At 46.2% G+C, this 144,179-nt stretch overlaps 1 protein-coding gene and 1 non-coding gene across 6 annotated transcripts; one reads left to right on the plus strand and one right to left on the minus strand.

Annotated features, from left to right (window-relative positions):
- The first annotated feature begins 1,467 nt into the window (after positions 1-1,467).
- Positions 1,468-102,210, plus strand: MVB12B (multivesicular body subunit 12B). 5 transcript variants are annotated; one of them, XM_030535657.1, is made up of 11 exons: positions 1,468-1,524; positions 21,328-21,515; positions 21,709-21,831; positions 30,356-30,463; positions 33,654-33,750; positions 37,136-37,265; positions 37,583-37,705; positions 53,428-53,525; positions 87,351-87,406; positions 89,738-89,797; positions 99,859-102,210. In XM_030535657.1, exons 3-11 carry the CDS (start codon positions 21,721-21,723, stop codon positions 99,943-99,945), a joined length of 870 nt encoding a protein of 289 aa, XP_030391517.1. In that variant the 5' UTR covers positions 1,468-1,524; positions 21,328-21,515; positions 21,709-21,720; the 3' UTR covers positions 99,946-102,210. The 5 variants fall into 5 exon arrangements, with proteins under 5 accessions (XP_030391517.1, XP_030391519.1, XP_030391516.1 ...); XM_030535658.1 differs by lacking the exon at positions 1,468-1,524 and adding an exon at positions 1,646-1,702; XM_030535659.1 differs by lacking the exon at positions 21,328-21,515.
- A 27,152-nt stretch (positions 102,211-129,362) lies between these two features.
- On the minus strand, positions 129,363-129,434 carry TRNAE-UUC. Its single transcript has one exon. It is a non-coding gene; the product is annotated as a tRNA-Glu (tRNA).
- Between the last annotated feature and the right edge of the window lie 14,745 nt (positions 129,435-144,179).

Below are 144,179 nucleotides of genomic sequence, written 5' to 3' on the forward strand. Positions count from 1 at the left end.
AAGGATCTCAAATACTTTACACACACGAATGAATTAAACCTCACAGGACCTTCGCAAGGCAATATTATCATAGCTGTGTTAAAGAGCGAGAACGGACTTAGACATGGTCATACAGCAGGCACAGAGGTGGGAGCAGAACCCAGGATCTCTCCTGACTCCCTGCTCTCAGCACCAGACTGTGGCACATTTGGAGAAGGTCAGTTGTTAACGTCAACACCCCTAAAATACATTTTGGGCTATCAGGAGCTGTTGATTGCCTGAGCTGTATGCCTATCGGTAACAGAAACCAATCAGATGCAAAAGTGAGGCCACAGAACTCTATGAGCGAAAAGCAGAGGGTTACTCAGCTGCTCACAAGGCAGGTTAGACAGAGAGAGGGGTCACAGATCTGTATGAAGAGGAGTAACTAAAAAGGCTTTAAAAAAACAGAACTAGCTATCTAGGTGAGAAAAGATCAGAATACAAAGGGCCACCTGCCAGGGTGAGTTGGAGCAGACACATTATGAGCAAAATAAATCAGAGGGGGGAATGAGGATGATTTGATAGTTAGCAATGTAATTAAGACTAGACTATCAGATACAGAGGACCAGCCTGTAACAATAGGGAAGCAGCACAATGTAATGATATACTCGTCCAGACTGCCAGTGTTTCTTGGCCTTGTAAGGGGAGAGGTTATGGACAGAACTGGATGGTGGCTTCCCACTGAGGGCATCTTCCTCCTAAAATTGACTGAAACCAAGTCTGCCTGGATGGCCCTGCAGCTTCCTGTAGCCACAGTACCAAGTACAGTAGTGGAGCAGGAGTGGGGTCCATTTCCAGGAGGTGGGTCAGGCGGACTGCACACATTTGTACAGTTCAGTATGTGCTGAAATCTTTGCAGCATGTTGGCCTTGGAAGATGCTGCACTTTGGATTTGCTATGCAGCGTCCTTCACCTCTGCTCTCCTGCTTCCACTAGCAGGAAACAAGCCATGCTTCAGAGAAGGGAGCTTTACCTCTCTTGCATGTAGCTGTTATTTAAAGGATATTGGGTTTATAGGTCATTTAAAAATACTGCTCTGGTTCGTGCACCGCCGCCTATTACACGCAGGGCCGACTGCCAGAACCTTCCTGCTCTTTGCAGGTGATGCCCCCAGCCCAGCCACGTTCACCGCGATCTGTAAGGTTCAGTGTGGCCCCGGCCCCGGCCCCGGCCCCCCCAGCAGCGGAAGGGGGCAGAGCCCCCCAGCACAGGGAGCCGCAGCGGGGTCTCGCTCGCTGCGGGCCGAGCTCTGGGCGCCCCTAGCTGCCCGGCCCGGCCCGGCCCGGCCCGGGGGAGCCGCCGGGGCAGGAGGCGAGGCCGGCGGGGCCGGGCGCAGTGCGGGCTCCGGGAGGCAGGGGGGGCTCTGCAGCGCGGCGGCGGCGGCTCCGGAGCCTGTCAGCAGCGCCGGCTCCTGCCGCCCCCAGAGCCCGTGGGCCGCGCCGCCGGCCGCAGCTCCCGCCGGTGGCTCCGGGCGCAGGGGCCGGAGAGCCGCGCTCCCGCCGGGTAAGGCCCCGCCGCTGGGCTCCGGCCCGGCCGCCTCCTCCCCGCGCCGCTCCGCTCCGCTCCGCCGGGCCCCGCAGGCCGCTGCTCCCGCCGGGCCGCGTCGGGCCGGGCGATGAGAAGCTGCTTCTGCCTGAGACCGGGCAGACGGGACCCGCCGCCGCCCGCCGCTCGGGCAACAGTTAAGTGTCCCCGGCCCGGGCCGCGCGGCCGGGGGGCGCCGCCCGAGGGGGCCCGGGGAGGGTGCGGGCGGGTTGGGGCGTCTGCTCGGGCGGGTCCCGCTGCCAGCCCATCGCCTCGGCCCGGGGCCGCTTCCCCGGCGGGGGCAGCCTCCGCGGGGCGCCAGGGCCGGGCCCCCCGTCTCTCCCCCGGGCTGTGCGCCGCGGAGCTGCTGCAGCCTGGCTTTGTCCTCTCCCTTAAACCAAAACACACCCCCTCATCCCAAAGCTGTGGCACAAAGTCATCTGCTCTGGATCACAAGGGAGTGAAGAAAGGCTCCCAGACATGGCACAGGAGCCTTACAGGGTTAATTAGCAACACACTTTCCAAGGCACCTTCCAGCTTTTATGTTTACCTCTGCCTTTGTGTACGCACAGTCACAGCCAGAAATGGCATGGGCATGGGCATGGGGCGGGGGGAGGTTACCTACCTTGACTGTGCCTTTCTGCCTGCACCCCAAAGAGCAACAGTGATTTCCCAGGTTTCGGAGGTTACCCGTGTTAGTCTGTATCAGCAAAAACAAGGAGGAGCCCTTGTGGCACCTTAGAGACTAACACATGTCTTTAGGCATAAGCTTTCATGGGCTAGAACCCACTTCATCAGATGCATGAAGTGAAAAATACAGGAACAGGTATAAATACATGAAAGGATGGGGGTTGCTTTACTAAATGTGAGATCAGTCTAACTAGATAAATCAATTAACAGCAGGATACTAGGGGAGGAAAAATAAAGGTGACAGCTAGTCGCGTTCTGTTACTTTCCATCACAGCAAACCTGGTGGCTGAACTTTGTGACTTTGTCCTCACCCACAACTATTTCAGATTTGGGGACAATTTATACTTTCAAGTCAGCAGGCCTGCTATGGGTACCCGCCTGGCCCCACAGTATGCCAACATTTTTATGGCTGACTTAGAGCAACACTGCTTCAGCTCTCCTCCCCTTATGCTCCTACTCTACTTGCACTCCACTGATGACATCTTCATCATCTGGACCCATGGCAAGGAAGCCCTTGAGGAACTTGACCAAGATTTCAATGATTTCCACCCTACCATCAACCTCAGTCTGGACTAGTCCACACAAGAGGTCCCCTTCCTAGACACTACAGTGCTAATAAGCGATGGTCACATAAACACCACCCTATACCGGAAACCTACTGACTGCTGTACTTACCTACATGTCTCCAGCTTCCATCCAGATCACATCACACAATCCATTGTCTACAGCCAAGCTCTCAGACACAACTGCATTTGCTCCGATCCCTCAGACAGGGACAAACACCTACAAGATCCCTATCAAGCATTCTTAAAACTGCAATACCTACCTGCTGAAGTGAAGAAACAGATTGACAGAACCAGAAGGGTACTGAAAAGTTACCTATTACAAGACAGGCCCAACAAAGAAAGTAACAGAATGCTACTAGCCGACACCTACAGCTCCCAGCTAAAAGCTCTCCAGTGCATCATTATGGATCTACAACCTATCCTGAAGGACGATCCCTCACTCTCACAGACCCTGGGAGGCAGGCCAATCCTCGCTTACAGATAGCCCTCCAACCTGAAGCAAATACTCACCAGCAACTACACACCACACAGCAAGAACACCAACTCAGTAACCAAACGCTGCTACAAACCCTGGTGCCAACTCTATTCAAGGGATACCATCATAGGACCTAACCACATCAGCCACACCATCCGGGGCTCGTTCACCTGCACATCCACCAATGTGTTATATGCCATCATGTGCCAGCAATGCCCTTCTGCCATGTACATTGGCCAAACCGGACAGTCTCTATGCAAAAGAATAAATGGACACAAATCTGACATCAGAAATCATAACATTCAGAAAACAGTAGGAGAACACTTCAATCTCTCTGGTCACTCAATAACAGACCTAAAAGTGGCAATTCTTCAACAAAAAAACTTCAAAAACAGACTCAAATGTGAAGCTGCAGGACTGGAATTAATTTGCAAACTGGATACCATCAGATTAGGCTTGAATAAAGACTGGTAGTGGTTGGGTCATTACAAAACTTAAACTTAATTTCCTCAATACTGATTTCTCCCTACTGTTACTCACACCTTTTTGTGAACTGGCTGTAATGGGCCACTCTCGTACCACTTCAAAAGTTATTTTTCCTCCCTTGGTATCCTGCTATTAATTGATTTATCTCATTAGACTGACCTCACACTTGGTAAAGCAGCCCCCATCCTTTCATGTATTTCTGCCTGTTCCTGTATTTTTCACTTCATGCATCTGATGGATTCTAGCCCATGAAAGCTTATGCCTAAATAAATTTCTTAGTCTCTAAGGTGCCACAAGGACTCCTCGTTGTTTTTAATGATCTCCCAGGTTGCCCCTGTCCTGACCACCATTTTTCTGGCTGAGGATTGGGAAGAGGGCCACCCATCCCTTGCTCACCTGTAAGCTGCTAGTGACTGAAGTCAGGAAATTGCAGTCCATGAAGCCTTGTGGTACAATCCTGGCTTCTGCAAAGACTTATGTACATGCTTAATTAGAGATGTGAGTTGTCCCATGGTCTTATTTCTGGCCTTCTGAGGGACCACGTGAATCAAGGGAGACCAATGTCATGGTGAATTTCTCAGCTTGGACTGGGAGCTCTGTGGTGCTGGCAACAGGATTCATTGTCGCTGTGTGTGTGTTAGCATTGTGTCCTTCGCAGTGCAGCACCCAACCACATGTGTAGATAAACTAAGTTATTTGATCTACTGGGTCAGTTGCAATAGTAGCTCCAGTAATCTGCAAGATGATAGAGAGTCCTAGCGACCTTGGCCTGCTGATTAGTCCATTGGAAGTTACTGGACTTTGTGGTGAGAGAACAGCATGTGAGCTGCAATCTGTGATGAGAAGTGTGAAGTGTTTTTACACATTTGTATTTCTTGATTTCTGACACACACACACACACACACACACACACACACACACACACACACACACACACACACACACACACACACACACACACACACACACACCGCCGAGCTGATAATGTGCATTTCCTTCCCTGGAGCACTGGCCAGGCAATGGCATTGGTGACCTGCAGCTTTATTTATTACATCACTGGGACTTGTGTATTTCTGCTCTGGTGTTTGGGAAGGTTTACTCCGCTCCATTCACCCTTATCATGTGTTAGGCTCTGTCTACACTAGAGTTTAAAGATGTGGTGTTAGGTCAGGCCAGCGAACATGATCTAATTTACACTTTCTAAAAGGCCAGGTCTATCCTTCAGTTAAACCTGTAAAGCTCTGTCGATCAGGGGCGTGATTTCTTTTTATTAACACAGCTATGCTGGTATAAGCCTTAGCATGGATGTAGTTATGCCGGTGTAACTATGTACAACTGTTCTCACACCCGTACAGCTAATGCCAATTCCCTGAACGAGTATAAGCACAGTTATACCAGTATAACCATGTCCACCATGGGGCAGCTTTGCCTGTTTAGCTGTACTGGCCTAACAATACCCGCAAAACCCTCTGAATGTACATAAGTTCTAACACTCTTGTCAAGACAAGGCAAATTGCACGTCAGCAGGTGCCAAAGTAGTCAAAGTAAAGCTTAGATTCCCCACTAGGTTTCAACTCAACCAAGTTAGCATGTGCTAAAGCAGTGGTTCTCAACCAGGGGTATGCGTGCTTGGTACACAGAGGTCTTCCAGGTGATACATCAACTCATCTAGATATTTGCCTAGTCTTACAACAGGCTACATAAAAATCACTAGCAAAGTCAGTACAAGCTAAAATTTCATACAATGACTTGTTCATACTGCTCTATATACTGTACACTGACATGTAAGTACAATATTCAAATTGATTTATAATTATATGGTAAAAATGTGTAACAGTGTGCAGTGACACTTTGTTTGTATTTTAATGTCTGATTTTGTAAGCAAGTAGTTTTTAAGTGAGGTGAAACTTGAGGGGTACGCAAGACAAATCAGAGCCCTGGAAGGGGTACAGTCGTCTGGAGAAGTTGAGAGCACTGTGCTAAAGTTTGGCCTTGTCTTGACTGGAATGTTAGCTCACTCAATCTAACACTAACATCATCTAACGATGCTGTGATGCAGTAGGGACTGGCTGTGTGGGGAGTGGGAGAGCAGGGGAGGACTTTAGGGGATGGACGATGCCAGGGCCTGTAACCTGAGCTAGGTAAGGGAGGGGAAAGGTCACCACCTTTGCCCGGGAAGGGGACAAAGGAAGGGAGCGGCAGGAGGGAAGCAGTTTGAGTTTGGGCTTGGGGCTGTGTGGGCGGAATTCAGGGTATCCTAGCTAGGATTCAAGCACTCTGAAAGCCCAGAAGGACTCGGTGGAGGGGTCCTGACTGTGCCTGCAAGCTCTGCTGTAACCGGTGTTCCTGTTGTCCAATAAACCTTTTGTTTTACTGGCTGGCTGAGAGTCACTGTGGGTCCCAGGAAGAAGGGTGCAGGGCCGGACTCCCCCACACTCCGTAACAACTGGTGGCAGCGGCGGGACGTACTGCACCCCGTGGACGGCGCTTCCTGCAGTAAGTGACTGGGGAGCAGTAAAACGAAGGGGTGATTAACCCCTGGGAGTGTGTGCCCAGTGAGAAGGACTTTGCAGTAACAGGGTCCCCCGGGGGATTGCAGCGAGCGGTCCCAGGGGCGGAGGAGTCTGCAGCTCGACCCTGGCAGAGAGGTGGTGACCTCACGAAGGGCTGGTGCACTAGGGGTCCCCCTGGAAACCGTGGGGAGCGGCGAGCACCCTGGCCTGTGAGTGGCCAGCAGGAAGATGTATGCCAAGCGGCGCAAGTGTGACCTGGTGGAGCTGTGCAAGCAGAGGGGGTTGCACCCGGGGAGGCTCAGCAAGGACCAGCTGATTGCCCAGCTGGAGCAGGGAGACCGCATGAATGAACGGAGCCCTGTCTCTGAGGGAAGCAGCCGAGCAGATGCAGCTCAGGCACCAGTGTCTGTCCCCGCTGGGAGCGGTCAGCTGGCGGACGAGGGCTTCCCGAGACCCCCCCTTCCTAGGCGTAGGGGAAGGGCGGGGAGGAGCCCAGTGTATACTGAGGGCACCGTGATACCCCCGGCCAGCAGAGGATCCGCCCGGCGAAGCTCACCCCCCAGCAGGGGATCCTCCCGGCAACGCTCGGCATCCGTGGAGTGGAGGCGGCTGGAATATGAAAGGGAGCTGAGACGGGAGGAGCTCGAGTTAAAGAGGAAAGAGCTGGAGGAGAAGGCGAAACAGCGTGAACATGAGGAGAACCAGCGTAAACATGAGGAGAACCAGCGTAACATGAGCGGGAGGAGAAGGAGAAACAGCGTAAACATGAGCTGGACCTGGCCCGGCTGAGGAGCAGTGAGGCCCCGGCTGCGGTGAGTGAGGGGGGGCCCAAGCCTACAAAGAGCTTTGATAAGCACTTGCTGCCCCGGCGTAAGGAGGGGGAGGACATAGATACCTTCCTGACGGCCTTTAAGAATGCCTGCGAGCTGCACAGGGTTGACCCTGCAGACAGGATCGCAGTTCTCACCCCCTTACTGGACTCCACAGCCGTGGAGGTGTACAGCCGACTGAAAGGGGCGGAGGCAGGGGACTACGAACTGTTCAAACAGGCCCTGCTCCGCGAGTTTGGGCTGACTCCTGAGATGTACCGGAAAAAGTTCCGGAGCCAGCGTAAAACCCATAAGGTCACATACCTACAACTGGTCAACCGGGCGCAGGGGTATGCCCGCAAGTGGACAGCTGGGGCCCAAACTAAAGAAGACCTGCTTGACCTATTCATACTGGAGCACCTGTACGAGCAGTGCCCGTCCGACCTGAGGCTGTGGTTGATGGACCAGAAGCCGGAGAACCCACAGCACGCAGGCCAGCTGGCTGACCAATTTGTGGACAGTCGGGCAGGGGATGGCAGGGAGGAGTCTCGAAGGAGCAGGCCTGCCTCAACGCAGAGAGAGAGTCATCCTGGGACCTCCCAAAGGGGGCCTATGAAGAACCCCCCCAAAAGGGGAACATCCAGCGGCAGGTCCCTCCGACCCACTCAAGGGGACCCACGAGATATGGGCTGCTATCGCTGTGGCCAACGAGGTCACATACGGGCCCAGTGCCCCAAGCTCAGGAACAGACCAAGCAGACCCAACCCACAGAGGGTGGACTGGGTAAAAACCCAATTGGAGGAGGGGCTACATTCCCAGGAAAGGGGGGTTGGCAACATACCACCTGTGGATGCTCCAGGCTCCGGGTTTTTGGTTTACCGGGTGGGCGCAGGGCTGCCCCTCCGGAAAGAGTGCATTGTTTCCCTGGAAGTGGATGGGAGGAAGGTCACTGGGTACTGGGACACAGGCGCAGAGGTGACGCTGGCCCGGCCCGAGGTGGTGGCCTCAGATCGGATGGTGCCCGACACCTACCTGACCCTGATGGGCGTGGGCGGGACCCCATTCAAGGTACCCGTGGCAAGGGTACACCTGAAATGGGGGGCCAAGGAGGGCCCCAAGGATGTGGGGGTACACCAATATTTGCCCACTGACGTGTTAATGGGAGGGGACCTTGAGGACTGGCCTAGTAACACCCAGAGTGCCCTGGTCGTGACTCGTAGTCAGAGTCGGCAAATGGCACTGCTCCCCGACAACGGGGAAGGTACTCGACCTGAGGTGCAGGACCCTAACTCAGGGAACGGGGAACGCCCAGGGGCACGGTGCAGAGAGGCTGCGGCCTCAAACCCAGCCAGCAAGAGAGAGCCAGTCCCCATTCCTGTCCCAGCTGCTGAGTTCCAGGCCGAGTTACAGAAAGATCCCTCCTTGCGGAAGCACCGGGACCGGGCTGACCTTAGTGCGGTACAGACCATGAGGAGAGGTTGCAAGGAGAGGTTCCTGTGGGAGAAGGGGTTCCTGTACCGAGAATGGGCTCCCCCAGGGGAAGTAGAGTCATGGGGGATCAGGAGGCAGCTGGTGGTTCCCCAGAAGTTTCGTCACAAGCTGTTGTACCTGGCTCATAACATCCCTCTCGCAGGGCACCAGGGAATCCGGCGCACCAGGCAGAGGCTGCTACAGAACTTTTACTGGCCTGGGGTCTTTACCCATGTCCGACAGTACTGCCAATCCTGTGACCCCTGCCAGAGGGTGGGGAAGGCCCGGGACAAGGGGAAAGCGGCATTGAGGCCTTTACCCATCATAGAAGAACCTTTCCAGAAGGTGGCCATGGACATAGTGGGACCCCTCAGCAAGACGACCCGGTCAGGGAAGAAATACATCCTGGTGGTGGTGGATTTTGCCACTCGCTACCCCGAGGCGGTGGCCTTGTCCTCTATCGAAGCAGACACAGTGGCAGATGCGCTGCTGACAATTTTCAGCCGGGTGGGGTTCCCCAAGGAGGTCTTAACGGACCAGGGGTCCAACTTCATGTCGGCCCTGCTCCGGTCCTTATGGCAGAAATGTGGGGTCCAGCACAACTGGGCCTCAGCGTATCACCCTCAGTCCAACGGGCTGGTAGAAAGGTTCAACGGGACGCTGAAAAGAATGCTAAAAACATTTATGAACCAGCATCCGCAAGATTGGGACAAGTACTTACCTCACCTGCTGTTTGCGTACAGGGAGATGCCCCAAAAATCTACCGGGTTTTCACCTTTCGAACTGTTGTATGGAAGGCAGGTGAGGGGGCCCCTAGACCTGATGAGGGACGAATGGGAGGGGAAGGCCGCTCCCGAGGGAGAGTCAGTGGTGGAGTATGTCCTGACCTTCCGGGAAAGACTGGCCGAGCTCATGGGCCTGGCCAGGGAGAATCTGGCCCGAGCCCAGAGGAGGCAGAAGGTCTGGTATGACCGCACAGCACGAGCCCGTGCCTTCGCCACCGGGGATCAGGTGATGGTTCTTATCCCCGTGAGGAGAAACAAACTCCAGGCTGCCTGGGAAGGGCCCTTCAAGGTTATCAAGCAACTGAATGAGGTAAACTATGTGGTGGAGCTGTCAAACCGGGCACATCACCGTCGGGTGTACCATGTAAACATGATGAAACCATACTATGACAGGGGGAATGTGGTGTTGGCCGTGTGTGGACATTGGAAGGGGCAGGGAGATGACCCCTTAGTAGATCTATTCCCTGGGACAAAGGCTGGTTCCCCCCTGGAGGCAATTCCCCTCTCTGATCAACTGACCCCGGGCCAGCACGCTGAGATCAGGGGGGTGCTGCATCTGTACCGACAGCTGTTTTCCAACCAGCCTGGACGCACTAATTTGACTGTCCACCGGGTGGAGACCGGGTCACATCCCCCTATAAAATGCTCCCCTTTTCGGGTCACTGGGAAAACTGCCCAGGATCTTGAAAGAGAGGTCAGGGACATGCTGGCTTTGGGGGTGATCCAGCCGTCTTCCAGCCCTTGGGCCTCGCCAGTGGTGCTAGTCCCCAAAAAGGACGGGTCAATCCGGTTCTGTGTGGACTATCGAAAGCTCAATGCCATCACCGTATCTGATGCCTACCCTATGCCCAGGCCTGACGAGCTCCTAGACAAGCTGGGAGGTGCTCGGTACCTCACCACTATGGATCTTACCAAAGGCTACTGGCAAGTGCCGCTGGACGCAGATGCCAGGCTGAAATCGGCCTTTATCACCCCTCTGGGGCTCTATGAGTTTCTGACCCTGCCCTTCGGCCTCAAGGGAGCGCCGGCCACCTTCCAGCGCCTGGTGGATCAGCTACTGAGGGGGATGGAGAGTTTTGCCGTGGTGTATATTGACGACATCTGCGTCTTCAGCCAGACCTGGGAGGACCACATATCCCAGGTTAAACAAGTCCTAGACCGACTCCGAAAGGCTGGGTTAACAGTAAAGGCGAAGAAGTGCAAGGTGGGGATGGCTGAAGTATCTTACCTGGGCCATCGGGTGGGGAGCGGCTGCCTAAAGCCGGAACCAGCCAAGGTGGAGGTGATCAAAGACTGGCCTGCTCCCCAAACCAAAAAGCAGGTCCAGGCCTTTATTGGGATGGCGGGGTACTATCGAAGGTTCGTGCCCCACTTTAGTGCCATAGCCGGCCCCATCACTAAACTGTGCAAAAAGGGGAAGCCAGACAAGGTGATTTGGACTGAGCAGTGCCAGGAGGCTTTCCGGGCGCTGAAGGAGGCTCTGGTTAGTGGCCCAGTTCTGGCAAACCCAGATTTTGACAAACCCTTTATGGTGTTCACTGATGCCTCAGACACGGGACTGGGGGCAGTGTTAATGCAGGAGGATGAAAAGGGGAAGAGACACCCCATCGTGTACCTGAGTAAGAAGCTGCTACCCCGGGAACAAAGCTACGCGGCCATCGAGAAGGAATGCCTGGCCATGGTGTGGGCCCTTAAGAAGCTAGAGCCATATCTCTTTGGGCGACACTTCACCGTGTACACCGACCACTCTCCCCTGACCTGGCTGCACCAGATGAAAGGAGCCAACGCCAAGCTCCTGAGGTGGAGCCTGCTCCTGCAGGACTATGACATGGACGTGGTCCATGTGAAGGGAAGTGCCAACCTGACAGCGGATGCGTTGTCCCGGAAAGGGGACCCTGAACTTCCCCAGGTCACTGGGCAGAGTGACCCTGCTCAGTTCAGTCTCGAAGGGGGGAGAGATGTGATGCAGTAGGGACTGGCTGTGTGGGGAGTGGGAGAGCAGGGGAGGACTTTAGGGGATGGACGATGCCAGGGCCTGTAACCTGAGCTAGGTAAGGGAGGGGAAAGGTCACCACCTTTGCCCGGGAAGGGGACAAAGGAAGGGAGTGGCAGGAGGGAAGCAGTTTGAGTTTGGGCTTGGGGCTGTGTGGGCGGAATTCAGGGTATCCTAGCTAGGATCCAAGCACTCTGAAAGCCCAGAAGGACTCGGTGGAGGGGTCCTGACTGTGCCTGCAAGCTCTGCTGTAACCGGTGTTCCTGTTGTCCAATAAACCTTTTGTTTTACTGGCTGGCTGAGAGTCACTGTGGGTCCCAGGAAGAAGGGTGCAGGGCCGGACTCCCCCACACTCCGTAACAGATGCATCTTTAAATCCTAGCCAAGACTGGACCTTACCCATCTACTTTCCTCTGGGTGCAATAGGATATTTAAAGCTTAATCTGATGTAGTTCATGGGGTCATGGCACTGACCATAATGCGTCAGTTCTTGTCTCATTATGCACAGCTGTCTCCAACACCAAATCTAAGGCTTTAGCCCACTTCCTGTGACACGAAGGCGCTTGTCTAACAACCCCGGAACCAAAATGACTCGGAACTAGGTTGGATGGAATTCAAACCTTAGGTTATTTCAGTGCAAGTCGTCCCTGTGTGGACACTTTATTTGGACTGAGTGTCCTATTTCAATTTCCTTTGTCGATTTTTTGTTTTTAATGATTTAAGAGAAATTGAAATAGGGCACTGGTAATCCAGAACAAGTGTCCACAAAGGGACTTGCACTGACATAACTACAGGTTTAAGATACAGCTAATTTAGTTATTTCAGTTCCTGTTTCTGGTTAGAGCAGCCCAAGTTCTCATCGGTGCTACAGACTGTAACTGTACTGAGCAGGTGGCAGCTGCACTGAAAGTGGGGCCCTTCCTTAGCTCAAGTGTAGCGAGGACCTAATGCAAAACGACAGCTTGCTTCATGGATGACGGTTGAAACCGATGATGTGGCTGCCTGTGACCATCAAAGATTCCATGGTGTTGGAACCTAGTATCCTGGCCAAAATCTAACTGTCTGCCTAAAATTCTCCCCTGTCGTAAAACTGGCTGTGAGCTATTAAGGAGCAGCTGCTTCACACCCCAGATGTGGCTGCGTTTTGGTGGTGAGTGAAGGGATCATGTATGTGTATCAGTTTGTATCAGCTTGCAATCCACTTTGTGCTGAGAATTGGTATGTAAATGTAAGAGTGCTATCAATAGCTACAGCTTTTTAGAATGAACTTGCAAACAATCTTCCAATGGTATTTGAATTAAGGCTGCTGTAATGTCTCTTGCCATAGACTTTGTAGCTTTATTTCTCCTTTGGTACAGGAAGTTACTGAGAGGTTTTAATTTTTCAGTTTTATCTTTGCTGAATGTCATTTTGCCTTTGTGGTAACAAGTTAGTGTCAAAAGTGTGGCGCATGTGGTTGAAGGAGGAAATGATAAGAAAATTGTTCTCCCTGCCATTCAGCTTTAGGGCTGTGCTGTATCCACCAAGTAGATTATAGGATCTGCTCCACTCTCACACAATTTGTTCTTTAAGTTATTTGTTTTTGAATTTGTAAAACTTTGTTTTCTAGTTTATCTTAGTGTTCCATTCTTTAAACTAACAAAAATTCACCCTTAGAGTGTGCAAGCATGTTTGTCCTGTGCCTGTGGTCAGGGCGTACAATGAAATATTGGAAATGGACAATAAAGCTATTATAAATATACGTGTAGAGTAAACCAATACAAATGAAGATGACATACTATGAAGATAAGGTGGGAGAGAAAGATAGGGAAGGAGAAAGGGAAAGAATGTGTTTATAAAGATATAAACACAGGGGATTAGGATACCAGTCAGAAGGGGAGGTCTGTATATCTGTTGATCTGTGACCTAAGGGAAGTTAGCAAAGGCTGTGAAATGAAGTCTTATGGGAGAAGCTAGGATAAAAAGAACTAGACTCAGCTTTGATCTAGTTGGACAATGTAACTTGTTTCAGTAATGAGCACTGTTAGCAACCCCCTTAAGGATCCTGGGTTTTCCCAGAAACTCAGAAGACTCTTTTGAAGGGATCTAAGCCACTAGAGCATGTTTCCTGAAAGCACTCTGCTTCTTCCAAATGAGGAATGTTTGTGTAGGCAGATAAAGGCTCTCAGTTAAAGTCCACAGGTCCCGTGAATAGAATCAGTGTCTCCCTGATTGTGTGCTCCTCAGCCCAGGTGATCAGCAGTGTTCTGTCTAAAGCTGGACCCAGAGCTAAAACCCCCTAAATATTGCGTGTGTGTTTGTAGAAAGGGGTCAAAAGATCCTCCGACTGGGGATCCTATTTCAGTTTGGGTGACCTTTGCCACGGAATGCTTGTTTGATATTCATCCTTTTGAAATATTCTGTCCTGATAAACCTTCTGCTATTGGCCCCCTGCCTCCCTCTCTTCACTGCTGTGTTGGCCACTCTTAAGGCTGAAGATTTCTCTAGAATGGGCTACAGCAGGATCAGGCTGTGGGCTGCTGGGTCTGTTTTCTTTTCAAAGGCCAGCAGTCTGTTGGCTCAGAGCCCGGTGTGGCAGGAAGTCCAGCCCAGCTGATTAATGTCTTGTCCACAGGTAAAGTCTCAGACATCTTGACCCTTGGCGGGTTTGCGGTATGGAAGTCCCAAGGTTGATCTCTGCTGCATGGCCCCTATAGAGCACTGCCAGGCAAGCTGTCTGCAGTAGGATGGAGTTGAGACACTGGTTAGCGTCCTCTAGCAGTGACAAAGGGTAGCGTGGGGGAACGATCAGGTTTTCAGAGGTTATTGCGAGTCTTTCCTAAAGGATCAGGCTCTTCCTCTTCCACCCCTGCAGCATTGAGGAGCTCTCAGAACGTGGTGTACTGTCTGGGTCACTGCGGTCATCTTCTCCCCATCAGCTGCCCCTTAGGATTACTGGAGAACTCTCCACAAGGCGGTGGTAAGAGGATCTCTCAAATGAAGGGATGGTCAGGCTGACTCTGATATGTTGAACCCTGTGGGGAGAGGGCTCCCACTAACCAACCAGCAAGAAGCAGCCTGGCTCCTTATTATAGTGCTGGATCAGGATGGCAGTGCTTGCATTTCCTAGGTGAATGCAGGCGTTCACCCGTGCTGCGTCTGTTCCGCAGTGTGGGAGCCTGACTCCTCTTTGCCGTGGTTACCACAAGGAAAATGAAGAGTTGGCTTAATTATAACGATGTGTGACCCTGCTCAGGGTGAGCTGCTGATGCAAATAGTGATGTGGAAATCTCAGGGAAGAACTTGTCTACTTCTCCCCAGCCATCTACGTGCCTCCCTCCACGCTGTCCTTTGCATGTGGAATATCCTCTCCTCCTCCAGATCCCTCCTCCAGGCCCCTCTCTGCTGTGATGCCGACAAGAGACTGGCCAGCAAATAATAGTCAGCTTGAAGGCAGGTTGGGGATGGTTGTTCTGAACTTACTTAATAATAAAATCAGCACTATGAACAATGTCTGTCAAAAGTGTATTCTTCCAGCTTTGGCCTGTTGCTTGTCAACATAGATTTTGAGCTTTCCAGGCAGGGACCAGTCCCCCTGTGCATGTGGGCAGCCTAAGTGCAGGTGCTACTGGAGTGCAAGAGATGGTGAGTGAGCTCTTTGGCAGGCAAATTCCCTCTCCCCTAACGAGCAGCGATTTGAATCTGTCCTCCTAGAGCTCGGCATCTTCGGTCTCTCAGCCAAGACGGACTGGATGTACACAGGGCATTTGGACTGACCTAAAGAGAGAATGCTTCCCGCTAATGGGAAAACGATCTCTTAATTGATTTGATCTGTTCCCAAAGCGACCCTGTTCAGGATGGAGTGGCGGTGGGGGGCCTTTCCATACAGAATTATACAAACACTGAGGGTAGCAAATGGGATTATAAAATGCAGTTCTCAGCTGCAGTGCGTCTAGCAGGACTGCAGGTCAGCCTTGCATTATTTAAAGAGAAGCTCGCTGTGATAACAAGCCGTCTAATAGAAATGTTTGCGTAATCCTCTATCCTCATTTAATCCATTCTCTTATTGTTAAGGAAAAAATCACAATGAATTCAGCCACATGACGGTAAAGCAAGCAAACTTAATTCATGTCCTCCAGGGAGGAATGAAGTGTAACCAATTGTGTTTGCCCAGCCAGGGTCTCCTCTGTGACCTGTGTAAAGTTCACAAAAATATTTTTCTGCATTCCCAGTGGACATCCTCCATACTCATTGCAGGTGCATCCCAGGACCATCCCGAAGATGAGAAATTGCCCTAAATAGGCAACCTGCAGCCCAGCAGAGCTGGCTGAATAATCCTAGTGCTTCTGTGACATGGCGCTTTAGCGACTCGGCCCTGGTAGCAAAGTGCAGGACTCATCAGAGTGCACCTGCTGGGCCCCTGGGCAAGGGAAAGGCTCCCGCTCCGTGTGAGCCGGGGTTTGGCAGCAGAACTGTAAGAGTAGTGCTAGGCGTCGTACGTATGTCCATAGCGCAGTGTGTGATAGCCGAACCGCACCTCAGGGCACTAGCCATCTGAGGGTGCGGCCCAAGCCCTTGATGGGGTGAGGGCTGCAGAGCTGGAATGCTTCCCAGAGCAGCTGGGTCGTCAGGAGGCTTGGGATGGAGGGAATGCTGGGAGTGTAGCGCACACTGATTGGCAGCCCATGGTGGGCCGGTGGGTGCTGTGAAAGCTTTAAGGTCACTGCCTTCCCCGAGGTGGTCCCCTCAACCTCATGTGAAACCAACACATCCCTCTGGTTCTACAACACCTTTCACAATGGAGCCCTGTTTGTGACCAAATGCACGTCTAGTCCCTGTTGTCTCGAGGAGCCAGGGCCCGAGTCTGTGCAGTCCTGCTCCATCGAGCCCGTATTGTTATGCACAGGTCTAGCCCAGTCTGAGTATGCTTCCCCCCGATAACTTGGAGCCTGTTTGCCAGGTTACAGTGCTGTGTCCTCACTGGCTGTGTCGTGGGGGAACTGGACTAGGATGGAATGTGTCGTGCTGGCCACACTGTGCTGCTCAGCCAGGAATAAGAGCCAAGCTCTGGCCTTCCTTTGGGTGCGTGCGCACGTCTCCCTCGCTCCTGGAGACAGTGTCACATTTGTGACTCAGCCCGGCAGCATCCAGCTCCTGCCATCTCCAAGGAGAAAGGCCTGTTTCTTTAGCTCTTAACCTCTGCTGTTACCAGTACAAAAGGGCTTTGTCTGAGCGGTGACAAAGTAAGGATTGATGTAGTTTCCTGCCCCCCCCCGCCCACCATGCTGTGAGTCAGACACCCACAAAAAAGCTTTGTGCTTTTGCTACACGGCACCTCATTGACAGAAGCACCTTTCCCCCCCTAGATTGAGGGCGGATTCATGTCAGCCTTAATGGAATGAGAAGTGCATTTGTATTGAGCTACGCCCCAGGGTACGTCCAGAAGCTCCTGCTTGTGTATGTGGCTCCCTCCAGGATCTGAGACTTGTTCTGAGGGTTGCAGACAGCCCCCTGGGCTGGCCCTTGAGTCAGACAATGGGCTGCTAACTTCTAGGGTGACAGGTCTTGAAGGAAAACTCAACTCACGGATGCTCTGGCAAGTCTCTGTTCACTGCAGCATGGCCCATACCACTGCAGCTGCAGCACTGCCAACGTCCCAGTGGAGACAAGGCCAGAGAAACAGTGGTGTTTAGAATCCCTGGGCATCTTTCCCACTATGCAGAGTTCCCCCAGGAATCTGGATGGTTCCCCAGAATTATGTCCCTGGCAGAGTCCTCTGAGCCGTGCACCTTTCCCCGGTGCTCTGGTGGTAGAGGAGGGACAGGGGCCTTTGATGCTGTTGTTGTTTTTCTCTTGGGAGACACTTGGATTCTCTCATGGGGCCAGTCCGAGCAGTCAGATAAGCAGCAGAGAGCCAGCGTGCTCCCAGGCAGAGGGCGTTGGATGGGACTTTCATGAAGCCCATGAAGGCCATTTCTGGGGTTATCAAGGGGGCTCCACAGAGCACCCAGCTTGTGCTGTCCCAAGAGTGAGTTAGCTCAAAGTCCTGTTCTCTGCTGCTCAGCTGCCACAATGTTTTTTCTTCTGCTGGGGACCCAGCTCCTGTGGCCAGCCAGCAAAGGCAGATGCCTAAACTGTCCCTTCCCAGTGAGGCGTGGAGCCGCAGGCCAGGTTCTCAGCAGCATGACATTGGGAGAGTTGGTGCCTGGATCCCATGACATCCAATTCCATTTGGGAATTGTTGGATTCCAAGACCATCTACACAATGCAAGGGCTTAATAGCTTTGGCAAGTCAGGTTTGGGCTGTGGGACTGCAGCCATTCGCCTTCATACTGAGCTCTCTGTACCCTCCTTTACTCTGCTCCCACTGCTGAGCCTCATGCCTGGCAAGCATCCTGCAATACTGAAACCACACAGCAGTGCGTGCTACATGTGCCTCTGAGGAAGTGATCCCTCCTTTACATGTGCAGGAAGCTGGAACTTCATGTTTTCTCTGAAACCGTGATCTCCTCAGGGTCCAATGGCTGCTGGCAATGTCCATAGCAAAATAACTTGATGTGGGTAGACTTGAGAGCTACTCATAAGAAGAAGTGTATTTTTGATCCTGGGTGCAATAAAGCAAGAAGTATTTTCAGCCAATGACTGAGAGTGAAGACTAGGGAGACTACACAGATTGTTCATGAGGCACACCAGAAAAGTTCAGCTCCACCAGAAACCATGGTTACAAGGAGCCCCGGTAATTCTGGAATTGCTTGGGAAGTTTGCTTCTCCTTAGATGCTCACAGCTCACGAGGGGCTTATTTTCAATTTTAAAAAATTCTGTTAATGATTTTCACTAACTCTTATAGACTACAGCAGTCTTCTGTCCGTGCAGCTGCTTCTCACTAAGCCCTTAGTTCCGTGGGACCCCAAAACTGCAGTGCAGGGATAAACAGCGTCCGGGGCCAGCATCTCCCTGTAATTCTTGAGGTTAAAAAGCTGCAGGCGGCTTGAGCTACGTTTCTGTGTGAGCCAGTTAGACAATGATGAGGAACTCTGCTAGACATAGAAAGAAAGAGAGCCGTCTGGGATGGGGGGAAGTGGTGACCCTTCCATGCCCTGCTCTAAAAGGGGCACTGAGACAAGGGCTGAGTGAAATGAGCCAGTGTAACTCATTGGTGTGGAGGATTCTGATGACAAACTGTATTCTGCATCTCCTGACTTCTGTGCATTTAAAATTTCAAACTAAATGTTCTGCCAGCTTGCGGGGAGGCGAGGGGATGCAGTGGTGAAGTGGCTGAACTCTTTCGTTCTGAAATAGCGCTGGCTGGACACTAGCAAACGTTTTCAGAAAGGTTCACAGAAATGTTCTGGTTTTTTCATTGAAAAGCAAGAAAGTTTCAAAAGAAATGAAGTTTTTATGCGAAACTGTCCATTTTGGGGAAGTCTATCTGTGCTTAAATTGCTCGTGCTGTCCCTGTGCAGTGTGACCGGGCAGGCTTTCCCTAGCTCTGTAGTGCAGGATTACATGCCAGCTCCCCTCCTCGGGGCCAGCGGGTCTTAGGAGGCGGGATGGGGCTGTGGCATAGTTTGCAGCAGAGTGACTCCTAGGTTGGCGTGTTAGAGAGGCTGAGGAGGAGAAGCTGCTTCAGGCAAATCACATGCACAAACAAGCAGCTGGTTTGTTAGCTGCCTAGAGGAAATGGCTTGGGGCAAAATTTTCAAAGGCTGCTAGTGATTTTTGGACATCCAGTGTGAGTCGCCTCAAAGGGATGGGTGCCCATTTCAAAGGATGATTGCTTAGCGCTCACTGGAAATGAGGCCTCCCCAAATCACCAGTCACTTATGAAAATTTGTGGCTTTGCTGGTTTGTGGGTGTTTTCAAGGGCAAGATATTGTCAGCTCCATTCTGAGCCTTTCAGGAGAGGAGTGCCTGTAGTGATGTCCGATCCCATTCGGGGTAGCTGCTTAGGAGGGAATAGGGATGATGTTTGCCACAAATGGAAGGAAGCAAAGACTTTTTCATCCCAGCATTCTAGCACGTCAAGTCCTGGCACTAGACCTGAGGGCTCAGCCTGTGTTCGCCTACTGCCAGTAAGCACTGCCACGTCGGTACCAGCCTTTGCTGTTGCGTTTGAATGCAGCAGTAGCTGGTGATATGGAAACACTTGAGTGGAATAGACACCCTGCCCCTTTGCTTAGATAGCAGTCACCATTATGAAATCTGCTGAGGGTATCTTTTCCTTCGTGACCTAGGGAATATCATTATTTCTTTTAAGGACAGTGTGGATTCTCCTAAGAGCCGTTAACATCAACATTTGTTACATATCAAAAGAAATTGATGGGAATCAGTAGGTCACTAAGCTATTGTGAGCAACTTGGAAATATGTTCATCAGTAAACATATCTACACATCTCTATGCAGATTACATATTCTGTATTTTAATTCACATTATGTGGTGTCATCACTGCACAGTTTATGCCTTCCGTTATGAATTGTTAATTGCAAAGCATTTTGGGAAGTTGGTAGGTTGCAGTGTTTTGAACCGCAAGCAACAGCATTGGGTTTTGGGTTGGTTTTTGCATATAACTAAATATGAGAACCATTTTGCTGGAAGTTGGCGGCTGTGAGTGGGCTGCAGTCTCTCTATTCTAAGGGCTGCCTTCATTCTCCTGAGCTGACTGTGTGAAGCTGAGTCTGTATGCAAAATAGAAGGGGAAAACACCAGGATTCAAAATGCAAATTCCTATCTCCAGATTGCTAGAAGCTTGAGTAGTCTAGAAAATGAAGGAAGCTGCATCTCCGTTTCTTTGCATTTTCAAGAAATTGGTCCAGGCAATGAAGCAGAACTCTTCCTGACACCAATTGCTTCATTGACATCATAGGTGGACGCTGACTCTTGGGGTTTTGCCGAGTGGGGATACTACAGGTATGCTGACTCTACATGTAGCACGGTTATGTAGGACACCAGAGTCACCTTTTATTGCCTGGAGCAAGATGCTTGCTCAACTCGGCAGTATGAAGTATACACACCAGCACTCACCTCTGCCTGGTTTAGAAGCGATAAGTAACCAGCCCTGAAGAGGTTGGGGTTTAATTGCTGTGAAAAAGCTACTGAATGAGGTAGCTTTTTGCACAGCTTGTCTGGCTTCCCAGCAGCGACGCTCTTTTACACTCCATGCTGCCTTTTCATCTCTTGGCGTCGGGGTGGTTTCCTGGAGCATTCCTACCTGGAAGCAAGAGAGGACTTGCCTGAATTGGCTTTCTTGGCAGGATGCCACATGCTCAGGCAATGGCTCTGTTCCCCCCAGCTTTGCCTGGACTCTGCCCCCTCTCCTTCTCCTCCACCCCAGCTAGAATTCTGTCACAGCCCTCCCACCTACTCCTGGGACCTGTCTGGCGCACGCGTCTCCCCTGACTGCACCCTCAGGCTCTTGGGCCCACTCCCCCACGATGCTTGGCACACCCCACCCCCCTCCCCTCAAAGTCACTCCAAACCCAGCTACGCTGTGCATGCAGATGTCTCCAGGCCTGGCCCATCGCACAGCCTGGGCCTGTTTGCGCCTCTCTGCTGTCTCAGTTGTGGGGGACAGGCATGTCATTCGCTGTCCCAGCTGCTGTACAGTGCTAGATACGTGATGAACCAGGTGCCAGAAGGGAGGCAGGCTCACAGTGAAATCCTCAGCTTATCTGATACTGAGCTGCAACGGGGAGCTTCAGGGTATGGCTACACTTGAAATTTCAAAGCGCTGCTGTGGCAGCGCTTTGAAGTGTGAGTGTAGTCGGAGCGCCGGCGCTGGGAGAGAGCTCTCCCAGCTCTGCACGTAAACCACATCCTCTACGGGTGTAGCTTGCAGCGCTGGGAGCCGCGCTCCCAGCGCTGCGGCACTGTTCACACTGGCGCTTTACAGCGCTGTATCTTGCAGCGCTCGGGGGTGTTTTTTCACACCCCTGGCACGAAAGTTGCAGCGCTATAAAGTGCCAGTATAGCCATGGCCTTAGAACAGAGCAATTCAAAGTAGCTTCCTTCCCTCCAGGAACGGCAGGACCACCTGGGCCTGGTTGAATCAGAGGGGTCAGTTTGCGTTTCATTGGGTGATGGGCTCAGGTTTTCTTCCGGGCACTCGATGGGGACCAGCCCAGGCTAAACATTCTGGAAACAATCAAGTTAATCTCAGAAGAGGCTGTTGGCCTGAATTCCTGACCTATCAGAGAGGGCGCAAATGTAAGTTCTTATCAAAAGCAAATGCCTTTTTAAAAATGCTTGAAAGCTTGAGTGCTTTAAAATGCGTAAGGTGTGTGTGGCCATAGTGGTGGGTTGCTCCAGCACACAAACGGTGCTCTGGATGCGCGTGCTAGGTTTTCTGTCTAAGGGGCTGTCTGCAGTGTAGCTCTCTAACTCTGACTCCCTGTTTCAGGCACAGTCCATAATGCCTGAAGTCCGAGACCTTTCAGATGCCTTGCCAGACGTGCCAATGGATCCTATCACAGGCGTTGGGGTGGTTGCATCTCGGAACCGGGCACCTACAGGTTACGACGTAGTAAGTAAAGCTGATAATGCCTTGGCAATATTGTTAGTTTGTCCTTTGCTTTGCAGAGAGCAGTGTCTCCTCCAGAGAACGGGCCAGCTGTTTGTGTGCTCACCTTGAAGAACGTGTTCTGGGGTTCATTTTTTTGCCAGCCACCCTCCCCCAGGTCTTGGCTTTGGAAGTATTTTAGCAATACTTTCCGTGTGCAGTCATGTTAGTGCATCTCCTCCCCGCTACTGGCATGTCATGCGAAGCACAAGATTTCTGTAATTACCTGGGGGAGGGCTTTCCAGAAACAGCTGGCCAGTATGGCACACAAATGTAGTAATCCTAGTAACACTCATCTTGAACGGTTCCAAAGCACGGCACAGATTATATCTACGTATAAATGAATTCTGTATCAGCTATTTAACATCACACCTCAGCATGTTGCAATTCTTCAGGCTGGAAAGCTAAGAATTCTACATCCAGCTGAAACTGCAGGGAGAACTTAGCCAGCAGACTGCGACCCTGCAAACTGGACTCTGGTAGGAAGCTGGGCAGCCGGGAGAGGTACTCGGCTACTGTAGTGTTGAGGCCATAGAAGTATCTGCATGGATAGACAGATGTGAGTGCTTAGCAGCTGCTTAGCTCTTAGGTCGATTGGTCAAATTGCTTTGGAACCAGAACAAGATTTTTTCCTGAGGCCAGTGACCCAACCAGTGAAAGACTCCAACATTAAATGTGTATAACTGTAAATTGCAAACGTAGCTACCCCATCAAGGCAGACCAGTCGTCCATCTGTTCCCTGCCTCCTGCTCGTTCCACAGTGCAGCACGGCAGCCGATCATCAGCCCCCAGCAGTGTCTAGTTAACTGCCTAGCCCCACTCACTCTTTTCAAAGCACTGGGTTGGGGTGAATAAAATGTAAAAGGGAAGGAAAGGGCTCAGGGCAAAGTTGTTTTCCCAGAGTCAAGTGAATCCTCATCTAAGGCAGCCGTATGAGCTTTTCCTCCAGTTCCAATGTAATTTACACCAAAGTACAGTAACTGGGCACCAGTGAGCCTCACAGCGCACTTGCTGCAGCTGGCAGGTTAACTGACTTGAAACAGCAGATGTAACTGATGAGCCAACTAAAGGGTAAAATGCAGAGAGACAGAGTGCCGCTGCAGCAGAGGGGCCTGGGAAGTCTTGGGGAATATTTGGTCTGTATTTGTTTGCTTGCAGCCCCTCACCAGGGCCTTGAGTGGCATTTCCCTCAGTGTCTGGCTGATCTGATGGGTGGGCTAGGCAGGGCTTTGCAACTTCTGCTGCGTGGTGCATAGTGTATCATGGTCCCGCTCTGTAACAGCATCCCCTTTTTGAACCAAAGGCAAATACCCTTTCAGCTCGCCCAGCAGGAGTCCTTGTGTGCCCATCCCGATGGCAGGTGAGTGAGTTATCTGCACCACCTTCCAGAGCTCCCAGGATATCAGAATTAAAGATCACCTGGAGCGAGGATAGCCATGGGGAGGTGGAGGGGGTGGAGTGGGGCCAAATAGTCTCTTCCATCGTACGCTTTTCCTTGTAACTTGTTTGAGTTTGTGCTTGGAGACTATGGCTCGGTGTCCTTCTTGCAGGGAGCAGGCTCCTCCCTTCGCCCTGTGTCAGGTGAACATCCACTTGGTGCTCCCGTGGGAGAGGCAGTTCCCATTGCAAGGCAGCGCTGGCTTGGGCTCTCTCTGATCCCAGTGCAGTGCCGGAAGGTCCATGAGGACGGAGCCCTGCAGATGATGTATGAAGTTTCCTGTTTACATTAGTCTGTTTCTTTCTGCCATGGGTTTCCTGACAAGTGAACGCAGGCTCACATTCTTCGGGCTTGAAAGAGGCTCTTAAACGCTAATCTGGTGCTGCAGCATTAGAGATTAATTGCTGGTGATAGTGCTTGGGCGTTTCCGCTCAGCATTTCAGTCAATGGCTTGTTAACCCCAGCTGCCTCTTGCTCGGCACAGTGCTTGGATCTGGAGATCTGCAAATCGCACTAACCAAGGGCTTGTCCACATGTAAAACGCTGCAGCAGCCTAGCTGTGCAGCTGCAGCACGTCAGCGTAGACTGGGGTCAGCAACCTTACAGAAGTGCTGTGCCGAGTCTTCGTTTATTCACTCGAATGTATGGTTTCGCGTGCCAGTCATACATTTTAATGTTTTTAGAAGGTCTCTTTCTATAAGTCTATAATACGTAACTAAACCATTGTTGTATGAAAGGAAATAAGGTTTTAAAAAAATGTTTAAGAAGCTTCATTTAAAATTAAATTAAGATACAGAGCCCACCCTCCCCCCCGTCCAGTTGCCAGGACCCCGGCAGTGTGAGTGCCACTGAAAATCAACTAGCGTGCCGCCTTCAGCACGCATGCCATAGGTTGCCTACCCTGGTGTAGACGCTGCCTACGCCGAAGGGAAGGGCTCTCTGCTGGTAATCCCTGCCCGAGAGGTGGTAGCTAGGTGGACGGCAGAATCCTCCTGTCGTTGGCGCTAGCACTGTCTCCGTGGGGACTTAGGTTGGCTTAGCTACCTGCTCAGGAGGGTGGATTTCTCACTGACCTAATTGTCTAGCCCAGCCCTAATTAAGGTTCCCACACGCCCTGGGACTGCGGTGAGCATGAGACCGATCGTGGCCCAGATCAGTGAACTCTCTGTTCAAGGCCACACAACGCTCCAGGAAACTGTGGGAGCTTTTCCATCGACTTCAGTGGGCCTTGGATCAGGCCCCTGGTAAGTGACCGAGCCAGAAACAGATCCCAAAGGAGTCTGCCCCCTCCTCTTGCCAGGGGGAGAATAAATGACATTTCCTGGGAAGATGCTGGGAGGTTTAATGTGTGTATTTGGGAACTGCCTTTCACTTGAGCTGCTCCTGCTCAGCTGACGGGGGGCTCAGAGAGACATGGCCAGATGGGGAAACTACATAAACTTCAGCTCCCAAGTTTGTTCCTATATGCAGAACCCTGACAGGCCATTGTCCGTCTCGGCTATCGCATGTATCTCAAGCTGAGGAGTGCGCAGCCAGCAATTGCAATACATTCCTTTCTGCCATTGACTCGGACAGATTCTTTTCCTTGGCATTTAGTTTCCTGACCCCTTTTGATTACATTCCTTATCTGCATAAGATGTGAATGTGTTACAGACATTCCTTCATGTTATAGACTTACAGCAGCATTAACTCTCTAAACTCCTTTAGACAGCTGAGAGGAAGAAACAAACTAATTTTCGCTCTTTGGATCTACCCTTGAGGGAGACTTAAAAGCTGTTAAAATCGGCCTGACCAAAGATCCTTGGTGTATTTTCTGCTCCCCAGGGACCCAGATGTTTATAGATTTTAACATTATCTGGGCAGCTCATAGGGTAATTTTTAAAGGCCTGGGAATGAAGTCCCCAAACAAGCTAAATCTTATGCCTAAAAATTCAATTAAAATCAACCACAACAAATTCCTCTTCCTCCTCCAAAATGAGAACTACTAAAAATAGAGGCCTTGTCTAGACTTGTGCTAGATAGGTGACATAGAACAAGCAGCAAATGATTCCCCTGTCTGTCCTTTGCTCTGAAATCACTCCATGGTAGTTGCACATGCAATAGCCCCTGCCCGGCTGTCCTCACTGGGAACTCTTGCCTGGACAGAGAAATGTGCAGCTGTTGATTCTGGCTCTGTCGTTTGGATTTCCCTCAGGCATGCTCTCTATTTCAGTCTCATGCATTTTAAAAGAACATGATTCTCCCAGGGGTTAACTTTTCCCTGTGGGTCTGTGGAAGGAAACTCTAACCACCTGCTTGTCATGAGTCGTCCTACAACTGCAGAGTCTGACAGCTTAGGAAAATGACTTTGCTTTAATTCTTGTGAATTCAAAATAGCAAAAGAGACTAAAAATTCTCTCTCCAAGTGCAGAGTTTAACCTCAGGGATGGTTGTTGGATGAAGCAAATTATTGCTGGGACCATCCGTGATTTAAGAGGAGGCTTTGGGGTTTGATCCTGGAGGGCATTTTCCATGGGGGAATGAGAGGATGTCTTACATTTTCTTTGTCTTTGCATTCATTCCTTTGTCTTTTCTTTTTCGTTTTGTTCTGTCCTGCTCATTGCTTCCCAAGGCCGCAGGAGGGACATCCTGCCTTCTTCCCTGTTCCCTTTCAAACCTTCCACATCTCCTGTCTCAACAGCTTCTGCAGAATCAGGCCACCATAAGGGCCTCTGCCTCTCGCTCTCTGCTCCACTTCTTTTCTGGTCTCCTGCTCTCCCTTCTCCTGCCCCAAGTGGTGGGCAGATTGGTAGCTGCCTAGGTCTGAGACACACCATGACCGGTGACCAAGATCTCCTGAGATCTGTGGCATGACGGGCTCTGGCACCTGCAGCCAAGTTCAGTTACGAGATGTCTGCACCCTGGGGACTATACCAGCATAGCAACATCAGCATAGCCCCATAGCATAGATGCGTCTACGCTGACAACGTTTGTCAGCTGGTGAAGGGATACCTGCTCACTGAACAAAGCTGTGTCAGTGGAATCCCTCTTCCAGGGACGTAACTGTGTCTGCACTGGTGGTTATGTCAGCTTGCTACATCAGCCAGGGGTGTGGATTTAACTTTTCAGTGTAGATCAGTGCCGCTGTGATCCTGGGGTGCTGCTGCTTGCATAGAGAAAGTGACAATGAATGTGCACTGGGGCCTCCAGGAAAGAGTATGTGCACAGGAGCTAAGCAAGTTCTGCAGCTGATAGCCTGGTTTTAAAGAAAGACACAAGATACGCCAGTTTCCTGGAAAGAGGCATGCGGCCATGGGCGGCAGCTTTGTAGAAATTTTGGTGGTGCCTAAACTCCGCCCTGCCCAAACTCCACTCCCCCCACCTGCCCAAGGCTCTGGGAGGGAGTTTGAGTGGGGGAGGAGGTCTGGGGTGCAGGGTGCAGGCTCTGGGAGGAAGTTTGGGTGCAGGGTGCAGGTGCTGGGAGGGAGTTTGGCAATGGGAGGGGGTGTGGAGGGAGGGGGTGCAGGCTCTGGGAGGGAGTGTGGGGGAGGAAGGGGGTGCAGGGGTGAGGCTGGGTTTGGGCTGGGGATGAGAGGTTTGGGGTGTGGAAGGGGGCTCAGGGCTATGGCAGAGGGGTGGGTGTGGGGTGAGGGCTGTGGGGTAGGGCTGGGGATGAGGGGTTTTGGGTGTTGGAGGGGCTCAGAGCTAGAGCAGAGGGAGGGGAGTGGGAGGTGAGGGCTCTGGCTGAGGCTGACGGGGATTGGGGTGCTGGAGGGGCTCAGGGCTAAGGCAGAGGTTTGGAGTGCAGGGGGATGAGGGCTCTGGCTGGGACTGGGGAAAAGGCGTTTGGGATGCTGGAGGTGCTCTGGGCTCGGGCAGAGGGCTTAAGGTGTGGGGGGTGAAAGCTCTGACTTGGGGTATGGGCTCTGGGGAGGGGCAGGGCTGGGGTTGAGTTTGGGGTGCAGACAGTCTGCTCCGGGACAGTGCCCAGAGAGGAGGACTCCTCTCAGCCCTTTCCCTGCCGACAGCAGCAAGCTCTGGGGGAGGAGCCCCCTTTTCCTGCCCCCTCCCCAGCAGCACACTCACTCCCACCACTGTCACTGCATGTGCTCTTTGGGCCCCACTCAGGTCCAGGAATCTCCCTCGCCTCCCCCGAGGTGGGTGCCAGGGGGTGCTGCGTGCGCCTCCTCCCCTGCTGTTGCCCCTGACTGTAGCCTCAGTGGGGGTCGGGGATGGGGCTGCCGCCTTGCCCAGCATGGGGCAGGAGCAGTGACTGGGGTGGGGCGGGCTGTGCTGGTGGAGGGTCCCGCCGGAAAAGGGAAGAGTCTGAGAGGGAAGTGCAGGCTCAATCAGTCTGCCCTGGCAGTTGATATAGGGGGGCACTAGGACCCTGCGGCAGCAGTTCTGCAGGGAGGCAGCATGGAGCTGCACAGAAGAGGCAGGGATGCTCTGCTCCCTCCGGGGTCTGGGACATGCACAGGGCCAGCAAGAGGGGGCCGGGGGACACTCGGGGAGGCACAGGGGGGCAGCAGGTGGAGCCAGAGGGGAGACCCGGCCCAAAACATTGGTGGAGCTGGGCCCCTGGGCTCTGAATATTGCTGGTGCCCGGGCACCACGTGTGTATATAACTCGCGGCCCATGCATGCGGCAGTAGGTCAGAAGGCACAAACTTAGCTTTACAGGAGCCCACTGGACCACAGTGCTAGGAATTGACCCTTCCATCTCCATGTGAGCTTGTCCTATCAAACAATTGGGCTGCTCAGACCACACACCTCCCATGTCCTCTCAGGGCTGCTACGAAGGCCCTGCAGTGTTTTTCAGAGAGACGTTTTTGTTACGCAGGGAGCAGATCTGGAGTGCAACAGGCCACACTCGACAGCCTCAAAGTCACAGCAGGTGACCCTTGGGAGGTACCCTGTTTCTGTGGAATAGTCCAGGAGATGACCGCTTACCTGTCACCTGGAATAAATAAATATTCCAGTGAGGTTATTCCTTCACATAGAGAGGAGACAGGGGAAAGTTGGCCCTGAATTCTTAGCACGGTTCACGCTGAGCCAGGAAGCAGTGCTTAGGTTTCAATGTCATATCGGTTGTGTGGTTAACTTTCATCAAAGGTTCTGTGAAATACAACTTCCAGAATTATTCTGCAATAGCTGCTTATTTGGCTGCTGTCCTGACACTGCTGAATGTTCACGGCTTTATCCAGGCACAAGGAGTCTTAACTCTGACCAGCAACATCACAACGAAATGACCTGCAGATGGCAGGGTTGGTATATTGTATTGTGTGGATTTTTTAAGAATAAGAAAAAAACGATAATATACTCAGTGGCTTAGAAAGGGTTGATCTAAAGTATAGAACAAATGGAACAGTGTCAGTCAGATGCTGCCTCAAATATCACAGGAATTCTGCATTCTGGGAAGTGGCAACTTTTCCATTTGTCTTAAAGCCCCTAGGTGCATTCAGCCTGTTATGTTGCTCACCTGCATCAATATCCCCAAGCTCTATCATGCCTAGCAAATGCCTTGCACATTAGAATGAGCCATTTATGTGGACTGATCCCTGTTCTGCTTGCAGGACACAACTTGCCATATCCATCCTTATGAAGTTCATAAGGACATAAGAACGGCCAGACTGAGTCAGACCAATGGTCCATCTAGCCCAGTATCCTGTCTGCTGACAGTGGCCAATACCACATGCATCAGAGGGAATGAACAGAACAGGGCAGTTTGTCAAATGATCCATCCCCTGTTGTCCAGTCCCAGTTTGTGGCAATCAACTGATTAGGGATACCCAAGTTCAACATAGTGGCTTTGGTGCAGTGCTCTCCAGTAAAGATCAGGGCTGTTCCAATGGCACCTTTCTGTTACCAGGCCTGTCACTGATAGTTCTCTCAGGATCTGAATTATTGCTTCTCTGTCTTTCTCCTGAACCCTCCTAAGGATGGTCCATAAAAATGTTCTCTGAAGAGGCGGCTCTCCGTGCCTGGTTGCAGAGAAAGCCTGGGCTCTTCTCTTACGTAGTAAGAGGTGGGGCTTCTGCTGTGAACAGAAATTAAACTGTGAAGATGTTTGTGTCTTTCACTATTGGAAACTTTAATTTTTTCAGAGATTCTGCGTTCAGATGCAGTGAGATTGGATAGGACAGGTCGAATCCTGCGCTGATTTACACCCTGGGTTCTGTATTGTGAGTTAGTGACGTCTGACCTGCTGCATTGCAACAGTTCTTGCCCTAAGAGACCTGGGAACATGGAGTAGACCTTGGATTAGGGGGGTGCTGAGAACTCCTCTAAGCTACTCAGAGGAGACAGGAGACATACCCAGTGCATTAGCGCTAGGGACACTGGTGCTACTTCCGCATACACAGCCATCTCTGCAGCTGGAGTGAAGAGACTTTGAAGGGAAAGGGGGAATTTCACTCTCAGACAGGCACAGCTAAGTCTCTGGTTAACTTTTCTGAGTGTGTGAACCAAGCGCAGCGATTCTGATACTATTGCAGTGAGTCTTTCTGTTGGAGAAAGGTGACTGTCACCTTTGTGAACTACCACAACTTGCAGTGCTCCTTGGAACTGATGTTCTGGGCATAAGGTGCTTTTTGTACTTAGTGAAAAACATTTGCACAACTGTTCACTGGTTCCACTCGGCCCTGCTTGCTGGGCATGTGAGCGTACCACTCAGGCATGCTCCTGCCCAACTACTGGAGCTGGGGCACCTTTTGGAGGGCAATTTCCTGCATCCCTGAAATGTAGCCCTCTTTCCATGTTTGCAGATGCTGTGCCCCTTGTGATGGAATGGTACCGAGTGTCGTAATGTGCTGACTTTCCAAAGCTGCCGTTTCCTTTTTAGAATAGTTTTTGTCAGGGATTCTTTAATCAGCTGGCTCCCTCGAGACAATATTCTTAGAAGCTGGGGCTTTTTTTATCCCTCCACTTTACCTTGTGAAATGAACTAATGAGATGCTGAGAGAATTCGGGCCAGCGTTAATGAGAATAGGTAAGAGGAAGATGTACTGCACATACATTAACTGTATCTTGGCTCAGATGTCCCGTCTCTCCCTCTGTCTCATCTTTCCAGGTTGCACAAACAGCAGATGGCTTGGATGCTGACCTCTGGAAAGATGGCTTATTTAAATCCAAGGTCACAAGATACCTGTGCTTCACAAGATCGTTTTCAAAAGAAAATGTAAGTACATTTGCCGAGTGACTGAACAATTTGCTTGGCACATTCGTGTTCCTAAACTGATTCAGTTTGGGGAGCCAGGATAATTCAAGCAGGTTTTTCAGCAAGTTCAGGTGAGTTTATGGCCAAGCTACACTGATGGGATCTTTGCTGTGTGTTTGTTCTCTTAATCAGCTGTTTGTTCCTGGGTAAAGCAGCTCTCTGAAAGATTTGCAATTAACAAAATGGAAAAAAAAATCCCAGGAAAGTTTGTTTCATCCCTGCTCTTGCACTAGCATCTAGGACACATGCAATGGGGCAGCCCGTGCTAGCATGACTTTCCTACACTGACAACATAAGGAAAGCAAGCGTAAGAATTGAATCCCACAAGCCTGAGTGCTCTCCTGGTCCAGAGCATCATCTGCGTTTTCCCTGGGGGACTCACTTCCTCACCCTTCTCTGTCCTACTACAGTTCTTTAGCACTCACCCAGGGTTTTCAGTAGCTGTGTGTATGTCTGCCCTGGAATCACATCTTCCAACATGGATAGTCAGACTTTGTTCACAGTCTGCAGGCAGCAGCTGTCTGATGTGCCTCTCCAGTGGACAGTGGGCAACTACATCCAGCCAGTCTTGGTTGGTTATGCTCTAGACTCACTTGGGTAAGGAGCTGTTAGGCTGGGAAAGCCCATGATCTGATGCCTTTACTGACTGTTTTTATTTGTCAGATGAGTATAATCTAAAAACTTTATATTTTCTGGAGAAAAATATTTGATTTTGCTTTCCAAGTGCAGTGAGAGCCTCTATATAGGAGGTACTACTTCTGCTCTCCATGTTTTGAATGTCAATATTGATTCAGTTTTCAGTATTTTTGCTAATAACAGAGATAGAGAAAGGCAGCCCCCAGTAGCACAGTGGGATCCTGGTCCATAACTTAGGCTCCGAGCTGCTGTCATACAAATAAATAATAATAATTAATAATAGGCGGCTGATCATGGATCTTGACTTGAAAACCAGAGGATCCACCAACCCCCAGCCCCCGGCCTCTCTGTAAGCTGTCTAGTGTAACCATAGCCATGTTATTTTGACACGAATGACACTGGTTTAATTGGGTGCAGTGTTGTAGCCATGTTGGTCTCAGGATATTAGAGGCACAAGGTGAGTGAGGTAATATCTTTTGTTGGACCAGCTTCTGTTGAGAAGAGAAACAAATGTTTGAGCTCAAAAGCTTGCCTCTCTCACCAACGCAAGTTGATCTGATAGAAGATATTACCTCACCCACCTTGTCCCGGGTTTAGTTAACAGAACGAACCTAGTTAAGTCTCTGAGTTTCACTGTAGGGCTAATTTGTGATGTCATTTATTGGGAGCATCATTCTCAACTGTATAAAGAATCTTTGAGAGGATTTCTAATTTCCCAACATGTTGACATTTTCCATGTGTTGGTGTTTAAGTGTCGGGGACAGTGGGTTCTTTAACACTTTTACCTGAGTAAATTGTTTGCTGCACTCTGATAAATACACTCCATTGGATCAGCACTGACTCCAGCCATTTCAATAGTTAATAAACTTAGTGTGTTTTTTTCCTTCTGCCTATCTGGTATTGATGTGGCAGAGGAATCATCAGTTTAACTGACATTGAATGTTAGTGTACAACAGACAGACAGTAGGAATAATACAACATGAAAGATGCATTAGCAAAGACCGTTTTATCTACCAGTCACTGTGCCTAGACAAAATGTTAACTGACATATTCAGATTTTAGAAAATCAGCACTGCTCACTTTCAGCATCACCACTGTGTAGTGTTTAGATTGCATGGTATTGCTATGGAACTGTAAAGTTAAAAAAAAACACTGTTCAGAAGGTACGAAGCCCCTAATCAACCTGCTTTATTTCAAAGCCCCCCAATTCATAGACGCACAGTAATCAGACAGCAGTGGTTTTTCTGAAATATTTTGCTTGCCCAGATAAAAATTGTGCCTGGCAGTTTGCAGGAAGTAATGATAAAATACACTGGCGGGGTCTCATAGCTTAGAATGACATTTTAATTGCTTTTTGCATTTCTATTCATAAAAGCCACGTGACAACGAAAGAGGGTTTGTTTTTCTTCCACGTGTGAATCCAGAATATTGGCAGAATATTGGCTTTAAAGGGAACTGCAAAGGAAATGAAGTCTCTAAACAATTGTGGAGGCTGTCATACTAAATTGTTTTTTAGTTCTTCAAACTTGATTAATAGGACAAGGTACTGGTTCAGAATTCATATGGATTCCAAATGAAATTTATCATTCCAAATGGCATGAGCTTTTGGAGCCAGCACCATATGTATTCAATATTAATTAGCAGAAGCATGTAATAACTTTGGCTGTGTCTACATTAGAGTCTTTCCTTAGCATTTCCCATCACTGTGACCATATAAACATCATGTGGCTTTCACAGCTGGACCATGCATCGGGCTTGTAGGCTTACAGTTCACTAGATGATGGTGTTTCTCCTTTAGCTCACTGGGTAGGGACCAGGGACTTTCCAGGAGACTAGCGTGGTCTCTGTTTCCAAGGTGCTAAGGGATTACAGTGATGGGTGTGACAGAAGACCCTGTTTAAACAAAGATGCCTGTAATCTCTTAGCTGATGACCGTTTGTGGGCTGTGTACATGCTGTAAGTAGGCAATCAGGAGTAAAGCTACAATTTTGGTGCAGACATTTTTTCGTAAATTTCATGACAGAGGTTGGGAAAAAGTTGCTAAGTCACAGAAAGGGAGAGCGGGGTTGGAGAGCAAGCCCACTCACCATGCAGTGGGCGGCTCCTGTCCTGCAGGGCTGAGCCCAGCTCCCCACTCTAGGCGCTGTGACGTGGAGTTACAGCACCACTCAGCTTTGGCCCAGCCTCACCTCTGTCGACAGAGACTGGTGAACAGGCCAGACCTGAGTGGTGCTGTGACCCCGTGAGCTAGGTGGCACCATTACTCAGTTTGGGGGCCTAATCACATGTGGTTTGACAGCCATTTCCGAGATTCAAATTCACGATTTCTATCACCTCTCTGACAAAACCGTAGCCTTAGGTCTGAGTTGTTAGCCTGGTACCTGCTCTTCATTCTTCAGTCGCCCTCTCTGCTAAAATACTCTGCTTAACAGGGAGCTTCAAGTCAAATCAGCAAGAGAAGAAGAACCTGAATTATTAAGAGTCACACTCACCTGTTTTTCTCCTCTCTCTAAAGAGCCATTTAGGCAACGTCCTGGTCGACATGAAACTAATTGATATCAAGGACACGCTTCCTGTGGGCTTCATCCCCATCCAGGAGACAGTCGATACACGTAAGTGTGTTTTTTCACAATGCTGGGTTTTGCGAGCAGCAAGCTTCATGCTCACGCACACCTCATGCACAGCTCCAGCAGCGGCTGAGGGGAAGAGCAGGCAGCATTGTTGCATGCGCGTGTTTCTGGATGATGCCAGACTAGGAATAAATGGCGTTTTGTTCCCGTGTGAGACTGAGCCTGGGCCCATGCTGTACTGTGCAGAAATGCACTGTAGGCTTTTCAGTGGAGCTACCATGACTGCCCACAGGAGCGTTGCACCTTTCAGTGGAGGTGGATCTTGCTCCTTCCCTTTGCATGGGCAGGTGAGGCCCAAAAGTCATCTTGTGTCTGCCAAAGGCAGTGTGGTAATGTTGGTCATGAGCTCAGCAGGCTCCCAGCCTCCCTGCTCCACGTCTCCACCTAGTGACCCGAGTGAAGCTGGAATAGATGATTTCACTTGGGGCAGAGCACCAGAACCTACTGCAGACTTCCCTGGCAGGTCAATGCGATCGAGTCAGATGACCCACGGGCACTCTGGCAAGATAGAGCTGCTTTTAAAGACCTGGCAGAACCTCTCTTTTGGTTATGTTAAACAAGCTCAGCTTCTGGGAAAAGATGAGTCTCTTCTGAGTAGTGTTGTAAAGGAACCTTTTGTGATGAGTCAAACTTAAATATCAAAAGCTGGATTAGTCACTTAAAAAGGGCTCCTTGAATTATTCCCGGGCATGTGTCCTGGGGCATGCAGCTGTGTAATAGTCCTTATCTCACTCGCTTTCATTAACTACACCTAAGGTATTAGATCTCCTAGATACACTAGGGATAACACTAGGTATCCAAATGGCTAGTGGGACACTGGCCCACCTCTCTTATCAGCCCTCATTCCCCCTAGTGCTTTGAAGGGGAGGGTTCTCTGGGAGCAGTTAACCTTTTTCTGCTGGTAAGTGTGGTATTGAGCTCTGTGTGTGTTGCTTGTACACGTATGACTTTATAGCCCTCAGATATGAGCAAATTGGTGCCCATGCACCGGGGAGCTGGGCTGCACATGAGCCTCTCTCATCATTGCCAAGATGAATTGGAAGGAGAATACCCAGAAAATCCTCCCCTTCATTCCTGCAAGGGAAAAGCAGCTTTCCAGATAAATATCTAATCTGGGGGAGAAAACTCCACTCAGCCCCAAGCCCTCTGCACCAGTTAAGCCCGACTGCTGCACCCACTGCATGCTACAGAAGAGGTCTGTGCACCAACTCTGCAAACCACTCTCAGGCCAGTGGCTGTGGCTTGTGGGAAGGGGCTGCAGTCACTCTGCTAGTGCACATACTCGCAGGTCCTTTTTGTCAGTAATGAAATGCAGACCAGTTTGTAAATTGAAAGGGAGAGGCTCACTGAATCTTCTTCACAGATAATAATTCACCTGGATCTGCAGCGCATGGGGATGGTTGGTCAGTCACTGCCAGCCTGGGGTTGATTTGTATGAGTGACCAAGAAGGAAAAGATTCTGTAACCCATGACTGACTTCCCAGTGTTACTGCCCCGGAGCACATGTGGAGAAAGGGTAGAGCCAATCGTTTATCAAGGAAACACCACGGGGTTGTGGATGGAGAATAACTTTAAATTAAATCACAGTCACATAACCTGTGGCTGATAGGGAGAGGACTGCGTGATTCATTTACAGTGTATTCTGCTGCCCTCCATGCGCTGTTTGTATAAATAAAGTGGTGCATTTTCCCTGCCTCCATGAGCACATGTAATTAGCAGTTCTAGTTCCCTCGCTGAGTTTGCCACAGATGGAGGAATTTAGCAAAGTGTGAAAGAGCCTGGCAGATAAGCCAGTAAAACAAGCGTTGTGATATTCTGTAAGTAAAGTAACAAGGGCCTCTCATTTTGTTCAAAGTAAAATTTGTGGCTATGTGTTTCCATTTGTAGTTTCTGGATTAATAACACAACGCACTAAATGTACTGCCCCCTGGCCATCTCAGCAAAGTGCAGAAATGTGGGAGTCAAAAGGCGGGCTTCTAAAATCCACCTTTAGACACCTAACTGAAAGCACCTGATCTTCAGAGTAGCTGAGGACCCACAAATCCACCTGACTTGACTGGGAGCTGTGGCCACCTAAATCAGGCTAAGCTGATGCTGGCTGTGTTGTATTGAATGGTGTGCCTTATACCCTGTAGGGTCACAGTCTGTATTGTCTGTACAGCTCTGGGACGCAGGTTAGTATGGTTCTTCCAATGGCCAAACACTAGGAAGGAAGTGGCTTGAGATGGGTTTGGCTAGGAGTGCAGCAGCCCTGTGAAATCCTGTTTTATTAAATATTTTGCTAAGCTAGAATAGGGCTAAAGCGGTTAATGAGATTCAGAGATTTTACTAAAGTGGAAGGAGTTATAAACAACAGCAAGGGCAGAGAAATGTACAGGGACCTCCAGAGATTAGTAGGGCCAGCATATGGTAGCAATATGAACCACAGCTGGGAGAGTGAGCATGCATTTCCATAAACTCAATTCTTTAAGACTGAAGCTTCTGGTACAATTAGACCTTAGAGCTTGGCTAGACTAGGGAAATATACACTGGTGTAGCCACACTAGGCAAATTTCCATTACAGATACACTGCATGAATGCAAAATGGGGTTTATGCCAGGACAATTTACCTTGGTAACTTCATGGGGTAAATTGTACAATTGCAGCATATCTACACTGGGAGGTTGCACCATTACAAGAACTACACTAGTGCAAAGAGCCCAGCATAGACAGGGTCTCGGATGCATTTGGGTGAGGTGTTCCTGAGGAGATCTGAATCTGAGTGCATGCACCTCTTCTGTATCACCCTCTGGGGTCCAGTCTCTCTTCCATCTCTACCTCCCTAGTCTCACCAGATGGCAGCATTTTGCTGAATGCTCCCAATTTGAGCCTAGCTGAAGGGGGCACTTACTAGAATTTAATATGCTGCCATGCACGAATGGCCATGTGAAAAAATCTTGATCCTGGGTTGACCAATGAAACTGGTGACTTTCACATGTGTTTCCAAACACAGTGATTGCTCTCCAGGCTGCTGTGGTGAATGCTACCATGAGAGAAGTGAAGTAAATGATATCAGAGATATAGGACGTGGAAACAACAGCCTGACAAATTCTATTACAGAGGCTGTAATTCTTTGTGGTATGTAGTACCTAATCTTCTCTGTAGATGATAGTGTGGAGAGAAGTACTGGTAAATAACAAATCTTGCATGCCACACAAAAGGACTAGTGTTAGAAAATTCAGTCAAGTGCATGGCTTTGCACACTTATTTGCTGTCCACCTCATATTCCTGCCATAACTATCTGCATAAGAGCTGAAGATGCAATAAATAACTTTTATACCCTGGTCATGCATAAAAACCAGCCTCTAATCCTGGTTTCCTTTCACAGAAGAAATAGCTTTCAGAAAGAAGAGGCTCTGCATCAAATTCATCCCTCGAGATTCTACGGAGGCTGCTATTTGTGATATCCGAATCCTGGGCAGATCTAAGCAGGCCCCTCCACAGTACACATTCATAGGGTAAGCAGCCCTTCATCCAGAGAATGTTCCCATACCTCAGCATGTACCAAACCCATGCACTGTAATTTCCTACAGGAATTAAGTGGGAGTTTGCAAGTGTTAATGTTTGTGAAAAAGCTCTGAGATCACTGAAGGGAAAGTGCTATATAAGTGCAAAGTATTATTCTGCTTGGTGTGAGAATTACTTGATCTTCTGTGGTAATTAGCCTGGTTCTTATTACACAAGATGTTTCTTGGTGAAACTTGCTGCTGATTGATATCATGTGTGCATGCTGCATTTGCTAATAGCATTAATTATTTCTCTGTTATGTACAAAGGGAACTTAACAATATGGGTATTTGGTACCGAATGGGCAGGGTTCCACGAAACCATGACTCCTCGCAACCCGGGACACCTTCTTCCCAAGTACCAGCTCCAACCCCAGCTCCTAACCTTCCGAGGTAGGTTCTGCCACTCATCAGTGTTTTCTGTGGTTCTCTCCTGTTGGGCATGCCATGCTGCGTATTTTAGCTGAACACTCAAGCCAGTGGGACTGTGACCAGTGGGCACTATCCCAGTATAAATTATCACTTGGTCCACCCTGATATGATGGGGGAATATATGCTAGTCCCCAGAAAGCTGTGCCGATGTCGTGCATAGATGGCACATGGATGGAATGGGGATGAGAAGGTAGCAAAGTTAACAGAACAACAACAAAAATGCATTCACTGAGGGCTCCCCAGTGGTCCTGTTTAGCCTGCCGGCCTGGGTCAGAGTGTAAACAATTCCAAGCATGAAACTGCCTGTCTTTTGTGTCCTGTATACCAAAGAGCACACTGTCAGCACCCAGCAAACAACAACAGTATCATAGAGCTTCTCACAGTTGCCCCATATCTTTGTTTTTAACTGAATATAAAGCATCTTTGGTCTTACGTGAGTGCCTAGGATTCTCCTTCCTGGGGCAGGCCATGGTCTATCTAGACTGCTATCTTCACCATCCTCCCCTCCCCTCCCTCCCCCGGGAAAGTGGGACAAGGAGATGGGGGAGCATTCATGCCCTTGGTGGATTGTGCAGGCTTGTTATATAAGAGTGGGGAACAATTTTTTCCTAATCCCCAGAACTGAAGCCTGAGGTTGCTTTTCTTTGTCGTGTCCGAACCTGTGACTTTAGGCCCCGCTGCTGCCGCCATTCTTTGTGCGCAGACCCAGCCACCCACCATCACACAAGGAACTGCAACAGCAGGGCCGTAGAGCCGCTGCGAACGTCATGGCTTTGCTCTTGCAGTGTGTGTGTGTGTATGTGTGTCAAGTGTGTGTGTGTATTTTATATGTCAGAGGAACAGGAGTATAATTATCACTTACAATTATTTACCACATTTTCCTGCACAAAGCCCAGTGGTGGGGGTGTTTTTAAACAACCCTGCACGCAGAGAATGAATTGAACGATTTATATTATTGGCATTTGAGATGAAAATGCAGCATTGCATGCAATGGTGAGAGAGTTGCTCTGAACTCATAGCCCGGGCAACCCCAATTGGAAAACTTGTTCTCGGTGGGTTTTTACATATTTTGGAGTGTCAGTGTTTTGTTAGCACATTCAGTGTACTCCAAATACATCTAGCGTATGAAAGGAAATGCTTGGGATTTATATTTCTAAGGAGATTGGCAGATGGGAATTCCATGGAGACTGTAAATTGTCCAAAGTTCAGTGTATTGTCTGGCTAGAAGATGCTACCCATATCCTTGGTTATTTTGCTTTTCTGTGCATTTTAAAGAGCGGCAGTCTTAAAATTGCTTCAAAAAGGCTTTTAACGGGGCTATATGGTAACTTTATCCTGATGAAGGCCGGTATCTGGGTAGGGGCATGCTCCCATGCCCTTATGTGTGCTTATAACCTAGTGTATTGTGGTGACTTCTCAACCATCTTCTGTGGTTTATTTTTGACAAGTCACTTCACTGAAAGTTGTGCTAGATCTCGTCTCTTGTGCTGTCTGAGAGGGGTCCTTGCTGCATGGTAAAGAGAAAAATTATCTTAGCAAGAGGATGTCAGTGGCTGTCCTTAATCACGAAGTGTGGAAGGGTCATTTTATGACTGAGCAGGGAGGGCTGCAGAATGGCTCCAGAGCTGTTGGGAACGGGGCCAGAATTGGAGCTCAGAGCATCAGCGACAGTCTGAAAAGAAGTGTTTACAAGGCTTATATATTTTATAACCTCTTGTTGTACAGTTTATGGTTTACAATGGCTGCAAGGAAATTGGATCAGTTTTGTTTTACTCGCCAAATAAAACAAATGTCAAAATAGTCAATATAAAATGTATTCTAATTTGGCTGAGTTAAAACAGCCAGTATGCAGTGGAATAATTGAATGTTACATTAATGCCTCCTAGTAAAAACCACCTGTCTGTAGCTGGCTCTACCCTCATGCACCATGTATGATTTACAGGTAACTTTTACACTGGAATAAAAACAGCCCAATCATTCAAGGCATCTATTCATGTCTGGGTTTTTTTACATTGATTATTTATTATCCAATATATTTTTTAGAAATAGAAATGTATAGAAAGATGCTCCTTGCAAACATTTCTTATTAGAAGAAACATATGTTACTTGAAAAGCTGTTTTAACACTTTATCAACAGGGTAGTAATTTATTCAAGCTTAATGTCCATGGAAGATTGTAGTCACAAGTAACTTTTTATTTTAGCATGACCATAGAGATAAGAGAACACACTTGCAGCCAGTTTGCCATTTTATTCCATGTGGATATATTCCAACAGTAGCTGCAAAAGTCTGTTCTGAATGACCGCGGATACCAAGACAGAATCACTGAGCAGCACATTACACAACTAGTGCTATTTAGCTGTTAGGTTGGTCAGATATTTGAAGGGGTTCTCTTCAGTTTCTGACTTGTTTTTATAAAACACCTTTGAAATCAAGACAATATGCAGTGTATCCTCAGTGCTTCGGAATGCGTGCTAACACCGTAATATGTACAGATAGACAACAGAACACCCCAATGTGTTACTGCAGAGCTTCTTAATACATCGGTTTTCATTTCTGTGCTGGGCAGGTTCAGCAGACACATTAATTATTGATTCTCATGATGCTGGCATGTCAAGAGTTCCATCACACATGCTTTGCTGCTCTGCAAGAGACTCTACTCAGCACCTTACTGTGTGTCAGCATTGCTGCTTCGTCCATCTGAAGTTCTGTTCAGGCCATTCGCACTCTGGATTCTGCTTAGTCCCAGCATCGGAACTTCCCTGTCCCCTCCTGTTAAAGTAGGAGAGGGTTGCACTAGGGTTTGCTCTTTTGTTGGGAACATGGAACTCAGTTGCAGGTTCTGTACCGATATCTAATGAACAAAAGCTTTTGCTAAATCGTCTACCTTTGAATGTCCTTAGGTAGAGTTGGCCAGTGGCTCGGGTGTGTGGGCTTCACACTATGCTTGTGCCTGCCCTTTTGAGAGAGAGAGAGAGAGAAGAAATCTGTACCAAAGTACATTAGTTTCAGTCTCATGAAAGACGGTTCAGAAATCTCTGTCTTCTCATGCGCTTGTATTTAATGCCTGGCTGGCAGCATCCTGGGTTTTTCAGAAAGTGATGCCTGCAGTGGAAACAAACTTATGTGCTCTTCTTTAAGGACATCCCTGTTTGCTAGCATGCTTGCTATGTCCAGGATACACCCGTCTTCCAACTATGGGGTAATACACCATTGATTTCAATGGAGCATCCGTTCAGAACTGCGGAGCAGAAAGAGGCAAAGGGCTGAACACAATTCCTCCTGCCAGTATGGAGGGGGAAGGATTGCTTGTTTCCTGTTGCAGGGATGTTCATGTTGCTTTGGCTCTCTCTTGTGCTTCGTATTCCCCATTACAAGCATCTGGGCTTCTGGTCTCCTGGACCGAGGCTGAGACGTTGCTCTGTGGAGTGCAACCTGATGAGCTGCCATTGTGCATTTTAGGATGACGCGGTGTCAAGTCACCCTAGGATTTTTCTCCCTATATTTTGTGCTGTGGGCAGCGTGGAGAAATACACCTGCCATTTCTCATCCATGAGGTGAGTGTTTAAAGATCCATTCCGGTGACTTGAGCTGCCTGTAGCAGGAATGTTGGACATGAAGCTTTTACACTGCTTTCCTAGGTGTGTTTGCTGGGCACTGCTGGGCAGTCAGTAATTAATGCAGCTTTGTTGAGAGGGTCGGTGTGAGTAATGTCTCTTGTATAAGTTGGTGCTAAACACAGCACAGTGATTGCTTCACCTTAGGGCCTTTGGGGGAGGGGGTTTCCCAAAAGCAGGTGCTAATGATAAATATTTCAGCCTTGCCTTTTGAGGACATCAGCTTAGTTGCTGTGTGTGACCAGCATGGGGACCACAGCCTATGTGTGCCGGAGAGTGTCAGGGTCACATGTTTGGTGTTTAGGGAATAAGCACTAGCGAAAACTTCATTACAAGTTTGCCCCAGCCTGCAGTTCTGCCTAGCAATTGTGTATAAGTTCAGCTTTCTACCTGGCACTTGTGCTCTCCATAAATCTAACCTCAGCTTTTCTGGGGGGAGCTCTGACTTCCTGCCAGCACAGGCAGAGCTCCCCGAAAGCCATCTCGCTTGCTGAGGCCTGCATATCAGCTGCTGTCACAGCCGTTATGTTCTCTGCGTTTGTGTGATATCTTGATTAGCAAGTGCCTTCCGAGTTCCTTCCCAAGGTGCTGCTGGAAGAGCCTCCACCACACTCATTCAAACAATCTTCTAACAATTTGTCAGCTTCCAGCAAGATGTCACTCAGTGCTGCTGAAGTGTGTTTTACAATGACAGACATAATTGCCCTTAACTTTTTGCGTGGATGTTATCAATCTGTGGCAGATACTTTGGGAAATGGAACACTTTGATTGCAAAAGATGTGTCACACGCGTTTAATCTTACTCTCAGCGAGACCGCGATTCAGTCACAACTTTTGCATGTTGCTGTCAGGTTTTGAGAACGTAGATCTGCGCTGACCCTGAGAATTGTTCAGTCATTCCGATTGCAGGGCTGTCATCTGAAAGGCTAATGGCTTACTAGGGGAAAGGAGAATTGTGCTGCAATCATCTTGTATTCAAATCATGCTTCACCACGGCCTAGCTCACAGAGCATTCAGGCCAAAAAGGCTCCGACCCCTCCGTCCACCTTCAGAGCTTGCCCGCTCCACCTCCGTGGCAGTTTGGGGTGCAGTATCTGGAACACTTGTTTCATCTCCGCTTGAATTAAAAGCGAGCGAGGGACTGGTGTGGAGACATGAAGCCTTTCACTTCTAGGTCCCTGGTGCAAATTTAGCCCAGTCACTCCATGGCAGAAGTTTGTTAGCAGGGAGCCTCAGTCTGGTCCCTGGTGGACGGATTACAGAAACCACCAGCAGAGGTCCCCTATGTAGGCAGCTTCAGCTGAGAGGCCACGGATCAACTGGGTTGTGAAGGCTGAATTTTCATCTTGGGATGGGGTGTGCAGCACAGTGGAAGGGCAACGGGGGGAGCATGCACTGCTGTTAACCTGCAGTTCCTGTTCTGCCAATAAAGGACTTCAGTCCATGGGGCCGCTCTCACCAGTGAATGGTGAGTATGCAAGTTCACTGGGAAAACCCTGGTGGTGTTGTAGGGGGTGAGTGGGCTGGAATGCCAGAACACAAGCTATTGTTACAGTTAATTAATCAGAGACCTGTAGCAATGCCGATGAAATGAACGTTGTAACTTCCTAGCAGTGGGTTTGCAGCCTCCTCCAGCCTACATGCCTTTTCCTCTTTGCTTGGAATACAGACACAGCCTGTGCCACTGAAAGCTTCACGTTGTAATGAAATACAGAGCTGGTGTGGATGTTCTACCAGGAGAGCTCTGTCTGGTTTTGGTAAGAGAGTGGCAAGTATTTAATGTAAATTCTTGGAATAGGAGCAGCATGTGTGAATTTTCCTTCCATGCTACCGATTTTATTTTGAATAGTTGAGTTGCTTCAACATACCAAAAGTTCATGTTTTGTTCATATTCCCCTGCGCATAACTGAGTTTGTGACAAGGGTTTCTGGCAGAGGGGTCTGTTGATTTTTAATTGTTTTGTTTTATTGATGGCGTTTGAACTGTGGCATGTAGCTTGAAAGGTGATTAACATTTGGCTTTCTGTAGGGAAATTATAATGTACAGGGATGGGAGTCAATAATGTGCTACCAGTGGATGTGGCAAACTGGAGAACTAAACTCAGTGTGATACTGAGCCAGTCTCTCCTGCGCGAAGGTGAATTGAATGGAAGAGGAAAGACTTGAACTGTTCCTAATCTTTCTTTTTAAAAAAGTATCAACACACATTATTTAGAGATAACAATATCCGATTCTCTTTCATACACTTCAAACCCATTTTCTGAGCTTATCTGGCTTATCAAACATGAGCTCATGTATTCTTTGAGCTAAAGGTTCAAATCACATTTATTGTGACAATACGGGGGAATATACCCAGTCTTTTATTAACCAGCTTATTCTAAAAACATGTCAAGTTGAGGGTGGGGCCAAGAGTCAGAGAGCAGGTGTGCTGAGTTGGGATTTGTTGGAAGACGAAGACCTTCGGGGTTGAAGAGATGAGAACGCGAGAGTCTGAACACTTCCAGGAGGAAGCATTTTCCACAGCCCCACTCGGTGGCACAGTAGGAAGTGCACCGTAAAGAAATACATCTGTGATCAGTGTACTCTCCATTGCATAAGAAATATGCTGAGAACAGTTTGCATGAGCAGAGGATGGGAAGACAGGTTGACATATGGCCATTTAGGGATTGTTTCCCGTTAAAGGCTTGTTATGAAACTTGCACTAACCATGCACGACTTGCATCCGGCTCTGCCACATGAAGATGGCAAAAAATGGGTTAAAGTCCAGTGTGTTTTAGTGGTAGCCGGTGATTAGGAAGAAATGTTGAAACTGTCTGAAAAGTTCCTAGCCCGAGAATCCCCAAAGCAGCTGAGAAAGAAAGACACTATCTACAGTTAGGAGAAGTTTGATTTAGTCAGCTCGTTTCGAGGGTGGAGGGAGAAATATTAGGGAGTATGCAGACTGAAGACGCTTCAATCTTCTCAGTATTGTTTTTCTTTAGAGAACGCTCTTCCTAAAGGCATTCTGCCACTGTGGCGTCGTTTGGGATCACTGAATACAGCTTGTGGTATTCATGCAAAGGAGCTGTGTGCTTAGTTGTTAAACAAGCCCTTTTGGGGAATTGGGAGTTTGTTTCTAAAACTGCAGTGGTGTCTGCTGGTTAATATAATCTCTGCCACTGTGGATCTAATTGTGCTTTCACCCTGAAGTATGTGAGAGCATGTTCAGGGAGTAGCTGTTTCCATCAATCACTTTCACCATTTTTACTTTTCTCCAGAACATTTCTAGAGTTTATTGGTTTTAGACTCTCATTAGTTACTATTTAAAGGCCTGGCAGTGCTCTTTCTGGAGGTGCCTGTGTGTGATTTCTTGGGGAAATGGCCATATAAATGTTGAGCATTTGTTCAGAAGGCTTTGTGGGAGTGAGACTGCTGTTTCTAGTGATTTGGGGCCTGATCCTACAATGCCCATTGAAGCAGTGGAAGTCTTTGCATTGACTTCAGTGGCTTTGGATCAGGCACCATATTCTCTTCTTCAAACAGACTCATGGTGTATTTTGCACACAAAAGTGTTTAGTTCTGAGAGAGGCTTGTGAATTTAGGCTTTGTTATTTTAAGACTGATTTGATAGTATTTAAAATCTTCACTATGGAAGCTTATAGTGCATAATTTGATCTTTTGAGTATTTCTGCGGTTTGCTCCTTCCGGCCCCCCACCCCCGAACCCAGTTTCATTTTCCGTAGAGTTGAAAACTACTAATTCTAGAGATGAAGGATGTGGAAAGCTGCACATACTTCCCATTGCAGCCTCCAGAGACATCAGACTGTTCATCTAACACAACAACTTCATAAACCCTTCATATTCCCAGGCTGCGCTCTGAGCACTTCCATGCAGTCCTCAACTTACAAGACTTGACTGGGCTCCAGCTCAGACTTTCAAGCTGGGTAAATTAAACTCAGAGAGTTGATGAGATTTGTTTTTTCTTCTCCCTTTTCGGCAGCTGTTATATTCTGCTTGTTTAAATGTATCTGATCATAAACAAATCCTCCATACAGAGCAAGCGCTAAGAGCTACACTCTGCAGTGAGCCCTGTAGTTTGGACTGGGGCTTTCGTCCTCTAGACCAGGCACTCCCTGTAATGACTCTCTATTTTTGTTCCATTTACTCCTGTTTAGAAGTGATTATTGTAGTTTGAGGAAAATAATCTTGACTCTAGTGTCCCGTGTACTCAGCATGTGGGTGTGAGCAGAAGTGAGGTCATGCTGAATAAAGGTGCATTGTGCCACCACTGTGGGCGTGTGCCTCTCCCCCTTTCCCAGCTGTGAGAGAGTGGTGGGTAAATCTACAATTCAGTGGAAAGAATCACTCTCTCCCTTCTCCGCTCTCTCATGCAGAGGGGCGGCTCTAAATCTGAGAATGGTACCCCCAACGCTCAGTAATTTTTTGAGAAATAGGATATTTTAGCAGTTTGGAATGAGATGAAATACTTACCAGGCCCATATGTTGCTTGTTTTAGGTAAAGGGTCAGTGAGGTTGTAGAAAGTATTTCAATATTTGGGTTTCTATGATTAGAATAGATTGTCTGGAATGAAGGCTGTTCCCTAGGTAATTCTCAGCCTTCCAGTCTTTGTTTCTCACTGCAGCGCTTTCGCCTGTGAGGTAGGTGTTGTAGCATTGCAATGCTCACATGCAAGAAAAGTTAAGAGCTGTGAGTAAATATCATAGATGTGATTTTTGGATATTATGGAAATCTGCTTTCGTGTTTTCTGTAAACTGTAACTTGAGACACGTATCCTGAGACTTAAGCACTTGCTTAAGGACTCCTTTGACTTCTAGCCATGTGGCATGCACACGTATTTTTAAGGACACACTCTTTCCCAGTCTAAATGCTGGGCTTGAAACTGCTATCTTGTGGGTGGATTTTTAGTTTTTGTAGCCTAGTGTACAATGGCAGTATCCTGCTCTGGGAAAGAGGTGAGAACTTTTGGTAACAGTCATTGAATGTGGAAGATGATGCAGGTTTATTTGGCAGTATTTCTATGTGGCTCTACAAATTTTGCATCACAGTTCTTATGTGCATATCAGATAAATGATGGACGTGCACATGGCACCCCAAAGTGCAGCACTGCTTCTAGTTAGTGTTATACAACATGGTTTTAGTTTACTAAATTAGCATGAGTCAGTGTTCTGTATCTTGACTGACTTCTATACCATGTTGCACCTGATCTGATTGGAAGCTAAAGTCACCATGTTTACTCTGGTGTCCATTGCGATATTTTGGATTGAATTCTGAAGCTTCCTTTGCTCTCTGGCATTTTCCCTTACAATCCTTTGTTACTTTTTATAAGTATTTGCTCCCTAACTTCAGAAGCAATTCATCACCTTCATACAGACTGTCATTAATAATTGTTGTTTGGAACTGTTGGGTATCCTCTGGCCTGTTTGTGGGAGTGCCTCTAAAATACGCACCTGAAAACTGGCCATAATATGTGCATTACACACACTTCTCTCTTGATGGTCTCTGGCTACTTTGCCTATCACATGCCATTTTTGTTGCTGCTGTGTGTTGAATTGTTCCAAGAGTTTAATGAGTAAAAGAGCAGCTGAAGTAGAGAGTGGTTAAATCAAACCTGCACTGAACTGTTGTTGTTTGATACCACCATGGAGTGTTCTGGAATTGTCAATATTTAATTGTTTGAGAAAATGTTTTGCCAGAATCTGTGCATCTTGGTGCCCATCTTAAATCAATCTGGTTTCACGTGCCAACGTTTAAGAGAATTGTTTTGAAAGCCTGATTCCCAGTCTCAATGGAGTAGGCATTCCTCAGTCTCCAAAGTCCATCTTGTCGCTTTAGTAATATAGAGGGGGGGGCGACTTTTTTTGATGTGTGTGTGTGTGGCAATGCTGAAGAAAAATAATTGGCATTCGTGTATGTTAATGTGAGTTGCTGTTCCTTAATATGAGAGTTTCCACTAAAGTACTAATAATTACTGTTAATACCTTTCAGTGGAAACTTTCAGAGTAAACGAGCAGTGGTTGAAACAGTATTTAATGGCATGCTGCTGGCATGATAAGAATGCAAATATGCGTTATTAGCCTAATGATTTTGCTGTCGCCATGGCTGTGCGGCAACACTGTTGTGAATATGTCATGCAGCACCCGTGAATTTGGAAAGTGTGTCAAAACACAAGTTCAATTAGTTTGCTCTAATTGTGGCTCTAGAGAGTTAGTAACTATATCACTCCTCATTAAAAGAGATTTTCTTATAGGGATTAATGTAACATGCAAAGGAAAGTTTCAGAATTCCAGAGAGGAGCTGGCTTCTGAGACAGGGAGGCCGTAGGTTGTACAGGTCCACAGCCCTGACTGCGCGCCGTGCACTGCTGCCTTAGCCTGAGGAGCCCTGAGGCTCTGGTGCGAAGAGCAGGTTTGAAAACCTCTGAGATCTCTCTCCCCACATAGGGAGGAGGGAGACAGAACAAGGGCAATGAAGGGTCCCTAACTCAGGAATCCCAGGTCCTTCCCTTGGGACACTGGTTCTGCTGGCTAAGCATGATTTGCACCCTGCTGAGCCCCCTAGGGCAGGGGTCGTCAGCCTATGGCGCACGTGCCAAAGGCAGCACGCGAGCTGATTTTTACTGACACACTGCTGCCGGACCTGCTCAGCCCGCTGCCTGTCTGGGTGAACGGACTTATAGGCCGGCAGCAGTCTGAGCAGGGCCGACAGCCCGGACCCCAGCTGGCCAGTGGCCGGAACCCCAGACTGGCAGCGGGCTGAGCGGCTCAGTATGCTACCGGTCTGGGGTTCTGTCCACCGGCCCCTGCCAGCCGGGGTCACAGCTGCTGGCCCTGCTCAGCCTGCTGCATTCTGGGGTTCCGTCAGGGCCCCTGTAAATGTAAATTTTATTACTGGTATGCGAAACCTTAAATTACTGAAGACATGGCACGCCACTTCTCAGAGGTTTCCGACCCCTGCCCTAGGGTGTGTCTGCTCCCAGCACAGACTCTCCCTAGCTCCGTTCGAGCTAGCGTGCTAGCAATGCCAGGTTGTGGCAAGGTCGGTGGCATGGGCTAGCCACACAAGTCCAAGCTCACCTGACCCCCTAGGTGTGAGCTCAGGTGGCTAGCCCAAGCCGCTGCCTGTGCCACAACATCCACACTGCTGCTGTTAGTGCGCTAGCTCGAGCAGAGCTAGCACGAGTTTGTCTCCCCACATTGGGAGTGGTGCCGCCCAGCTGCAGTGCAGACGTCTCTTATGAGCCCTGCCAGGAAGGGTGAGCCAAGAGCAGACGCGATTTGACATTTCAGTGTAGAGCTTGCTTCACAGCAGCAGCTGGCGCTGACAATGGCTGTCCCTCCCCGTGTCCTAGAGCAGTGAATGTTCAGCTGAGTCTGCATTCTTGCCCTGAGGGTGAGTCACAGCGCTGGCTCCATTGGCAAGCCTGTGGCTGTGTTCTCCACACAGTGCAGAACTGGCAGCACCACTGCTGACCACTAGCATTGCTGCTTCCCTCTCTGACGCAGCCAGCAGTGCAGCCAGGGCTCTGCACTGGATAGTAGCAGCATGGTGAACTGCACTGCCCCGTCTCCAGCCCGCCTTTGCCAGGCACAACTCCTGAGAGGAAAGATGAAAGGATCAGGGGCTGCCCTAGGACTTGGGAGACCAGGGTTCAGTTCCTTGGCCCAGCACAGGCTTTGTTAGTGACCTTGGGAAAATCAAAGAAAATTAGAAGCCTAAAAACCTTTGAGGAGCTGGGCCATGGTATCCCCGCTCCCTTTGCTGAAGGGCATTTAACAGTCATAGCAACACAGACCCCAGTTGTGCACTGCAAGGGAGCTCATGTCCTTAGTCAGGCTCTGTGTGAAAGAAATTCGACATTTCAATAAAAGTCCGAGCTCTCTGGACTAACAAGAATGGAGTTCAAGAAACCTCCCTCAGTCTGGCGTCTCTGAATAGGACCCATAGTATGTTAAGTGCCCGCAGAGCTTTCCTCTTGTATTTCTAATAAAGGGATTATACCTAATTCCTGTTTTGCTGTCTGAACATGCTCTTCCTTCCTGGGAATGGGGTGCAAGTTCTTCAGCTCACAGGTGAGCAGCTGCTGATGGGTTAAAGTCTAATTATTTAAATCTTCTAGGCTTTCCTCCCAGCTCTGTGATAATTTGATGAAGAACTTCACCCTAATTAAATATTCAAATGAGAAATAAGTGTCAATATGGCTTCCCATTGCCTGGAATGATGATTAATTGTATTCAAAACTCTAGTGGCCACTGTAATCTAAACCGAACCGTTGTTCTTGGTTATTTCTGCAACACATTTGCCATGTTTTTGTTTTAAAATTTAAACTAGTAATTGATTTGCCATATGCTACAGAGCTGCACATGCTTTCATGATATGTGTTTAGGAACTTGGGGAGTTTATAATTGGGATTTTCTTGCTTTTTTCAATGGCAGCCTATTTTTTTTCCTTCTACAATGCAAAATGATTTGGCTTTCACAACCCATAAGGAAAATTCATTATGCAATCAAGTTAGTAGGTATGAGTTATATTGATCCTGGCCAAATGTTTGCATTAATTTAAAATAAATTAGACTGTGTTTCCCTCCCCCACACCCCGCGTGTCACATTTTTTTTTAATTAGAATTTAAAGTTCTGATCTTGCACTAGAAATGGCACTATCTCCTGTGCTGTAGTCTTGAAACTCCATTTCCTCCTTGGAGAGGCCCTTAAATACTCCAATCCCTGCACCAAGTTTTATTCTAAATGATGAAATCCCATTTGGCTATCAGAAAGAATGGATGCTTACAATAGAGCTGAGTGAACAAGGGAGAGAGAATCCAAAAACATTTGTCTATATTTGAAAACCTCCTCCTATTAGCCGGTGCCCATGATTCAGTATTATTAAATTAATACCCCACTAACATTTGAGGTGCCATCACTACACATGGGCATGTGAAAAGAAAGTTACGGGCTTGAATGCTCACCAAAAGCAAGTTTCAAATTGTGGGTTCAGAGTTTAACTTTGGTGTATTTAAGATTAAGAATAAACTGGAGATGATGCTGAGATATGAGCCAAGAGCTGGATATGTGCTTCTCTACTACCACGCTCAAGTGTACGTGAGCTGAGTCTGTTTGAGTCAGAGCAGTTCATTTTAATGACGCTGGTGGAAGATATATACCATCTTAGCGTATGGCACTTATGAAACCTGGTGCTTGGTGTGAATTGCCAGGAAATTGTGGTGATAGTCGGGTACTTTGTTCATTTTGGTATGTCCCAACCCAAGGATTGAATGAAATTCTTATTTGAAGGCTCTTGGGTATATGGAAGGTCATGGTATCAACAACTTATAATTTGCTTACACAATGTACACTATGAATTACTCTGATAGACCCATCGTTTTTAGCCCAGTTGGTTGCTAAGATATGCATGTCCTGCCTCTGGAGTGTGGGCTGGCTCTGTCTTTTGAGGTCGTTTGCTGAAAAGTACTCTCCCCATGGAGAAGATCCAGCATTTCTGTCAACAGTTGTTAATCTCTGGTGACTTCCATGTGCTCTGTACTCCTGATTTCATCGGGCTACAGGAAGCCTTTACATTGTGTTGCTCAGAGATGTGCCCTTTGGAAGTCTGACTTATTTTCTCCCTGTGAATCTCCCTTTGGGGTTACTGTTTATGCACGTGGAAGAAGAGAACGGACCCCAATGTGCACAAGAGACATTCAGGCATTCCTCACTGTTAATTGTCTGGATGACTCATCAGTAAATTCCTGGACAGTTTCATTAAAAACGGAAGGAAAAGTGCATAACGCATAGAAGTGGTGTAACTGGGCTGGGGCTGGTACTGGCAAAAAGCCCCACCTGGGCAGAGTTTTCAATAGAAAACGGTTGGCTAAATTTGAAAATGTTTTCACATGGCCTTTTTGGTTATTTGTTTTAATGTTTACTTGGAAATAGGTTTGGAAGTACACACTAATTCAAAGCAATGTTATACCTGAGGTTTGCAACCATTATCATTGTTTTTAAAGCTGTTTCTCTGGTTTGTAGGAGTGTGTCCTGTTTTTAAAGGTAGCTGTTTTCCAACAAATATTTAGTAAATAAAATTCCTTGGCTTGGAAAACAGGCCAGACATTCTCTGCTGGAAAGTACATGATGCTTTTCCCCCTCTAAATATGGCATTTGTGATGGGGAAAGCACTACCTTGTTTTCTGGCAAATGGCCACCGCAAAGTATCTTCCCTTGTTTGTGTAGCTTTTAAATGTATGAAATGGACAGCTGCTGCCTCTTTCCTTCATGCTAGACTAAGTCTTTGCTGTGAAGAGAGAAGCATCTTCATTACATGTGGCAACTGGGTCCAGAAGATTAATGATAACATTTAATAAAAATTCACACAGACCTAGAATCAGCAGTAGAAAATATAGATTTAAATTAAAAAGGAAAAGCTTGAATCTCCCATCAAAGCATATAAATCTATAGCTAGCAAATATCATCTCCTAATGAAATGTGTTCTGTAACTGAAGGGCTTTGGATGAAGCTGTCTCTCTAGTTTAGTTTAGTGACCACATTAATTGAATCAAGTACGAAGACTGGTTTAGGGGACAAAATAAAATCTTCTCTCTGCATTCACTTAGACGTATCAGGTGGCAGGAGAAGTTATGAAAATGACCTTTTCATATTCCACCCAAGGAGAGTACATTGGAGAGTTGGTCAGTTTGCCATTAATAGAGGAGGCCTGGATGGTAAGTAGGATCCAGCACAGGATTATGAAGCAGATGTCATGGGGCCATGATTCCCTGCCTGGTTTCTTGAACAGGGAGTGTGAGGAGCCATAAGGAGCATGGGACCTAGAAACTTACCCTCGTGAGTTAGTGGCTGTCAGGTTGAGGTTTAGGTTTTTTCCCTGTTGCCAAACAGCTGGTGTGAATAGTTACACCCCCAGACTCCAGATTTTGAAAATCAACTGCTTGCAAATGACCACAAGACAGAGCTTGCGTTTCTGGCCCTGGTACCTACTGGTACTGGGGCTCTCTAAGCATCACTTCCAGCTCCTGGCCTTTGGCAGATGGGGATTCTGGGAAACTTGCCTGCATTCTCTAGCCCACTCTCTACGCCATTCCCTACAGCATGTGCGGTTTTCTTTTAATAGTTCATAAATGCTGAGCTATTGAAATGGCCTCGACTTCATTTCTGCAGGCTTGTTTTATTTACAGCATGTGCTGAAGTTAAGGCTTAACTAAAGTTTTTAAAATGGGGGGAGGAGGAGAAGGAGTAGCCTGGTGTTGCTGCCCCTATAGCCATGGCCTGTGCTGCTGGTGGCCATGTGCAGCTCTGCGGAGCGTTTTCCTGGGCAGGGTTTCGTTGGTCTCTCAAGGGCAGTATGGAAAGGGTGAGGTGGAAAATGTGGCTGCCCCTCTCTGAGTGTGGGGCTGGAGGAAACCACCTCATACATTTGGGTTCTGTTTGGAGCAATCAAGCCTGAGCTGCTGAGGGGAGGATGCAGTGGGCTGTCAAGTTTAAAAAACATCTGCCCAGGGACTGTGTTTGTGAATGCAGCAAGATTGCAGTGCTTTACCTTACAGATAAATCCAAACCCACAGTTATAATAGACATCCACTGACTGCTTGAAAGAAACACATTTAACTCCTTCAGTGCCTGCCTGCAGACTGTTAATACTGCGTCATGGGGACACTTCTCTAAAGTCAAGGTGATGCTCATGAAAAACTGACAGCTGCCCCATGCCACGCTGCTCTTGGGGGTGAATGGGTGGCTGGGTCTCTGTAGCAGAGTCATACCTTGCTCTCTTTTCTGCAGCTGCTCATGAATGTGCCAGCACTGGGCTTCTCGCCCACTGGGAGCTGGACTGAGATGCCAACACATTTCACTTAAGCTGCTGAACAAGTGGGGTAATAATGACCAAGTCACCAGTTCTGTCACTTTCCTGTGATTTGGGCCCACTCTGCCTTTTGCAGGCAGCATTGCGGTTGCTGTTTACCACTTGAGCTCACAGGAATAATCATCAGTTTAAGGAATGGGGTGATAGCAGCACCTTCTCCTGCTCTGTAATAATATCATCTCCATTCCCCCTCTCTTCACTAGGCACATATCTCTGACGCTTCCCGCGAGCTTTCGAGGCAAAAGTAACAACTCCCGACTCGACTTTGAACACCAGCACTCAAATGTATATGCCATATCAGGTAAGCTAGCGCATGCAATAATGACTCTTTTGTACTCTGCTCTGTCAGTTAAATCAGAAAGTCTAACCAAATAAAGCAGTCCTGGCTGCATAAAAAAGAAAGAGGTGTGGGATCAATGCACTGGACTTCCAAGATTTCTGTCACTCAAGCATCAGAAACATGTGGGATGCAAAATAGTTCCAGAGAATGTTCAGGCACAACTGTTACTAACAGTGAGTGTCATTGTTCACTGGAAACAATGGTGCCAGGAGTGGGATTTCTAGGTAGTTTTTGTCAGTCTAACACCTCTGGTTATCTTTCTTCCTCTCCCCTTTGCCCTGATCCTTACCTTACCTCCTCTTATTTACCTCATAAAACCAATCTCTTCTTTCCATATTTACAGGACACTTCTCTCCGTGTGATAAGCCCAGTTTCTGCATAGACAGTGCTCCTGTTTCTTCCCACCCTCACCCAAAAAACAAACAAACCCACCACATACGTAGTAAAAATAACTGAACTCCTGCAGACTCAGTGTGTCGTGTGCGGTCATGGCATAGAATTTTCTCACCACCTCTGGGATAAATCAAAAACTAGACATTGTTTGGTTTTAAGGGTTTTGTTGCTTTTAGAACTTCTCTAGCCTTTTTTTTTGTTTTTGCATACTCTATTTCCCTCCATTATCTGCAAACTCCAGAGTGGCCTTAATCTCACTCTCTTCAGGAGCATTGGGGCCTTTCATGATCTTTCCCCAGATTTCTTGGATATTGGAGGAGAGAGGCACACCAGAATCCCAGGCCCTATTCCTGTATGTAATGTTGAGTCTCTAGTCAGAAAATGGCACCATTTGCCATCTGGGGCAGGCCTACAGATACTAGAGCTAGTCAAAAGTCTCCAAATTTCAATGTGGAAAAAAAGTCAATGAATATTTTTCCTGATTTTTTTCCTCACACTAGCTTTAGTGTGCATGTTAATGAAAGAACAATTAAAATACATATGTAAGTACCATAAACAGGAACTAGACCGTGCATGTGTATAAATGAAAATAACCAGCGAGCACAGCATATCTTGGTTCCTGCACGCAACCCGTCTCAGTACTAGGCTTAAAGCTCGGCCTGTGCCGACACCTATGCAAACCCATTTCAGGAGAACTTTTGTCTACAGATTCTTTATTTCTGTGGTGATGTTTAAGCCAACCCCCCCCACAAAAATGGCCATACTGGGTCAGACCATTGATCCATCCAGCCCAGCATCCTGTCTTCTGACAGTGGACAGTGCCAGATGCTTCAGAGGGAACGAACAGAACAGGCAATCAGCGAGTGATCCAGCCCCTGTCATCCAGTCCCAGCTTCTGGCAGTTGGAGGTTTAGAGACACCTAGCACATGGGGTTGCATCTCTGACCATCTTGGCTAATAGCCATTGATGGGCCTATCCTCCATGAAATTATCTAATTGGTTTTTGAGCCCAGTTATACTTTTGCCCTTCACATCGTTCCCTGGCAACCCAGCTTGACTCTCAGATACCAGGCTGGAATTGCATGGCTGCTGCTAGGAGGTTGTGAGGGGAGTTTTTATAAATATAACATCTCACAGAGCCAGTCACTGCGCAGCCAAGAGCAGTGTAGTCTGGAAGTCATTTGCAGTCCACAGCAACAATAAATGGAGTGGTCCTACAAACTACTGAATAATGTTATGTATTATGTGCCAAGATGGCATTCTTTATGTTAGCTGTCTACATACGGGGGGGGAGGGGTGTGTTTGTGTGTGTGTCATAAAATCATATCCTGCACTAACAGCTACAGTTCAGAATAATATCAGACTTAAATTATTTTCTCAAAGTGCTTTTCCTAGACTAATTTCAGGCCTTTAAAACTGTTGTGGTAATCTTGGTGAAAAGCTAATTAGCCTTAGTGTTCCCTTAATTGTGTCACTTTCACAAAAGGAGGAAAATATCTGGCTTCAAAATTTATTGAGCCAAAATGTGGCCAGGAAATTGGCTGCCTCACTAGGTTATGGTGGATTTACAGATCTGATTGAGACCCCAGGAAAACCAGCCATGAAGACAGTGGGTGTAAGATAGAGTAGGTAGTCCTTTCACATCCTAAGGGAGGAAAAAGTGGCAAACCTGTGCCATCCGCAGGATCTTTCTGTTAATGATGAGTGACACTTCTAACATAGGAACATGGCATTAATTCCTATACCATAATCAAATGGTTATTTAAAAGGTAATCGCTTGCTAAAATTGCAGCTTCAGATTCCTGACTATGTGGAATATAACAATGGCATAATTCATGTCAGGACTGCTTTTTCTCATTACTCTTCTGCCCTGATAGATTTGGCTATGTAGGGAAAGCATGTTCTTGTGCTCATATCACACAGTTCTAGGGGGAGGAAAGGAAGGTCATGAGTTCTCACTTGCTGACCCCTCATGAGCCCAATAGGCGCACGCAGGCAGAGAAGCAATATTTCTGCCTGAAAGCTGCTGGAGAGCCCCCTTGGTAGTAGGAATTCCTGGAGACTGCTGCTTCCGGCAGCAGATCGAGCTTGGAAAGATGACCTATTTTATACAGACCCTGAATATTTCACCAGATGTTTACAGGCAAAGTGCAAAACAAGCCTATAAAACCAGGCAAAGCAATAGGCCTCAATGTTTGCACAAGTTTCAATCAAAGTATGTAACTTTTTTTTTTCAGACTGCCAATCCTCCTCCAGGCATATTGTAATACAAGCTGCAGTGCTTACATCTGTTGTAATGGCTACTGCAGCTGTGAAACATTTCCATAGAAAAGGTCTAGTAATGTGAAACATCCTGTGCATTGGCAGGAATCTTTGTTTGCCTTCTGACCATTGCTGCCTTTTCAGCAGCCTTGATTAGGTGCTGTCTGTGACAATTCCCTCCGTGTGCTTTACATTATAAAGGTACGTTTAGCATCAGGACACAGAGGTAGCCATTCAGAAATTTCCTGTTCTGTCTATGTAATTTGCAATCAGTCGGTTTTATCTACATTACAGCATTAGTGTCTTGCTACAGGACTATGGTAACAGGAAACTTACAAACGTACACACCTAATTCCTCTGCTGAGGTCTAGATTTGCACAGGTAGGATACTGGTTGTGACATGCTGCAGATCTTGCTCTCGCTCCTTGCAGTTTAAGAGCTCGTGTCTAAGGAGAGACCGCAGTAGATACTGGCAATGAAGCAAAGTCCTTCAAAGGAGAATGGCTAGATCTGTTGAGTGGGAATCAAAATGGACTGAAAATCAAGGCTGGCCTGGGAGGGAGCTTATGGAGCCTGGATGTTTTATTGGGCCAGTCAGCGTTGGATTAGAAGTAAATACTGTGTCCCCAGCTGCTTATTGGGGTTCTGCAAATGCTGCCTCTTGCTTCGAGCTGTTTCCACATGCTGGTAGCTGCTGTGTGCCAGGCTCTCCCTGGATCCCAGTGCTATTGAGGAGCAGAGCAGTATGCTGCAGTGTTTGAGAAGGTCCAACACCTTTCATTGGAAGTCTGAGTCCTCACCAGTTGCTAACTTGTAGCATTCCCAACCTGCACACATGTGAGCCAGACTCCCTGTTCCTTTTCAGTTGGTTAAAGGTAATTCTGTAACTGTTTACAGGTAGCTGCATTGTTCTTTCAAGTCTCTTAGCACTAGCAGAAATGTAGTACAGTATCTGGACTATTTAGTGGGTCCAGATATTGGTTTGCTAAACAGTCAATGGGACAGTAGCAGATAGGCATCTGTGAAATCTGTTGTCTCTCTGACTACCTATTAGCTCAAAAATGTCTTGTGAAAGGGACAATAACAGGGCTTTCCCCTGAACCTCAGAGCCAAGGAAATTCTGAGTTAGCCATGTTCCATATTCTCTCAGTGCAGGGTTCTGGCATTGGCCTGTGATATTCTGAGACCTAAAACTTCATTCAGGATGATTATCAGTAAATAAAGGATTTAAAAAAAAAACAAAACTCTTGCAAGAAAGTTGTAATGAGCAAAGACACCACCACTAAAAGCCAGGAAAGTCGGATTGCTTTCTGTCATAGTGTCATGGTTTTCCTTTAGCATAATCCCAGACTGATTTTGCCTTTCTGTCCCATTCTCTCTTTTGCGGCCCTGAGTGACACATTGTGTTGATGATTTGTCATTACCAGGCAGTCAGTTATTTAAAAATGCCTAGTTTATAAAGGATTAGGGATTTACTAAGCACCTTCCAAGTGTGGCTTTGCCTGTTGCATCATGATTGTGACCTAAAATATATAACAATAGCTAGCAGAGTGGTGGAAGGGAGGGGCAACGTCCTTCTTTCGCAGATTAAGCCAGTCTCTAACCATTAGGGCTTCCTTTGCAGCATCTACTGCTGGTCACTGTGGGAGACCATGTACTGGGCCAGATGGCCCTTGGGTCTGATCCAGTCTGCAGTCCCTGTGTTCCTATCCAGTCATTTGACATCAGCATCTCTGAAAGCTTGCTTACTGCATCTTTCGTAATGACCAGTTGCTCAGGTGAAAGCCTGTGTGTACAGTGGGCCTTTCCTGCCTTTGGTAGTTACAGTTCATGTGGCATTAGCAACGCCTCCAGAAAGTTGGCTAGGAACTGCTGTGGGAAAGTTAGATTGCCTAGAGAGAAATCCTCCAGGAGGATGGAGCCGGCGTGTTGGGCTGTACTTTCATTTTCCAGCCCCCTGCGGAGGCCAGCTTACGTGGGATACTGCTGATTTCTGCAGGCTCCTGTTAGCAGTGGTCAGAAGCGATCGGTGGCTAATGCTGCTGATGGAGAGGTGCTGGCTCACTGAAATGGGAGTTGTTCTTCTCACACAATTCGACATCATCCTAGGAAAGGAAAAGCAATTCCAAATAATTAATGATTTTTGAATATCTGCTTTCCTCCCATTGCAATTTTAATTTAGTCCTCATTTAAATAGCAGATGGGCAGTTAATCAGTTTCATAATATGTGTAATTATCTTCGTCATCCATATTGATAATTTCAGCCAATTCTTTTTAAAGGAGGGTGGAAGGGAATCTGTGTATGTTACACCAAAGAGGATAAAAAAGAGCACATGTGGTGTATGTTCTGAACGTACCTAGCCAGGCCCTGCCCTCAGATGGTGTAAGCTGGCATGACAACATTGGGTCTGACCATTGTGTCTGTAATAATTAAATGACTTCAGATCCATAATGGAGGTGAAAATAGAGCTGAAAGTTGTTGGTTAGTTGGTTGATGGGTTGATGTTTGGACATTTTCACTCTCAGCAATTAAATGTTGAGTGGCAGAAAAAAATAAAAAAAGATTCTTGATTGCAAGTTAGAGCAATGAATAAATTAATCTTTAAGATTTGCTGTACGTAGAAAAATATGGACCCAGATCTGTAATGCTGCTCAGGGAGTTCCCTGTACATAGCTCTGGTGCAGGATCAGGGCCTCTGTCTGGAATCACTTTGTTCTTCTTCTTCACACAGAAGATGTTTTTTCCCCGCCATGTCGCACCCATTTTTATAGCCAGGATTATTTATGACTGGATCTGCAAAGAGTCTCATGTGCTATTGAGAGCATGGCACCAAACAGCGGATCGAGTTTTATTCGATGTATTCAAATGGCCACCCATTAGGACAGGGAATGCCTCATTCCAGACAGACCCATCGACAAGTGCTGCTCAGTATTTTACAACATAGTCCTTTTTCATGGCCTTCAATTTAATTAAGATGTTGTTGTGACTACATATTGCCTTCATTTCAGAGCTCAGCATCCCTGAACATATTGCTTTGGCTTATCAAAGCCACAAGGACAGAGAGAGAGAGCCCTCTCATGCAGCCGCAGATAATAGCATACAGGGAAAATTCCTGAATGAGGTGAAAAATTATTTATAATAATGATGCTCAAATAGAGGGGAAATAAGTCACTTTAAGGGTATATAAATTTGTACAATAGTGTACAAACAGCCATAGCTCGCCGTGTCTCACCAATCTATTCCTGCAAAGATTGAGAACAGCATCTAGCATAAAGAAAAATATAATAAGAAAACTAAGAAATGAATGGGCAGGGCTGGAGGATTGATCGCCCGGTGTATTTGTATATCCTGATGTAAAAGGTGCTGCTGACAGGTGGCCAGGTTTTCTCTGTATAAAACCATGTGTGTGCTGTCAGGGCCGTGCAAGCAGCCTTGTTTCGATTGATGAATTGCCTGCTTTCTTGATTAAACCTTCCGTCACTTAAGAAACAAAAGAGCCTGTGTTTGGATGGCAGAGTGGGACATGTCACAAAAATCTGTCTGCTTTACCTTTGTGCAGATGTTGGGCACAGACTGTAACATGTATTATTAAAATGAATGTGGCATTTACTGTGCATTATTTCTTTCCTGGGAGAAAGGACCTGTAAATTATATGCTAATAATAAGCTTTAACCCTTTCAGAAAGTAAGAGATTTAAGAGTGCAAATATTCCTGCAGTCTTCTCTAATTGGATGTGCTTTAATACCACTGTAGCTATCTCAGTGAAGTTAATAAACAGTGTGTTTCAGACCAATATGCTGATGCCCCTTGGGGATCTTGCCTCCAATAAGTTTTCTGCTGTGTAAGTGCCACTGAAACATAAACCTTTTGAATTACAAGATACTCCACAGAAAGCCCTCTTCAAATTCTGATTAGAGACGGAAGACATCTGCCTGCTCAAAGAGAGGCCTGTGGTGGGACAGGTTAGAGTCAGCCATGCATAAGACACACAGCGCTATCTGTTTTAGGAGCTTGGCATCCCGCTGCCCAAATTGCACCAGCTTTTAAAAACTAACATTCAGTCCCTGAGGAGCAGAGGTTGGCATGGAAGAGTGGCAGTGTATTGTGCCACTCACCAATGGCTGACCTGGCAAAGCCACATTCTGTCAATTATTTGTGATTTCTGCGAAATAATTTGCTGTATATTTGGGCAGTTCAACAGGACACATAATCATAGCTAGTGATCTCTCTGCTAATCCAGCCATGGCAAAGTCACCTCTGGGGAAAATGACTGCATAGGATTATCATTTATATTTTATGTGAAATTCCTCAATAGGCAACTTCTGAATCACATTTCACACAAGCTCAGTTTGTACACAACACTGTGTCATGCACCCAGATGGAAATTTATTTTTAGATAGATAGATAGATAGATATGGCACACACCAGATGGATCTTCATTAAGAAATGCTTGTAGCTTTTGGGGTTTGAACACGTGCTATCATGGTGTCCCTATAAAGACAGTATTATGCAAAATGTGGTGGACACTCTGCACAGGAGCCATCAGAATGTGCATATCATGTAGCCAAAGTCCCTTTGTGTGAATTTGAGAAGGACATAAACTTATAGAGATCACTGCAGCTGATTTTTACCTCAGCCAAAACTCTGGTTTCAGTGAGTGAAATCCTGCTCTTGTAGATTTTTTGTTTAGAAGAAACCTTCAGGTACCATGTTGATGATTCGCTTTGGACATAGCTGAGTTTGGTGCTCTTGAAGGATAAAATATGAGAACTGCTGGTTGTGGAAAGGCAGCAGAAAAAGGCAAAGAGCACTTTCATACATTGTTGGTCAGATAATTTCTAAAGAGCACTTGCCAGCTGTCAGCCCTAAACAATTAAAATATTTTGGTGCGTGTCCTTTAAAACAGATTAAGGGTATGGCTACACTTGAAATTTCAAAGCGCTGCCGCGGCAGCGCTTTGAAGTGTGTGTGTGGTCAGAGCGCCAGCGCTGGGAGAGAGCTCTCCCAGCTCTGCACGTAAACCACATCCCTTACGGGTGTAGCTAGCAGCGCTGGGAGCCGCGCTCCCAGGGCTGCGGCCCTGATTACACTGAGGCTTTACAGCGCTGTATCTTGCAGCGCTTGGGGGGTGGGGGGTTCCCACCCGAGCGCGAAAGTTGCAGCGCTGTAAAGTGCCAGTGTAGCCAAGCCCTAAGTTAATGTCATTGTGGCAGCTAGGTGGACGTTGTCTGTGATGGTGTTAGTCCATCACACAGAATCCAGAAGTGTATCTTGGCTACACTGGCACTTTACAGCGCTGCAACTTTCGTGCTCAGGGGTGTGAAAAAACACCCCCCTGAGCGCTGCAAGATACAGCGCTGTAAAGCCTCAGTGTAATCAGTGCCGCAGCGCTGGGAGCGCGGCTCCCAGCGCTGCACGCTACACCCGTAAGGGATGTGGTTTACGTGCAGCGCTGGGAGAGCTCTCTTCCAGCGCCGGCGCTCCGACCACACACACACTTCAAAGTGCTGCCACGGCAGTGCTTTGAAATTTCAAGTGTAGCCATACCCTAAATAAACTTTTTTTTTTTTAAAAATAGGGATAAGAAATTGACACCATTGCTAAATGTTACATTTGCAGAAGGGTTTGATTTAGTTACAGATCCCCTAGAAATCCACATCCATGGAGCCAGCATTAAAAGTGTTTGGTAAGCGTGCTATTTTTAGTAATTTGATTTATAACTAGATCCTTCAGAATTCTGAGATGCTGGGAGTTCACAGCAAATCTTGATACCAGTTATTTGTTGCCTAGACCAAAACTCACACTTCAGAATGTTTTATGCAGTTAGAGCACAATACCTGCATGTGAAGTGGGTTGCAACTAAGTACCAGTCAGATATACACTATTTCCTGATTTTTTTCTGATCCTCACTTTTTCTTTTCTTCCGCCTGGAATCCTGGATCTAATTGCAGTTTTCTAAAAATGCCCATTTCTAGTCTTGAATGCTTAGAGGTTTTATGTTTTCTTTGTTTGTTTGGGGATTTTTGGGGTGCCTGGGGAGGGGCGGTTAACTGAAGATGAAGGTCTCAACCAGCTTACTGTAAAGACACGCTGTGCTGTAGATCAGAGTTGAGATGGAATAGATCTGTCACATCCCTGAAAAGAGGCGCGTTATTCTACAGAATAGTTTTACAATTGTCTATAAGAAAATGAATGACACAAGCTCTAGCAGAGCGGAAATCCTTTGTTAGGCAGAGAACGGTTTTCTGCGTGCCTGACTTGTTTTATAGCATCAGAGATCTAGCGAGCTCCCGAGAAAGCAACACTCACAATTGGAAGGAAGCAGCTGCACTTGCCATTTTTTGCCCCATGCATCACCTGTAGGTGACCCATTTGGAAGGAGCCATGTAATAGAGCCGCAGGGGTGTTTCCAGTCTATGCTGTGCCTGGTTTCTGTAGTGCTCACACAATCACTTGTGCGATGTCTAGTTTCTCTGACTAAAATACAACATGTGAGAGGACAGTAAACATTCACTAGTGCCAGATTCAACTGGCAAGCCCGAGTGATGGTCACTAAATGCCTGACAAGTCCCTGCAGCTCTAGGAGGTGGGATATTGGCACTCCCCTCATGGCTAGCTTTGGTCCTTCTGGTGCTGGGATGCCTTTGGTTACTGCATCATCTGAATTCTTGAGACATCATCCATGGGTGAGGAGGAGAGCAGAGCAAATTCTGCAAAAAATGTCCATAAATCCTAGTTCCAAAAAGGGCCTGGAGTTCCCTGCACTCTCCAGCATCCTCCTCATTCCGCGACCGTCGTGAGTGACATTTTTGTTTGAAAAAAAATCCTCATAATTCCACCTGGACCCTCTCTGGGGATGATTGTGGACCGATGAGCCATCCATTCACGTAGTAGAAACAACTCTGTCTGTGTCACTTAGATGACTGCTCACCTTGCACAATTAGCAACTTACTGAGAGCAAATTGTCTAAGCAGCCATCTCAGCAGACCGCGGGCCAGCAGCCCATGGGGTGACACATGTTCACACAAAGCATTCGCCAAGTCACTTCAAATGCCAAATGCATTGAAATTCGTAGGGCTGGAGTCTCCAGTCTACTAAGACCTGTTTGCACAGCACATGGTGGCCTTAAAGCAGCCAGAGATTCCACACGGGACAAGTCCTCATTACAAGGGGAATCTGTGCTGCTGGAGAACTGGTCGAGTTAGCATAGACCCTTGCCACTGGGGTCGGGGCAGTGGGGAGCTGAGCTCTGCTATGCCTGATCATCTGCTGGAATAAGGGACTTTGCACCAGCACTGTGAGTTAGAGGAGGCACCTGCTGCCCTAGCGTACACCAGGCTGAGCAGGCCTGAATCAGGGAGCTGCAGCTTGCTCCCTTCAGCTGCCCCTGGCTCTGCACTCAGATGTAGAGGAGAACCAGGTCCTTAGACTGCTCCTAGCTAGTTTGGAAACAGACCAAGGGGCTAACTTTGCCCAGTTGTTTGCTGTGAATCGCCCCCTCTCCCCCCAGCTCTGCTGAGGATAGAGGGCAGCCAGTGAAGTGCTAACCCAGCTCCCGTCTCTCTCTGAGGCTGTCCTTAGCTGGGGCAGGCTGATGGTCTCGCTTTGGAACCACGAAGAAGCCCACACCCCACTTACTAAGCAGAGTCAGATTCCGGAGCAAGAGCTGCAGTTGTCTGGGCAGTGTCGTCCGGGTGTTTGCGGTAGGAAGAAGTTTGGGAGCTTCGATTCAGTGCTGTGGAGGGAAGAGAATACAATCAGATTTCGGTAGACGTGATAATCCCAACACAACTCTACAACTGCTAGTGCCAGAGAGAGCAAAGACATTGGAAACTCATCCTATTTATGATCTGGGGAACCATCGAAGCAAATGGATTCCTGAAATAAGTGCCAAGTTCCTTTCCTGGCTGGATAATGGAGATCTCCCTGGCAATGGGTAGCTATGAATTCCCTCTGCCAGGTGTGCTGCAGTTTATCGGGTTCTGGGAACACTTCAGGCATCGGTGAAATGTATGCTCTGAAGGAAAGAACAACCTTGGCATTAGCACAGGAATCAGTCTGGCTCTAAGTGTTCAAAGCTTTTTAAATCCAGTGATCTTTGAGTGAAACTGCTCAGATACCCCGGTGATGGGCAGCTTTTGAAAAACTTGGATGGATGGATGGATGGATGGATTGACAGCTGCCTCCCTTTCTCCTCAGGGGACATTTGGAATGGAAATAAAGCATACCAGTCTAGCGCCATACAGGTCTGGAGTCCCTGCACAATAAAGATTTTATTCTGCTCCCACATGCCTTCATCCATTGTGAACAGTTTGACTTCCCACAGCCCATCTCTGTAACACTGCTCTGAGTGTGGCATCCGCCTTTTTCTCCTGAAACTCCTCTGAAAGGGTTTGCCAACCCGTTGCCACAGAGCGGCCAGTTTGTAGAATAAAATCCCTACAAAAAGTTCAGCCTGTGACTGCTTTGCTCTCTGTCAGTGCCCACTTTGAAATTGCTATTGGCTCAGAGGATTCGGGAGCTCGTTGCATACGCCACATTAAAAAAACCTTCTTTTTAATTGGTTTTCCAGATTTAGAAAGAGAGGAAAATTAAATATTTCATTACATTTCCGTACCCTGTGCTTTTTTCCTTTTATAAAACATCAAGTTATCCATGCCACAGTACTGCCACGTCTCCTCAATATACATTTGGTTAAGGTATTGTATCTTTTATATGCATATAATGAGGACAGATGTTTTAATCAGAGGTTAGTCATTTATTTTTGCAAACTATTGTTTTGATTCATCATTTTTGCAGATAATTAAATGGTTCACTTGGCACAGTGTGTCTGCTGTATTAAAACAGGTAACTATGAAAAAAGAAAGATGCTATTTTTTGGATCACTGCACAAGAATTGCTTTTATCTTCATCTTTGAACATAGTTACTGGTTGTTTTGCATTACCCTCTTATGTTCAAGTGTTTGAGTGCACTCTGCTCTCTAGAGGTGAGGCCCTGTGCTGCATTTTGACATCCCAGCTTTTGAACTCAATGCATCTCTCCAAGAAGAGAAGCAGAACCAAATTTAAATTTTTGGCACTGAATTTTAAGCAGGAAGGTCAGTAATAAGACTGGTTGTGACGTTAGCAGTATGGCTTGGGCTCTGCATTGAAACCTCCCTGGGGCCAAGATTAAAGTCAGCCTCTGCCTTTGCCCTATTTCAATTTCCCCCCGTTTGGACAGAGAGAGTCCTGGACAATCTTCAAGAGTGTAGAAGGTTCCATTTATTGCCAACAATTGGTGGAGGGAGGCTGAGGTCTTGTGTAAAAGGCTTCACATGCATATTTCAAGAAGTAAAATCTCATTTATTTAGACAACGTATAGACATGTATTTACTAGGATATATGAGAGAGCGAGAGAGAGTGGCCTTCTAAAATCAGTTCTCCTGTTGCATATGGTTTTCTGTCTGCTTGCTGATGTGCAGTAATGTTCTGTGTCCTCCTTTGACAAAAAGTAAGCAACACTCTAATCTGGTCAGTGACCAGCTGGTGAATAGTGGAGCTCCAAGGTCTGCTATTAACAATATTATTTTTCAAACATGTAGATTTTCTGGTTAATTCAGTGAAAAAGGAAGGGTTTTTTATGTCAAACAGCTACACTTTGGAGGCTCATTTTTGCTTAGTTATGCAAAACTGTAAAAAGCCTTTGCTACAGCCCTGCTCCCTGTGTGTTTCTCTCCGTAGCTACATCTCAGCTAATGCATGAAGCCACAGTTTCGGTGTGAGTGCACAACTACACTCCTAATGTCCGTATCCATTTTTATAATGTCTTCAAAGGATTGCCTACTTCTCTCTCTTTGTCCAAGGATTTATCTTGATACCATCCTAGGCAATCTCTGAGCACCTCATAAGCACTGAGACAGGAAAATAATAATAAGCTCCCTGTCCCTCCCAAGGTTGCGGGTTTATAAGGTTTGGTTTGAGGGAAAGCTAACTTGGAAAGGTGGCATTTTGCATTAAGTTCCGAAGGTGATGAGGTCATTCTTGTATCTGAAGTCGAACGCCTGTTCCTGCCCTCACATAAGCCTACCTCTGTTGACTGACAATGCAGTTTTTCCAGTGCATCATAGTTACAGTGAGGCATGGGTGGTGACCATGGAGGCAACTGGACTCAGCCCATGGAGGGCTCTGGTTGTTAGGACGGAGACCTTGAACTGGACTCTGCAGCACACCAGCGTGATGTGCTCACTGCAACTCATGTTGCTATGCAGACAGGCTGCTGCATCTTGTACGAGTTGCTGGAGGAATGAAGCCTTCGAGTGGCGCTGCGATGTATTTGTTTTGCTTGTATGAGTACCATAGCTTAATTTTTTTTAATCGGAAGCTGCTGTGTAGTTTGGATATTTAAACAGTTATTAACCGAATGACAATTAACAGATTGCAGAGACAGATTTTCTTTTGAAAACCTCTGAAATTGAGTACAGTTTGCAAAACTATCACGGCATAGTAATGACAATGAATTTTGATTTCCCGGAACTGATATTAGACTCCTTATTAAACTATGTGCATCTGCTTTTAATTTACTCCAAATAATTGGAAAATGCAATGAAGCTTTCCAATTAAAGCATGGCTTTATGCTGTTTAATAATACCCCCATAATATTATAGCTTATGAAGTGACAGGTGAGTTGGTGTATGAATAAAACATAAAGGCAGCAATAAGGGACAGAAAACCGGAGACAGTTGTTGGGGATTTTAAATGCTGGATGTAATTTGCATATATTAATCTCTTCTTTTCAGCCTTATCAGGCGTTCTTCAGTATTTGAAGTTAAAATAGCGTTGACAGGCGGGAGTACGCTTAGTTTTTTCAAGGATTTATTACTTGTATAATTTCTGATCTTTAATAAGCAGATATGACTGATCCTCATAGTTCTATAGAAATCAGTTAATTGTTCCAGATGGCGTGTACTGATTATGCAAAATTACTTTTCACACCATTTTTTTTTTGTGATACAGTTTGGAGTAAAATTAAATTTTTTATAGCCTTCTTATCATGCTGTTTTACAGTGGTTTTTGCACAGAAGTTGAATTTAATCTACTCTATTACATTGACCAGCACAGTTACTCTAATGGAGCATTTTGTGATTTGACAAAGAATAATAGAGCACATTGCTCATTGTTCGTTACTGTGCTGCTAATAAAAAGGAGTTCCAGTGTAGAGAACCAGGCTGTTGTTTATGAAGAATACATAATTCACACAGTTAAAAATGCAAAATTATTACTGGGAGATGTTCTCTCTCTTTTGGGTAGAAGATCCAGGCAGAACAAATGAAAATAGCCTTGTTGCTACAGATTTCACCTAATAAAGAAGGATTTTTTTTTAATGACTGGTGCAGTTAAATTGTGTGGGGGTTTTGTTAGGAGAAGCAGTCATCCGAGTGGCATGCTCTGAGCCCTACTGAGAGGTGTCAATGATGGTGTTTTCCCTGATTAACGTAATCCGGATCACTCAATGGCATAATTTCATAATTGAAAAGCATTTATAAAGGTTGTTGGGTTTCATTTATCTAATTGAAAGCTGTTTATACAGAATAAACCACACACAACCCTCCCCCGCCCCATGCTAATAAGGTTATTGTGATTCATTTCGAATGTTGACTAAACTGTCAGATTATCACGAAGATCACGGCCCTGGTTTCCCTTCAGAATCAGAGATACTGGCATACGTAGCGGGATTGCTGCCTAGGCACCCCGGTCTGCCTTTCACCTTTGGCTGGCTCTTCCAGGAGCAGGGGGGATGGAAGCAGGGCAGCAGGCTTCCCCCACACAGCCGGCTGGTAATGCAGGTGGCTGTCCCCTCCCTGTGGAAGCTGGACAGCACCTAGGGAGGTGCCGTTTACCTTTACAGCCTTGTCATCTGTCTAAAGTATCAAGTAACGCAGCAGTTGTTCCAGAGCGCACGGTTGTCATTCACGCTCACTCATCTGCTGTGGTATGTTTGTCAGAGAACAATGCCAGAGTCTGTTTAACTTTCTTGTTACTTTTCATTATTTATCCTATGCTCTCACCAGCGGGACCTGAAGCTTTTCTTTTGCTGGCTCTGATCACCATATTTTATATGAATCGCATTGACGTTGGTGGGCAGTAGCTGGTTTTTCTCTCCATTTGACAAATTTTGGATGGTGGTTTCTTTGTTTTTGTGTTGTTTTAATTATCATGCCTTCTACCAAAACAAACAGCCACATCAAGCAATGTTCTCTCGGCTCTGAGTCACTCTGCTCATTCACTTCTGGTGTGGGCCACCAGTGGGAGCAAACAGCATTGGTAGTTGTGTGGTCTGAAAATAACATTGTTTTTTATTACACAGGCCAAATTTGGGCATAAAATCCTTAACTGTCACCTTTTAGACATTTATAAAAAGGCTGAAAGTATAGTCATGGTTGGATTTAATGAATCTTACTAATCTTTGAAAAGTAAAACAGCAAATGTTTAAAAAATTTAGTTTATAAAATTTAATTTCCCAGTTAAATTAGAGAATCAGGGATACAGGAAATGGTCTTTAAAAGAGTGCTTATTTTTAACTCACTAAAAAAAGACAAGTAATTAACTCAGCTATTAAAAGGCTTAAAATTTAACTTGTCTGTCCTGCAACTGGAAAATTGTTTTGTATATAGCTATTATATATATCAGATTAATGGTATAAATCAGAAATGATTAGAAAATATTTGTTCTAATGAAGTAATAATTTGATAGTAATGCTTTTCATCAGCATAGCTTAAGGCTACATTGAGTGGACAGACTTTATGTGGATTCTCTAATTTTAATCTTTAAAATGCTATCTAATGTCTCATTAAGACTTGCATATAATGTATCTTAAGTACAGTCATTAAATATAGTTTAGGGAGATTTATGTGCAGATATTGCTTAAAGATGTTTTAATAGGCCCATTTACTCTGATGATATTAATGATCTCTTAACACATATTAAGCTTCTAAAACTAGAGGTATGACTCTCACAGTGAATAAAACAACTTAGAATCTGCAAATGGATTGGATAATGCAAGAAGGTTGCTTCTGTTGTTTATTTGTAATCGGTTCCTCAAATATTCACTTGAATCTGTTTAACTCTTTCAGGCTCTGGCAGTGGTCTCACTTATTTTTAAAGGTGCTTCTGTATATTTTCATGTATTCCTATCATATACGTTACACAGGGCCTTGGCAAGGTCATTCAGATCCTCTTTTACCATATGTTGTATTTCCCAGACATGTTAGGGGTTAGCGGAGATGATTGTTTCTCATATAGTCATATGTGACATAGGGGACCACACTTTCGCACCTCCCTCTGTGAATATCTTAGACCTTCTGTAAATGAACTGTAAAACATTACACACATTTGTTCAGCTCATAGCAACAAGAGTATATTTTTAGAACTAAATCAGGTATTCTAAAAAATAGACCAACACAGACCATTTTCTAAAAAATTCTAAGCCTTTGTTCATTTAAAGTTTGAATGCAAAAATTATGATTATGCATAAGTAACAAAATCTGTTCATTTCAGTAATGTCACTTTATTTCCAATTCTGAGAGTTGTTGCAAAAAAAATTCTCTTGTTTCAGTTTCTAAACTCTCCTATTTAAAAAAAACCCTTCTGAGTTCAGAGACTTTTATAATTACTAAATTGGTTTGTTAGAAGAAGATAATAGCAAATTTCTTCTTTTCATAATTGGACATTTCTTCCCTGTGGGCTAATGTATGCACAGCCCTCGCATACACAATAAGCTGTGCATTTGAAAAGCCATAACTAGCTAATAAGTGCTCTGGTGTCATCAGAGAGTAATGGTTTGCTGATTAGCATAATTCATGACAAATGGTGGTGTGGAATTGGTGGATTGGTTTAGTGGATGATGAATGTATCACAGCCCAGGTTGGATCCTGCCCAGTAGGCTTTGCTGGCTGTCAGCCCTTCTGTTCTTACGCAGGTAGAGCTCATTACTCACCGTGTGAGGGTGCCAGCTTACTGCACAGAAAACTTAATAATACAAGCAACTGCGGTGTCGCTGTTTTCTTTAAGCATTTTCTCAAAATCTGTTCTTCCTATCTAGCCAGTAGCTTGTTTAATTCTTCGACAATGCAATAGGCAGAATTCTATTCAGACTCGCCATTGGTGCCAGGGCGGTCTGGAAGGTCTTCTAGCAAAGCACCGGAGAGATGAATTGCTGCATCTGTCTGAAATATTTTTGTGGGCTATGGGCTGTAAATGTTCTTTTTCCTTTGAGGGTAGGAAAGATGCAATAGGCAGCCATCCATGCTATGAGATGGGCGCATTTATCTCTGACTTGATTAATCAAGGTTGATTTGCATTTACAAATGAGACTGATAAAAATGAAATTACCTTTTCACCTTTAGTGAGGCGGGGAGGATTTGTAGGGTGTCTTTCCTTTAAGTGATAAGCTACTCCTTTACCAATAAGGATGCAAATCCTTAATTTGCATTAGCAAAAGGGTCTAATTATTATATAGATAATTAGCATCTGGAAATGAGGATTATCTTAATTACAAAGCACAATTTCCCTAATAGCTACAAAACTGTAAGTTTGATCTGTGTGAAGACTAGTGACTATTATTATGTAATTAGTAATCACTTTAATAGTGTGGAGTATTTAGATATAATTTTCATATGCAAATGAAATTTACCTGATAGAAATATGTGGCCCTTCTAATGACTCAGAACACTTAAAAATTAAAATACTTTCAGAACTCCAACTTCTGATTTGCAATTTGCTGGTACTTTAGGTGACTCTCCCTCTGCGAGGAAGTGTTAGCACTGGATGGCATGGGTGCTTGTGTGGGGCCAGAGGGCCCATGATGGAGAAGGATGACATCACTGCCAGGAAGCCATTGTGTTCACAGCCCAACTCTGGGTAGCTCCCAGCATTGATTTTCTCTGATCTTTGAAAATCCACCCACCTACCTCCAAAGTAATATGTCCCCACAGCCCCCTCTTCCACCACTCTTCCTCTACAGCCCTCAGCAGCCCCTTGTACATTATAGATGTGGCAAGACCCTGCTGACTTCCTCTCTCTCCTGAGCTGCAGGCTGTGTTCTTTTGGGCACTTGTCAAGGTTTTTCCTCCAGTGAGTACATTCTACCCTCAGGACTGATGCACACGCTCCTGGACACAGGTGTCCAGTGCTCATGGACATGCCTGCTCTGTCAATATGAAAGATGCTGGTTGCATTTCCTTTGCAGTGCTGTGTATTCACACAGCTATAACTTTGGCTCTGGTGGGACAGGACTTACACGCAGACTTTTGTGGGGAATATTTTTATAGTCGTTCTTTCCAAATGTGAAGAGTGGAGACATTCACAGAGACACTTCGTAGCTGTAAACTGTTTTTAATGGTTATAGAAATTTGAATATGAATGAAGCTTCTTGGTGGGTGGGGTGGGTCTTCTGAAGTCTATTATCTGGAGTGCTTTGCCAGTTCATAGCTGCTTCATGGGCATAGGATTTCCAGGCTCTGGAAAAAGCTGTCTGAGGTGAGTATGGTTGTCTGAGTCTGACCTGTCTCCTCTTTTAGCCGCTAGGCCTTTTATAACATTTCTTTGCATTCAGATTATACAGGCTCTAACCCCATCATATGGACCAGGCCCAGCACCTTGATTGGAACCTAGAACCTGCAGGATAGGTGCTCTATTCTCCCAGGCTTTTCCTTTCCTGGCATAAGAAAGGGGTTGGAATGGCACCATTCTGGCCACCCCAACAGACTTTTGCTGTGGCATCTCACTTTGTCAGCCTCATTGGATGTCTCTTGCGCCTTGATAAAGTCTGTGTGTTTAATGGATGGAGTGTGCCTATGCTTGTTGTGACTGTTTGTTTTTATTTTTACTGCACCCGTAAGTGTGTTGGGCACTTACAGAGTAATTAGAAATACTAAGTCCCCGCCATGAATGTCTTCCTGTGGAATTTTGAATAGGATGCTATGAGTGAGGTTGCACACACAAGGCGGGGGAGAGGTGAGGAAGGCCAGTACAGCCCACATGCATTTGGATTGTGCTCATAGGGACAGTCAGGAGAGCAAAGGCAAATCAGCTGACGGTGAAAAGTCAGTGTGCGTAAGTGAAAGCTCATTAGCCCTGTGTGGATGCTCTTGTTCACGAGTGAAGTGTCCTGAGTTTGCTCTAATATAATCCTTCTTGGGAGGATAACGTTAAAGCAGTCTGAGGGCTCTCTACTCCTGAATGAGAGTGTCCACAGGGAGGGGGTTGACATGCTTTGAGTTTTGGCTTCACACTTTTTAATCAACTCGCCTTAACTTTTCTGCCTGTCTCCACCCAGAGGCGACTTTAGTGCTGAAGATGGGGCAGATGGCAACATGTAAATAAATAAAACTCCTGTTCTCCTGGGAAGAGGGTCTGGGTCTCCCGGCTGCATGGCAGTCCAGGCCCGAGCTAGCCCAGGAATGTTTCTGGACAGGTCACAGACCAGCTCGCTTTTTAGCAGGATGCTTCCCACCAAGGGATCATTTAATCCTCAGTGCTGCTCTGGGGGAAACAGGTTTGGCTTTTCCTCTCGTTCACGTTTGCAGAAGGCCTACCTCTGTTTTGACTGGCTCGCTGTGGCATGACACTTCCAGGCGGCAGCCACTCCGTTTTCTCCCAACAGCCTGCTATACCATAAACACCAAACAGCATGTACACTTTCGAAGATGAAATCCTCCAAAATAAAGCCCTACCAAAACAAAACGCTACACTGCATGCACAGCTCTCCCCTGGGGAGAGGATCTGAGAATGAACCACAGGTAATGGCCATAAGTCACTTCATTTAATGCATGGGTAGAAGGGGCCCTCCTACTGTGGTGATGAGCATGGTATAAGAACAGAACAGTGGCCATTGTTAATACTTTGTCTTGTTTCCTCTCATCGTACAAAGTCATCCCCTTGTTTCGTGAGACACTTCAAAGGCAAGTCCCAAGCAGTTCAGTATGAACTTTGGATCATACAGCATCTCCCTGGAAGAAGTACATTGAGCAAAGCCCTACATGATGTCTGTCAGAGCAAAGGAAAAGCCAAGCCCATGTGGCACAATACTGTAACACAATGCAGCATGTTCCATAAATGTGCCCAAGTTCTAACCTAGAGGCTGAAAACAATTCAAATGCAAAAGCCAGGAGCTCTGTAAGGAAGCAGCCATTACTGATCACGGTAAAGGCTCATCAGAAGAGAGGTGTTTGTAACCTCAAATCATGAAACACTACTGCTATGCTGGGCACTGCTTGATATTGTTTTTCAGGTGTTAGACCAAGTTGTACATGCCTGCAGCTCTATGTACCTATGATATAGACAGATATTTACATGTTTAATGAGTTCCAAGGAGTCTCTATCTCATTAAATTTAGATCTGATGGTAATGGAAAAATGCCTATGCTCTTCTTCAGCTCAAAGCCAGAATGCACAGCTTCACACCGCTTTGGGAGACTGTTTCTCTCTCAGACTCTGCAAGAGTCCAGTACACTAGCCTCTTTTGTACCTGCTCTGGTGTCATTAATTAAGGGTTGTTGCCAGGAAGTGGCACTTCCCCAGGTGAGATCATTGAAGTTCTGTATGTGAGGAAAACGTCTAAAGAAGATGTTATTAAAAAATCAATATCTTCATTTGTAAACACTTGCAGTTTGAAGGGCACATTTGAAGCTCTCTGCTTACTGCGGATGCTGGTGCAGCCACGGCTCTGAGGGGCTGCTTCGCTGTCCCCATTCTGCACTTGACATTTTTATTTTCTAACAAAATCAAAACCAGGAGTATTTTTAAAAAATGTTTTGTTTGCTGGATGTCTCAGCACAGAACTTCCTATGTTGCAGCAAGTTAGTGACAAAGCCCAGCAGAGATGTAGAGAAATTCTAAGGATCGAGTTCAAATTAACAAAAGGATTTTTAATAATTTTAATAATGATGCAGTCAGCTAGGGCCAAAACACCCATCTTCTGCTTTAATTAATGTTGTTCCAAGTAAAAGAGAGACTTTCCAGTGCTATCTCCATACTGAGCCTTCTTTCTGAAATTGGGAAAGCATGCATTCATCGCAGTTACTCGTGTGGGCGTGAGGTGAGCTAGCAACAGCCACTTGTATCTGATGCGTCTCCAGTTTACTGCTTCTGACTGGACAAAAGCCTGCCAAGTAGGCCTCAGCCCTGGTGTGGCTGTCCCTTGTTAGTCACTGCAGGAGTTATCTGCTCATATTCTCTGTTGTTCCTAATGTGAAGCACACGCACAAATGGGTTTCTGGCTTCCGGAGTTGGAAATTACACTTTGTATCTCATGTGCAGGATTCTCATTCCTCCTCCTAGGATGATCAGATGTCTCGATTTTATAGGGGCAGCCCTGATATTCGGGGCTTTTTCTTACATGGGCACCTATTAGCCCCCTGTCCCGATTTTTCATATTTGCTGTCTGGTCACCCTACCTCCTCCTGAGGTGTTAGTTCAAGGGAATTCCTTTAAAAGTGCCACTAATCTTGGTCCAAGATTGTTGTTCTTCTGGAGCGCAGTGAGTGCCCTGGTAGAATTGGCTCAGAGAGGGTTTTACATAAAGGTTCAGAGCTTTAATTTGTATGTGAATTAAGCAGGATCTGGAACGGTGTAGGCAAAAGTGATGCCAGGGACATCAAATAGCTGAGTGTGGGAGTAAGGGAATGAACAGGCTGAGTTCAGTAGCGCAGCGCTAAACTTTCAGATCTCTCTGCCTCGTGCACAAGGGCAGCCTACCCAGCAGTGCCCTGGGGCAGGCGGCCTGTGAGTGTATTCAGTAGTAAGATTAAAGGAGAGAATAACAAGCAAGTGCATGTGGGATGCCTGGAGTCTTTCCCATCACTGTACGCAGCCCAGGTTGTTCTAACAAGAGAGGCCTGGCCACTGTCTTTAGTGAGGGGGGATCCGAGCATGCAACACACACTCTCTGAGAACACGCCTCTTCTTCCAAAGGGCCTGCAAACTGCTTCATTTCATGCCTCCCCCCATCTCAGCTTACCAGTTTGCCCCTCAGCTGAGCAGGCTGGTGCTCTGATGCAAACGTTCTCAACCTTCAGTGATCCAGCCCTTTCTGAATGCTCGTCTTGTCTCTGGATTTGACCCTCTTCTTTCTATCACTCACATTCTGGGGCCCGGCTCTCTGGTCTACTGAGGCCACTTTGTGCCATGCACAACTACTTGGAATAGCCGGTGGGGAATTCCCCTTGCATGGGCAAGCTCTCTGCCCATGGAAGGCTGTGCCACTCCAGTGTAAAGGGAGGGAGGCCAGGTCAGGGGAGCTCCAGAGGCGGGACATAAGCAGGACGGGAGAGGGATTGGTGGAGCTCACTTCACTCCCCTGATTCTTCCCTGTCCATTGTGAACCTCGTGCCAGGATATTGCCCCTGCTGCTCTTACCTTCACTAGGGCCACAGGACCAACAACCAACTCTCTGCAGCACAGTTCTGGGGCCAGGACATAGGTAACTCAGCCCTCCAGAACAAAACTGAACCCAGGTGTCCTGGGAGCAAACCCCACATTCCCTCTTTCACAGCTCACCAGCATCCCCCATCTGAACAGAATCCCCTGCTCTCCTCACCATGCAAAGCACAGGGCTGTCCTTGTTCTCCTAGTACAGGTCACTGGCTCCTCCCCTCCCAAAATGCTGCTTGTGGTAGGGGGCTGCTTTCACTTGCTCTCATTAGGCCATTTGACTAATGACTGGAGGAGTCTACTGAGCTGTTCTGAGACTGATGGACTCTTGCTAGTTCTCTTCTAGCAGCCTGTGAAGGCAGCCTCTGTTGGAATGGTACAGATGGCCGGCCCAAACGGCAAAGTAAACTACAATATGTCTTGGAGACACTGTCAGGCTGCAGCTTATTTGTCATGTCATAGAAGCCTATTGGGTTAGGGAGTAACTTTGTTTTTCCCCCATCTCCTGGTCTGAGAAATTATTTACAGTATGTCTGCTCTGTTGGCTGGGAGAGAAGCTGGAGACAGGCCACAATAAACGGGTCAGTTTCTTAACGTGTGGGGATTTTCTTTGTTTAAAAAAAAAAAAGCTGAAGGCAGGAGGGAGGGATCAGCCCATCAATCAGTGAATGCAGCCTCTGGCAATGACAGGCAAATTTAATGGCAGAGGGTTGGGCCAGGGTTTTGGTGGCGGTTGCTGATCTTTTGCTCTTGTTAGTGATGTGCAAATGTGTGTTGGTATTGTTTCATCTGGGGCAAAGCACACTGTTGCACAGAAAAACACACATGTTACTTTTCAGGCTTGATGTTCAGACTGCTATGGACAGAAATGCAAAGGTAGGGGGCTTCTCTGTACAAGATGGAGAATGTGGCTCATTCCAAAAAACTCCTGTCATCTTCATGATCCATTGCAGGGTAATGTAAAGTGTTTTTCCATATTTATGAATAATTTTCCTCTGTACAGAGATACATGACATTTCGCCCTTTTTTTACCTTGGTGTGCTGCAGAATCTCCCATGTGATTAGTAAAGCACTGTTAGTAAAAAGGATAAAATTTTGCTAAAAATGGGATTCTGAGCAGAAAATAGAAATGCACAGATGAGAACCAAAGCTTTGGGTATGTTGGAAGTTAAATAAAGTGTGACACTTAGCAATAAAACACTTTATTCCAAAAGACAAGGATTATAGAGAAGTCTTTTAGAAATCTGTGGAAATTCTTAATTATTTCTAGGTTCTTGAGTGATTCTGGGGGATTTAATAGATTACTGTGTCTCTGCTATTGAATCTTCTAGGATGTTTGAAAAGAAAGCTCTTAGTATTTGTGTTATCATAGTGCATAGGAGCCAGGTCACGGACCAGGACCTGTTTGTCGCAGGTGTTGTACAGACATAGAACAGAGAGATGGTCCCTGCCCCAAGGGGCTTATCATCCAGAGAAGATTTTTTTCCATTAAATTCTAATAGTTCTCCAAGGTAATTTCTGTAGAACCCCATTGGCTTTGTCCGTATTGCATTCTCCAGGAACGCGGCAGAAGGAAAACGTTCCCATCAGTCATGTCACACGCCTTTCTCAACAGAAAATACTCACCTGGAGCGATATTGCTGAGTCCAGCAGCCTTTTAAATGGGTAAGAATGAGCCACAGGGCAGTGGGTAAGAATGAGCCAAAGCATAAAGTACACGTGTGTCCCCAGCCACGCTGTGAGGGGCTTCCTCCCACCAACTGGAAAACTTCATGTGCTAATAGAAAAAAACAAAACATTTTCTAAAATTGTGTGTGACGGCCAAATCTATGGGGTGGCAAAGCCGGAGTAAGTGAAACCTGCTCCCCTTCTTCCACCCTGCTCAGCCTGTTGTTCTTACGGCTGCTAAAATGTTGCTTTGGCCCGATCCTACCTGGTACTGAATGACCCCAGCACCAGGGAGTCCAGTTGCAGTTGAGAAGACTCATGGCCCTGCAAGATTCAGAGGGCATTGGAGAGAAGGGCAGGACATTTCTGTTCCTTACAAAAACGTAATGGTATCCAAGGATAATTATCAAGCAGCAGAAATGCAGAGGATGAAAGACACATTGAATACGGTGCAGCTTCCTTAGCAACATGAGCATGGGAGGTGTTGTGACACCCGAGCCTGCTCATAAGGATCACTAGCACGCCAGGCACATCACTTCCAGACAATGGGTCTGTGCCATTCACCTGAGAGCAGAACTTGTCCCTTTAGAACTCCTGCCTTCTCCAACTCCCCTTTGGCATTCACACTGCTAACTTCACTTTCAGCTCCAGCTAGTAACACAGGTTATTATTTGGTCTCCTTCCAATAACCGCCACTGCTGGAAGGGTGTGCGTGAAAACTAGCAGAGTGTGCATGACCTGCAGCGGATGGAGGGATTACTCCGGGCATGGCTTTGGCATATCCTTGCTTGTCAGACTCTTCTGCCTCTAGCAGAAGCGAGGTTTCACACACACAATTTGAACCTAACGTGTCTATAGGCAGCCGACCTGTTCTACACTGGAAACAACACTTCTCCTCCTCCTCCTCTGTGTCCCCAGCAGCTCTGTCCTGTCGACTGTGAGCTCCTTGCAAAGCACTGAGCCCATTCTCATTACCCCATAATTAATAATCAGAATTGCAGAGAGTATGTATCTTCTAAAGGGAAAACCATCTGCACCATCACAGCAGATTTATCAGGAGGTGGCAATTGTCCCTGAATCCTGCGCAAACCCCACGTACGCTGTTGCTGTTGGTTGCCCATAGAACAGACACCAAGGCTGAGATTTGCAAAGGAGCCTCAGGGAGTTAGGTGTCTGGCTCACATTTGAATTGCAGTGGGATTTGAGTACAAAGTGCCCTTAGCGTCTATTGAAAATCCAAGCCTCGAACAACTCATGGCCAGGTCTCCTTATGAATAGAATTGATTATTTATATGGCAGTAGCCTCAAGAGGCGCCAGCCAAAAGCTGAACCACATTGTGCGAGCGCTGCACAAACATATTATGTCCTTGCCCTAAAGTACTTGGGCAATCCATTGAATTTACTATCTCAGATTAGTGATACCATCTCTTTTAGCATTTGTCCTTGGTGTCTGCAAATGAAGCATCGTGTCTTTTTTTGGTATATTGATTTAATTTCACAATGGATAGTGATCTTTTGTGTGAGGAGCTACCAGATTTGAACTCTAGAGTTGCCCGCATTCTATGCCAATCATTAACTTGTTCCCACATAGTCCCACGTTCTCGGGGGAAACAATGAAGACGTTATTTCCCTCTGGTAGTTGTTCGGCTGAAAATGGTGTTTTCTTTAACCAGGTGAGCTTTGCCATTTTCATGAGACTGAAGCTATCTTCTGAGATACTTATCTCTGTAGAACACAAACACTGCACTGTGCTTTCAGATCTGGAGAGAGGCTTACAGAATTTTGTACTATTGCAGCAAGCTGGTTTTAGAATCTAAGGAAACTTAAATGTTAAAAATGGCAGCAATATATTCAGTGTTTTCATGGTTAATGGTTAATTTTCATGCAATCGGGAGGGATGTTTTTGCAGGTTTTTATATCAGCAGTTGAAAATTCCTGTATAAAAATGTATGTAAAAAGAAAGCAATAAAAGAAATTCAAAGCTCTCAAATCCTAGGGTGAGAATTTCAGTGCAGAAGTGGCTGTTATTTCCTTGGGACTCCAGGTAGGTAAAACTCTTCCGTGGCTGCATCTCCCTCCACAGTGGTGTGAAGGATTAGTGCTCACTGCAGTGTGCACACGGAACCCTCCAAGCACTAAACCAGCTATTCATCTATACCCAGGAGCTAAATATGACAATGTTAGCATTTTTCATTTCCCTGACGTTACCATTAATAAAGCAATGATCCAAAAGAAGCTTTGCTGAGTCTGTTCTTTATGCTTCCATCACTCACAACTAGATAATTTCACACAGGATCATTTTTAAATTAAATGACGATAAAAGCGCTCTGCTGTTCTGTGTTCACTAGTTCATAGAAGTCTATCAAGTCATTAATGTGTCATGACAAACTGCTAGATGGATACAAGAGTAATGAATTATTTGCATAAATAACAGGTTGAACTTGGTGCTGTGAACCACAGTGACATATGTATCACATCGAGGGTATCTCAGAACCTTTCACAAAGGGTTCATAAAAAGAATTAAAACTTAACATTTTTTAAATCATATTTTCATCATTTTTTAAATGGTCAAAAGCTTGGCTTGAGTTTTGATGCTCTTTGTTATAAAGTTCTTTTTTAATGGCCATTTTAAGAAAGCATCTGATCGCTGGAGGTTTTAGTGAACAATTATACAGATTTCTGTAATCACTATTAATCGCCTCATATTTTTCAAGATAATCACAGCAATTATTATTTAGATTCCTCTTGTATGTGCACATTGTAGAAAAGAACAAGTGCCTATTATACTGAGTAGTGTAGTGAACTACAGTTTAAATTCTTTGTCATCTAGAAACTCATGTTAGCTGATGCTGCCTATGAAAGTTCGTCAGCGTGGTTAAATTAGGGTAGCATTGGCAGATCTGATTATTTAAATCTGGTAGCTTTGCTAAAAATATAGTTATTCTAGGAAGATGAATTACTAATTTAACAACTGAGATTTAGTTGGAATCTACAGCATTAGGAAGAATGCAGCCTCTGTCGTATTGCAAGCAAAGAAGGGTGACAGGGTTGTTTTTTTTCATACTAAAGAGAGAATTTCTAAGTGAACAAGTTGTATTTATAGGACATAGTTTTGTGACATGCCCTTTAAAGGTTAATATTAAATCTTAGTAATTTACAACAAATTGCACTTGGAGACATATCAGATCAGTTAAAAATGAATTCACTATTCTGCAGTTCTACATCAAATGAGATTGTCATTTTGGCTGTCGCTTCCATCATCTGCTGCTTCCTTTTGGGGGAATTCTCTGGGAAATTCCGTCCACCACATTTTGTGTTTTGTGTGAGTGGAATTCTCACTTCCGTCTCCCTGTTCCTCCTGTATCCAATTCCAGTAAATGAGCTAATTGAATGTGACCCTTGGGGAGGAGCTGCATCTGGGAGATAGAAAAATGTTGGCAACTGTTGTTTATTTTCTGAAATTCCTTTTTGCTTTTTCAGTGTAAATCTGAGAAGGGTGCAGGCACCTCACTAATCTGATACAGATGCCATAGACATAGTTATGCAGAGGGAAGGAAACAACTACCCTTTCTTTCCTTCCCTGCATTTCAAATTCTTGGTTTTCCAATACCATGAGACTGTTTCTTTTCTCAGCCTGGTTTCACACATGGAGTAGCTCCTGATTTGACTGTTATGAGGAGAGAATTGGGTTTCTTGGCTTTAGGGTTCCTAGTGACTGTTGTTTCAGAAGGAAAACCCTTAGACTTAGATTACTCCCATCCATTTCTCATAGGAAGAGATATTGTACTGATGCCTTTCAGATCTACCTGGGCAAAGACTAGGCAACCCAGGGAAATGGTGTCTGGATACAGAATGCGTGTCACTTCTAGGTCGTAGAATCATAGAAATGTAGGCCCGGAAGAGACCTTGAGAAGTCATCGAGTCCAGCCCCCTGCACTGAGGCAACACCAAGTAAACCGAGACCATCCCTGACAGGCGTTTGTCCAACCTGTTCTCACTGGTTCCAGTCCATGTCTGGTCAGTAATAACCAAAAGTCATTGCTCTTACACAACTGTTTGGAAGCCTGCCATATATGAAAAGTGTTGGTCTGTCTCCAGTGCAGGGGAGCCACATGCTATCACTGAAATAGCCATCCCAGCATGGTGACGATTTCAGCTTAATAGGAAGGCATGAATTGTCGAGGGACACTGAGTGAACGTGATGCTGGCACGCTCAGAGGTGGAGTGTGCTGGGGTGGGGGGTTGTACTAACTGCTGGGATCTGATGCTGGGCTCTTTTGAGAATGAAAAGAGAGTATTCCAGTTACTTTACATGTGGGTTTGTGCAGGGTTATTGTTTAGATACTGAAATTGATACAATCTCAAATACATTTCAGATCTACGTGATGACTATCAACTTCACACCTTTATGGAAAAGCCCTGCAGAATTTAATAGAGAATGATAATCTTTCTGTAGGACTTCTGCATCACCCTGAGGAATTTAATGGGGAAATATATCCCTGCTGTAGCTTTCTATAGGATAGTTATAGAAACTGATAGAAAGAACACCATTCTCTGCTAAATCTTGCAGGTCTTTAGAATTGATTTTCAGCAGATCCCTATTGATTTCTTGCCTATTTAAATTGTGTAGCACTCTCCCAAAAGGGACAGGTATATAAGTAAGCCAGGATTCCTCAAAAAGTGTTGGCTGAGAATTGCTTGAACCTGAAAGGTTTGCAAAGTCAGTCACTGCCTTAGTATGAGTTTATTAGATCCTTGGAGAAGTCTGGAAGCTTCCCTTGGGAGCTTTCCACATGCACTTAGCACCCAGTGATGGGAGGAGGAAGAGAGTAGTGTAAGGCTGAGAGGGTGACACCATCAGGTATCATCTGTAGAAATAAACGTTTCTGGTTTTGGTTTCTGGGAACTCTGACTTTGTTGTTTCTCCTATTCTGCCTTCCCGTAGATCGGTCACTGATTATTTAGGCTTTCAAGACAGAGTATGTTGGGTGAGTCTTTGTCTTGGCTTCTCAAAGATGTCACCTAGGATATGGGAGCAGTCTTTCTCCTTGGCCATGTCAAACACCAGATGTGTTCCATGCCCTGAGGGAACAGTTCAGGCCTCTGTGTTTCTCCTGCAACCAGCCCGAGGGAAAGAAAATGTTATGGAATTAACCAGCTGCACAGGCCCTGGAACCGCAGTTGTTAAAGAACTGCTGATACCTCCTGAAAAAAGTGGGGAAATGTTTTATTCTGCCAAGGAAGACCCTGTTTTCTGTAGTTCTTTCCCTTGAGGACTATTCCCAGCCACCCAGATACAGGATCTGGATCTTAATGTTTAATCTCTCAGCTAATAACTTTAATTGATATTTTGGTATGTTTTAGTGTGGAGACTTTATTGATGAGGAGTCTTTTTCATTATTATTATTTATTTTATTATTTCTACTTACTTACCATAGATAATAGGATGGTCTCTCACTCACCTTTGTCATCAGTTGTGGATGACTATAGCAGGGTGGTCACCCTGCTCCTGCCCTGGGGGGGTTAAAGCAGCCCTGGAGAGGGCCGTGGTGGGAGAAAAGCTAGGCTGATTGGGGAAGCAGCCATAGGTGGAGCCATGCCCCTATCAGGCCACAGCTGGCCCTATAAGAGGGCTGAGGGCCAGAGACAGAAGAGACTGTCTCTCTAGCTCCCTAGAGAGAGAAGGCCCTTGCTGCCTGGGAAGCTGAGGAGGGTACCTAGGCTGGAGCAGTGCTGGGGAAGGGCAGAGAAAGCTGGGGAGCTCCAGCCTAACAAAGCCCCAGGCTGCAGGCCAAGCTAAGGGCCGACAAAAGCGTACTAGGGCTGCAGAGGGGCAGCCCAGAAATAGGCAGAGGCGGCTGGTCCAAACCCCGCTTGCCAACAATGAGTGGCATACAGACTGCAGCCTGCCCCAGGGAGCGGACTAGATGGTGACTGGCAGTAGCCACTGAGGCAAGGTGGAGATAGAGGGTTGGGGGTTCCCCAGGGTTGGGAGACCCAGATTGTGGGTTACTGCCAGGGCAGAACCCTGACATAGAGGGGCATTGGGGTCTGGAAGGATGCTGTACATCCTGCGTGCAATGGGGCTGGGATTATGTTGCTGTGGGAACCTTCATTTTTCTAATTACTTGACTTTTTAGCTGCTCCATTCCCAGCTTAATGTAGCCCTGAAAAATATGTATGAGCAACAAGGTCTCTGAAAAGTTTTGCTTGTTAGAGTGATTTAAATGCCGTTAGCCAATATGCAAGGTCATGGTGTTTCCTTTGTTTTTAAACTATATCCCTGCCATTGTGAGTAATGCTTACTCCATCCAGCCTGGGGTCCCCTTTTTATGGTGAATCACTAGCTTTTAGCTTTGGAAAAAGAATTTCCTTGCCCATCCTCCAGCATCCCTCTGTTTTCTCTGTTCACGGTGTTGCTGGGTACAGTCGATTGCAGCACAGTTTGTCTATAAGGAACATTTGAATCTCTGGCAGAATGAAAGCAAATATTGCAGGGCTTGGCCTGAGAGTTGCTAACAACTTTTGGAAGTGGCCATTGGAATACAGACCCTTAGCTTGGCACTGTTCCCATCACAGACTGCCAAGCACTCTAGAAAAGCACCAGGAAAAGAGAATCAGAGGTTGTGGATTATGATTATTTTCAACGCAGTGTTGGAGCAGGGGGCATAGAATTAAAAGCTGCCTTCCAATTTCATTTAACTTCATTATGAAATGAACTGGCTGCTAGTAAATTGCAGTTCAGCATCGTCTCCCACTGCCCTTTGAGTGACTCGCACCCATGGCCGGGTACCGACACGCAGCATCTCCCAAGCAGATAGTAGCTGCAGCTCTGCTCATTGTTTCCTTGTCTTTGTTCTGCTCACGCGTCATGTAGCAAAGACGTCCTCATATGGAATTAACATCCGCATTGATTTAAACCCTCACCCTCTCTTGTTAATTACCAGAAACTTCACTTTAGTACTAATGGTGATTTGAAAAAAAAAACAAAAAACACTTGAGGGTTGGATTCTGCCACCCACACTTGCACTAACATCTAATTGTGCAAAGCGGCGCCACTAACATCCGTGTAGCTACTCACGGGGTGATGGGGGTAGAGTCTGGCCCTACGTGGCAGTGGGTCCCAGGGTGATAGTGTGCCATGCCTTGATTGCCTGTTCAGTGATTACAAGACTGAAGCCACCAACTCCAGCTGCCAAGTTCTAGGAGACTGGCTCTCCTAGATGTGCTCGGCTAGCTGAGGGTTACTACTGTGCTGGGGAAAAGAGAGGGAGGCTTCGGTAAGTGGGGGTGACTCCATTCTGCCCCACACCCACATCCCAGCAGCCTCCTCATCTCCCTGCAGCCCCTTGTGCTTTGTTGTTAATGATGATTTAGGCTGTAGTATTGCCCAGAGTGTGCTGGGGGAAATCCTTGCCTGCAAAATGTAAATATGAGCATTAATTGAACATAACTCAATATTGTGGTCAGATCAAATATCCCAATATCAAACATGCTGTTCGCCATCTGGATTCAGATCCCTGCAAGGAAATTTGGGCTTTTGCCCCCAAAATTGCTAGAAACGCTCACAACACTGGGCTTGGAAAAAGTACTTACAAAAACCCAGCATTTTAAATCTCTCTCGCATGGTATCTCATGTTGGAACAGTTGTGGTCCCACCTGCGCTTTGTGTATTGATGTTAAATCTCCAGAAATCAACAGGTGGGGGTGAGGTGCAGGACTCTTCAGATAGTGGAGACACCCGTGGGCACATTTACAGGGAACAGAATAGTTCAGGTGTGAAGTCAGGATAAAGATTCCAGCTGAAACCCCTTTGTTTTGTTAGGAGATTGGTTGGAGAGCAGCCTGCTTCCAGCTGGGCCCTAGTTCTGTTCCAAACAATGTGCATTCTGTGGACTGGCCCCACACTCTCCAAGCAGTGACCCTTGTGTCAAACACAGATATGGGTCTGGTAGGAAAAAAACACTTCACTGTCTCCCCCTTCCTTGCCCCCAGGACAGGTCTGGTGGAGGGACGGACAATGACTGCTTAGTGCACTGTTTGTTTAAACTCTCCTGAATCCCTACGTATTTCAAACCCTTGACTTCTGGTGCTTGCCTAGAACAGCTGAATGTTTTCTGATTGTTCCCTTTAATATATTTTACAAACAGCCTAGTGACGGGCCTGACACGCTGATTCCTATGGGATTACAGCATTAATAACATACTTCCATGCATCATGCCATTTTTAAGCATGATCGTTATGATAAAGGGCATATACTTAATTACAGGCCTGCTTAATTACAGCTCTGTTGAAGCTCGTTTGTTTAGGAGAATGCTAATTGCACTGCTGAGCCTTTGGCACATCCTTACTTTCATCTGCTGGGTTTCTCTGTACTGTGTATCAGCGTTTTTTTAACTACAGTCTCAAAGACTGAGGGAGCCTAGTGATGCATTTCTGAGGCTGTTTTGCTGTGTTAGAGGAACAAACAGACGAGTGTTGGGTTATTTCTTTAATTTCTTTAACAAAATCCATTGTCTGGCTGACCAAAGCATCTCTCTGCCAGGGTAAGAAGTGCTGCTAGTCTCCCAGGTTTGAGAACTTGCTTTGCTCTGTGGCACTGTTTCTTACCTGTATATTTTGTTTGTTGTAACACTGTGGCTGTGTGTTGCTGCCACGCAGTGCCCTGCCTCCATCTGAGTTGGTTTGTCAAAGAAAAATTATATAAAGTGCATGTCACATGTTAAATGTATGAAAATCTTCCTACACCCAACGTACCTGTTGGCTGACGTTAGGCACACAAACCAAAGAGTTGCAAGAATCCTGGCCATTTCAAATCAGAGCCCAAGAAACACTGCCTTGGGTCCAGTGCTTTCCAGAAGAAAACTGTTTGGGGTTAAGGCAGAGGCCACTGCAAGCATTAAACTTGTTTTGAGCACATGGTCACGTCATCTTTTTCTCAGAGCTGAAATGCAAAGATGCTGAAAGGATCAAAGCAAATAACCAGCGTGGATAAATTGTAAAGCCTATTCGAGGCTCAGTGTGCTGGCTTCGAAACGTGCCTTTTTCAGAATTTTATGGGAATTACTGAGAGATGCAGGTTCCAGAAATAATCTAGCTCACCTGGGCTACAGTGCCTTTCAGACTTTCTTTGAGGGTTGCAAAGGCAGTGACAGTACAACAAAGATCCTTATCCTGGTTTAAAAGAGGAAATGACTCAAAGCATATGCAAAACCCACTGCCTGTTCCTAAGGTCATGCTGCAAACCAAGAGAGCCAGGGCAATGTGACTCAAGGCTGCTACCCCACTCCAGGTGTCTCGGATACTCTGATTTCATTGGCATCCACTTCCAGTGGACTGTGTGTTTAGTGCATTATATTTGCATTTGTTTTTTTCCTGTCCAGTGTTTTCATCAGCAGTGGACTGGCAAGGGAAGGTCATTTCTCCTGATGGTTTGGGAGGCTCCGTTTCATCTCTAGTGTCAGGATTTTTTTTTAAAGGATTGCAAACAAGTTTCTAAGTCTCTTTTCCAAACCTCCCCCTGTAAGTCTGCCTGTGGGATGCTTAGCGCCTTATGTTCTCAGGGGCAAAACCCATCTTGTCCTCTGAATCAAACATTTGATTTTTCTCTCACTAAGAAAAAGTGCTACATTCCGAGGGCTCTTTTTTTATGTAGCAGTTTATATGCAAACTGTTACTACACAGTAGGTGGCAAGTGAAAGTCTGTCCTTTTAAGCCATCTGCATTTGGTTTGGGCTCCAGACGCTGCCCCTCTTGAGAGTCCAACCAAGTTGGGAGCAATTTCATAGAACACAGTGTATGAAATTGTGCCAATGGCCAGAATGAGACTGGATGTTATCATGGATATACCTCACTGCCCTCCTGTGCTTTGAACTGGCAGGACAATTGGGAGAGTCAACAGACTGGTCTGCCCTGATTGATTTTTTACCCTGGTATGTTATTGCCAAATGTCGATGCGATTCATACATGGTATGTTTCTGGAAACTCAGTAAGTTATTGAACATCAGAATATTGATGTAAGATTTCAACTCTCTGTTCATCTGTATTTTTCAGCCATGGATGGAGTGCCTTTTATGATCTCAGATAAGTTTGCCTGCGCTCCTGAAGGGGTAAGTTACTGTCATCATTCTCTAGGGTAAAGCTCACCGTCATGTGGAGGGCACTCACAAGGCATAAGCACTAGTTAAACTTGTGGAACATAACTGGTGCATAGTCCTGGTGCTGGCTGCCTGTACGAGGGTGAATTTCACCAGTGACTGTAGATGCACCTAAGAACACTTTTGTTTGACATGTGGCTGGCTGTTTAGATTGATTCACCAGATCATTTCTAAAAGTAAATTCCTCTATTAGCTGGACCCTTGATCGCTGCCAAGATTGAGGTGATCATGAGTAAATTCCTGGCTGCATTGAGACTGTCTGTATATGTTGAAAAAAAAAAAAGCAAATACCTGTTATTCCAAGTCTAAGTTAAATCTGTTGTCCCTTCCCTGCCTAGGGGTGGCCCTGTTCTTTCGGATTCCAGAAGTTGAGTACAAGTCTAATGACACTGTGACTACTGCAGACACTCACTGAGAGTTAGAGATATTGCAGGGTTCTTTTCATCCCTGCTCTTCATAACTCCGCAGAGAGTGGTGCCAAGCTGTGGTGAGACCTTGCACAACTGTGGTATAAGGCTGGTAAGGCACCTTCAAGCCCTCCCCAGTAGCAAAGATGGCAGGGCTGCCATCGCCCAGGAATACTTGATTGAACCAGCACAGTACTGTAATTTGTGTTTAAAAATAAGGGGTTTTCAGTTCTTTGGTGGGAGCCCTGGACATTCCATTGCGGGTCTGGCCTGTTGCTGCTGAGCCAAAGTAAAATCGTTCCCAGTCTGCATCTTCGTTAGACCTTGCAGCCCGACTTTCCCAGTACCTGATGTGCTGGTCACAGTGTCATCAAAGTGTTGCTCTGGGACTGCACTTACAGCTGAGAGTCCTGGGCGGTTCCCTATTCTAATGAAACACAATACACATCACTTACATCTTTCTGGGAGCTGCTTAATCTTGAAAAATGCTTGTGATTTTGCACGTGGAGTGCAAGTAACTTTAGCTGACCCAAGGTAGCTTGGTTCCATGGCTACCCTGGCAGGATTCCAGTTTCTGTGGAGAGAGGCTGTGCTGTCCTGTTTACCAATTTCAGTCTAGAAAGTTTAAAGAGGTTGTTATTGTCCTAATGATACAATACTGGACCTCCGCTGGGGTCCAGGCAATAGAAACGTGGCTAGAAAAATGTTTTTAGTATTCATGTTTCCCTCTGGTTTGAGAGATTATATATGCCAAAGTGTATCAAGTGCAGCAGCAAAGCGAGATTGTGTTTCCATGTACAGAATACTGCCAACTGAATTTTGAAGTGAACGTAGTGCTGGTGATGAATTTAGGATTTGCATTGACAGCCCTGCTGATTCGGCACAGGCAGTGACAATGTAAGCTTCTCACACTACCCTGCACTGAGGTTTCTGAACTCAGATCTGTGTCTGTTTCTGAAGGGAGAGGACTCTTGTCCTGCTCAGTTCAGGGTGTATCTGCTGTGATGGGCAGCAGGGGATGCTGGTTAGTTCCTGTTGTGGTGGTGTGTTTTGTGGGAATGGATTCCACAGAGAGTCCCAAATAAGTGCCGTTTAAAGACTTTGGAGTACTGCTTGCCTGGTATTCATTTAAGACTGTATTCTAGAGCGAAATAGCTCTACATTCCATTACCATTCCCCTAATCCAGCCACTATCTCAAGCAATGTCTCTTGAAAAATCAATGTACAAGAAACTATTACTGAAAACACGGAACTGCCTTCTGTGAATTGTTCTTCACGTCCTGCATTTGCTGTTACATCTTTTTTGTTTTGTGATTATAGAAACTCCAGATAAAATGTGATGGTTTTGCAGCCATTGCTGTCTGAAAAGGATCGTTTGTGCGTTGTTCATCCCTTCCACTCACGTTCCCAGAGAACTGGAATCCCCCTGCTGCTAGGAGAAATGCAGAGACGCATTAGGCCAGGCTAATCCTTCCTTAAATTCCTGTGACACCATTGCCACCAGATGGTCAGTGTGGTCAGGCTTTTCCACAGCTAATGCCTCTCCTGCTTATGGCCCCACTGCCATCTAAAATCCAGGGTGTGTTACACACTGTGGTACAATAGCAGTTGTTCTATGTCAGGAAGACAGCGAAGGATTTACCAGTTTTAAATGACCCTGTCAAGAATGGCAAATATTCCTGGTTAGTTATAAGCAAGCATTGCAATCACTGCCCATGGTCCGCCTGCCTCTGTGTCGGTGTGGTGTATTGGGGAAAAAGGTTACATCGATTTTTATAGCTGGTGCCTCTGACTCTCCAGTGACAGAGAATGTATCTGGTGAATTATTCTAAAAACTAAATAGCATGTTTCTGGGGTCTTTGGGGTTTTTTTGTAGATGCAGCAAGTTGATCTCTTGGGCATCACAATCAAATCCCTGGCAGAAATCGAAAAGGAGGTAAGTGGCCCTATGGGACTCTGAGCACAGGCACAGCCAAATCTGTGCTCACATAGCGGTAAGGTTCCCTCCCTTATGGAAAGAATTTAGCTTGCTTTGCCAGGTCACTGCTGGTGGATAAAGTCAACATTAAGTTAAGCCAAACAGTAAGCTCAAAATTACAAATGCCTTTTTTGATTTGCACCAGAAGACGCTTTAAGCGTTGAATCTAACAGCAAAATCTGCACCCTCCATTTAATTCCAGATGTCTCTTTTGTTTAACCTTTCTTTCTCGCTTATTAACAAACTACATGTTTCCCCAAACAGGGCACTGTTTGTGAGGTTGCCTCTTCCATTTCAGGAAGCAATTGAACTCAATTAAGCAGTGCCAGGTAAACTGCTTCATAATTTTTCAGTTTGATGGTGAACGTAACTTGTCACCAGGAACAAATAGGCTGAGATTTTAGAGAATGTGAACCTTCCAAAAGAGAGAGAGGATCAAACCAGAGTATTGGCCACCTCTAGCTTTGTGTAATTGCTGTTTTCCTAAGGCAGTGTTTTAGTGTGTGCATGCGCCGTACTGCAGGATAGTAAGCAGTCAGTCAGAGGCAGCTTCCCTTTGAGAGGAATATTTGTCTTAAAGATGGAGCTGGTGGAACCATGTTCCTTTGGGATTCCCTTTTTGTGTTATCAGCTAACAGGTTCCTGGCTGGAATGAAGGCAAAGTGAATCAATGTGGCACAGCAAAATTTCTGAACCTATCATAGCCAACACAGAAACACAGCTGACTACTCCGTTTATCTTTGATTTATAGTATGTCATAAAAATGGAAGGAGTGTCACATGCAGATTATAGGTGACTTTACAATAAAACGCAATGGTTTATTACTCAAGTATTTTTATGGGAAGTTGGGAATTCTCATGTTTATTTCCATAATAAGGAAGACTCTATTTATAAGCTAGCAAATCTTCAGGAACAATGTATTCAGGTTTAAGGTGTATCCAGATTGTGAATAATTCCTTGCTCTGACATACAGCAGGGTTTAGAGCCAGGCGATCTGGTTGTGGAATATCTCAGAGTATCCCATGCGTCATCTCCCCCATGGAAATGTGTATCAGTGACAAGCCTGCTCAAATCCTAGAGCCTTGCTGTTCTGTACCATCTCAGTCGTCTGCTCCTCTGGAGCACTTGCATGCAGATAACATATAAGATAATAGGTTAATACTTTTATTTTCCCTTTCTTACTGAGAAATGGCAGAGTGAGGTATAGAGCAGTTTCCCTGTTTGAGGGCATTCATGGGATATTCCTGGTGCACAGAGATGAACTTTACTCTGGGTGAAAAGCAGAGCAGCGTCTAATTGTGCATCACTTAAGGAAGGACAGCTTGGTCCATGCAAAGCCTGACTAGTGCCAGGTGCTGCTGCCCCACCCAACGTGAGCCTGAATTGTTAGCATCTGTTGCTAAGATCAGTAGCAACAGTGTTTTAGTTGGTAGGTTTTGTCCATCCTGCTAGCATGGGAGATTAAGAAGATGTTAGATTTCAGCATCAAGGTTTGAAGCCCAGCACCATGTGCAAGATCTTGGATGGGGGAGAGCCCTCCAGACATGGAAGCACTGTTCCAAAGAGTCACAGATTACAAAGCCTTTTCAGCATGCCACCCCCCAGCCAGGTTATGTGAGGGAACGTGAGAGTCACTCTCATTTTGTGCTGCAATGAAAGGGAGTCATCCTTCCCAACACCCCCTTCTCCCATCACAGGCCGCATGTGTTTCAGAGTAATGAAAAGTTTAATTATGCAGGCCATATTCCTTGATGAAGCATCTTGTCTGCATACAGAGAGATGTGCATATAAATATTGTGAATTTCTGTGTCGCTTTATTTCCCTTGCAAGCAATAGCTCCATTACAGCAAACCTGCTGGTTTTCCAACCGCAGTAAGAGCATTTTCCCTGGAGCTGCATGCCACACAGAAATATTCCCAAAGAATTCCAGAAATGATTATTCATTTTATATAGTGGAATATGCCAACTGTACCAGCCATTCTCCAGGCTGTGATAACAGCCTTCTCCTTTACATGAACAAATCAAACTTTCAGCTCTTTCGGGGAAATGTTGTAGTTGCAGGAGCACTTAGAGACTCCCATCTGGATGAGGGTGCTGTTGTGCTGGGCATTGTGGAGACAGTCCCTGCCAGAAGGAGTTTACACTCTAAATAGAGAAGACAAATTAAAAGGTAAGAGAGTCGCTTGTCAAAGAGAGGAGAAGCAACTTGTCCAAGGTCAGCCAGCAGGTCAGTGGCAAAGCCAGGAGTGGATCCAAATCTCCTGACATCCAGGAGAGTGTCCTAGTCACTAGAGCACAGTTCACTTCTTGGGAGGGAGGGGGGACATTTATACATCCAGAAAAGATTCTGCTGTTCCCACCTTCAGCTCCAGGAAGGGATTTTGTGGTTGTTTGTCATGCACTGCATGTGCCCCTGGATAGCGAGAACTGTGTCATAATGCATTGGTAACGAATCCCCAGAAGGTGATGGTCTCAACAAGTTAAACTATCTTCTGTAGAGGGGAGAGTGACACATACGGCCAGTGAAGAGGGCCCTCAGCCTCATTCATGCCCAGAACTCCACAGACTGCCAAGAACAATTAATCAGACAGTTCAATATTGCCTTAAACCTCCATGCTGTAACATAGTTAACAATAAAGCATGACCATTGGCCTCCCAACTCTTTTCAGTGCAAGCATTCGACAGAATGCACCACTCAGTTTTAACTTGGCGTTTAGCTAAAAGTCTAGTGAGAGTCTAATTAGCAAAGTGAACATCAAATATTAATCATTCTCTTCAAATTGACAAGGAAGGCAGTTCATTTAACCACTTAATTGCTACAGGTTTTCATAGGCTGCTCTTTGCAAACATTTTAATGAAGAAGTTGTAAATCTACAAGAGTTTAAAATCTTAATTTTATACAGAAATATTTTTCCTTGTTCTCCTGTTTGTAGTCAATTCTCCAGAGTGTAGTCACATGAAATGTTCTTTAAATGAACATATTTGCTAACTGGCATGATTTCAGTTTTTAAAACATTGGTTCCAGCAATTAGGCATTTTTTTCTGTTCCCAAATGACTAGAGAAATTCGTCTTGATTATAATTGCTCTTAGCCACGCATATCTAATTTGTGTCTTTTTAAGTGTTAATTAGTAAACAGTTTGAGCTGACATCTTTATGTGTTTGTGTGTTGAAAAATGAGGCTTATTGCTTATTTAGCTTGGGGCTGATAGTGCTGGCTGTGACATCACGACATTGAGGTAAAATTAATGAAGACATGTTTGCCAATTAAAAAGCTTTCGTGGAGAAGACGACTTCTTGACACATCCTCCCTTGTACAGATTCCATTTGAACATGGGAGCTGTATGCCATAGATCATTTTCTTTATAAGGTGAATAAGGCAGGAGTTCCTTATATTTTTGGCATCTAAGTACCCATTTCTCAGTTGCCTAGGCAGCAAATTCCCTTAGCCCTGTATCACATGTATTCACTTTTCTGTTTTTCAGCTGCCTTTTGTAAAGGTTAACTTTAAAGAATAGCAGGTTTTGTCACAAAGTAATTTGTGGTCTTGTAGCACCATCTAGTGATGTAACATTTTATTGTGGCTAGAAAATAACTGCTTGCCACTTCTCTGATCAGTAGGAAATATTTATAATATGGTGCACCCAAAATTCCTGTTGGAACTGGAGCTCCACTGTGCTGGATACAATACAAGCGTAGAAAAGAGACCATCCCTACCTGAAGCCTACATAATTGTTATTTCTTTATCTAAAGGACACCAGGTGCTACCCAGAAGAAGAGCCCCTGCCTAGAAGAGCCTACAGTCCAGATGAAAATAGCTCAGTGTACAGAATCAGACTCCAGATATGATAGTGGCAAAAATGTGTTTTCATCTGTGTGGCCTTAGGAGTCCGGGAAACAGGGTGATCTAGTGGGCAGAGCACTGGACTGGGAGTGCAGGGACCTGAGTTCTAGTCCTGCCTTTGTTCCTGGCCTGGGCCAGTCACGTCCCCTTTCTGTGCTCAGTTTCCTGTCTGTAAAATGGGGATAATGACACTGCCCTCATATGTTCAGTGGTACGAGATCCCCTGATGGAAGCGCCTTTGTCAGAGGTAAGCAGCATGATGTTATCAGCAGAGGTTTTCCTTAACCGGCCTCTCAGACACTCAGCCAGGGCATGTGGCATGTCAGGAGAAGCAGACAGGACCCAGACATTGGGTTTCTAGAGTACAGAATAACACTGGCCTGTCCACAATGTCCCAGGGCAAATCCAGCTTCTCCCCTGGCAAGCACACAGATTAGTAAATCTGCCCCGGCCCTGTTTGGGGAGGCCGAGGAAATGTGGGGCCAGGTCTGCCTTCCATGAAAAGGCATGGGAGAGATTCCAGAGGGCTAGAAAAGGGCTAATATAGTGCCCATCTGTAAAAAGGGGAATAAGGACAGTGCGGGGAATTACAGACCAGTCAGCTTTAGTACCTGGAAAGATAATGTAGCAAATAATTAAGCAATCAATTTGCATACACTTAGAAGATAATGCCCACTAGATCACCCTGTTTCCCGGACTCCTAAGGTGATAAGTAACAGTCAGCATGGATTTGTCAAACCAACCTGAGAGCTTTTTTTGACAGGGTAACAAGCCTCGTGGATAGGGGGGAAGCGGTAAATGTGGTATATCTTGACTTTAGTAGGCTTCTGATACTGTCCCACATGACCTTCTCATAAACAAACTAGGGAAATGCAACCTAGCTGGAGCCACAATTAGGTGGGTGCATATCTGGTTGGAAAACCATTCCCCGAGAGTAGTTATTAGTGGTTCACAGTCATACTGGAAGGGCATAACGAGTGGGGTCTCACAGGGATCAGTTCTGGGTCCAGTTCTGTTCAGTATCATCATCAATGATTTAGATAATGGCATAGAGAGTACACTTATAAAGTTTGCAGACAATACCAAGCTGGGAGGGGTTGCAAGTGCTTTGGAGGATAGGATTAACATTCAAAATGATCTGGACAAACTGGAGAAATGGTCTGAAGTAAATAGGATGAAATTCAATAGGGACAAATGCAAAGTACTCCACTTAGGAAGGAACAATCAGTTACACACATACAAAATGGGAAATGGCTGCCTAGGAAGGAGTGCTGTGGAAAGGTATATGGGTGGGTCATAGTGGACCACAAGCTAAATATGAGCAATATTGTAACACTGTTGCAAAAAAAGGTAACATCATTCTGGGATCTATCAGCAGGAGTGCCGTAAGCAAGACATGAGAAGTAATTCTTCCGCCCTTCTCCGCACTGATTAGGCCTCAGCTGGAGTATTGTGTATTTCAGGAAAGATGTGGACAAATTGAGAAAGTCCAAAGAAGAGCAACAAAAATGATTAAAGGTCTAGAAAACATGACCTATGAGGAAAGAATGAAAAAATTGGGTTTGTTTAATCTGGAGAAGAGGAGACTGAGAGGGGACATGATAACAGTTTTTAAGTTCACAAAAGGTTGTTACAAGGAGGAGAGAGAAAAATTGTTTTTCTTAACCTCTGAGGATAGGAAAAGAAGCAATGGGCTTGAATTGCAGAAAGGGAGGTTTATGCTTGACATTAGGAAAACTTCCTACCTGTCAGGGTGGTTATGCACTGGAATAAATTGCCTAGGGAGGTTGTGGAATCTCTGGCATTGGAGATTTTTAAGAGCAGGTTAGACAAACGCCTGTCAGAGATGGTCTAGATAATACTTAGTCCGGCCATGAGTGCAGGGGACTGGACTAGACGACCTCTCGAGCTCCCTCCCAGTGCTATGGTTCTGTTCTGCCTTCAGAGGTGGGTTTAGCATGGGAATGGCTGTTTGCGCTCAGACCCCTTCAGCACCAGTCCTAGGCCAGTGGAGCCACGGGGTGCTCCCGAGCTCTGTGCATGCTGCATGCTTTCAGGTATTAACAGAACTCACTGATTGGGGGGGTCCCTGCCCAGCGTGTGGGCCCATATATCCCAGGCTCCAACCCGCAGGGCCCCTGGGCTTGGCCTAACCCTAAAGCCCAGTGAGGAGCTTCAGCGCTCCTGCGCATAGGCATTCTGCACCCATGTTGGTCCTCGGCTGGAGGAGCTGGCCCAGCTGCTAGCTCGTTGACAGGTCCGGTGATGACATCGTTGCCAAGGGAATGTTAACAACTCCCCTCTCCAGCAGCACAGGCCCATACTGGTGCATAGATTGGGCAGGCCACAGACAAGCAGGGGAGGAGATTTGAGTATCCCTTGCCTTTTGGGCCATGACTAGTGTCCTTTTAGCACCAGGCCCTGTGCATCTGCTGGTAGCTCTGGATGAAAGGAGTCATAACCCCGCCTGCTCCGTCCCTTGCCCCATGCTAGGAACCTCCGCCACTCCAACAAGTACAGCTAGAAATGAGTCTGGGTACCTATGGATCCTCCTTGCCCCTTTGCCCCCTTAGCAGCCCCCAGGGTCTCCAGGAGGGGTCTCCCACCCAGCGGCTTGGAGAGGGGGGTACTTGTGGCCTGTTGCCCCAGTTCTGAGTGCTCCTCGTCAATGGGGTCTCTGCCGAGAGGAGCAGGCTGCATATCTGCCTTTATGACCTGTGAGTCAGGGTCAAGAGGAAGGGGTGTGGAGTCATCCCGTGAGATTGATGCAGAGGGTTCAGTAGAGCTGGGCTGGTCCCCCGGCGCTGGGCATGCCCAGCTGTACAAACCCAGGAACACCCCCACCAACACGGCAATAAGCAGCACGGCTGAGCTCTGAGCCCGTGGAATAGACAAACCATAGATCCCAGTCAGGAAGAACCAGCGAGTCCAGTCGAGAGCGAAACCTGTGCGTAGGAGCTTTTCCGAATGGAGCCGTCCTGCCACCTCCACGTTCACAGATGACCCATTGGGTGTGTAAATGCGAGTGGCTTCACTGCACAGACACCACAGCAACGTAGATGCAGGGCTGTAGTTAGAACTGGGCAGCTATCTCCACAGAGCTTCCAGGCACAACTGCTTCCACACACATTTCAGTTTGCTTCATATCGGTGCTGGCTTCCTCCAGATATCCCAGTGAAGGAGTCGATTGGCTCGTGTGCCCGTGGAAACAGCCCTACACTGCCTGGTTGGGTTTTCTTATGATAGGACCAGCATGGGCAGGGCCGAGGTGTGCTTGGGACTGTACAGACGCATAGTGAGAGACGGTCCCTTTGGTGGGTTCAGACTGGAAAGCTGGGAACAGTCTGAACAGTGTGAGCTCTGTCCTGTCATGAGGAGGAGCTGCGCACACGCGAGATACAGACTAAGAACTAGCTGCAGACAGTGCCTGGCAAATACCTGGGCTGAGGGGAAATTCCCATGTGAGCATAAACTGGGTGACAGTGTGCGACCAAAGAACCTAAATCATTCGGCTCACCCCACCTGCCATGGGTTACTGGCTGAGTGCTGCTGGCAGCCGGACGTCTGGGAGAAGTGGGGTTTGTGGGTATGAAGGTTTAGGGCCTTTCCCAAGTTTAGCCCCTCTGTTGGACCATGCTGAGTCTCCTGCCCTCAGATGCACATCCTGCCTGTCACGAGGCACGGTTGGTTCATTCACCTGAGGAGCTGTGCCCATCACATTCCAGGCCCCACCACCATGGCAGCGTGTCCCACATTGGTTCCACATCTGCATTTGCCAGAGGGAGGGCCGGCGAGGCCAGCAGCCCATAGACCCAAAGGGGGTGCCGCTGGGGCAGCCCTCCCAGAGTCATTCAGAGGAGCTGTCTCAGGGAACAGGGAGTCACCATTCATGCAGGCTCCCGATGCTGTCGTTGTGAGCTGGGGGCTTAAAAGGCACGATGCAACTGGAAACGTAGCCCATAGCCAGGCGTGAGGAACTGAGCTGCAGTTTGATGGTTCCAGTTACTGTTATCCCTGCGCTTCCTGGGGCAGGGAAGGGGCTGGGGGGGCTTTCTCAGTTGAGCTCACCCACCAGTGTCACAGCAGGGAGAAGGCTTTAGTGAGCGGGGAAAACCCGCTTTAATTGTTAGACCCCAATCGTCCATGTCACTGCCCTTGGCTCTGCTCCCAGGCTGTTACTGGCTATGGTGAATGGCTTTTGCTGGTGTGCTGGGGACCTAGCTGTGTGCTTCACCTGTGGCAGTCACGCTTGCTAGTCAGGGTCGAGGTTATTTACTGAGCAGTGATAGTGATGGGTCAGTTTAAATGATTCCGTATTTCCTCCTTGGCTGCAGTAGAGGGACTGCTTGAGCTGTGTAACTAGGTGCCTGGGGCAAAGAGGACATTTGCTCTGAACTAGGAGGTCTGGAATGGCTTCTTCAGCATCTGCTTGTTTGGTTACTTTGGAGAAGAGGGTGTGACTGACCCTAGTGACCAGAGCTAGGGCCAGGGAAGGGGAGTCAGGACTCTAGTCCTAACTGCCACTAGGGTACATCACTTATTTGCTGTGTGCTGCATTTTTCCCATGTGTCCAGCTGGCGAGATCATTCTTACGCCACTTAACTAATTGCAGTTACCTGGCGATCCTGGGCTGAAAGATGCCGCAGAAGAGCAAAATATTTCGGTCTCGATGAAAGAGCACGTGCTCAGTTGATTGGTATTGGAAGTGTATGAGTCACGATTTGCCACACGATGGCAGCGTTACCCTGCATTTACAGCTCTTCACAGCACTAATGGTCAGGCACAGGGCATTTCCTGGGGATTAACGCTGGCTGGGAGGAGCTGATGGCCAGAGGTTCGTTGAGGGATCCCAGCCAGCCATAAATCCTCAGGAAAAGCCCTGGGCTGTTGCTGTTATTGCTGTTGGAAGATGGATTTCTGGCAGGGAAGCGCTGTGTCCTTTGGTTTGTGCAGGCAGGGCATCTCTGGAGACAAATGCCTTGGTCACGAGCCAGCCGGTTAGGCTGAATCCTGCTGAAAGTCACGCTGGGTGTCAGAGCGAATCACTGCCCAGAAAAGGCCTCGGGAGCTGATGTTAGAAAGCGATTTTGTGCAGGGTACTCTGAGTTCTGCCGCACCCAGCCAGGGTTGGTCCTGTTCTCGGGGAAATCAATGGCAAAGCTCTCCGGGCCCCCCTGCACAGAGGTGCGCTGGCTTCATGTGAGGTTTGATTTTCCACATGGACACTCTGTTTTGTTACCGCTTAAACCTGGTTTATTTCTGTTTATTTTAAATCAATTAGGAACCAGTTTAAGCTAAACTGAAATAAATCCCACTCGGGGTGAAGTAAGAGCGTCTACTTGCGGGGTTGCACCAATTAACTAAACCAGTTTAATTAAATTGGGGCAAGTTTGTGTACCCCCTCCCAGAGAGGAGAAATATTTCTCCCAGCTGCTTTACTTGGTAGATATTATATTCCAATTTATCTCAGCAAAAGGAGCTACTTAATCTGGAGGAAGGAATTCCCTGCATCCCCACTGATAGTGTTCCTGCTGCTTCCACTGGCCACACCAGCATCACTCTGGGAGCTTGGCTATGGACCAGTGCTTGGAAATGCTAAAGTGCATTTGTTCCCACTAACTGAGAATTGCTTTTCCATTTATTCCTTAACACAGGTCTGGATTATAATCTTACATTTGGAACAAAACTGAGTTGTTGGAGGAAAAGCGAAAGAATCAGCAGGGCTTGGGACACCCCCCTGCTTTCCCTCAATGAATGTTGTGCTGCATATTGAGCTGGCAGCAGATAGCAATGCTACAGACTGAAAGGGCCGGTTTGTAGTGGAAGAGGCAGCAAGTGTGACCCTTTGCTGCATCCTGTAGTGGCCTCCTCTGGCCAGTGCACTGGGCAGTGCTGGTGGGAGCAGGGCTGTGGGCAAGCTGGGGAGAGCTCTGTGCAAGAACACAGAGGGGCTTGGGGGCGTGCATGGAGCCGAGAGGCACATTGCTCACCCAGGTACAATGCGTCGCTCTGTGTAAACAGCTCTGGGTGCCACACCAGGGAGCAGGGCATGTCCCATTTTACCCTGCACCGGCTGGCAGGAAGGGTGGGTCTGAGACAAGAGCTCCGTGTCTAGTGCTAGCTTTAGCCCACTCCGTCGCAGCGTTGTCACTCTCTCTTTCTGTTTTGCTCTCTAGTATGACTACAGCTTCAGGACAGAGCAAAGTGCAGCTGCTCGGCTGCCCCCCAGCCCCACTAGATGTCAGCAGATGCCACAGTCCTGAGGAGCGAGGGAAGGCCGGCTCCCTGGAGATGCGGCGCGTGCGCACAGATACTACTGATGGCAGGCGAGCCCTGATGAGCAGTGTTACTGGAACCCTTCTCAGCAGAGGGACACTTCTCTAATGACTTGCCTTCCTTCCTGCGCTTTCCCTAATCATTTTGTACATGTTGTTTCTGAGATTTGGACTGTGTTAACCCTTTCTGCCAGGCGCCCTCACCCCTTAGCCCTGCTGGGGCAATTCCTGGTCAGGAGTCCCTTAGTCAGAGCTTGACACACAGCTTCCTCAGTTCTTCCTGCTTTGTAGCACCTGCTGCAGCATGCTCACTGCAATACAGATCTGGAGTGAAATGCTGCAAGCCTTGAGCCCCGGCTTGTGGGGATCTGGAGAGATTCCCAGCAATGAGCCTTGCTAGGATAGAGTGTTTGGGGAAAAGAGGCTAAAAATACAGCCACTTAGTCCACAACTCACAGAATGCACCAGCTTCGACTGGGAACTAAGGCGCAGCAAGATCAACTGCCCCAGTTGCCCCTCTCAGTATAGCAGGGCTCTCTAGTTTGTGCAGGGTCAGCGTTCCGGAGCCCTTTCAAGTCCTTAGATCAGCAAGCTAGCCCTGAGTAATGGTAAACCCTTCATCTGCCTCTCCAAGTCAAGACTGCCCAACAGCTCACCCGTGGCCAGGATACACCTGAGACCTTAATGGTTTTTGTTATTTTAGCCAGGGTCGCTCGCTCAGTTCCACTTAGGGCTCTCTCCCAAGTCGCTGGCAAAGTGGAGTAGCTCGAAGAGCACAGGGATCTCAGTGGCGCCTCTCCCTGGCGCAAAGGCTGCTTGTCCATTGCCTGAAAGTAGAGGATTGTGGCAAATGTTGTGTAGCTCTCTCTGGCTATGGAGAGCAAGCCAGCCAGACCTCTGCAATGCCATCCTGACTTCTCCCAGCCACCCAAAAGCTTTGCCACGGCACCTGCCCATAAAGTGCGCATTGGAACCTGCCAGTTACTTTGGCAGTTTTCAAACATTTGCCCCTGCTGGCTGCTAAAAGGAAAGAGATTTGTGCACTCCGTCCCTGCACACTGCTGCACTCGGGGGGGAAATGCTAAAGCCTGATCTTGTTGGACAAGGCTGAGATAGTTCCACTGGGCAAGTGTCTGATGCATTAAACCCTGACCTCAGCATGCTCACAAGTGGTGTCCCTGACTCACTCCTGAGTCAAATGCATGTCTTGGTGAAGTCTGTTGCTGTGATAAGTTCTTTAGAAGCATTCATCTGAGCTCTGTGCTGCTTTTCAAGTCTGCTGTGGAACAAAACTACGTTACAGCAGCGAAATGGCATTTTTTAAAAGTAAGTGTTAAAGTGTGCAACTTTTTGTATTGTAAAAGACAGGTTGTCTAACCCTATTAAAATGCAATTGCCATAGTAACAAATACTGGTATGGTAGCTCTGGGTTTGGGTTATTCAGACCTGCTTTGCACTGCTTTTGACTTTCCTGAGTTCTCTAGTCTAACAGAATGTTGACTAATAGTAGGTTTTGTACTGTTGGTTTGTGTATTTCGTATTTGTATATATGTAAAATATTTCTTGTCCAATGATCCATTTCTGGTTTCAAAGCACTGTACCATGTTTCTGGGGGGAAATAAGTGCAAAACACCATAGCATTCTGGGTAGAACCCAATTCAGGTTCTCTGCTTTGACTCTCCAGACCAGTCTCTTTTTTCCTGACTGCCTCTTAGAAACCAGCTCTGTTGTTGGAAGAATGGGCATATATGGTTATAAAAGGGTAGGTCTGAGCACAAGATTTAAGACCTGTAATATTTGGCATCAGCTGTGTAGGCCTGGGTGACTCCCACAAGGTGCTCCTTTCCTTTAGGGTTCCAAAGTGGCTTTTAGTTCTTATTTTCTGCTGCAGGAAAGCAAAGCCAGCCTTTACTGCCAAGCTTCACAGAGGCTAGATTGATGGTGCTGACATCAACCAATGAACATATCACGGAAGCTAGCGCAGTCAGCCTGGTCATTCTGCTCAGGTTCACTTGAAGTTCAAACTCACTCCACACTGCAGTCGTTTGTCCATCCCATCCATCTCGTGTGTTTCCGACCTTTCAGCTGTCTGTAACTTGTCCTGTAGTTCATTGTAGATCAATTTGTAGCTCCCTCCTTGGCTGAGGGCAGCTTTGTGGACGTATCAGGGAGTAGGTATGTTAGTCTGTATCCACAAAAACAACAAGGAGTCCGGTGGCACTTTAAAGACTAACAGATTTATTTGGGCATAAGCTTTTGTGGGTAAAAGCCTTACTTCTTCAAATACATCTGAGGAAGTGAGGGTTTTTACCCTCAAAAGTTTATGCCCAAATAAATCTGTTAGTCTTTAAGGTGCCACCGGACTCCTTGTTGTTTTTGTAGACATAGTAACAGGTAAGTCAAGGTTTTCTGCAACATTGGTCCTAGCATAAGGATGATAGTTAGTGTCACAGAGCTGCCCTTCCCTATGCGCAGAAGTTGGAGAATTAGGAGCTTCAGATTTATCAGCAGGATAGCTAGTTTGGTTCAGAGTTCTGCCATGTCGTCTGCCAGATGAAGGTGGAGTGTCTCCTGTGGGAGCTGTCTTCCCAATGGACAGTTTCTCCTCATTCCAGGGGAGGCCAGACCCAGCTGCTCCATTGTAGACACATTTCAGTGGGCAGCAGAGGCTGCTAAGAACAGGCCAATGGCCCCGTTGGTTGGACAAAGCTTGGGTACTCCTGCTCTAAATCAGAGCTAAGCCAATATCTGTGACTATCAAACGCCGATCGATATTTGGGGCCACAGAGCATTTTCTTGGCACCCTTAGGAATTTCTGTCAGAGACTGCAGCATTTGGTTCAGCAGACTGAGCTGTGGAAACCACCCAGCTTTGGTGAAGCTGAAATGTTGGGACTGCTTTTTAAAACTGATCTGGAGCTTTGCCATCCTGTTTGTGGGAGTAGGTTAAAGTGCATCAGTAGCTCTTTGCTCTCAGAAACTTGAGTCAATGCTATAAGCTGCTTAGCAACAGTGACAGTGCATTTGTCCTTGGCACCTTCTGAGAGACGATACACACACGACACATGCCGAACTCTGGATCGCTCCAGGTGTTGACAGAGTGTCTAACTGGGACAAGGATTTGTTCAATGGAGGCGTCCTCCTTCCCTCCCTCTCCCAGCCCTTGCAGAGCTGTTTCAAAGCTGTTTCTCTGCAAAGAAAGGCTGAAAATGAAAATTTGACCTTTACATTTGTGCTTGTGCAGTTTGCCAGTGACATGTCCCAGATTTTCTGTGCCATAAGCTTGGCCTGCACAAGAATGTAGGGCAAATGGGGTGTGTTGGGTCAGGATCCATGGAGGGTTGGTCAGAACTTCTCGTGCACTCTCAGACCTGCTTGGATGGCTGTGAGTATTTCCTTAGACAAGAGGGCTGAGAGTGCAATGCAGGAAGCAGTTTAAGCAGATTGACAATAGTGCAAGTGATTTCCTTTGGAACTCATTAGCTATGGGGTGCTCTCCCCGCCCCCTCCATCCCTCCGTCTTTGCAGGCATCACATCAGTATTTCAATAGGCAGGTTTTAATTACTGAACAGTAATTTTCTTCTTCAAAATAACTCCATGCCGGGCTGGCCCTGTTTCCTAGTGGTTACTGCTCTCCACTGGCAAGTGGATTTCCCATTACGTGTCTTGCTCCCCACACAAGGTGTGAGTTCTCCAGCATTGGCCCATGCAGTCCCAGAGGAGGGAGTGTGTTCGCTGCTCTGCACTAGCCCTGAGATTGAGATAGGAGTGGCTGCAGAGAGGTCATGACCAGGCCTCCTTGACAGAAGGTGTGGGGGTGGGTGGATGTAAAACAGAAGGGCTGATTCCTCCTACCTGTAATGAGTGTGTCTTGGTCAGCCCATGTCTATCCCCAGAGCAAGGTAAGGAGTGTGCAGCTTCCACTTGGAAGAAGAAGAAATTACTTTGCCAAATAATCATGAAATCTCCTGACACTGCTGAGGAGACAGTGCTGGGGAAGTGGGGCCTTGCTTTCAGTCAGATGAATTATTAACAGTGATGCACTGCCCTGGGATTTCCCATGGTGATGCTCCCCTAGCAAAGGGCAGAACTGCAGCAATATATATGGATAGCTCCTGGGCCAGCCAGGGAACTAGATTGTGAAATCCCATGTAGTAGTAATAGAGAGGGATGGATTTATTCTCAGAGTGATGTAGCCTGTGAACGTTGTGATAAATGCCAGTGTGGTTAATTAGCTGATACATTCCCTCATCACATAGCCATATTCATGTGGGATGAGACTGCTCCTAACCCTCCTTCCATTGCTGCGTCCCTTGCCAGGAGTTCGCTCTGAGCAGGTGCTTTGTAGGGACAGTCCGTTGTGACCCCACTGTACTAGTTAGAGATCAGTATTCTGTGGTGCTGAGTTTATTTGGGTTTTTCAGCAGTCTTCTAATTTCTCAAAACTAAAACGATCAAAGACAGAAGACGCTGAGCTGGTCTCAGTTGACTCGGGCACAGCACTTCACAGTTTGTAGGCTTGTTGGCGGCACCTCGGAGATCCCATGACCCGCCTCCACCCCTGTATCTTCAAAGGGGTGTTTAGCCTGAGAGAGGTGGGATTGGGTGTGGCTGGCAAAAGCCATTTCTCAGCCACTCTCCCCCAAGCAACCTTTGTCTTCCTCTGCCCTTCCTTCCCTCTGGCCCATGCTTCCCTCATCTTTCCTTTCTTCTCAGGCCTCACCTGGCTGCAACTTCACACTCCACTTTTTGCGAATTAAATTTCCATACAAATTGCTTAAGGAACTGGATGTTCTGCTGATCCCATGCTGTGACCTGGTTTGTCCATCCCAGATATCTGCTCGCCTCAGTGCTGGGGCATGCATCTCAGCAGTCAGCAGCAAGGTCCTGACTGGCGAGCTCAGCTCAGGCCAGGGGCAGCCATCTTGCTGGAAAGTGACATAATGGATGGGAGCTAGGAATAGAGATGGTATAGAGCTGAGCTCCAAGCTGCTCTACTGGGGGGTTAAGCCACCTGAAGAACAACACTGAGGTTTGGTATTTAAAATGTTTTTTTAATAACTTCAAAGCCATTGTTGAATCTAATAGAATTGGATTTGTGGCCCCTTACCCTGAGCTCCCAAGAGCTGAGCGCAAACAGCTCCGTAAGATGGCTGCCTCCTGCACTAGGCTTTACTCCTTTGAAAAAAAAATGTGCAACTGCCTTGGAGTGAGAGGAGCTTTGCTTGTGGATTCTCACCCCATGGAGCTGAGCAGAATAACTCCAGCTTTCCACAGGAGGAGACAGGCCTTGTCCCCGACACTGACTCCTCCAGGATTTATGGTCTCCGTTGAGTTTCACATCATGCCTATAGCGAAGAATCAACCCTGTGCCGAGGGCCAGCAGTAGGCCTACATGTCCTCCAAATAGCTTAAGTGGGACATAAGTGGTGCCTAAGTCTTCTCTGGATCCTCTGCATCGGGCTGAATTCCGTTCATCGCAGAGGGTATATCCATATCATTGTGTTAACTATTACCTCAGCCTTTGAGCCTTGAAGAACCACTTTAAAGTAAAGCTCTCTCTGTGGCAATGAAGAGAGAGGATAATAGGACACACTTCAACACTGGTAATTCTGAGCCATAAAAGTCAGACACAGTTGTCAATAGGGGAAGTGTGGCGCTTCTCAATTTCATCTGTTCATTTGGTACAGGGAAACCAAACTGGTTGAGTCTTTCTGGGTTGTTTGTTGTGAAACGAATTCCTAACAGCAACAATTTTAACTGTTGTGTCATAGAAATGGAAAAGAAAAATGTTTTATGCAGTTGTGAAATGTTTTTAAGATGCTGCATTTTTGTTGGGCTATTGGAAGTGAATTTCTTGTGCATTAACCTGATGTATGTTCTGACTTTTTATATTTATTTTAGATCACTCTCCTGTATTTTACAAAGGGAAGTTTCATTGTGTGATAACGTCGTCTGTATTCTTAATATAATTTGCTAAATAAAAGTTTGTTTTAACTGGTTCACTCTCCTTGATTTTTTTTCTCTAAAATATGAATTTTAAGAAACTTAACACACCCTTAGGAACAGAGGTGTGTGTGGCACGACTCTGGCCTGGAAGAGTGAGAAGGCATCATCAAGCTCCGTGAAGATCCAGTGGTCGTCAGCCTGCTGTGGAGGTAGGACACAGAACCATCTGTGGTGGTGTTGGTTCCGGTGATGAGGACTTCTTAGGCCATCTGAACTTAGCTCCTCTTTCCAACCCCAAAAAGCTGTCAGATAATAAAGACTTTAGGTCACAAATGATTTGTGTTCATTTGAGCTAGTGCCCTAAAACTGAGAGGCTCCTAGTGCTGCAGCTGCTGGCAGTTGGCCTCTTCTAACTATCAAGGTGGACAGGTTGTACCAAACCACTTCTCCTCCTCCACCCCATCGGTCTCATTGCTCTTCGCATCAGAGTCCAGATCTGAATCCTCTGAAAATAGTTGAGAGAAACCAAGGAGAGCACTGAGGTGAATTTACACTTATTCTGAAATGAACCACTGTAAATTCCTTGGCACTGCTCCATGGAGTTGCCTTTGTCATTTCTTGATGAGATTACAAGTTGGGTTGATAAAGGCAGTACGTCGATGTAAAATACTTCTGTAAGGCATTGACACCACACAGCATTTTGATAAACCAGAACTATACCAAATCAACAGGGCACATTATCAGTAGGGCCCTACCAAATTCATGGCCATGAAAAACATGTCATGGACCCTGAAATCCGGTCTCCCTCTGTGAAATCTTGTCTTTTGTGTGCTTTTACCCTATACTATACAGATTTCACGGGGGAGACCAGCATTTCTCAAACTCTGGGTCCTGATTCAAAAGGGTGCTGTAGGGGGGTTGCAAAGGTTATGGTAGGGAGATCGCAGTATTGCCACCCCTACTGTGCTCCTGCCTTCAGAACTGGGCATGGGAGAGTGCCCAGCTCCGAAGGCAACACACACACGCACTCTCTCTCTCTCTTTGGGTCAGGACCCCTACAGTTACAACACCGGGAAATTTCAGGTTTAAATACCTGAAATCATGACATTTACGATTTTGAAAAGCCTGTGACCATGACATAGACCAACATGGACTGTGAATTTGGTAGGGCCCTAATGATAAATGAGGCTTATAGATCTCAAAATGTAATTGTCAATGAGAAATCATCATCAGGCAGGTATTTCTGGTGGGATTCAGCAGGGATCAGTCCCTGACCTTATGCTATTTAATATTTTTATATATAACCTGGAAGAAAACATAAAATCATTTCCAAAGGAGTTTGCAGATGTCGTGACATTATCTGGATCTATATGGTCATATTTTAATATCATTGCAACCACTGTTAATATATTTGCAGCAAATCTTGTACAAAGGTTGTCAAGTGAGGTGTCTATGCAAAGGCTATGATTTGCTGGTTATGATTATGCTATCTGTATGCATGTATCATTTTTGTATTTGAAGTTGTAAGTATTGGCTCTATACCTGGATTTCAAATGTTTGCTCCTGGGGTAACACCCACAAGGTAGCCGGCCAGTACATCTTGGAGGGACTATTCAAATTGAATGGCCCATCAAAAGAACATTTAACTGACAATGGACCAAGGGAGACACCTATGTACACTTAACAGAATTTCCTGCTGTAATTAGGCGAAATGCATGGACATGTGACTTGTTGCTGTGAGTTTCCACAGTGAGAACAATGGGATTGCCTCCACATGGCTGAAGCTATAAAAGACCCTGAAAACACCTCCATTTTGCCCCTTTTCTGCTCCAGCCTCTGGACTATGAACTTACATTAATAGAAGCATTCTAAGCAAGGAATTGAGGCCCTTTCAGTGATTTGGAAGCCAGAGACTTGGCTTAAGACAGCAATTTGTTCCATCACTGCTACAAACCTGAACCAAGAACTTTGCAATTATTGTATATTTGATTCTGTTTACCAATTGTAACTCTCACCTTTCTTTCTTTTTATGAAAAAACCTTTAGATTTTAGATATTAAAGGATTGGCAGCGTGACTTTTGGGTAAGATCTAAGTTATGTATTGACCTGGGTGTATGGCTGGTCCTTTGGGATCAGAAGAACCTCTTATTTGATGAAATTGGTTTTAATAACCACACATCTCTAAATCCAGTGGTTTTGGTGGTGATATAAGAACTGGAATGCCTAAGGAAACTGCTTTTATGACTTCTTGTTAGCCACTGTGGTGAAACAGGTGTTTACTTTTGTTTCTGGTTTGGTATAGCTTATGGAAGAATATCCATCAGCTTGAGGGGGATGTTTGCTCTATTTCTCAGCAGTTTGTCCTGAATTTGGCATCCTCGGTTGTGGCCCACAAAGACACTGTAACAGATGTCCCGAAGATTGGGGGAGTGGTAAATGATGAGGACAGGCCACTAACACCGAGTGATCTGGTTTTGTTTGGCTGGGTGGGTACAATCAAACATCATGCATTTCAGGGAGGTCAAATGTAAAGTCATACATCTGGGAACAAAGAGCATAGGGCCATACAGACGGGGTGGGAGACCTCATGGGGAAATCCAGGAATCTGTGCTAACGGCTTGTAAAAGATATTGTTCTCCCTGACTCACAACTGAACAGATGCCCATGCATTCTCTTAAGGGAAACTGTGCTGTTAAAGGTGCTTTCTTCTGAGCGAGGCATGCAGTCAAGATCCTGAGCACTTGGTTACAAAAGGTCAGAATGTATCTAAATTCCAGCCCTGGTCCATGCATTCGGCCTCCCTGAATTCACTGTGAGTTGTATTCTCAGAGCAATTGCCCACTGAACAGCACAGTGCAAAATGTAGTTATTCCTGAACAGACAGCTGGATGTTTTAGCGAATCCACAGCTATCTTCAGAAGCTGTGTGTGCTATCCAGTGTGGGAACCATATTTGTAACCAGCCCATCAAGGGACAGAGCAATACCAAGTTCTGAAGCAACCTATCACATGACAAATCCTTGGCCCGCTCAGGCCAAAAGCAGCAAATCACACACTAAATGCTTCTACTGAAGGAACATCTTGGTGTTAAAGGTGTTTTCTTAACAGTGGCAGACTTTCTCTGTCTTGTCCATTTCCTCCTGCTGCTAAGTATTTCAGACTCATGAACTGAAGAAAACAATAAATATTTCCAGCAGCTAATAAATATTTTGTGTGTGCGCACATCAGCCAAACTAGCAGAAACTCCTCAGTTTAAGGTTACCTGGCACTTTCATTATAAAACCCTCTTTCCAGTTGCCTGTAATTTTGCCAAACTTTAATCCTTCAGGCTGCAATTTTCCATGCTGGGTGTCTGCCGTAAGCTGGACATTTTTGAAAAGTTTCATCTAAAATGATTCAGCTGATTCTAAGAACCAGAGTAGGGGAGATGGATTGTTTTGCTAATGTTGAAGTCTTACAACCATTTTATTTATCTCCAGGCTGTGAAATGGGAATTTGAAATTTGATGGTGAGTGTCACCCTGGTGTTAGAGAAGTGCCTTTTTCTGTCCCTGTGAGTTACAAGCTTCTGACAATTGTCATTTGCATATGCTCATTAGAGGCTTGTTAGAGGCTGGCAGTCCATCTATAGAGTACGCTTAACCCCAGAGGTGGCATGAGGATGCTCCAGTGTGGGGCTGCAGGAACAATCAGTTTCACACATACAGAATGGGAAGAGACTGTCTAGGAAGGAGCACTGCAGAAAGGGATCTAGGGGTTACAGTGGACCACAAGCTAAATATGAGTCAACAGTGTGATGCTGTTGCAAAAAAAGCAAACGTGATTCTGGGATGCATTAACAGGTGTGTTGTGAACAAGACACGAGAAGTCATTCTTCTGCTCTACTCTGCGCTGGTTAGGCCTCAGCTGGAGTATTGTGTCCAGTTCTGGGCACCGCATTTCAGGAAAGATGTGGAGAAATTGGAGAGGGTTCAGAGAAGAGCAACAAGAATGATTAAAGGTCTTGAGAACATGACCTATGAAGGAAGGCTGAAAGAATTGGGTTTGTTCAGTTTGGAAAAGAGAAGACTGAGAGGGGACATGATAACAGTTTTCAGGTATCTAAAAGGGTGTCATCAGGAGGAGGGAGAAAACTTTTTCACCTTAGCCTCTAAAGATATAACAAGAAGCAATGGGCTTAAACTGCAGCAAGGGAGATTTAGGTTGGACATTAGGAAAAAGTTCCTAACTGTCAGGGTAGTTAAACACTGGAATAAATTGCCCAGGGAGGTTGTGGAATCTCCATCTCTGGAGATATTTAAGAGTAGGTTAGATAAATGTCTCTCAGGGATGGTCTAGACAGTATTTGGTCCTGCCATGAGGGCAGGGGACTGGACTTGATGACCTCTCGAAGTCCCTTCCAGTCCTAGAATCTATGAATTGCCCCTCCCTTCTGCTGGGAGTCGCTGTGCTGATGGGCACCAGAGCTGAGAGCAGGAAACTCTACCATAATTGGTCCATTGATGGGCTGGTTGCAGAGGTTTCTACTATGCTGGAGAATGCATACAGCTGGATACTTCAGCACATCTGCAGCTATCCTCACAGGCTGTCTCTTCTGTGCACTGGGTGCACTCAGGCAGCACAGAGGGATAAGCAGCAGAAGGGAGACAGGCCTGGACAGGAGTAGAGGAGACAGGAAGAGAAGAGCCTGTAACCACTAGCTACACTCCCCTCCAAAACTTAGAACATTATCCCAGATTCCTGAATCTCAACATCTAGCAAACGTTTATGAAATTCACTGGCAAAATGTGTCTCTCATCTCCCTATTGGTTGATCTACATTTATAACAGCCTACAACTACTACCAGTTACTCTGTGAGCTCAATGTCAGAGGCTTGCGCTGTGGATCTAAAGGTCCCAACCCTGTTGACAACCCATGTGCGGTCAGTATGGTTCTGCAGGATGGAATTTCTAGGTTTTCTTCAGTTTGCTTTTTTTAAAACCTTAGAAACTGCACCCCAAAAAACTGTTAAAGTTGAAAAATCAAACACTCAAAAGCTAGGAAAAGTCAGAATTTAGGGATTCTGAGGAAAAACAGTGAATCACATGAATCATCTACATATTTCCTGTCATTGGGCATGCGGCAGTTGTATTTAGCTGTAACTATGTTGGGTGAATACTCTCAGTCCATAATCTCTTCATTACAAAGTTTAGTGACCTCAAAGTCCTTGTAATTAAAAATGGTATTATAAAGCATACCCAAAAAGGGGCCAAATTAAGGTTGCACAGGCAACCATAAATCTGGCTTTTCCCAACATTTCAGGGCTTGGCTTTGCAATCGAAACAATCTTATAATGTAAGGTCTCTGTCACTGTGTGTGTGTGTGCACGTGGGTGTGTTATGCATCCCTCAGTCCTGTACTGAAAACCCTTTGCTGTATCAAGAGCTCCAGGATTAGCACTAATTCCGTTCACAGTGACGTGTCCCACTGGGGAAGCTCCGGCCTCACAGTGCCAAGGATTTCTGTTGGCCGAAGTGGCATGATGCATCCTGCTCAGTATGGAGCATGTTCAATAGGAACATAAATTAAAGGACTAGTGAGCACTTTGTGCATCTTGGAGTGAGCTTGCTTGTCACCGTTCCAGAAAGCTCAGTCAACAAGAATTCGCCAAGTCCAAACTTTCAACCTCCCTCCAGTTCCCTGGTCACTGCGTCCTCCCAGCACATAGTGACTTGGCAGCACAGTGGCTTTTCTTCACCCAAATGGCCACCCACAGAGTCACTCTCCGTTCCAGCATTTCCTATTTGAAACTGGACAGACACCGTGAATCCAAGGTGCATGTGGCTCCAGGTTGGTCCCTGCCAGAACTTGAGAGCTGTCTCCACGCCAAGAGCTGCACTAATCAGCTCAGAGTTCCAAAGCCTTTTTACAAATGTTATAAACTGGATTCTGCAGTTTTGTAATTAACTCTGAACTACAGCCCTGCTCTGAGTTATGGGGCACTGCCCGGCTCTTATAGTTCACTGCTTCCGCTGCACAGAGCTGGGCTGCATTTCGCTTGTTGACTCCCCTTTGAAAAATATTTTAGTTGCACCAGAGGGATATTGCTGGGGCTGGCACTGAGCAGAGAGAGGTGGAGACTGAGTAGCAGAAAACATTTCTTAAGGTGAGATCTGTTCGATGGTTGGCTCCTAAAGGGAGTGGGAAGAGGCCCCATTGCTGAGCCATGATTGGAACAAAGCCTTGAAAGAAATACATGGTATGGAACAGCTCTGCCTTGCTTGGGGAGGGAGGGAAAGAGGGGTGGTAACATGGCTCTTTTATCTCAAATTGGGATTATCAGATTTCGTCCTATTTTTTCCCTAGGAAGCATAATGGAATAAACTGCTCCTCAGCTGCGCTGCCTGGCAAGTGTAACTTTACTGCTTGACGTGTCCCCCATGGCTGGAGAAGGAACTTCAGGTCCCGACTGACCTCCCTCTGGAAGGCGACTGTGGGGTCACATGATGTTTGGACTGATCAGATGGGAACAATGCGGGGATGTGGTTGGCACATCACAGCCAGGCGCCACTGGAGCCTGTCCCCAGAGGGGTCCCACGCCCCTGGTGTGAGAGTGCCAAAGCACAGGCAGTAGCTATGGTAATACCTGCCCAGAACTTGGTGCTTAAGCCTGGTCCCTGGCGCTGAGGAACTGGGAGTTCTGCAGAGACGACGTGCCCAGAGGGAGGGAGAGCGACTCCAGCGATTCCTGCGGCAGATGTGCAAGGAGGAGGGTGGGGATTTGCCATGAGGTGGAGTCTGAAGCAAAATGTTTGGTGCTGCAGTGGACTCAGGGCCTCCAGGGGAATTTCTCGTCTCTGCAGAGAGGGTCTCTCCCCAGGTGCTTCTGGTGCCAGCAGCTCGGCAGTGCAAATTGCAGGTGGCATCTACATCTCCCGGAGCTGGGTGTGGCCCAGTTGTGTATGGTGGAGGGCTTTATGCGCGGGGCACTGCCTGGGCATCGTCTCGTTGTGAACTACAAGGACTAACAGCCATACGCTGGCCTGGGAGCAGATCTCCGTCATTAGCGGCATATCGCTCTCCACAGTGTCCTTTCACCCAGCACTGGGACAGCGCAGAGGCATTGTCTGGAGCTGGGACCGGTGTTGTGAGTGGATAATGAATGTCCTCAGGGCCCTCAGAACAAGTGCAACCTTCCCTGTGTCACCGTACGGGTGGGGAGCTCCAGAACCCAGCCTAGGCGATGTGCCAGGGCTGTTTCACCGGGTGCAGGGTGACCTGCCGGTGTCAAGCTATGGCCACCCATTTCCATCTGGGCTCTACGCTGAAGTAAATGTTTACAGCTTGCGCTGCCGCTGCAGCCCCCGCTGCAGAGTAGGTGAGCAGCCAGGAGGCTGACAGCAGAGATTAACTGAGAATGCATCACAGGCTTAATCCTGCTCCTGTCAACAGCTACAGCCCACCTGAGGGGCATCAGTTATATTGGCCATAATAGGAACATGTGTCTGTGTGTGGACAGCAGCAGAACTCCAACCGTGGGGGACTGGAGAGACAGGCTGCCCCAGAATTCAAGACATGCCAAATGAAGAGGTTTGCCTTTCGTGCTGGAGATTTACTTCTAATTTGTATCCAATCCAACACAGTAAATTGTGACCTTTGGCTTCTTCTTTCACCCTACTCCCTCTTGGTAACTCAAATATTTAGAGTCATCTTTGAATTCAATCAGATGAATACCTGACTCTGAGATTCTCTTCAGCCATATATTTTAGAACCTCCCTTTTCAAATCAGCACCATTTCCCGCACCAAAAAATAAGAAACTTCATCTTAGAATTGCTGTGGGCGCCTCCCTTGCACCTGCTGAATGGGCAGGCCAGTGGGAGGAGGTGGGTGCGTAAGATGTAAAGCAGAATTAGCCCATCCCACACTTCCATGGTTGAGTTCTTCTTCTACTGTCCGTATGATGCATTTAACCGCGAGACCTTTCTCAGGAAGAGTGCTGTGCTCAGGTAATGCCCGCAAACATCAAAGCACCTCTGGGCAATTAGCTCTTGCTATTTTACATGGCCAGGCTGTACTGCCTTCAAAGTGTGAGGTTCTGCATTTCTGGGCAATAGAAGTGCAATGTTCTTACCAGAACGAGAGTGTCAGAGAATCATGCAGTAATGTCTCCAAAGGCCAGGGTGCAAGTCGCGTTCATTCAAAGTCTTATTTGTATTTGTGTTTGCACACAGGCACGTACAGGATGCAATACCCTAGGCCAGGGGTGGCCAACCTGAGCCTGAGAAGGAGCCAGAATTTGCCAGTGTACATTGCCAAACAGCCATAGTAATACGTCAGCAGCCCCCGCATCAGCTCCCCCTCCACTCCTGGAGCCTCCCATCCCTTCCAGCCCCACCAATCAGCACCTCCCCCTCCCTCCCCACACCTCCTGATCAGCTGTTCTGTTGCATGCAGGAGTCTCGGAGGTGGAGTGGGAGGAGTGAGGGCACGACAGGCTGAGGGGACGGGGCAGGAAGGGGTGGAGGGGGGGCAGGGCCTGTGGCAGAGCCAGAGGCTGAGCAGTGAGCACTGCCCGGCACATTGGAAAGTTGGCGCCTGTAGCTCCAGCCCTGGAGTTGGTGCCTATACAAGGAGCCACAGGTTGGGCACCCCTGCCCTAGACTTTCCCAAAATCCCTGTTCTCCTGGCTTCTCCTAGTCTCCCTCTGCTCTTTTCATTTCCCAATAGAGCTCATCAAAAATGTTGCCATTTTTGTTGAAACGTCCAAAACAGGGAAGTATTTTTCAACCCAAAACAGTCTGTCTTTCCCAAGTAATTGATTCCCAGTACTTCTCCCTGAATCAGTTTCAGACCCGAGGCTCTGTTCTGAAATGACTGTTGTCACTGGGTTCATCACTGGGGGACAGGTAGCTACAGTGGAAATTAACACCCCATGGTTAGGAACTGCACATCTGTAGTGTGGGAGCAGGAGAAACCCTCTAGGCTTTTAACTGCCTCAGCGGATCACCTTGGGAGGATGGTGCTACCTTCGTCTGTTGCTTGGCACAGTGAGGTGGTAGAAAAGCTTTCACTGGGCATGTTTTGATATGAGATCACACACTTCCCATAGTGATGGGGTTTTGAGGAAGAAAGGTACTTTCCTGTCTGCTGCAAAACATAACCTGCTGGAGATGATAAAACCAAGTGCAAGGGCTGCAGAGCCCTGCTTGCCATGCTGCTCCCTGCCAGCAGCAAACATACAGAATTCTGAATGAAATTGTCTTTTGTTATAAAAACCTAAGCCAGTTTGCTCCATAAATCTCTGCTCATTGAATCATCTTCTCCCCTTCAGCTGAAGTGCTATTCTCTGTTTGATGTTGCAATTACTCCTCCTCAATTCCTTCCTTCTGAGACAAACTACAGACTTTAAACCTCCACCCTGAGGGATTTATTGGAGCAGAATACAGAGCTCAGTTGCCTGGGTCAGAGACATGATTTCCCCCTGAACTATCAGGGAAGATTTCAGTCTGTGGCTGCTTAAGGGGGTTGGACAGGAGGGAAATGGCTGGCTGAACTGAGTTCACATTCCACTCCTGATGGATCTGGAACTTGGCAATCCTCATACTAGCTGCCAGGAAAATAACCCCAGGCACGCATACAAAATACCACAACTTGCTGTGCGCTTAACGGCACAAACCTGAAATGCTCTGAGTTTCTATAATCAATAGAGATAATGAATTGAGGATTGCATTCAAATGAACTAGTTATCTTCCACGTTGCCACGAGTATTTACAAATACTTGTTTGCAGTCTCCTTGCGCAGACCTGTACCTGGGGCAAGTGTAGCAAAGTCAGACTTGTCTCTGGTTCTGTGGTTTGTTTTCTAAGGAAATGGAATAAATGAATTTGAACTTTGAAGGCCGACTTCTGCTCTGTTTGATACTCGAACCACTGAGAGCTGCAATTTGTCTTCAAAAATGTCACTGCCGTCCAAATGTTAACCCCCAAACAGTCTTTGTTTTGTAAAAACCAAGGAACTACATGCATGAGAGTTAGAGAGAAAGCCAGCCGAAGGACTCTGCAGGCCGGACACACAGTTTGGGGATTTGATTGGTTGGTTTTGTTTTTCACTGTGGTTTGTTTTTCCTACAGTATTAAAAATTAACTTGCATTGGGAATTTTTTCAGATATTTGCCTTTTTAGCACATATCTCTGAAATGATTGATAAGCCACCTAACTGATTGTCATGGCCCTGGAGAAGGAAACATCTTTTGCAGTTTAATATAAAACCCTCTCACTTCTCAGTTAATAAGTGTTGAAAGAAGCATAAATAGAAATAACACAGGATTTCCATGACTAACAAGATGACCACATCAGTGAATGTTGTTTGGGGTTACAAATGACTCAGCTTTTGCCTCCCTAGGGTAAGATGTTTTATTCCATTGCAAGAGAGGCTGCCAACACTACTTTGAAGGTCTGACAAACTCAATATAACTTGTTTTCAAAACTCGGAAATGTTTGAATGCACAGTCAAAAAAAAAAACAAAAAAACTTTTAAACTCTACTCCATGTGTGCAGATTTCTTAAAGATAAAGGAGCCCACAGCTTTATCCGGCTATTGCTGACTCTTTTCTTTTCTAAAGCCTTTTCAGATGTTTTCACTTTTCTGCTTGCTTTGTTGAAAGATGTAAAAATTTAAGACAACCACAAAGTAAACATTTCAAAACTTTCTATTTTGAAAATTAGTGACATTTTCAAAATCCCTTGAATTCCATTTTCAGAAATGAAGATAGTTTTTTAAAATTTAGTTGACAAATCATCCAGGTAGATTTTTGTTTATTCACAGCCTTTCTTTTATTTTTCAAAGAAAATAGATTTATTATTCAATAGAAACACTAGATAAGTAGATGTCTTTTTCAAAATAAAGCAGGTTTTCTTTATTAGAGTGAAATAGTAATGAACTCATCTGCTTCCAATATTTATAAAGAGTAGAGAAGGCCATTAATTATACTGGTTGTGAATAAAACCATCTGTGATTTCTTTCCATTTGATGTGTTTTGGTTTTAATATACATTTTTCACAAATAAGTGCAGGGTTTTTTTGTGCAAATGTCACATTCAGAATCTCATAAAGAAAGAACGCAAAGAGGGGGAAACAAAATGTTTTGTTAGCTAAGTAATTTCTCACCTTGCATACAGAATAAAATCCATGCCAACTTTAACACATTAGGCGACAGAATTACACGTTCAACTCTAATGCAATCCATGACATGTTACAAGGCAAATAGGGTATGTTTTGAAGTTTGTTTTCCTTTGGGAATTAAACAGTACGTTTAACCTAATCTGTCCTGACACTTGAATTATAACATGACGAGCTTCTTCAGAGAAGCATAACAGTAGATGCCTCCTTTAAAAGCAAAGCAGAAGTTAATAAAATGGGCTAGATGTCAGGGAAAAAAGTCTAATCAAATCATGGTGTAATTCTCCAGAGAATACAGGTTCAAGTTATATTTTTTTCCACCAGAAATCTTGGAAGTCTAATGACATACTTCTTCCCAAGGTGAAATTTGACCTCTAGAATTTTGCTTGATTAAACCCAAAACTGTGAGAATACCCCAAATGGGACCACTTTGTAGTTTGACTTATGAGTGTTGGATCTAAATTAAAATGAGTATTCATCCAGCTGCTCTGCCAGACGTCATTTTACACACTTCCCAGCAACTTGCACTGTGGAGCCTGCACTGCACCGTAGTTGTCCTTGTTGTCATGCTGAATAACTGGTCATGGTGCAGGTTACACACACACACACACACTCTCCCATCTCCCTCCTCAGGAAACTTTGCTGAGTTGCAGTGATGAGTAAAAAACAAACCCAAGGTAATTTTCTTTAATGACTCTCTTGACATACCCACTTTAAATGCTGGATGTTCTGCAATGGGTGAAGCAGATATCCTTGAACTATAGGATTATACTACAGGGGCCTGATCCAATGTCCATTGATTTTAATGGGATTCTGGATCAGGCCCTCATATTTTAATCCAACCCCATCATGACCATTTGGAGAGACTTAAAACAGTGTGTTGCACAAAAGGGTAAAGCTTCTCAGCTGATGCCCTCTGTAGCAATGCAAATGATGGAACTGTGACAGATTAATTAATCCCAATGATACATCAAGCAGAAATTCTGCAAAAGGCTCTTGCAGCCTGGTCCAGGGAGCAGAGGGTGCTAGTGAGAAGGTCTGAGTTGGTGCTCAGCGCCATAAGCCCAGGAAACTCTCACTAAAACAAAGCCGCTCCTTAATAGGTCATTTCACAAACAAGCTCCCTGTTTCTAGCACACTCTACATGCGTTTTATGTAGACCACCTGTTTGTTAATGTGACCTCCTTTGGTTCTAAACAGTGAGAGATCAGAAAGGATTTGCTGGGACCCATGAAGTGATCTATAGGCTTCAGCTTTGCTGCAGCTGAAGCTAAAGTTATTGATGTCTATTAGCAGTCCGGTTATCAGGGGAAAGCAAAGAGGGCTTTCAGGAGACTTGCATTAACATTAAGTAGGACCAGATAACTTTGGTGCATGTGGTATTAGGCCTAAGCGATTGTACTGATGGTGTTTTAGTGATGATACAATATCTCACTTAAAAATTACCATTGTCATTAAGGGACTGTAACAAGCCCATATGCAAAACACTTAATATTTAGTTTTTCTCTCCCTCTCTGTTCTAACTAGGATGTCAACTTCTACAAGTCCAGAGGTCCTGCTCAGGAAGGCATGACCCAAGACAGATCTGCAGCTCTCCTTCCCAATGGATGCCCAGAGTCTTCCGTTTCATACTCCCCTATTCCCATCTTTCCAGCCCCTCACAGAAATCCCTCCTACCTGGGCAAATCATGAGCTGGAAGCTGAGAGAGGTCAGGCCTATGGAATTTCCCTCATCCAGTGACCCTCTGTGCTCTGCCCAGGAGGATCTTACAGCCCCTCAGAGGGGTCCCTGACATGTTTCTGACAGACAATGGCTGTTGGATTAACTGGAAATTCTCAGGAAAACATTTCCATTGTCCTCAGTTATTTGGGGGATTCTTATTTAAAAAATGAAAACCTGAAAAAAAAGGAAGGCAACAAAAAGAAAGGGGCAATGTTTCTCTGTGTCTGTTATTGTCTTGTGCTAGGGGTTCTGGCTGAGTCACTGCTTGTGCTCTTTCCTGGAGCTTTGGTTACACATATTGTACAGAGCTTTTATATTTTCAGCTTTGTTTACTCTTGAGTCTTCTTCTCTTTACCTTTGTCAAAGCTCACAGCGTAAGCAAGAGCTGCTGAGTGGCTTAGGTAAGATGAAATGCCTTTAGACGGTATTTTGAATATTATAACGTTATTTTGCTAGACTTATTTGAGTCATGCTATTGTGGGCTGTAAGAGCAATTGTTAAAAGCCACTGACTGTGATTTAAAATTTAAAACTAACCCATCCCCGTGTCTCTGGGCTTTCAGAATGCTGTCTCCAGCAAGCATTGATGAGCCCACTAACAAAAGAGAGGATTTAAGAAAAAAGAAAGAAACCGTGAATTGTAAAAAATAACATATTTTTAGTTAGTTTCCAATACGCTCTATTTATTGTACACAAAACAATGGCCATGGCTCGTGCAGAACCTTATGTGAAGGACAGTCTGTTGCTGTCTACACATTAGACATCTAGAGTGTTCTATCAGACAAGCTAAAGAAAGCAAGCAGTTCTCTATGTGGGCGTATAAGTCTCTCCAACTGAAGTCTTTAACTGCAATGGGATGTAGCAGTTTGTGGAGCTGGCAGCTTTCCTGCTGGGGACTGTGAGACCATCATGCTGCTGCCAATGGATTTTCTTCTGGATTCTGCAGCAGGAGGCCTGCGCTTTTCTGTGGCTGCCTGAGTTCTGGACTTTTCATGAGAAAATTTCATCAACGCACATGCACAAAGGAAAGAAAGAAAACAGGCTTTACTGGTTCAGTATTGAATAGCAGACTGATAAAAAAGGTCTTAATCAACTTGCTCGTATTTTATTTTTTAACTTAGTTGTGGTCCAGAATTGAAGGGGAGATGCCTGTCCAGACAACGGGGCTCAGTCTGCCTGTCCAGTAGCCACCTGATGCATTTGCTAGGGGTAGCTAGTTGTGTTTGCATAGGCACATGTGTGAAGCCAGCACTTCCAAGGGTGAATGAGATGATACTGGTGGGGGAGGCTGCATTACATGTGGTTGTTAAAATTCAGAACAATGCAAATAAAAGCAGCATAATTCTACTGCTAAGTACCAAATGTGTGTATGTCTAGAAACTCAGTACTGTATCCTTTGGAAATGAGCACTTTACTCACGTCCCTAAGGGACTGGCACAACCCCAGAGTGAAAATACTGAGGGGAAGGACAGGCAATGATGTTTAATGGCTGTTGTGGGAGAGTCTGTGTCTCCTCCCTAGAAAACCTCTGCTGCATGCATCATACATCTGCTACTTTTCATGCCAAGTCTCTGACATATTATATTTGCACATTCTGGCCCTAATATTGTAATAGGTGCCAACGAAAAACCATTCATTAATTCACTGTACGTGAGAGAGAGCTGGAAATTACAGTGGGAAAATGTGTGTGCACGTTTCGAGCAGTCAGAGCAGAGTCAGATACACATAGGGTGTGGGCAATAAAGCCAAAGATCCAACATGACTCATTAATTCCCCGTTTCAAATTCTATGTCACAGGTTGAAGAGTGAAATATGGGTGTCACCATGTGGCTGGCCCTTTAAGGGAGTTGAGCCCAGCCTCACCTGTGATGGATCAGCTAGGACTCTGGTGCTATAAACCCAGCAAGCCGGTTTGTGGGCTGGAAGGGTTCTGTTGGAGAGTGGTGCTTGATGGAAGGAGGGGTTGTGCCTGGGGCAGGGCTGGGAGCAGAGTGACTCCCAGGCAAAGGGTCTCTAGGAGAACTGGAAAAAAGCTTCCAGGAAGTTCTGAATCAGGGTAGGGGGAAGAGTAGAGTCTGTGGCTGACACTCAGGCAGGGGGCCTGGAGTGTGGAAAGCTGTAGGGCATAGATAGGCCCCTGTGGAAGACCCTGGATTGGGGGCAGGGGTGATTGACGTAGGATTTGTTACCAGGTTTATGCAGAAGAAATAAAGTTCAGGCCCTGAGACAAAAGGCCTTGCTCAGACCCTGGGTTTGGTGACAGGGCTTCCTGGGCTGAGGGAGCAGGCCTAGGGCTGACAACAGATCAGTGGGAAAATTAACTTGTATGTGTGGAGCTTAGTTAAGGTCAATGAACACACAGACAGCTGCTCCCTGGAACAACCAAGGACATTCCAAGAGATACACAACACCCTGCTCACGCACACAAGCAGTGTCCCTGCTAACTAGTGCCTTGCACATGAGGTGCTGTGCGCTCCTTGGGAGCTGCCAGTTAAAGCATTTTGTTTCAAAAGTATAATCAGTCAGTATGACACAGGCCACATGCTCTCTTTGTTGCTGAACTGGACAAACTAAATTGTATCAGTTTGGGGTGGAGGAGGGGCTAAATACACCCATGTTAGTTTCATTTTCACCTTAAAATGTAAAACCTTTGGTGCAGGTGGCTTCACTAAGTAGGTCTCAATGTCCTTGTCTCAGAGCAGAGTGCTAGGTGCCTTTTCACTGCCCAATGTTGCGGGAACGCTATGCTTGGATTGTGTACTAGATACACTGAAGCTGAGAGCGCTGGGCTGTCACTGTCTGCACACAAGGGGCCTGAGAAGGCCATAATGTCTGTAGGTTAGAACTGTGGGTTATCATGCCCACAAAACACCCTCAGACACTCAACCAACAAGCCAAATGCCCAAAGCCAAAAAAGTACATGGTAGAAAAACTTCACAGCATCTGGCCAGCCCCTGCTGGATCTTTCTGTGGTCCCCAGATCACTGGTAGGACACATGCAAAACTTTGTTTCAAGTACAGCATGAAGAGTCCGTTTAGGGATGGGGCTGGTGATTGCAGGTTAGTTTCCCTCACAAGGGGAGACAGGTATTAGAATGAAATCTGCCTCCTCTTGCCAGGGCTTCTCATGAGAGACAACTGTGGTGCTTGGCAAAAATAGCTCTGCCGCCTGTATGCATTTCCCAGCAGGGTGCAGATTCTTGACATCCTTGGTTTCCTTGGCATGCAAACTTGTACCTAATTTCTTCTCAAAAGGGCCTGAAGGAAGTAAGCAGATGTTACTATTAAAAGCATTGAGTATCAGCAGCTTCTGAGATAGTCAGTTCCTTAATTAGCTGATCAAACTGTGGAAAGCAAGGTGTTTCCCAACTTCTTAGTAATGAAAATAAGACCTCCAGGGTTAAAAGACTTCTTTTAAACTGCACCAAGTTTATAGGTTGCAAAATCTTCTTTAATCAGTGTTTCCTTAGAAGGCCTAACCACACAGTCACTGGAGTAGGTGGGATATTAAGTGGTACTGCTGGGAAACATTAGCAGCTCTAATTCTGAAGCATTTGCTGCCATTTCTAATGGCTAAATACTTGGTTTCTCTTCACAATAAACTCATTCAAAATGGTCTCTTTAATCCTTAAACCCATATATATCACGATGATTCACATTAGCTCTGCTCCCAGGAATCTAAACACTTTCCAACATTATTTTAACATTCTGAAAATAAACCCTATTCCCCCTCCCCCCCCAGTTTTTCATTCTCCATTTGACATACTTTCATCCTCAGGTGTTTTCCAAGTCTGGCAGGAGCCAAAATATGCAAAAGTGGACATCATAAGGGGGCCTTGAAAGTTAGAAAGTGTCCCTGGGTCGCTTCTCTGCCTTTGCTCCAGCCTCATTGGCAAGGCTGATGTCGGGAGCCATCCATGCCTAGAGATTGGCTGGCAACCTGCTCCTACTATAAAGAGCGGGGAGGGGAAGGAATAGCAGCCATTCTTCAAATTCCACAACATCTTGGAGTGGGCGTGGAATTTGGTTAGTTCTTTCAGTTGAAGGGATATTTAGAAACTAGAAGACACTGTCAGTTTGATTAGAGTAAACGGATGATAGGTAAGATTGTGAGCAGAGGTAGCATTCATTATTGGTTCAGCGCTACAGGACAGTGGGGCATTTCTTTAGGTGCTTTACAGTTAATATTAAAAGAGTTTTAGATCCAAGACCCGACCAGTGTAAGCTGAGAAAAACTTGCCTGGTAAAGTTTGGTTCTTTATGCTCAAAATGTGACCAGACCAAGTTTAAGGGGAATATTCAAGGGGAAAGGGGTGTGCACAGAGGGCAAGTTTTACTACCCAGCTCTCCCTGCCCGCTCACTTACACAACTTTCAAACAGGAAAAGCCAAAGCCACCTCCAGCTGAACTAAGCTTGGCACAGGCGCTGGGGAGGGGAGAAAGGCACCCGTTCGAAAGCTCTTCCCCCACAAGGAATGTGGGGCAGCAGCCTAAGCAAAGCCCATGAGAAGGATTTAGCTGTGGATTCAGCAGTCCAGGGTCTCAGGAACACTTCCCTCCTGCCATGCATCACCTGGGTGTATAATCATGTGTGGATGTATTTGAGCATGGCTATATTTATAACAGCTGACAAGTAGTAACTGCTAGAAATATGTCTGTGTGTGCGCCAGTGAGGAGGGGGCATGTTGTGATAAATTGACCCTAAGCTGAATTGTTTGTTTCTGATTTTAAAGAGTAAAACGACTGAGTCTTGGGGCAGTGGTGCAATGGCTGTTTGTGTATCACCATAACTTGGGGGGGGGGTCAGTTTTGTAATTTTTTAAGGCAGCAATTTATTTACTTCACTGCAGCTTCCTAGAGGGATTTCTGACATGGCTTTCATTTTAATCCTAATCTGTGTCATTGACTAAATGTACCTAGTGACTCAGAACCAAACAGAGCCCAAAATATTTGTCAGAGTTCTAAGAAGTGTCATTGTTTTTCTCGGTTTCCTCAGCCTCTGCCCCTTCTGGCTTCAGCCAGGTCTGGAAGCAGAAAACGTGAAATATAGCTAGTGAGGCTCTCATGAAATCTCACTGCATGGAAAGCAAGGCATGCTGCAAAACCCCTGTGGCAGTCTGACCTTAAGAGCTACTGATCTACTCACCCATGGCTTTCCTAACATGTTTACCCCTGTGGTACCTTAGGTCCAGCCTGGTTTATCTAACAGTCAGGATACTTTACTTCAGGCAAACCTCTAGATTGCTTGAGGTTCTCCATCACTCATGAACTGTGCGGCTGAAGGCTGGTGGGTATAGGTCTCCCACGGCTCTTTCATGGTGCTAGGAGAGCTATTGTCAGCTCAGTGGCAGCTTATCAGAAGAAGAACTGCAAAGGATCAAAAATAGAGGTTGAACAGAGATTTCCTTTCTCTCTGAGTGTGTCTGATGTTCAGTGCTCATAACAGTACGGCTCCTGGCACCACATGCATTGCCACAAATATCACTGAAGCTTTGGGGTTGCTTTGTTAAATCATTTGGCACTGAGCACTAACACAGCTTTCCCTGAGACAGCATGGCTCCTTGGGATCTGGATAGCCAATACTCCATCTGGAACCCAACCCAATGAGCTACAGTTCAGCCCTTCCTTCACATTTCCTTTCTTTTACAAGTTTAAATCAGACATTGACCACTCCTGGGGCTGAGATGTGTGAGGGGAGGAGAGGATTTCATTTTCTTTCTTTTCTTTGTAAATTGCCTTAGAAAACAGTCCTGGGATACGTGAAAGCATTTGGGGCTTCTCATGTCAGTAGAGATCAGGACGGGGGTGATTCTATTCTATTCTGTAGAGATTCTTACACCTACAGTCTTGCAAATCTGCTTTATCTCCACGCCCCATGTTTGCAGATTAGATGCGGATACAAATTTTGTATCCACGCAGGGCTCTACTTATTCCGGGCTTGTCGCTGTAGTAGCTGAGCATTCTGTAGTCATGCATTAAGTGATGGGACCAGCACGTGTATCATGTTTGGTCTCTCATCATCTCCCTGGGCGGGATGGGGGGAGAGTGTGTGTGCAGTAGAGAGTTTTCCTTAGTCTCACTTAGTTGTCCCCTGTTAATTTCAGAAGAGTTAGGCCTGATTTTCACCTGGGTAAATGAGCTCCAAATATGGCCCTTTATGCAATAATAATACTGACCAGCTGCCCCTCACAGAGGTGGTGTGATTGGAAGCGGTTTCTGTTATCTCAAAATGATCTGCTCTTTGTTCTGCAAATGTTGTGCCATTAAAAGGTACAAAATTTAAAAACCGGAAATGCCGTGGTTTTTTCCACCACTTACTGCTTACACATATTTGGGAAACTCCATGTCCTGTCATTGCAGACGTTCTCTCTATGCTAGACTGAGGAATGGACCTGGAAATGCCTTGGGCCTCCTCATTCTCTCAGTTGTGCATGTGCAGCCCCTTGGACATCCCTGCGAGTTACACACACACACACACACACACACACACACACACACACACACACACACACACCTGACAGGCTAATTGGGCAGCTTGTGGGAACTGATGATGCTCAGCATTAGAGAGGAACCTGGCAGTGTCACAACTAAGGATGGAGGCAAATTCATTCTCTCTAAAAATGGTGTGCGTGTGTGTGTGTGGGGGGGGGGGATAAGTAGCTAAATATTTTAGTTTAATTTTTAAAAGAATATAAAAACATCTTTATCTCTAAATATCCTTGGCACAAAAAAGAAAACATTCACTCTTATCAGATTCTATCATTTAGCATTTTCTTACATAGTTATATAACGTTCAGGAAAAAGTTTTCTGGACATTGAATAAATGAAACGTGCACATAGTTTTGTGGTGAGAGGGAAAGAGGGCATGCATGCAAAAACAGGAACTATCAAAATATTATTCATACAGTGAATGCATTATACAAAATGAAATTATTATTTTTAATCTGGTGCTCCCAGGCAGCTAACAGGCAGAAGACATCTTTGTGCCAGACGCTTGGCTAGAGCAGAGACGTGTGTAGCGTATGTTGGGGTGGAAAGGTGGCATGTAGCTCCCCTGTGCCCTCTCCCAGTCCTGCATATGTTGTGTACAGGGCCAGCCCCCAGCCAGTTTAGAGCAGTCCTCAGGCTGATCTAACTGAGACCACCGGTTAACAGCCCCAAGGGGCTTGGTGCCACATCGGAGCATCCTCCAGCCATGCCCTCTATGCTGGCACCAGGGTGGGGGGCACCATAGGAGCCAGTGTATGGTTCTTTGCCACTGGAGGATCCCCGTTACACTGAAGTGATCATCTCAGAACTGTATACGCCAGCTGAAGGCCAGAATCTGCTAATGTGGCACAAAGCCCCCATGGCCATATCGCAGCATCTATCTCCAGAACAACACTCCTCTGAAGCTCACAGACAAGGAAACCAAGATACTTTACACAGTCTCACTTGTCTCTCAGGTTCCAAAGCTCAGAATATACTGAAAACACACGGCAAAATATGGCTGTACATCCCACGGGACTGTTCTGAGCTATACAAGGGGTATACTGTGACTAGCCTTCTCTAATGCAAACACAGACTTGGAAAGACTTCCTAATACAAAACATTCAAATAGGCCTGATTTGGGAAGCTGTGGGTTGGCTCCTCTATCCCAAAAGATAAGCCTGTTTGTAACCCAAGTTCGAGTGACGTCCCTTTGCAGACAAAAACAGAACCAATTTCCCACATGATGATGCTTTCTCTCTTTTAGTAGTGTATCGATAAACTGCAGCACAATCAGTAGAATTTCATACTGGCATGCGCCTTAGAACTGTGACTTGCTGCAAAACTCAAGCTATGGATTCATTAAGAACACACCACCCAGAATAAATCCAGAAGGATTAAAGTGGCAATTCTGCACTATTCTGTTAGAACGTACCATGCCACATATTGCATTTGGCTATGTGCATGCTGGTTAGGTCATGGAAACCTTATAGTGCATGAAAGCATTTCATCTAACTGAAAACAACACTAGATAGAGGCATGTTTTTATATTCAAGAATCTATTCTGGAAAGTGGAATTTTGTGATTTAAAAAAATTCAGGAGTCCATATATAGTTTTTGTCATAACACCAAAAGGGAGCTAGTGCAGTCTTTGTCAAATTAGAAACAGGCTTGAGTATTAGTCTTTACGCTGATGGTACTCAGGTATTAATCCATTAAAGTAATCAAAAGAGCTTAAATAAGAATCTGAAGGCTGCAATATATATGTCACTGAACAAGCTGTAAAACTTCCTGAAAAGGTGATTTCAAAGCCATATTGCCCAAGGTTGGCAAATTGCATATTTAATTATTTTGTCAGTCTCTCTTTCTACTCTAATCTTTTGGTAAAATACCTTTAGACATATGAAATCAGTTAAGATAATTAGGCTATGATGGAATTAGGTGTTACTTGATTTTTAAGAAAGATACTATCCTCTGCCTTGGTATAAAATGTGTACAGAGCCCAAAAGCTAGCCTGTATTGTAATGTTTTCTTTTCTATAAAGATCAAAGGTCTTTAGCCTCTTTCAAGATGTCTGCAGAATTTGTTTCCTAATTATACCACATTTACTTACTTGTGTGCTGGGACATCACAGTTAACTCTTTGATTGTAAAGATGATATTGGACCTTCATCCAGATGACGGCTAGCCAGCAAAACCCTTGCATCTCTAAATTGTTTTTTAGATTACCTTGGCAACTCTAATTCTACTATTTTGACGCAGTGTTTGCTTTATTTTTAATACCCAAATCCTCTCCAGAAACAATTTGTTTTTCCTCAGTACGAGATTATACTTTCATTACTCCCTTTTGCAAGTTTACATACTCTTCATGAACAAGAGTGAACTAGTCAGGCTTTGATTTGCCCGGGAGCTGGAATTGTTCTGACCCAATTGTTATACTCTTTCCATGAGGTGGTGCCTGAGTTTCTATAAAAGATTTGGAATTAGAATTTTTTTGGCTCACTTCACTGACTTTATTTTTCCTCAGCAAGAGGGATATAAAAGCATGACAGGCCACCCCAGCAATGTGAAAGCAGGCTGGATGGTTTGCAGTTTCAGTTGTGAAGTTACAAAAATCAATTTGATTAGAATAGCATGAAATCTATAAAATAAAAAGCTAAAACATTCATAGGAAAAAAGTCTAATATGAAACATTTTTAAACAATGTGTTTTATTTAGTTTTTATCCATTTCCTTTCTCATATTCTTTTGAACTTTTTTGAATCTCCTCATATGTTTGCTAATTACATTTGCCTTTATGATTCCCGTCCAATATTTTTTGCCTTCTACTAAAAGTCTTTTAACATGAAATATAAAAACACCATGCCTGGCCTTTTTGAGAGAATATTTAGAAAAACAGTCAATATAATTCAGAAATCACAAGTGCCCACCAAACAGTGGAAAATGAAGCTAATGCATAGATACAGTAAGTGAGTTTATTTAAGATTTTCTCCTTTCTGGCAGCTCTAGAAACCTGAAAGAGACTGTTAATATCTTCCCTTTATTTGAAGATTCTAATTCCTACTATTTAATCTCTTTAAAACGCTACTGACTTAAACTGACAGGAAATACAAATTACTCTGCTTGGACCTGATTCTCCAGGCCCTAGAATTATTAACTGGTGTTAGCAGACATTTGGCACATAGAGGACTGGCAGGATTGGTCCCTTCATGGAAAACAAAAATGGAATTAATGTCACTTCTCCCCCTCCTCCCTTTTCCCCTGGAGGGTGAGTATGCTTTGGCATAACAAACATTTCTCTTGGTAGCAGATAGAATGTGCTCCAGGGTGAATATTTTTCAGAAATCTTGAGAAAAATTACCTGCTGGCAAGGCTGAGGCAGACCCTTCTTGCATCTAGTGAAGCAGCACTCCTAGGACTCTGCGCCGTAAGATGTGACGGAAAACTGTGACTAATGGCAGCCCATTATTACTATTGGCCTAGATTTCCAATAGTGACTGGTGATTTTGAGATCTACCCTGAAACCCCTTCGAGGAGCCTGATTCTCAGTGTGGAGTGCCAGTGCCTTTCTGAGAGTCAGGCCCTTCTCAGGGGTCGGAAGTTGAACACTGAAAATCACCAGTCATTTATATCTTGTCTTTTATTTAGACCACCTGACTTTCTTGCTAGGGTAAAATTCAGCTCTGGTGGCATCTCCGTGCAGGAATGGATATCTCGGGGACCGGGGTTTGTCCATTTGGGATCTTGAAGGATCCCGAAGCACTGAGACTGTGCATTTGTACGTGCAGCCATTCCTTCCCCCACCACTAAGACATACTATGCTGCACGAAGGGCAGGAGAGAAATTTTGTCTGCCTGTGGCACCTTGTCATTACCAAGGCCGTAGGCTCTTTGGTGCAGGAACTGTCTCTTTACTTCCAGTCTGTACAGTGTCTGGTGCAAAGAGGCCCTGGCTGGGATCTGGAGACATGGCTGTTTTACACATTAATCATCCTGTGGCTATTTATCTATTTTCCAAGAAAAATGCAACCTGCTAAGTTTAAAATAATCCCCACCTCTTCTAGCAGCCAGTCCTAACAGTGGATTCATGATTTCACAGTACTTCTCTGCATTGTTCACATGCTGGGAATTGAACCCAGGCTACCTGGGTGAAAACCAGGAATCTGAACCACTAGACCACATGGGACTTCTCACCTACATGATCTCATCCAATTTAGAGACAAATTAAAAATTGAATGGCTTTTACTGAAATATCTGGGAAAGGCAAGAATATCTCCTGTCACTGTTTATATTCTCCAGCTTCCCTCTGAGAGGGGGCCAGGGTGGATAAAAAAATCAAGGATTTTTTTAATTAGATTTTATAGTTTAAATTGTTTTTCTTTTTAAATGATGTTTTCCTTTTAAAACAATAAAACTATTTAATATTAAGTTTGAAAGAATGACAACTAATATAAGGCCTAAACTTACAAATAATCTATTAAAGTAATTTAAATTATTTTTTAAAAACAATATCCAAGCAGTACATGTTTGCTGCCCAAGTTTGAAAGAAAGACCACTGAACTGCTGGAAATCCTTGAGTAGGCATCTGGAACCAGAGTTTGTTCAAGAATTAACCCCGCTTTTGACAACAGTAGCTCAGAGATAATATTTTCATTTCAGTTTATTCAAGTAGTTTAGTTCAATGACTAGTCATTCAGAGTTGAGAAACTGATAGGAATTTGAAAAAGCAGGAAAGCATGTTTTCCTCTTCTAATCTATGAGTAAAAATGAGGTGTGAGGACGAGATCTATTACTTCTAAAATTTTGAAGGATACAGTGACCAGAAACAATCACAATAATTCTCTAACTATATTTACTTCCTTTGTTAATAAGCTGGTTAATTTTAAAAGCAACATATATTTTGATAAGCTTTCTTTTGTCCTTTATTATATCCAGCACATATGAGGAAGTTTTATTTAATCAATCAATAAACAATTTTAGAATGCTGGTTTTTTGCTTTTTAATTAAATTTCAATTTCTATCTAAATGTAGCTTGACACAAATGATGAGTAAAATTAATCAGCATCTAGTAAATAAGAAAAGCATTATTCACCATTTTCTAACATACTACAAATGTAAAAATTCAGAATCTGAATAAATGTAAGTTATGGTACACAACTGCTTAAATAAATGTGCACTGGTATCACATATCCTCCCAGTTACCAAAGAGTAGTACCAAATGTAGTGGAAAGGCTGTATCTAGCTGCTAAATAACTGTTGTAATTGTTACCACGCAATGAGAATCCACCTTTCTTTAGGAAAAGAACTAAAAAGTACAAATGCAAAAGAAGATTAAAATCCATCATTTAAATCCAGGTTTCCTGTTGCTGATTTAAATCACGATTAAAATTGGTGTTTTAAATCACCTTCAATCCACCCTGGAGGATTCAATGCATTGCTACACATGTTGCTGCTTCCCTTGGTCTGGCTGAATCAGACATTCCTAACTGACTGCAAACTCTGTCTTCATGAGGACATGGTCCGCAGTGACTGCGGTGATCATTCACTTTTCTGTCACATCTTTCATCCCACAGAACACCAGAGTCTTTTGCCCTGAAGTGATGTTTTCACTCTACAGTTTGTAGCGGCTTCTGGCATTGACTCACATGCAAATAAATAAATCCATGGGATTTTTAATCTCCTCCTCACGCAACAGACTGATTCTGAGGTTTCACCTGAAAGGCCTCCACACGGCAACCAATATGGAGCTCTGGGTAAGAGCCAGGGCTGAGCTGACTCTACCGAGATTGGAACCAGTGATAACTCCTATCACATTACTGATGCTTAGAGCATCACATGACTGCAGCATTAGTGTCATTCCCCGCTGCTCATAGGGACAGATGATTGCGCTTTGATATCCTATAAAAATGTTGTGGTGTTGTCTATACTGTGATGCCTTGTAGCAAACTTGCCATGCAATGCTGTCCAGCCTTCAGCTCCAGTATTTTCATTGTTGTTGTTTGCTTTTTGGTAGGGGCCAGGTGTTAAAGTTAGAGGGAGCAAGGAGAAGTGCATCTCACCTGCCTCTACTCAGAGCACAGGGAGATTTCCCCAGCCCCTCGGCAGGAAGAAGCAGCTCCCCTTCCTTGTTGATTGGTGCAGTAAGAGTTCCCCTTCCTGTTTCAATCTACTTTGGCCCCTGGTAAAAGCCCAAGATTCATGTCCTGATTGGCCGGTGAGCGCTGCCCTGGAGCTGTATCCATCAGGCATGGAGTCCTCCTTGAGAATCGAGGACGTTTGCTATTTGTAATATGTTCTTTAGTCCAAGGGCCTCAGTGTAGCCTCATGCTATGTTCTCTTCCTTCTACTTCTCTGGTTTGAATGGTCCATGAAGACACAACTTCTAATTCCTTCCCACCCACTATCATCATTTTGTCTTTCCCCAGACCACTTCCACTTCCTCTTCACCTCAAGCCTTTTATCAGCAATGCTCAACTGCTGTCAAGGAGTTTCACGGCCCCCCAAAAATAATTATGCTGTGAGTGTCTACAATTGGATTGCCATGGCTGCATCCTGGAGTCACATCAATATGTGATGACATCACATGGTGGCATAATAATATCACCCTATTCAGTGCATTAGCTGTCATAAAGCAGTGAGAGGAGCATGTTCTCTCTCTCTCTCTCTCTCTTTGGTTATTTTGGGTTCTGCTGCTCCACATGAATCCATCCTGACTGCTCAAAGGGTGGCAGGACTGGTGGCTGCTTTTTGTTCTTCTGGATGTCAGGTGCTGGCAGTTTCCATACCACTAGTACATATACTTAGTACTCACATGTACCAGGCAGTGGATATAGCCCTCCTGTGATTGGTGCTCATATCACTCTGAGCCCTGATGGCACCAAATAGCTACACAAAGCCAACTGCCCCTGCTTTACATTGTCCAACACACTGTTATCCCAAGCAGCCTTCTCCAGAACCTGATTCATTGTGTGCAGGTGACCCTTGAATTAGGAATTGCTTCCTGCCTGTTCGGAACTTCAACTAACCATAAGAAGTCCCTATTGTCTGAACTCAAGCTATTATAAAACACAGACAGCAGGGCTGCTGTCTTCCACTTTTCCCTTTTATACGTGTGAATACCAAGGTCCCAACTGCCTGGTGGACTACTCTTCATTATAGTCACATCTCAGCCATTTGTTTTCTGGTCTGCTATTCTTCATCCTCTCATGTAACTAGCATAGCTCCTACTCCTACTCTGAGCCTCTTCCTGCTCCTGGTGGCCTGTGCAACTTTTTCTGCTGGTCCTTCAGAGATGCCTTGCAAATGACAATGCATTTTAGTCTCATCCCAGGAGAGTGGAATGCCACAGGTGAGTAACATTACCACAGTCTCCCAGGCTCTTAGGCCCTGATTCAGTAAGGCACTTTAGCATGTGCCTAATTCCTTTTGCCTTCAACAGGATTAATCATGAGTTCAAGTAAAGCATGTGCTTAGTTGTACTGCTGGAATGGAGGAGACTGAATTGTCTTTACCCAACAATTATTTTTCCCTTCTTTGCCCGGCATTAAAGTTAACTATTGTTTCCCTTTCATTTTCTCTTTTACTCATTTCAGTTGGTGTTTGCTTTAGGAATCCAGCATTCTTCTCCCTATTTTCCATCTTACCCTTGGCCTCAGCTCTTTGCACAGACACATAGTGGCTGGTGTTCAATCTTTTCTTTAACATTTGTTATTTATTCAGACAAGACTTCAAATTTGTCTTTTTTCATTATTCTCAGTTTGGGAGTGGTTTTCTCCATAGCACTGAATATAGTTTTCCATTTAATCAGTGATTAATTATTCAGCTTCTGCTCTTCCGAAGCTCTGCATCTGTTTGGTATGTCTGTTTGCTATTCTTCTTTTCTTTGCAAAGCTTTCAGTTTCAGCAATGTTGACTTTTTAACTTCATGTTGCACTATCCCACATATTGGCCCAATTCAGTAGAGCATCAAAAGAACTCAAGTGTCTCCTTAAAGTTAAACATGTGCCAAAATGCTTTCCTGAATCGAGGCCGCCTTCTGTCCAACCAAGACATGTCCAGAGGGATTTCAAATTAAATTTTAATTAAGAAGCCTATGTCTTTTTTCATGGAACAATCAGAACATTCTACGGTTCTTGTTTTGTATCTGGGTAAAATTTTCCACAATGCCCTGCACATGCTTCGAAGAAACTGAGGTATGCAGGAGCCCAAGTCCCACTGGAGTCAAGGGGGTTTCCTAAGTGCCTAAGTCTCTTTTGAAAATGGGCTCCTAAGACTCAGTACATTTGAAAACATTTATCCTACGTCTTATTGAAGGACACGTCCAATTGCTTCATTTGCCTGCTTTTCACAAACTGTATTTGGTGCCAGATACTAAAGGGGCTTCTGATGGATTTTTGATGAAGGAATTTCATGTGGTCTCTTCTTGAAAAATTTCTGTGTGAGCTACCAAAAATCCCCAGGCTTGTATCTGAATTCCACCTGTAACGCTGCCCTTTTGTCTATAGTTTGTGTAGCCTAGTAAACAAATATTCATGGGGAAAAGAATGGGTCTTGACGATAGAACTGTCATTACAACTGCCTGTCCCCAAACAGCTGGACTTTCATGTTCAGGTAAAATATATAGAATATTTAATTTTGCAGACTAACTTGTCTGCACTCAGGGTTTGCTGGACAGCAATGGTTAATATTAACTAGCTAATCTTTAGAAACATTTCCCCCTGGAAACATCTCCCACTTTCCCATACCTAGTGGGTATAATTCTCTGCTTCTTGACATTGTTAACATTCCAGTAGCAGTAGATTAAGGAGACACCAATAAAGGGATTGTGGAACAACAATGAGAGAGTTTTAATATATGCACATATAATTAATTCTGTCACTAGGTTGGAATTCTACTGACATGCAGTGTTCTTATTCCTCCAATTACAATGATGAGCCAGAGAGCACCTCCTTTTAAAACAAACTTTTGAGAGAACACCATACAGAATTGTTCTTCTTTGTATAAATAATTACAAAACTCTGCTATATAGCAAAAACTTTTTCAAAATGAGGAAGTTTTAAAAGAAATCTACTGCCTTTAAAACTGTCGTTTGTACTACTAGGCTGATAATTATTTAAAGTAAATTTTAACATTTATGTATATTAAATTTAACTTAATTGAATAAATGAATAGGAAACATTTAAGGTTAGGAAAAATAATTGTTTATAAAACATACATTAATTCCATGAACATTCTTATAAGTTCACACTTCTTTTTTATTTTGTAATAAGGAGGAAAGAATCATGCATTTTTCCCAATGCTTTAAGGCATTCTATAATTGGATTTTATGCCATAACTTAGCTTGTATGGTTATAAGTATATTTAAAGATATGTTAAATTCATCAAGCATTCACTTGTTAAGCTGGTTAAATATAATTATAAATATTCAAGCATTTACCTTGTTGTGACTAGGTGCAGCAGACACCCTTTAAGGTGAGACTCAATGATGTTCGTATGCTGAGCTGAGAAGAAGCTCATGGAGGATTAGGGTGTGTTAAGTCTCTCTTCAGACAGGTGCACAAACACTTCCCCCTTGTAGGTGCTACCTGCTCTTTACTGGACATTTATTACAAGTCAATGCAATTTCACAAAGCACCTGCATGCAATAAAAACCTATTACATGTGTGAGGCCTTAAGGAAATTAACAGTTCCTCCCTAGGGATGCATATTTTGTTAAGATGTTTATTACAGATGAAGTGGTCCTGGGGTAAAACATTAACAAGTAGTAGAGTGATAAAAGGAATTTTATCATTTCTCAGTGACATAAATAGGAAGAAACATTTAACTAAATCTATAAAATTCCTCTTTTCTAATGAATTTGCTTTAACTATTTATTAACTGGATCAACTGGCTGAGGCCACATTTGTTTGTTTATTTGTCTTCAAAAAGCAAAATAATTCTATGACCAAATGTGCTCATCAAAATCTGCTACAAGAAAGAAAGAAAGAAAGAACAGTTTGCACAGAGTAAGGAACATCAGTAGTCTGTTGTGAGATTAAGGAAAGCACAGATCTAAAAATCAGTTTGCTGTTGTCATATTGACTTAAGCATTAGATGTAAATTTTATCTTCTGTATTAAATTATAATAATACGTTGAGCTCTTACATATCATCATATTTTGTGCCATAGTCCAGCAATCTATTTTTGGTTAGGATTACAAAAGCATATTATTTTTTTAACACCAGATTAACAGAGTTTGTCTGTGCTCCATTATTAGAGATGAAAGCACTGAGTACTGCCTTTGGACTAAGAATGCTGAATCTAATTGAATTATATGAATGTAGTTAAATGTCTACTTCAGAAAGGCTATATTCACTTTCAAGATTAGTTACTTCAAGAGTTAATGGGCTATTTAAACAACATAGTCCAAGAGCCAAACACAGGTGGGCTGTGTTAATAACTTTATTTAAACCGCTTTTCCCCTTTGAGAGGCACAAGCCATCCATTAATGCATTCATTAGAGTTTATGGCATAGTTCTGCTTTTTTCCTAATGACACTATCCAGACTCAAACTTGCTCAGCTAATTTAGCCCAGCTGCCCTTTGCCTCTCAGCAACAGGTCTCTTGTTCTTCAGTCATACATGCTAAAGTGTCACAATGATTAGTTTTTGTTGCATTGCTACTTTTTGCAATATTGTTTTGTGTATTCTTTGCATCTGAGCCCACTTTTCCTTTGGGTATTTTCCATATGGCTCTGGGGAATGCCCCACTGGGCAGCCATTGGAAAAGGCAGCACAGCGTAAGAGCTAAAACCAAATTCCCGACAGTGCTTGCATTCCAATTTGATTGAACATAGCAGTTTATTACTTGCCTCTAAGTGAAGAAGCTAACAAGATTTAATATCCAGTTCTGCTGCAACGATTTGTAACAGTTCCTTGCTATTGCCACACCTTCACCAGTTGCCTGACTTTTCAAAGTGTGTTAAACTGAGTCCAAAGATGTTTGTCCACAATGATGTTAGAGTTGTAAAATATGTAATTGGGGACTGAAGTGCTCACTTCCACCAGTAGCTAAAACACAGGAAACCTGTGCCTGTTTAGTAACTAATTCCCCAGGTACTAATGAACATCACAAGGAATGAGAATGACCAATGTGTCACTCTCAGATTAACAGCCAGGAATTGAACGTACAGAGTATAGACTCAGCCCTGCCAGCTGCTGAAATTTGCTCAGTTTATTTGGAGACTTTTTATCAGATTAGGGTTTGCAGGTCTAATATTCCTGGGATTTGGCTTTCAGGCAACTTGTATCCAATCTGAAACAGCCTTAACGTGCTCAGACCTCAAGTAATGCTGCGACTTCCATTCTGTTTACTGCAGCTGCTGTTCCAGTAAGACCATGTGCCCCCTAGTGTGTATTAAAACCTGACAGAGGTAACGGTCCCAGTGGACAGCGTTGGATGAATTCTGGTTGGTGCTTGATAAAATATGTACGATGTTCCCCAAGTTGGCTCTAATGTTCTTTTTCACCTGAATTTAGAAAGAGAATCTAATACACCTCTACCCCGATATAACACTGTCCTCGGGAGCCAAAAATCGTACCACGTTATAGGTGAAACCGTGTTATATGAACTTGCCTTGATCCACCAGAGCACGTAGCCCCCCCAACCCCAGAGCACTGCTTTACCGCATTATATCTGAATATGTGTTATATCGGGGTAGAGGTGTAGCTGATACAAATATGCAATACACTGTAGGTATAAAACATGGTCTTATTTCTATGGAGGTGAATGATATAAATAAAGAACCACTACTGCTCTACTCTGCCAACGTCTCTCTATGGAGGGACTTCCGTTTCTAGTGTTAGATTGTAAACTCAGCGGGGAGGCAGATGTCATTTTATTAATCTGTAAAGCACCATGCGCCCCCTGGCACTGTATAAGCAATAACAATAATGGGTGCTGCCTATTGCATTGCTTTGGGAGAGACAGAAGTATCCCCTTCTGGCAGATGTCATCTGTCTATCACGCACTGTCTCTGGAGCCTTGGAGGGAAACAGGGGCAGCGTGGCTTGTTAGTAGCATGGCAGTCCAGGCTTGGAGGTGACTGGGGTTCAACCAGAAAGACAAAAATTGTGCTGACTAGCTATGGAGAAATGGGAGGGGTACGGTGTTTTCTTAGGGCCTATCTGGCATCTTTATGCTGCTGCTTCTTTGGCCCGAGCAGGGAGCCAATATTTGGAACCTGGCAGGGCTGTTTCCACTGGGATGGGAAATCAACAATATGAGTCAGGTCTGTTTATTTACAAGGAATGTTCACTCAGTCCTGCTTCTCTGAACACACCGAAACAAACAGCGGGCAACTCCTTGCTCAGAAATCCCTGTGGCTGCCATGCCAAAGAACGCTGTGCCCGGGATGCATTCTCCCTCTGCTTCCTGCCAGGGTCCCGCTCACACCCCTCATGGCCTCCTGCCTCCAGCACATGCAGTGGCTTCTCTGGCCTCACAGTGCAGAGCCTTGGACATGGCCTCTGCAGTGGCCTTTGCTGTGCACAGGGGCTGAACTGCTCCTTCCGCTGGGCCTGATAGAGTGCTTGGCTCCAGTGGCTGTAGAGAGGCCTGTGATTATCTTTGGACTCCCCTGAGGGCAGCCATCAGCACCTTTCCGAGTAACACTATAGTCTGTATATGCAGGACCAGCCCTGATGTTTGACAGTTGATGGAGAACTCTCTGTGCATAGCAGAACTCTCTGGACTTCCTACACCACCTGCCCCCAGTCTGCAGTGGAAGGGGTCATGCCCGGCATTCGGGGGCAGTCTGTGGGTGGAAAGAAGGTCTGATGGAGCCAAGCTCTGATATACCTGGTCCTCTACAGGCAAACAGTCCATCCTTTATACCCATGGCATAGACAAGAGCAGGGCCCTGCGGGGCCAGGCAGTTGGGGATCAGGGAGCCACAAACAGTTCCCTGTAGCCACCACTCCCTACTATGTCTCCACGCAGCTCAGGACCAAAGAGATCTGTTAAAGTGTGAGTCCATGATGACTGGTGACTATGGAACAGTGGGAACTTCACCCACCTTGCTCTCTGTATGTATCAGAGCCAGGGCTACTGACATCACTGATTAAGTAACTGGTTTCTTGGTTGGGGGGAAGAGTCTGCTTTTTATTGTAATTGGCCAAAACCACAACAGGGCAAGGATCCAGCTTCCATTCTCAGTCCTGCAGCTCCTGCCACTTTGCTGAGGGGACTGAATTCCGTTCTGCCTTGTGCATCGGTTGTGCAGAATTGTAAATGATGCTGTGGCTGTTGTCTCTATTGCTGGTGCTGCCGGAGCCCAAGCACACCCACCTTGATGCTCAGATCCCCAGGTGAACTGTAGAGACGGCAGGCAGAAAATCTTATGTTACTTGTCAATGAAGCAGATTTGATCTGAACAATAAACACAGAATCACTTTTCAGGTTAGAACTGCCCTCTTGATGGGGAATAGTCTCCCAAGGGAAATGGGGGAATTTCACTACACAGGAGACTGAAAAGTAGATGGCCAAAGCCCTGGAGCTTTTGTGGGCAGGGGGACAGAGTGGGTGGAGTAGGTACCAATGGCTTAATGCTCTAACTTCCTGGAGGTGTCTTGTATCTGCTGCTGCTGATTTGTACTGCAGTAGTGCCTAAGGGCCTGGGTCTGTTATGTAGAGGCTGTATGATACTAACCGAACTGCACCGGTGCTCGAGGAGCAGAGCCCCTGCCTTGACGAGCGCACAGTAACAAAGGAGTGCACGGAAGGGGGAGTGTAACATGCAACCTCTCAGGGCTGCATGGGCCACCTTGTGCACAACGGGGTGGTTCTGAAGCAAGGCAGCTGGCGGGTTCCTGCATGAGCACTGGGAGCTCAGGGCAGGGCCGCAGGGTGAGCAGGGATGCAGGGATGTGAGGACGGGGCCCGTTCAGTTCTCTTGCATGGTCTGACAGTGAGCACAGCCCCCTAGTGTCAGCACCATGCTCAGAAGCTGGCTGTGCTCTAGTGGCCTGGTCTGTGACCTCCCCTGCCAGTGACAGGAGCTGCAGGCCTCACTGCACCCCCCATCCTCTTGTCTCTGCCTGTGCATACCCACATGCACCACACGCAATCAGAGCCCCAACAATGGTTCTGAAGCAGTTTGAACACTGCTGCATGAACGCTTCAGTTCCTTCTCTGGAACAATAAACATTCCTTGGCAGCACGGGGCTGCAGTTTTGGCAGATTTTCTTTAAGCTCCTGCTTTGTGCCCCTCCCAGCTGAATGGTGGTCTCCAGGCCTGGCTGTTTGATTGAACAGAAGAGCCTGAGGCAGTGAGGTGAGCTGGCCAGGACATTCCCCTTCTAGCTCACAGCTGGCTGCAGAGCCTGTCTCTGGGATGATGGGAACTGTCTGTGAGCCAGCAGCATCTGCACTGCAGATCCATTGCACCAGTGTGTCCAGCTCAGAGAGGGGTGATAAGGTTGTATCGGGCTTGTGAGGGGGTGTCCACCCCACACAAGACTTGAAGCGGTATAGGGGGCCAGGTGGGCCAATTAACTCCCGAGGCTGCACCTGGAGGCGGAGCCTGGGAGCAGGTTATTAATTAAATGAGGCTCAGCAGGACTGGAACAGGAGGGGCCTGAAGAAAGCCCAGGAGCTGAGAGCATCTGTGGGCTGCAGGGAAGCAGTCTGCAGTCGCTCCCTGGGCGGAGGGAGTTTGGGCTGGCAAAGCCAGAGAAGGGAGATAGGAGAGGCTCAGGGGAAAGGCAGCAAGGTATGAAGTAGTGCAGCCTTTGGCTGCTGAGGAGAGGGCCCCTGGCTGGCACCTGGAGTAGAAGTGGGGCTGGGGCCCCTGCCAACCAGCCACTGGGGAAGGGGCACAGACCAGGCAGTGGAGAGCAGACAGCTGGGGACAGTTCGCCTTGAAGATTTTGATACCCAGGAAAGGAAGGACCATGGTGACCGGGCCAAACAGCCAAGTCCCGAACAGGCAGCTGCAGCTCCTGGAGCGAGAGGGGCTGCAGGGTGAGAGGGCGATGGATGGAGAGACCCCCAGAGGAGGGTGCAGCACCTGGAGAGAGCTAATCCCAGAGTGACCAGGAGGAAGCCCCTCTAGCGGTGAGTGGATCCTGTGACAGGGCCACAGAACTAAAGAAAGGAAAAAGATGAGGATGGATTCCTCCAAGGGAGCAGGCTGCAAGAGCCAGAGCTGCAGTAGGTCTGGCCATGGGGCAGGGGGTGCAAATGCCTGTGTCTCCATGGGGAGGAGGCAGCATAGGCCATCCAGTCACATCTGGCGTTACTGCCACTCATTCTAAAGGCCAGTGTGGAAAACGATGGCCCAAAGAGAGGAGTGCAGTCTCCTCCGAGCTCTCGGCTCGACCCACACTGATCTCAGCCTCTCACAGAGGGAGGTTTCTGCATGGCAGACAGAGGGACAAGCAGCTGATGGAAGGGAGGTCTTTGCAGAGCCGGGAAAGGCAGGAAATGTGACATGCATTTGGAACAGGGTTGCCAGGTATCCGGTTTTCGTCTGGAACACTTGGTAGAAAAGGGACCTTGGTGGCTCCAGTCAGCACCGCTGACCAGGCCATTAAAAGCCTGGTTACTGAGGGGCTGGTAGGCTCCCTACTTGGCTCCGCGAGGCTCCCTGGAAGCAGCGACATGTCTGGCTCCTAGGTACAGGGGTGGCCAGAGAGGCTCCATGAGCTGCCCCCATCCTGACTGCCAGCTCCGCAGCTCCCATTAGTTGGGAACCACGGCCAATGGGAGCTGCGGGGGTGGTGCCTATGGGCAAGGACAGCACACAGAGCCCCCCACACCTCCATCTAGGAGCCAAGGGACATGTTACCACTTCAGGTAAGCACCTCCCGGAACCTGCTCTCAGAACCTCCTCCCATGCCCCAACTCCTGCCCCGGCCCTGAACCCCACCCCAGAGGCCACACCTCCTCCTACATCCCAACCCCCTGCCCCAGCCCTGAGCCCCGAGCCCCTCCCACATCCAAACTCCCTCCTGTAGCCTGTATCCCACACTCCCTCCCATCCTCCACCCTCTGCCCCACCTCAGAACCCCTTCCTGCACCCTGAACCTCTCGACCCCAGCCTGGAGTCCCCTCCTGCACCCCAAACCTCATCCCTGGCCTCACCCCAGAGCCTGCACCCCCAGCCAGAGCCCTTGCCCCCTCCCACACCCAACCACCTGCCTCAGCCCAGTGAAAATGAGTGAGTGAGTGTGGGGGGGGGAGCAAGTGATGGAGGGAGGGAGGATGAGTGAGTAGGGGTGGGGCCTCAGGGCAGGGGCTGGGCAAGGGTGTTCAGTTTTGTGCGATTAGAATGTTGGCAGCCCTAGTTCAGAATTCCCATCAGGGTGCACTCCTCTCCGGAAGATGGCAGGCACGAGGTTCCAGGCAGGCAGGCTCTGTCTGTTGTATTAAATGCAAAGGACACGACTCAGTGTCTTCCTTGCTCCTTGTCCATCTCAAGAGATGCAGAAACATTTTACTGGGAAATGGAGATGCTCCAGGACTGAAATACCACAATGAGCCTAGCAAGCTCCAGGTGTATGGGCAATCTAGTTCTTTTGGAACACCCGAACCGTTTTGTGTGTGTGTGTGTGTGTGTGTGTGTGTGTGTGTGTGTGTGCGCGCGCGTGAGAGAGATCCTTTCCACTTCTAATGACACTCCCAATCCATTCATAAATGCCTTCCTAGCATGCCTCACTTGTCTGTAATCAGCAACATTACCCCATTTCTGCTGTTCTCCTTGCTGCTGCTACTGTTCGCCATTGAGGGGCGAGAGGTTCCTCTCTGAAATGGCTCTAAGCTGCAGATAAATAGTTTCTACTGATTTGTAGCAGATGTGTCTGCGTATCTCTTTATACCAGGCATGGGTGTGTAATATTGTCACTGCTTACTATAATCTTTCCCGTTTAAGCAGCAAAACACAGGCCAGGAAGTAGGGGCCAGATTCTTACAGGTGTTTGGTGCCAGTGAGATCTGCCTAGGTGCCTGGCTCCCACTGAAATCCAGTGACAAGGGGACCCCTCAGCCAGCCTGGCCCGCTCCTGCCTTATGCTGTAGGCAGTATGCTCTCACTGCACACAGGCAGGCGGGAGGTGGGAACTGGCTGAGGCACTGTTAGGTCCTGGATCCTGCAGCAATGCTTGTGCAAAGTGATTCTCAGGGACTATCGTGTCCAGGTTGCAGGGGCCTGGCCACCAAGGATGCTCACAGCAAAAGCTAGTGACAATGAGCCTGTGACCAAAGTGACCCCACATCTGCCAAGCCAGATTTCCAATTAGGCAGCACCAGTGTTCTAGGGACACCTTACCTCTAAAACTGTGTGCAACTTGAAGGTCAGCTGAGGGGTGGGGTGAGAAGATGCTGTGCCTATTGGCACATAAGGTGCAAATCCAGCCCAGCCTCCTGGCATCCTCCTTGGCTCTAATCCATACAGGGCTTTTTCACTGGCCCCTGAGCCCAAAGGCCATGCAGTTCAAGAACTACCCCAGGTGGCCCAGTGGCTGCACAGCAGGTGCAGCATGGGAATGGAATGGACAAACCCATGCATGTCCCCAATCCCCCCTGCATTTTAACCAGTGTTACCTTTGGCACGTCATCGAAATGACCTCATTGGTAATACAGGATCTGCCTTTGAGTCCCTCACAGTTGCTGGTTCCTCAGCTAGTCCAACCCATTTCTCCTCTGAGGCACCCTGCAGCATAGCCCTGCAGCAGCTGGTCAGAGCTGTCATCTGCAGGCTCTTCCACCCCTGTGGAATGCATCTGGCAGGGCTCTGCCCAGGTCACAAAGCCACTTCCATGACTGGCTGTCTGGGTGACAATCTCAGCCGGAAGGCTACTCGGTCAATGTGTCCGGGAGAACGGCAACCCACCCAGTCAGTGCATAGGTAGCTAGTTTTGCCAGTGCACCTGTCTTGTGAAGAGAAGGTCTCAGGGCTGTTGTCTGTCTGGCACATTTCCCCACCATTAACTGTCATACAAGAGAAGAGTAAAATTGGCTCTCCATTTGTCACTCCAGGGTGCTTTCTAAAGTACCCGTTGTGCTGTGGTGCCTGGACAGTGGTGTAAAATAAAGCTCTGGGTACATGCAGAATTGCACCTGAATGACTGAGGAGCAGAAGTCTCCTTGTCTCTCAGTGGGAGGTGTGCCCCTGAAGCACACAGGTTCATCTGAGAAACCCTCCCAGACACATCCTTATTCACAGCTCCTAGACACCTCTTGCTTCCCACCAGTTAGCCTGCACTGGTGGCAAGGGGGCCATCATGGAACCCTGCAAGAACCTAAAGCCATCCCATAAATTGTGTACTGAATCCTAACATGATATACTGTGACACTCTGGGCTGATAACACAGATCTTACAGTTCATTAGAGGATTTCTTCTGAGGCCATAAAAGCAATGGAGGGAAAAAGAGAGAGGCAGGGCTCAAACATGCATAAATCTCCCTAACTACTGCTCGTATATCACAACCTGTAAACCTGCTGGAGAAGGAGATTGTAACAATAACCTCAACAGAATAAAACATTTTCCATACATCTTCATTTTTGGGTGGTCCTAATTTTGTCTTTGATTTATCATGATTTGCTTCTAGTTTGGAAAATAATTCTGTGCTCATACATCTTACTTATAATTACATCCCATGTGCTGCCTTCCGGACCCATATCTATGTTAGTGTCCTTATGTCCTTACAGATTTTGAATTTTAAAAGGAAAAAAATTGCATAAACAGCTGTTCACTGCTCCCTTTAAATTCCTACAATAGGACTGGAGCTGCTGTTTTCTGTTCTAGTTTTTATTTGTTTGCACTAGTCACATTACATAAACTAAGATGCACAGTACTACAGTCACATAATACAGTCTGAGACAAAAGGGTTTCAGGCATAAATAAATATATGTCCACCAGCAAAAACGAAAGTAATTCCACACATAATTAACT

The sequence above is a fragment of the Gopherus evgoodei genome, chromosome 16, assembly GCF_007399415.2.
Source record: "Gopherus evgoodei ecotype Sinaloan lineage chromosome 16, rGopEvg1_v1.p, whole genome shotgun sequence".
Lineage (NCBI taxonomy): Eukaryota > Metazoa > Chordata > Testudines > Testudinidae > Gopherus > Gopherus evgoodei.

What these genes read in the sequence shown, in the direction of transcription:
- MVB12B (XM_030535656.1), top strand. Translation starts at nt 1,637, where the DNA reads ATGAGAAGCTGCTTCTGCCTGAGACCGGGCAGACGGGACCCGCCGCCG. An exon ending in CACCTACAGGTTACGACGTA is followed by an intron (nt 21,832 to 30,355) that starts GTAAGTAAAGCT and finishes TCATCTTTCCAG; the next exon opens with GTTGCACAAACAGCAGATGG. An exon ending in TTGCCTGCGCTCCTGAAGGG is followed by an intron (nt 87,407 to 89,737) that starts GTAAGTTACTGT and finishes GTTTTTTTGTAG; the next exon opens with ATGCAGCAAGTTGATCTCTT.